Source organism: Dromaius novaehollandiae, chromosome 3 (assembly GCF_036370855.1).
Source record: "Dromaius novaehollandiae isolate bDroNov1 chromosome 3, bDroNov1.hap1, whole genome shotgun sequence".
Taxonomy (NCBI): Eukaryota; Metazoa; Chordata; class Aves; order Casuariiformes; family Dromaiidae; genus Dromaius; species Dromaius novaehollandiae.
In genome coordinates, this window is record NC_088100.1 from 103,372,885 (window position 1) to 103,476,600 (window position 103,716).

General features: G+C 43.6%; 5 protein-coding genes across 9 annotated transcripts; 3 read left to right on the forward strand and 2 right to left on the reverse strand.

Moving 5' to 3' along the window:
* Positions 1 to 28,117: 28,117 nt before the first annotated feature.
* BATF3 (basic leucine zipper ATF-like transcription factor 3) lies at positions 28,118 to 33,386 on the reverse strand. Of its 2 annotated transcripts, none has more exons than XM_026110611.2 (3): positions 33,281 to 33,386; positions 31,652 to 31,756; positions 28,118 to 28,741 (listed from the first exon to the last, which is right to left on the reverse strand). In XM_026110611.2, the coding sequence occupies exons 1-3, from the start codon at positions 33,320 to 33,322 to the stop codon at positions 28,556 to 28,558; spliced, it is 333 nt and encodes a 110-aa protein (XP_025966396.1). In that variant the 5' UTR covers positions 33,323 to 33,386; the 3' UTR covers positions 28,118 to 28,555. The 2 variants fall into 2 exon arrangements, with proteins under 2 accessions (XP_025966396.1, XP_064365738.1); XM_064509668.1 differs by lacking the exon at positions 33,281 to 33,386 and adding an exon at positions 32,409 to 32,705.
* A 3,613-nt stretch (positions 33,387 to 36,999) lies between these two features.
* Positions 37,000 to 50,477, reverse strand: NSL1 (NSL1 component of MIS12 kinetochore complex). 2 transcript variants are annotated; one of them, XM_064509674.1, is made up of 7 exons: positions 50,191 to 50,477; positions 49,999 to 50,083; positions 46,725 to 46,855; positions 42,042 to 42,096; positions 39,143 to 39,210; positions 38,422 to 38,529; positions 37,000 to 37,988 (listed from the first exon to the last, which is right to left on the reverse strand). In XM_064509674.1, the coding sequence occupies exons 1-7, from the start codon at positions 50,413 to 50,415 to the stop codon at positions 37,893 to 37,895; spliced, it is 768 nt and encodes a 255-aa protein (XP_064365744.1). In that variant the 5' UTR covers positions 50,416 to 50,477; the 3' UTR covers positions 37,000 to 37,892. The 2 variants fall into 2 exon arrangements, with proteins under 2 accessions (XP_064365744.1, XP_064365743.1); XM_064509673.1 differs by having other exon boundaries at positions 37,000 to 38,529; positions 50,191 to 50,476.
* Positions 50,415 to 57,455, forward strand: TATDN3 (TatD DNase domain containing 3). 3 transcript variants are annotated; one of them, XM_064509669.1, is made up of 10 exons: positions 50,415 to 50,553; positions 50,649 to 50,681; positions 50,804 to 50,877; positions 51,399 to 51,483; positions 52,161 to 52,223; positions 53,297 to 53,422; positions 53,732 to 53,870; positions 54,065 to 54,177; positions 55,408 to 55,488; positions 55,837 to 57,455. In XM_064509669.1, exons 1-10 carry the CDS (start codon positions 50,491 to 50,493, stop codon positions 55,978 to 55,980), a joined length of 921 nt encoding a protein of 306 aa, XP_064365739.1. In that variant the 5' UTR covers positions 50,415 to 50,490; the 3' UTR covers positions 55,981 to 57,455. The 3 variants fall into 3 exon arrangements, with proteins under 3 accessions (XP_064365739.1, XP_064365741.1, XP_064365740.1); XM_064509671.1 differs by having other exon boundaries at positions 53,297 to 53,406; positions 53,815 to 53,870; XM_064509670.1 differs by lacking the exon at positions 50,649 to 50,681 and having other exon boundaries at positions 50,463 to 50,553.
* A 464-nt stretch (positions 57,456 to 57,919) lies between these two features.
* LOC112989456 (putative deoxyribonuclease tatdn3-A) lies at positions 57,920 to 72,430 on the forward strand (the record flags this gene model as incomplete). Its single annotated transcript, XM_026110624.2, is given in 10 exon segments — positions 57,920 to 58,015; positions 59,668 to 59,700; positions 60,867 to 60,940; positions 62,240 to 62,321; positions 64,191 to 64,253; positions 64,794 to 64,903; positions 66,979 to 67,034; positions 68,017 to 68,129; positions 69,156 to 69,236; positions 71,051 to 72,430. Coding segments are annotated over 10 exon segments (852 nt in total), but the record flags the coding sequence as incomplete, so codon positions are not given.
* Positions 72,431 to 76,440: 4,010 nt separating this feature from the next.
* FLVCR1 (FLVCR choline and heme transporter 1) lies at positions 76,441 to 92,446 on the forward strand. The gene is made up of 10 exons (XM_026110631.2): positions 76,441 to 77,435; positions 80,590 to 80,734; positions 81,857 to 81,997; positions 82,938 to 83,005; positions 83,279 to 83,382; positions 84,637 to 84,747; positions 86,031 to 86,136; positions 86,354 to 86,465; positions 87,191 to 87,258; positions 88,645 to 92,446. The coding sequence occupies exons 1-10, from the start codon at positions 76,800 to 76,802 to the stop codon at positions 88,708 to 88,710; spliced, it is 1,557 nt and encodes a 518-aa protein (XP_025966416.2). The 5' UTR covers positions 76,441 to 76,799; the 3' UTR covers positions 88,711 to 92,446.
* Positions 92,447 to 103,716: the final 11,270 nt, after the last annotated feature.

Genomic DNA, 103,716 nt, shown 5'->3' on the forward strand with positions numbered 1-103,716 from the left:
GAGCCTGGCAATGCTGAGCATTCTTTTTTTCCTGTCAACACATCCGTTTACAGATGTGCAATCTCCAACATGTGTATTCACCCTTTCACATATTCTCTTATGCCTGCTATCCAATTTTGGCTTTGAATACTTAATTCTCTTTTAATTTGGTAAATTTATAAATCATCTGCCTGCCTTCTAAGTTGTCTTCTGGTTGTCAACACAAGCTTGTCTTAGAAAACCTTACCAACAAAATTAGGGCTATGAATTCCTGAACTGATATTTTATAACATTGCCTTTAAATGGTGTGATCTGAAACCACCTAATTGTGCATGTAGCTGGTCTATATGTCATATTCCTAATAGCATCATTACTACTGCTTGAATTAAAGATTACCTTGCATCTTCTCTGTGGGTCTTGTTTCAGACACTAAATATGTGTGTGTACAGGCCCATGCAGACGTTCATGCATGCTGGGCTTTAGGCTGCACATTCTTCAATGAGCATCTACTTTTGTCTAGCTCTTCCCTTGATGTAAGTTAATAAATAGCAATATGGAAGGTAGGTAAAGCCAATGATTTACACTAGGCTAGAAACATTTAATGAAACTGAAAGGTAACACATTTGAATTGATAGTAATGTTTCTACCTGGGCCTGTCTGGAGTTTGAAGTTACTGCCTAAGGGGTTGGCATTAAAATCACTATGATTATTAGCTTTGTAAGAGAAATGGGGTAATGAAAAATGATTTATGGGTAATGAAGATAAACAATGGGTAATGAAGATAAACAGTACAGTTGTTAGCAACAAAAGAGTTTTGAAAATGAAATCTACTTCATCTTTAAAAAGTCTGACTCCTGAGTGGCAATTGTATCTCACATCCATTTTTTATATTTTTATATTCTACATCCCATGAAGCAGTCTCCTGGACTAGGTACCATCAAGTCTCATTCAGTTCGCCCATTCCAATGTTTCTATGTTTGCCCAGTGCCCCCAGCTGGAGACGCTGAGAAGCACATGATAAAGGTGTTGCTTCTAAATGTTAACCTACACAGAAATACTTAATAGCATTCTTCATCAGCTTATAATGACAGCAATATCATATTTTTGTTTACATAACAGACATCGTTCCTTTTTAAAGTGTAGCTAAGATAAAGAATGACAATATTAAAAAAAATCTTTGTACTCGAAGCTCAGCTCCCCAGTGGACACTCTGAGTCAGAACTGCTGACTTTAGTGATAAAAATAGTTATTTACTAATTTTCAGTCCTATTACATCTTCAAAGCCAGCACAGTCAAAAGAGAATACACTGGATTCTATTCTTGATGCAGCATTAGTTCTGACTGCATGTCTTTATTACTGCCAACAATGATGCATGAACTGAAAAAAAAAAAAAAACCTACTGATTTTCAGACCCCAAGCTGTCACTCAGAAAAATGGTTAGGCCTGTGAAATGAATAAATGGAAACAAACTGAGTTGAAGCTACAACCCTTTTCTCTGCTTTTGAGAATTTAACAACTTTATTACATATATATATATATATATATATATATATTTAACAACTTTTGCAGACTGTGCCAAAGTAAGTGGTGCACCACCATACCCACTTAGACATTAGGTATGTCTACACAGCAAATAGTAGTGTAGCATAGCAATACATTTATATAAACTAGTTTAGTACTGGGAACACCCTAGTGATGACAGCAAGAAGCTCAGCATGTGCTAACTGATGCCCCTGAGCAAGTGAGCTCTGCACGTTGCTGGCATCTAAGGTAACTCGTTCGGAGGCAGCTCAGGTGTCGTTCAGCTCTCAGGTTAGTGCACTTTCCAGAGCTTCCTGTCAAGTAGCTGCCTGGATTCCCACCAAACGGCTCTGCTGCTTCAGACCAAAGGTCCATCCAGCCCTGTTTGCTTTGTACAGCAGTGATCGTAAGCAGACATCCATGGAAGAATAAGAACAGGCCAAGCAGACATGATACCTCTGCTGGGTGCTCTCCCACGTTCTGACTCTTTTCAGCTCAGGAGTCACATGAACGCAACATGATTCTTCTAGTTAGTGGCTTTGAGTAGCTTTTTCTCTCAAGTATTTGACTAGTTTCTCATCCACAGTAGCTTTTGGTGGTAAGTTCCATTGGCCTGTTGCCACTTCCAAGAAAAAAAGCTCCTTTTGTTTGTTTTGAACCCGTCTCCTTAGCTTCACTTACAGCCCTTCTTCTTGAATTGGAAGAGACAATACTTATCCATCTTCTCCATGCCATGCATGATTTTGTACCCCTCTGCACTGTTTCTTCTTCAGGATGAAGAGTCCCAGCCTACTCAATCTTTTTTTCATTCAGCAACCATTTCACATCTTTGACCATCGCTGTTATCCAGTTTTTCTGGGAAAGGACTGTATCTTTTTGAGTTCTAATATGTGCTTTTAAAGGACCAGAGCTCCTCACAGTATTCAAGGTGTAGTCAAACCATAGATTAATACTGCACAGTCACGTACTCTGACATGTGTAATGATGTACGTTAGTCCTTTCCTAGTAATTCGAGATTTGGTTTGCTTTTCTGACCACTGCCAACAGCATTGAGTTGATGATGCAATAAAACAATCTATCAAAACCTAAAATCTCACTCCTGAATAGTGATGGTAAACTCAGACCCCAACATTTCATATATGAAATTAGGATCAATTTTCTCCACATGCATCACCTTATACTTACCTCCATTGAATTTTGTCTACCATTTTAATTTCTAAATAGTAAATCTCATAAAGTCTTCCTGCAAATCTTCTCAGACTGCCCTTATCCTTACTCCTTACTATCCTGAATAATTCCATACGATCGTCAATTTTCTCACTACACTGTTCACCCCTTTACCAGCCCATTTATGAAAATGTTGAACAGTACAGGTCCCAGCACAGATTCCTATGGAACTCCACTGTATGTCCTCCCTTTGCTAAGAGAATGCATTATTTAGTCCTACCCTCTGTTTCCTACCTTTTAATTAAGACTTTATGCATGTATACGCATTTTCTCCTATCCCACGGCTACTTAGTTTCCATACAAACCTTTGGCGAGGGAATTTATTGAAAGTCTGTTAGAATCCTCCACAGACTACATCTACTACATCACCCTGATCCACCTGTCTGTCAACCCTTTCAAAGATCTCCAAATGGTTCTGTAAGCCTGAATTTCATTTCACGAAAAACGTGTTGACTGTCTCCAAGTACTCTATTTATCCAGGTACCTACTGATTCATAGTTCCTTTATCTTAATTCCCTTTCCTTTGCCTGATAGCGATGTCAGCCTGACAGGCCTGCAGTTCCCTGGATCCTCCTGCTTTTGTAAAGGCTGGTGACACAGTTGCCACACTTCAGTCTACAGGTACCAAGGAAGATTAAGTGAGAATGAGTTGCATGCTGTTTTTAGTAATTCAGTAACTTTTCTCTGTTTCCTTTGAACTCTTGGGGGTGAAAACCTGATTGGCTTGTGTTGATTTTTCTCTAAAACTTCATCCATAGTCACTTCAGTTTCAGAACGATCCTCTGCTGGCTCCTTTCACTAAAGAGCTGGGATTCCTCCCTTTGGACCCTGATCATCCTTTGTCACTAGATTCTTTAAGAGACTAATTATTACAAATATATTTGAAGGATGATTTAGCATTTATTTCAATTTCTTTGGCCACTCTATTCCCTGGACCTGCTTCTGACAGGCTGCTTCTGTCCTAATCCCTATCTCTAGTATGTCTCCTATAGCAGGGCCTTCATCAGCCTCACAACACATTTGGAACTTTTAGGGTCTCTGTAGACCACTCCAACCTTGCATCTGGTATTAGGAAGCCATAATGCAGGTAAAAATCTTATTGCTGGATTTCATTCGCTGCCCTACTCTGTGACAGAATCACACAAACCACCCAATACCTCAATTCTTCCATCTGAAAGACAGGGGTAATAACTGGCACCTTCCTTTCTAAAGCACTTTAACATCATCAAAGGAAAAGTGTTATGATTTTTTTTCCTCAACTATAAAATTGTGCAGTGCAAAAAAACCTCTACAAATAGCCTCCCTTTGAGAGCTTATCTCAATTAGAAAGTTATAGCAGTGCCACTCTACCTTTCATACCAAGAAATATAAAATCCCTTGCTTTTGAAGACTGAATCATTAAGGATCTTTACAAAATTTGTTCAAAATTGTGATGAGTTACTGCAAAGCTATTGAAGAGAAGTAAATTTTTATTGCCACATCATTACCATTTACATTAAGGTAAATTTTTCCACACACACTCCCTCCCCCATATGAAATGGGACTTCACTCCAACCCAGACCCACGAATACATTTATTTCATTCTGGTTTTCTTTCTATTTTCTGTTTTTTCATATTTTTTGCCTTTGAAAGCAATGTTGACACTATGGAGATAAACAATCCATGAGTCAAATATATTTTAAAGAGAACAATTCCTCTGAAGAAAATAAATATAGCCATAAATTACCCAGCTTACAATGGAGTTACAGGCTAGTTCAGAGTGAAAGAGGACAAGTTAGCATTTGGCAAGTTTGTAGTTATGCCCTCTGCATACGACAGGTTTTGCGAGAGAAAGATCTTGCAGGTAGTTAAAAAACTCACAAGAATAACATGCTCCCCAAAATGAATAATAAAGGAGAAAACAAAATCTAAATTCTATTAGATAACATTCACAAACACTCACACAATCCAAACTAAGGAACCAGATTAGAACAGAGACCCCAATCCTGCAGTGGCCTGACTGCAAAGAATCCATTTTATGTGCAAAATTTACCCACATGTAGAACTAGACTATCCCCATCAAAACTTTTCCTAGACAGCCAGAAGACACATGTTCTGTGTTGGTACAGCACGTGTGTGCTTCACTTGATGCCTTTATCCAAACAGCTACTGCAGTCCAAGTTCTCAGGCCATTGACAATTGCTTGGCGAAGAGCTGAGAGCAGAACAAAAAAGAATAGTGCAGAAAAAGTGAGCATACTATAGCCCCTATGCTGAATGGAGCGCAGCTACCTTTCACTGGCTAAAACACGGGTCCTTTCTCTCCCTGGCTTGGGTAAGCAGAGCGCTCTGATGCTGGAACAGTAAGAACTTCCTTTCTAGTTTAAATTTACTATAACCATCAAAACTGAACCACTCAGGGCTTGTAAATTGTAGTAATTTGTAATTGTGTAAATTCCTGTGGTTTTATCAAGCATTCTCAAAGCCCCAAAGCCAAGATGTATGGGATGGGGTGAGAACCTCATTCCTCAGGACCAGAGGGAAAGCCCTAGATACATTACTTCCGTATATTAAGAAGTTCAGAAACCAAGAAAAAATAAAATAAATTCAAAATACATCAGGGTGTTAACATTTCATGTTTAGAAACAAACATTCTGGAGTTTTCAGTTTGTTTGCTTGTTTTTTGGGGGGGCTTTTTTTAAACAAGATTTTTGAATGTCTGGGTTTGGTCATACCACATTCCTTTGCTAACAGCGTAACCATCCTCAGAGCAAGGAAAGGGCGAGTAGAGAAAGTTATCAATGCTGACTCTCAAGGGTCACCAATTTTAGTTTCAAAGAAAAAAGTCCTTAGAATTAATTGCAAGAGAAAGAAGAGATTCAATTAAAATTTCACCTGCCTTTCAAATAATGCCATGCATCTAGCTAAAAGCAGTGAGAAGCACTCTATTTTACACTTATCTTCTGTTACTTTTATCTGAATTTCTACAATATGTTTTTGAGCCTCCTACCCCTCTGTGCACTGACCCTCCACTTCACATCTTTCCAGAAGCTGTTACTCAACTGAACAGAATGTTCCAAAGCTGGTTTATAGCAGAAAACATAATAGTCCCCTTAAAAAAAAAAGAGAAACTATTCCACAGGAAGCTAAAACAAATATTGAGTTCCACAAATACGTATTCAAAAGCAGGAAATGCCAGTGTTAAGGGTGCAAGCAGAAGTTCAACCCTGCTGTCTTACATTTATGATGAAATATCTTCTAATTGCATGAGTGCTTATTTCCAAATAAGATAACAAACCACATTTTTCATACTCTGTGTGCGCAGTAGTTTGCACATTTCTGTATCTAATGCTAACAGAATCTTACAAAAAATTGTCTACACAAAATGCACAACAAATGAGATCGGATTCTTGCTCTCATGTACGTGGATTCACAGATATTACCTAGGAGCTATTTATTAAAGAAAATGGTGGCTGCAACCTCAGAGAAACAGGTATCCACACATCTTGGGTTCCCAAAGGGAACAAGGGACTACAGTTAATCTGAAAGTCTGTACAGCACAAAGACATCACATAAGTGATAATTATACTGTAAATAAATGTCTAATTAGAAAAGGTGTTGAGGAGGCCTTGAGGAAAGTGAGTCCTGCAGCTGGTAACGCTTTCAGTCAGTGTAAGAGCTAAAGTCTTATCAGTAAGACATAGTACCTGAGTCCTCTTCAGCACAGGCAAGAATTCTGTAAAAGCATTTGAGAGGGGCATGGTAGGCTTGCCGAGGCCCGAATAGGTCACTGTGGCAGAAGCCACAGATGAGACCTGAGCAAAAGTTAACAAAAAACTAAACACATACTTTTCTTCCAAACACCCAGTTCTTTCTTCTCTCATCCTCACCCCACTCTCTACACTGCAGATAGTTTCTCAGATTCTCCTTGGGTCTCCGGGACATGGGCAGCAAGGGCAGCCCTTAGCACAAATGAAGACGATGACTACTCCTACCACCAGCTCTAAAGAGACAGTGAACTGCTACTGAGCCGTATCAGCTCTTAGCATCAAACACTTCTTTATGGGAGACCTTCACGCAGCCACCCCCCATCATCCTTCCACCCTGAGCTCTCATCAGCAGCTTTCTTTCGTTGTTTCTGAATCCTGGGCTCTGGGCACTGCGGACACTTTTTCCAAGGGCGCATTTGGGTACCGAAGGTGCTCATTTCAAGCACATGAGCATGAAGCCTCACACATCCCACTTGGAGGAAGAACTGACGCAAGGGTGCCATGGTGTGATTTCTACACAATGGGACGTGGGAGAGAGTAGGTGCAATCCCACATTTGCCTAAGGCATCAGTGTACCTAGGGCCATGTGTGAGCAGCTGAAACACCTGCACAATGAAGAAGAGTGTACGAGAGATTTGCATGATTGGAGAGGAAACGATAAGGGGCTCGACAGGGGGATAGATGTGAATGAATCTCTTCTTTGGTTTCTCATCTTTCTCTCCCCTAGAAACCAGAAACCAGAAACTCCAGCCTAGTGAGTATGGCACATATGACACATATTTAAATTCCAGAGTAACGATGATACTTTCCATGCATGGCAATAAGTGCATCAGAGAAGGAGGACCTGGAACCTGTCAAAGGGCCATTTTTTATCTCTTTCCAAAAATACAGTGCCATTATTTAATGACATTTCAGGTATTTCACTGTTTTTTCAGACACTTTACGATGCATTTAATTGTCTTGCAAACCAGCATTTACGACTGCTGGGACAGTTACTTAGTGACAACCTTTTAAAGCACGGGCAAGCTCATTCCAGACACTGCGAGCTCAGAAATGACAATGTAATGACCATCCTACCCTGGAAACTGGAGTCCATCTAAAAGTTGACTCGTCACACGCAAAAACACAGCAAGTTAAATTCTTCATAATGGACCTCTTCTTTCTGAATGTGCATGGACACTGAATAAAAGGTAGGATCCCACTCGCTTCGCCAAGCCTCTACTTCTCCTCTTCATGTATAAACAGTGTCCTAGGCGCTGAGAGGCTATTCGCTTAGGTCTGGTGTTTCAGGCTGCTCCTTAAGCAGGCATTAGTGTACTATGCCTGCATGTGAGTGGAAACAGGATATGAATGTCCCAGCGACAGGACAAAACATCCTACCAAAAAAACCCCTGTTAGTCTTGATAAAGAGCCCTGTGATTTTAAAGAGAAATGTCAGTGTCTTCAACCTAGTCTCTGTCATGTGTGATCTGAATAATCACCATGGAAAAAACACTTGAGCATGAATTCCTTATGGGAGCCTTCTAAATATATATATAGAGCTCCCAAATACTAAGAAATTGCATATATATATCTCCATTCAGAAGAGTGCTTAAGTAAATGTGGAACCCCACGAATGATATCATATGTACACATGAACAAATGGCAAAGAAATTTCCAATTTTTTTCTGCAGATACTTAAATAAAAGTATCTTGAATTTTATAACTCCTGAGTACATGTGGAGCCTGATGAGGCCAATGGAAACTGCAACTGCTCTGAGTTTTTAAGGAGCAAGCTACTTTTATTTAGACACCACCAATCTCGAAGTGCTTTTAAAAGTAGGGAGGTAGTATCTCTTCAGTATGTTGAAGTGAAGAAATTGTAAAAGGGAAGTGATATTCTTTGTCAGTTTGCTACCTACCTAATGCCTCTGAGACTAAAATACTGTCTTATATTTAAGCACTAAAATATGTATAATAATGTACTGAGTTGTTTTTCTTGTAAAAATTTGTTTCTTTTATTTTGCTTAATTCTTCATTGTATATTATGTACATGTAACTATATGTAAGTATACCATTATTTACTTTCCTGCTAAGAAAAATAATAAACACAAGGAAGGCAAAATGCTGCCTTGCTTCCTCTGAGGAAAGCCCTACCTTCAGTGGTATCTTCTTGCTTGGACCAGAGGCACAAACTCAGGCACTCCGCCTCATGGATGAATGCATACATATTCACACATGTAAGCCAGCTCAGAAAAGCGTAGTTCATTGCCAGCTGTGGTGCGAGGCTGATGAGTTGTGCATGCTCTCAGAATGATGCCACACTAGAGCCTGATGTCCGGACAAGCAGGCAAGCACCTGCTCAGAGCATCTTGCTAGAAATTAGGATCTGGGCAGCTGCACAGACTGAGGATGCAGATGACAAATCCTGGTGTTCATCCATGCCCAGCAGAACAGAAATTTAGGGTTAGTGGGGATTATGAGGACCTCAGTGGTGCTCAAATCCTTTTGGGGGCCTAACTCCAAGTAACAAGAAATCAAGAACTAAAGAGTATTTCTAAGTAGGGATATGTACGTGTATTAATAAGGAAACAGAAGGTAAGTGTAATGCTCAGTTTTCTTTAAAATGAGTTCTATGTAAAAGACTCAGTTAATGTTTTTAGGTCACCTTAGTAACATGACCAACATTACCAGAGCAGCATCTTATATGGAAAGACAGATCACTCCAACTTCATGAAAAGGTAATTCTACTTCTCTGAGTCATGGTAATAAATGCACACTTGTGGAGTGAAATGGACAATCACCAACCATCTTGAGCTCCCAGTGATGTCAGGTTAGCTGAATATTCAATATGTGTAAATTTGAAAAAAAACAGTAAATGTCATACCTAAATTTATGATCCCCCAAAGGACAGCATGTTCTGAGCAATTAGCACAAAATTATTGCCAGAGATGTGATATATTAAAATAAATACAACTTTTAAAAGATACAGATGTTAAATGTGCCTCCGAGAATAATGTTAAACATTTAAAAATAACCTCTGTGATTATTGGTGCATTTAGATTTTATAAGATTTAGGACTCGCAGAGGACTCTGGTTCTTGTTCTGTGCCATACGACAGATGCTCTGGATTAAATTTCAGGGAGAGGTCTCTTTTTGTCTCCCAGACTTTTAGCAAGATGCAACCGGCTAAATTCAGAAGCAGTGTAGCCATATGCATCTCCTCAGCATCTACGGGTCAAATTTAACAGTATCTAAATAGCAGTGAGAGCTATAATCTTGGTGTCCGAGACGAGCAAATCACTGGCTTCAATGGTTATTCTTCAGAATATGCAAGATGAGAATCAACTTACTGGTAATAAACTGTTCACAGCTAGGTGCTGGGCAGAGTGACCGGCACCAGTTTAGTATGCACTGGCTTGGAAAATGAATACATTACCTTCCCGACAGCAGAAAGCAGCAGCATAGAGGACAGTAGTGGCAAGTGTCAATGAGAAGCATTGTGGCAGTAGGTAATAAGTTATCCCTCCAAGCTCCAAACTGTATGCACCTACCTCCTCAGAAGATAAGCCACAGTTTTAAACTGAAAAACAAGTACTGTCCCATCCCGAGATTGTCACAGGAACTGTTCTGCCAGAGAAAGCCAAAGGTCAATAGGGAAATGAGGCATTTCTCTTTCATTCTGACTTTCTGAATGAAAAGAACTAGAACTTGTTACAGTAAAGGTGAGAAAGGGTAGAAAACTACATTTTCCTTTTCTGGCTCTTTTTCTACCCTAGGCTTGTCCTAGCCTCCCCTCTTTGGGCCCTTCCCCTACCTCCTCCTTACCCAAAACCCAAACCACAAGCACCTCTATCAACGCAGTCTCCTGCCTGCTGCTCCCAGGACTCCCAGCTCAACCCAGCGCCTTACCAGTTCCCTCACACCCCACCACACCTCCCAGCACTGCTGCTGCACTTGGTGGCTGCTCCATAGCTTCTGCTGAGAGGCGGAGTGCATTATTAATGGCATTTATTCCAATAGCATCTAACGACCAGCTGGTGATGACATGAATAACTAACAGGATAGTTTAATCTTAAACAGTTCTCCCCAAATATATATGTTCCCTTACCACACTTTCTTCTCTTTAGCATCTCCGTTACAATTGTTTTGCAAGCTTACTGAGTACTGAATTAGCTCAAGTTACTGCATTTTATCGCATACTCCTCTTTTAGGAATAATTTACATACAATGAGAAACTTACACCACGATTTAAGTCATTGTTAAACTTGTCAGTATGCATCGCAATAAACAGTGCCTAGAAAGCACATGTTAATTCATTCAAACACCACACAAATACACAGTAATGGACAACTCTGTTCTGAAGTCCTAAAAACCTGCCTAGAAAACACAGTTAGACTGGGAACAAAGGAATATTGCAACCCCTAATTTATAAGTGAGGACCAGGCAGATTTTTTTACTGCTTTTTGGGTCTTGATCACAAAGCGCTTTTCTTATTTTAAATAGATGGGAAGCCCAGGCCATGAAACTCACTGCGAGATCTTTAGTATTCCATGGGTTCTCATTAAGTGGACTGTTTCATTACAAAGACTGATAACGGTTTTGTTTTTAATTAACAAAAAATCCCTTAATAAAAAAGGCATGAGCAAAAGAGTGTTTCAAACTCCTGACACTAAACCCAGCTTTGCTGTTTTTTACAGTGCTAGTTTTAATTTGCAGTCAGCTCTGACCGCTACGTAACTGTGTTCCCAGCGCACATGGGAAAACAAATCCCTGTAACGTAAGGCTTTGCAAGGGCAACACGCTAAGCTTAAGGCCGATTTCTTAAGCCCTGGAGCAAACAGAAAGCTTCCTATTACCTCATCTTTCATCACCCTGCTAAGAAACAAACCACAGCAAACTTCACTTCTGCCCTTCAGACATTCAAAAAGATTCTGGCCAATCCAGATTTTAACCTGGATAGTTTGTATTTAGTTCATCTCCCAGAGGTGGGTGCAATTTTCTCACTAACATATATCAGAAACATTCTCCTGCCTATAACTTTTTAGATGGCTAGACAACTTGTGAGTCAAAATCACAGACTGAAATGGAACAATCAGTTCAGAAAATCTGAAATTAGTTTTCCTAAACAGTTCAGAGGTAGACATTCATAAAGAGGGGTAAGAGGAGTTTCTTCGCTTTTACTGTCATGAATCTCCATTTACTTAATACAGAAAAACATAGAACTTTATTGTACCAGAGTAAAAATAAGGCAAAGGATCACTAACATGCCTTTCAGGGACACATTAGCAATATTTATTGAACGGAATGATACATGAAACCAAAGTTTGGGGCTGGGGTTTAGATTCTACAATCAGTTGGTAAAGATGGGAAATTAATTAACATTTCCAGAGAGAGGATTTCCCCTTACTTCTGATAAATTATAGATCAGCACATGCTGCCTTTGGCAAAAAAAAAAAAAAAAATAGTTTCTTGCATCTCTCTTGAGTGAATTGCTGGCTGGTTCAGGAGTTACAGAGACTCTGAAGAAAGCTCATGACATAGGCTTCTCTAAGAAAAACAGTTGCCAGCCATAGGGATGAAGATACTGAAAGGAAATACTAGGGACTCTGGACAATTAGGAAGGAAGAACATATTCTTGAATCCGTTCTTTTCATAGATGATGTGAACGATGTAGGGCTAGCTTCTGCCCCTAGTAATAGGGACTTCAGCATGAGTGAAAATGATGGCTAATAGCAAATAGGTACAATGAAGGGCAAAATGTGATTCATGCAATCTAGCTTTTTACTAGTCCTTTAATGAGTGATTTGGTTCTTGCACATAATTTGATTGCTCAAAAACAGAAATGGCTCATGCACCCTTTAATTCACACATGCGCATGGCACTTCCAGTGCTTCACCATGAAATGTATGTATATTCTTCTATGGGTAGCACAACAGAGAATCATGTGACGTTGTGGGATATTTTCCTTTTTTTAGTATGGGTAGAAAGAAACAAGATAGAGCCCAAACTTAGGGTTTCTATTCACTGTCTACTTCCATGAAATGTGGTATTTCCACTACATGTTTCTCAATCAAACAGTCCCCAGATCAGCTCTTGTGAACAGCTCAAAGGCGGTAACTAGATACATGTTGGCTGGACAGCAGGCAACAGCAAGCAGAAGTGAAACAAGCTTTTAGATGCACTTTATTCACAGCAGCTCCATTCCTTCTCGCTCACTGACAAAAGATAAGATAGTGCATTAACACTTAATATCCAAGTGTAGTTAGCCTTTCCCTTTCCTCTCCCATCCCCCACAACAGCATAATTCTCTGAAGCGTTACACATTTTGCTTCTTATATTAACTTCAGTACTGTGGCAGCAAATGACAAGTCCTTTTACCGGTACTATAAAGATGCAATTATGCACGGCTTGTGCAAGATCCTTACATATTTCTTGCATTAATCTATGAATCTATCTTGCATCATCTTGATGTGACTCATGTATTTTAGTTAATTTGAAACAGCACTGCACGCAGTGTAATAAAACTGCGCAGAGTTTGGCTCTTTAATGATAAACCAACATTACACCGATACCCAGACTAGTCACATGAAGGCTGCTGGCATTTATATCAGAATGGATGATTATTGTCTTACAATAGTATGGATTTTGGCTGTTTTCAGCAGGCTGGACAACATTGTCAGAACCATTACAGCTCAGCATGTTCCCAAAAGTAATAAACTAAACAAAGTAGACTGGAAAGCGGCTTAAACGTTTTCTATTTTTATCTAACAATAAAAACTTAGTTGCTCTGGCCCAAATGCTGCAACTGATTGCCCTATAGCAATGGAGGAATGTGCTGAGCCCCACTGCTTTCAGTAGGACTCTCCACTGACTGGTCCAGACGGATCAGCTTGCAGAATTTGTGTGTCCTTTATTTTGCTTCATCACCAAAGGAAAAAAAAGTGCCTAGATAAGTATCAGGCTCTTCATTGTAATTTCGAAACTCTAGACTTTAACTGAAACGCTTTCACTTTCTTGTCAGCACGAGGCAGCGGGCGCACATGCCGCCAGCAGGTGACACTGCAGCTCCGGCCACCTCGCGTCGCGTGGCGCCCCGCTGCGCAGCGTGCGCCGGCGGGCACGGCGAGGGCAGCCGCGCTGCTGCGCCACACGGTGCGGGCAACGTCCCCGCGGCCGATCGCGGCAGGCGGGCTCCAGCGCTGGAAATGCAGCGAGATTAAATGAAGTGCCCTCCCCCCCCCACCGGGGCAATTCTCTCGCGCTCCCTTGCCATTTATGCACATTTTCTGTGAGCGTGCGCGCTGATGTGCTCCATTCGCACTGATCATTTTTATAGGTTTTAAATCCGCCACACACGCCACAGCTGCGCGTATGCACAGACGTTTCCACCATCACCCGTGAGCGAGCTCACGCCCCGCGCCCCGCTCTAGCGCCATGTGCTCGGGCCTGGCGGCGGCGGAGGCACGTCCGGGCGGCGGGCCGTGAGAGGTGGGGCCGCCGACCGTTGAGGCGCGCGCGTTCCACGGCCGTTAGGAGCGGCCGTTAGGAGCGGCCGTTACGCGGCGCGCGGGTGGCGGGGGTGTGTGTGTGTGTGCGTGTGAAGGAGGTGCTGCTGGCGGGGGTCCTCGGTTGCCCCTGTGGGGAACACCTCAGGGAAGAACTGGGCGCATCGCAGGTGTCACCTCGCCTGCAGGCCATCAGACATGCCTAGCTCTCCGTGATGTCACCGCTGGTAGCAAAACTTGCTGAAATGCACCTTGTACATCCAGGTTTTGCATGTATATTGTGCTTGTTCTCTTAAAAGGTGGCATATGAGGTTTATAAAGAGTCAGTGATCTGTATTTTAAATGCAATTTTTAGTTCACGCTCTGTAACCTTGCTGTCACTTACCTGGTGGCTCACATTCTGCCCTGTATCACACATGTGCAACCCAAATTTGGCTGCATTTTCCAGGGGTCAGGCTAGAGGCTTGTACCTGAAGTCTGCCCTGATAAACCTGGTGCAACTTTGTGGATTTCAATATGGACATGAAGTGTGCTGAAGAGCACACTATGGCTTGTCCTGTAACTTCCAGGCATTTCAAACTGATGCAACATTATGGTATTCGATAGAAGGGACTTCCCCTTATTTCGGCAAGCCTAGATCTTGTAAATGAAAACCTGACCCCATTAGTTATCTGGATGGAGAGTCCCTGATGGCAATTTATAGACTATATTTCGTGACTAACGAAATATGGTCATTGGGATTTTCTGATAGCTTTCAGCTATAGCCCAGCAAGGTGGCTTTAGGAGAGCTGAATGTAAAGCTCAGAGTGGTTATAGACAGAAGAAAATCTGTCTGTTGGGCCTGTTCTGCTACAAGGATAAGATACAAACACATGACCTCTTTGTGCAATACCAAGCACTTTAAATCATAGATGGGCAGTTACTGGTCTATGCAAACACTTAATGAAAGCAGTAGACCAAAGAGTTACAGACAACTGCTGAAGAACCCTGGGCCAACGTCCTTCATGTGCATCCTCAGAGCCCAGCTCAAAAACACTTACTCAAGTCCCAAAGGTGATAAGGCTGTTTTAGCAAGCACCAGCTTCTACAGTACAACAGATTTGTAGCACGTCTACTTAAGTCATGTAAAAGGAAAAATGCTGCACGGTCATGCAGTTTCCTTATCATCAGCACTGCTCTAATTTAGTCCCGATTAGCAAGATGCTGTACAATTAGCTCTGCCTTTCTATCCCTTGGCCTGCCAGTTCACCTCCATTGCTTCCAGTACCAAGTTTTTGTACTTATAGCCTACTTCATTGTGCCACACAGACATGCTCTCAGGTTTTTACATGCACTCACAGAGTGAGCAGGTCCAGTGATTTAACAAGTTAGCAGCCTAGAAGAGAGGATGGAGTACAAATCCCAGAAGCTCTCTGCAGCCACTTCAGTACAAAGACTGGGAGGCAGCTCAAGGAATAGTTTGATATAGTGAGGAATAATCTGCCTTGCTGATGCTGCTGTTGAACTGGCAACTTCTAGCAAGAAGGTGGTAACAAACATCTCCAAGGTCATTTTGATAATAATAGTCCCCATAGCCTACGTCACATCATTGCAGTGCTGAGCAAAGGAATGTGTAACATCTTCAAAAAAGAAACAGGACCATAAGTTTGTAACACAATGGCTGTGCAGTTTTGGAAAATGTTACCTCAAATCCTCCTCTCTCAACTGGAAGCAGAACATATTTTATATTGTGTGCAATTTCTCTTTTAAGCAGCTTTATCTTAAGGCTTTTAATATTTTATTCTTAGAGGTACTTGTCCAATCTGTAGCCAACGCTTCATTCGCTGCTCCTTCAGTCAATGCCTGCAGCCTTCACAGAGAGATACACAAACCCTGAACTATATTGATCATGCCTACTCAGCAAGAAAAACACACATTCAGGCACTGAACTCCCAAAGTCCTGTCCCACCAGGCAGTGACTTCAGTGTGAACTCATGACGGATTCCTTTGGCATGGCTTCTCATTTGTTCCAAATTCTTAACCAGTACTATGAAGAGCGGGTCCCAAAGGAATGGACACTAGCCAATTAATTTAAATTTGTACATGGTTGTCACTGGGAAACGCAGGAAGAACCGAAACATGTAGTGTATAAGGGAAAAGTACATGTGATTCAGTGAGAATGCTTAGTATTCTCTGAGGGGCCTTTCTGGGAGCTGAACCTCACCTGAGAAAACTGTTAACGTTCTGCAGCTCCCCAAGTCCCAAGGAGCAGATTGCTGCATGTCACATACTCATGTCTCAGTTGTGAGTCCTGCCTCACTGGTTGGGTACCACAGTCCTGTACAACAGATGCTATCTGAGACATTCTGGTTTTGCTACTGGACATTATTCCACTCCTATAATAAAAACATCATGAGGAAACCAAAAGAAGCATTCAGTTCAGACTTTGTTGCATTTCTGTGGTGATGGCAAATCATCCTACAGAGTGAACTGATGTACGATGGACTGCCTATCCTGCCTGATTCATGGGATTCAAAAGCTTTGGGGGATATCAAGTTCACATTACTGCAGAGGCTAGTTTAGGGTTTTGAAATGCTAAAATCAAAAATTATGAAGAGTAATCTCCTTTACTGGGTATCAACTGGTACTGCCCTAGCAAGTATCGAGATAGAGCTGAAAATCATTCATCACTTAGGTAATGCAGCCTCTTGTCACATAGATTTCTTTAAAAATAGAGAAGAGAGGAGTGACAACGAAAGGTTCACACACTACTTAAGAAGATACTACCTGAAATATCTCCATATACAAAATCAAAAAGTCATCATTCTAATTCAAGTTCAAAATTAGTCATCAGTTGTTCCAAGCTTCTCTCTGCTTTGTTTATTCTCAAAGGAAAACGGAAGAGGAGAGGAATCTTTCCAGGCTCTTACATTTAAATTAAAAAAGTTCCAGAGAACTGATGACCATTAAAAACATGGTTCTGAGTAATCAGTTTGTCGTCTTAATTTGCATGGAATTGGTCAGTTCAGGAAACAAGTGGTGACATCTCAACCACATATTAATGTCCAGGAATTCAGCTATTACTAAAGCATGTTAGCTGGGATACACATGCAGATTAAGCATGTAAACTGAGATATATATATACGCAGATATCAAATGACAGATTATCTGTTCTGTTCATGTATACAAATGCTGGAAATCAAATGAGGGTGGAAGGGTGCTTGATACAAAGAGTTCAGCAGCAAGCACCAGGTACCAGTTTAAGGCATTCTCGTATCTCCAACAGCTCACTCCTGTCTGTGTCATGGCAAGCTGCCCCTTCAGCTCTGCCAGCTCCACTGTTTGTGAAGCCATCCTGCAAGCATGATCTGCCAGCAGATGCTCAAAAAGGCTTTCCCCTTGGCAAGATTACTTTTTAACCAGCTACAGTTCACTGAATGGGCTTATTGTACAGCCATAAACATTGTGGTGGCACCAGAGAGAGGGAGGGCAGCAGTGTGGGAGAAGGAGTAGCTGGGAGTGGGAGAGTGAGACCTGCCTTAGATCGTGTTGCCACCCAGAAAACAGTGTGGAACTACACTCTCAAACATAGGATTTCTGTTAGTGCTTTTACGCGTTACATCCATGTACATCCTGAAAATATGTTCAAGCAGTGTTACTATGTCACGAAATTTCTAGTGTAGCCTGCTTTCAGAGACAACCAAAGTTCATGGGAAATGAGCTAAGATGTTCCTCACCATCATTTTTTCCTCTGGATACCTGTATTCTCTGCCCTTTCCCTTCCTCCCCCCACACTGAATAGGAGCTGAATACCTGGGTTGAAATCCTGGCTGCAAGGCAGTCAGTGATGGCAAATCCTATGGACTTGGAGGAGAGGGGGGCAGCTTTCACGCCAGCATTTCTCCCAGTTTTAAAAGAAAAGCTTCTTACCACTTGACTCCATCAAGAACAAAACAGAAATAAGCACACTGCAGTGTCTTACCTTAAACTATCAGTGACTTCTCAAAGGAACCAGGACATTTAAGTGAGAACTGAAGTAGGTGAAGCTGGGATATGTGTCCCTTTCTGTTAGTTCTGGTAATCCGTGGCACAGGAGCAGTGACATCTGTGCAGTAACATCTTAAACTGCGGATGTTAAATTTACCAGAGCTAATTTATTAATGCTCTTACTCAGCTGGGATGTACCGACATAAACATCCCTACTGAAATCAGCTTGTAAATTAGATAAACAAAAGGCCTGATATCTTAGTGCTTTAGTTAAGCCATTGGGACTATGGTTTTGAAATCAGGAAGACAATTCATCCAAGTGCTTGCCAACATATGCAGGTGTTTACAATTTCACATAAGCATTAGATTTTTTAGAAAATGCAGACTGGTTCTTTTCCTTGCCATGCAATTACATGGCATGTGGAAAACCTGGCAGCCATAGCTTGTGGCGGACACCTTCAGATCGTGTATATGGTCCAGGCACATGAAGCTCTTACCACTCTCACTGGGAGTGTCAGCACACAGTGAAAAGAAAATACATAAATTTACTAACAGTGTTGCTGAGACAGTAATGCAAATCTTGGTTTGTAATCTAAAAAGATCCACTTTCATGGCAAGTACACATGAACTAAACCCACCTGCTACAATTCCCTGAAAGGACTGAAGATTAAAAAGAAATCTGCCTCTTTAAACTCAGGAGAATAACCCAAGAAAACTATCCCTTGGTTGCTAATTGAATGACATCAGAAAGCAGCCCTTGAAGTTCCCATTAACTGTACTCTGCCAATTTCCTAGACTCTGGAGAGTTTTGGTAAGAGTTGTATTAAATGATCTGTCATGAACTTAATATTAATCTCTCAGTGTTTTATTACTCAGCCTTAAACAGGGCCTTCTGGAAGGGATGAATTATTGGCAGTGGGAGACAGCATAATTACAAAGTGAGGTATGGTATAGAAAACATGACAAGTGAGTTTAACACTGTCTGGGGACCATTGAATATTGTGTTGGCAAATATGTCATGTTATAAAACTGTTTCTAAAAGAACAGATATAATGCAGGAATCTAGGTGCTAAATAACAAAAATGAACCCTGAAGTAGAAAATTATGTTTTTCATTTCTCACATTAAGGCATAGCCTGTCAGCCTCTGTTCCTTTAACGGAGCCTATACAGATCACTGTGTGCATGTGCCAAGTTTCTTGAATGTGCTGCAGGACTGGACAAATTTTTTAACATGAAGTAATCACTGTACATAAGATGCCACAGTCCATAGTCCACCCTTTGGGTGCCATGTTGTTGACTACAGTCTTGCTGAAGTAGAGGGCCTCCGAGTAAGACCAGAGTTAAGCTGAAGAAACAGGCACTGTAGATGCGCATAACACTGACATAATTTGGCTGTATTAAGAAAATATTTTAGTAAAATTAAGACAAATTCACACTGAATTGTTGCAGTTCAAGTATCCCAACCTGAACCAAGTATGAACAGATACTACATACTGTGAAGGGAAAGTAAGAAAAACTCGAAGTGAAGTATAGAGGGGATCTGCTGCCACAGGGTTGGGCATATGGCTGATAAAAAGATATATAGCTTTCAAAATCATCATTGAATTATTAGGAAGCTCAACCCATGAAATACAGAACCAACCATTTCAGGCCACATGATACAGCCTGATGTTCCCAGAGCCATCACTATTGCATGACAAAACATGAGTAATAGCAGAGGAGTTGCGTTCAAGTGTATCAGTGCATGGAAAGACCAGGAAAGTACTGGAACATTTCCTGGAATTGGCTAGTCATTGCAACAAATGCCTCCTGCCCTGAAGAACTTGTATTCTTAGTAGATAAAATGGGCAGATGGTACTCGAAAGAGATAGGTCTTAGATGATAAATGACAAATAGCAATGTACCTTGCAAAATGTGATAGAACTGAATGAAGAACAGTTGTTCATTAAGCAGCATTTTCAAAAATGTAGAGATTAATGCAAAAATATTATTATTAGGGAAACTGGAAATGTTTATAAGCAAGGAAGGAGAGAATCTACATATTGACTTGGGGTAGATCATTGCTTTCTCGCTCACTGTTCTTTTTTTTTAACATGCATTCAGTAACTGAATTACTGCTCTTGAAACACTACTGTTTAGGTATAAACAAGCATGAAGACTGTGATGAGATTTTTATTAATAAATCATGAAACAGTTTAATGACCTTGTGTTATCATTTTTAATAAAATATTCTTTCAGTTTGTGGGCACGAGCCAGAAAACCAGGCAGCTAAAATCTCTCCATATGTATCTGATGTCACATATTGCTATAAAAAAAAATCGAAAACACATCATCCATTATTTTTTTTGCACTTATATAGCTGATATTTAAAAAGTAAAAATAATTATATTTTTCTCAGCCATGATAAAAGTTACAACTTGAAATAATCATCTGTAATTGTACGATATTTCCTGAATTCTATGGAGAGTGACCATTTGTAGTTGGAAGTTTAAAGAAAATAAATGGAAATAAATAGTGATACAAAAGCAATCAGGAAAAACTGTAGATACTGTTTTTCATATGAATTAAGTAGAATACTACAAAATAGCAAGCAAAGTGATATAAAAACCTGATAGTCTAATAATTGTCAGGAAAAATGTATTGATCACATAGTTACTTAACACAATGGTAAAACTGTAGATGTGTACACATGTGAGTGTCATTTAGAATTGCCCATAAAAAGCCTGAGTAATCATGTAACTTTATATCACGACTCTCAGTCACCCATATCCTTATTTATACTCTTTTGCTTGAATTGTATCCACAATTAGATCCTGTTCCTGCTGCAAGCTGCTCTGCGTGGGCTGGCCTCGCTGACTGTTGAAGACTCACCGAGTTGTCTGAAATGCCGAGCAGAAGCGTGGAACTACCATCAAGACAGAGGCCTCAAATGGAGGCAGGCTCCCTCAACGTTTTAACCTGGGAAATGGGACTTTTGTTCTTGTAAAAACAGTATGTAAGTAGCCGCCATTAATTTCCTCACCTGACCTGTGTGTCCAAAAAGGTTCTTTCAAATTCCACGGCTCTTAGCCATTAATCATGTTCTTAAACACAGCTGATGGATTGCCTCCCTCTAGAAAGGCATGAGCAAGGGAGCATGAACCTCTGCACTGACGGACTAGGTCCTGAGTCCATACTGGAACTTAACAAACAAATGGGATGACCAGAATTTACAAGGGAAATTTCTAGCCCTATGTACTATTGTCATTTACAGTAAAAAAGAAAGAAAAAATATTCATCTCTAGAGATTATTTACCTCGCAACCCAATAGTTCACTTGGAAATTACTGTACCCTAAAACAGCTCTGATAAGCAAAGATGAAACTCGAACAGCTAAAAGGGAACTAGCTTCTCTCTCGCTTAGTATCAAATCCTGTTTTAAAACCTTCTGCTCTTAAAGACATCCTGTTTATATATTTAATCAATGAACTGGACATAAGAAAAACAGAAATTGCCTGCAATCCTCTGTTAAATGCACGTTCCCAATGTTGGAATAACTCAGTTTTTAAAGTAAACAATTAAACAGTTAGGGAAGTTCCCTAAATTCCTCCTGTATTTTGTTTTTGCTTCTCTGTGAACGGTTTTCTGATTTTTCTGGAAATGCAATTTGTTATACGATAGTTCAGTGGTAGACGTTCAGTGGTAGATTTGAAGACGAGATTTCCTTCTTTCTTCTGCTCTTTCCTTACTTGGATTTAATGAAATACTTTAATTTAACAAGAGATGTTACGTCTGACCAAACCTTATACCTGTGCTAGTTCTTCTGTCAAAATGAGCCTCAGAGTAATAATGTGAGATTTAGGGATCTTGGATTTTTTTTCAGATTCACTTGCTTTTTAAAAATAATTGAAGGCCTTCTCTGAAGAAAATGAGGACACAAGGCAGGAAGAAATATTTTGGCTCACCAGTATACTCCATGAGTCCCAAATAATAAAGCTTCATCTTAAAATCAGGCATGTTTCATGTGTATCTGCTTACCCACAAACATACTCACATACAGCATTCCTATTGGAAGGCTATTTATTCCTGAACCTCTCTCTTCTGACAGGTAGAAACTGCTTCACATCTACAGCGCAAATGTATGCATGCACAATTTATACCTATTCATTCTTCTACTAACATTATGTCTTGTCTTATATAGTTCCTTCCCTTATACGTCTTGTCTTATATAGTTCCTTCCCTTATATGGTCTTTACTCCAATGTAATTAGTTTGACAGCGATCCTACAACTTCTCAGACTTTGCTTGTCTAACAGCCTAAAAGAAATTCTAAAAAAATTAGGTGCTGCATTCTCTCATTCTTCCTAGCAGACCTTCTATGTACCTGTACTAGTTTCAGTTCATCTTTCTTCATCATGGTTGAGCAGAGAAATGTAAGCAGAATTCCAGATGAAGTTTTGACAGTCCCTTGCATAGTGACATTGCTATTTCTCTCTGTCTTGGAAGCACACATGCATCCAAGTTCCTGTTTAACTTCCGTTCTGCCCCACTGCATTGGTGCCTCAGAGTCAGTTACTGACTCACATGCCATTGCTTGTCCATTCCATTGTAATTTCCAATTGATGAGTCCCCACTTTGTGACAGAAATTTTTGTTATTAGTTCTTCAAGTTTATGACTGTGCATCATTAACTGTCATTGCATTGCTACTATCCTCATCCTCAAGGTCATGCAGTTCTTCATGCAGGCTGTTTCAGCCTTCCTCTGTACTCACGGTTCCTTTGTATTCAAAGTCCTTATCAAAGACATTAAACAATATTGGTCTGCGATCGACCCTTGAGAACCTCCACCGACAACCTTTCATTAGCATGGTAGCTCCCTTTTCAAAACAAACTATTGCCATCTTCCTTCAGCTTGTTCCCTTGTTGTTTTTCAATTCTTGCACTAATTCACATCATCTCCAGCTGAAGTAATTGTATCTTGTATGGCACTGCATCAAGTATTTAAACAGAATCTTTTTGCGTAGCCATTATCCTCAATTATTTTGCCTAAGACAGATAACAAACTGGTATTCTCAAAATGTTACTTCGTAATGGGAAGACAGACCTGAATAGTTTGCTTATCCCAAGACAGTTTCCTTGTGACCCTCCCTTAGAATCTCTAGGCATTGATTTCACTTCTAGGAGGCAAAGTTTTAACATTATAATAATTTATAGTGATGAAACCATGACAGTAAGTTCATCATGGGATACAATTAAAGGAGAAAGTTGTTCCAGAGAACAGACAGCCGAAATGCCTATCCAGAACTGACTGAGTTCTGAGGGGAGCCACCTGTGGTGCAGTTCATCAGACACGACCTAGATGAGTTCAGAAAGCTACGCTAGCAGGCTATAGAGCTTACTAAATAAACACATACCATAAAAACTCTTCTAACGCAGATTTAAAACAAAAACAGAGATATCATTTTCTATTTGGCTACATGGAGAAGCAGCTTCAGAGTATGACAAGCTGTGAAATTGAAGCACAGTCGTCATTTTGTACTAACTCCTTGAATGTTTTTATTCTATACCAAGACAGCCCTTTGTGGTTTAGCTTATCCACTTCTAAAGAGAACCGTAGAGATTCTCTTAGAGCAGACCAAACACATAGCTAGTACAGAACAGACTATTTGCAAAAGCTATGCCAGCTATTTCCAGAATAATCAAGCCCTTATATTTGATGTCACGGTTTAAAAATCCTACAGTGGGAGAAAAAAATCCTACTCAGTTCTTATGGATTTTTTTCCATAGGAACTATTGAGGAAAAAAAACAAATGAGTACCAGAAAAGGAGCATGCAATCTCATGGATGATTGTTACTATGGTTTCCATATTAAGAATTACCACTTCAAGTTAGCCTGTAACTATTCTTGAGTTAAATATTACCCAGGTAAGTAAGCATAGTGCCACATGTCCTCTAAGGCAGCTGTGGGTCTGTTTCTGCTTCCAGTGAAATCAGTGTAAAAACCACATTTCTGCAAAGAATTAACCCAAATTCTTTCACTCCTTTATAGATGTATGCCTACACCACATGCTGGGTGTACATGTAAAATGTTTCTCCAGTGACCACTTGACAGTAACCCAGGGTTTACATACAGAAAACTCCTACCCTCCTATCAAGAGAATAACATTAGTCTTTGTAACAGTAAACCAAACCCACCACTTCTCCTGCTTATCAGACATGCTTCCTTCCTGTGACAGGAATTATATCACCACACTGATGGGAAGAAGAGAAAAGGGATTTTTTTTTTTTTCAAATGTTTGCTTTATCTGTCACTTTCACTGAGGTACTTAGGCAGAAATTCTAGACTGATTCACGGATGGAAACCCCAAATGCTGTACAGCAAAGCGTTCATCTATGGACAGGAAGCAGTATGTGGTTTATAGGCTAGAGTAAAGGTTATGTCACTTTTAAATACATTTTAAAAGACAGCGCAGACACCTTTCTTAATAGTCAACTGACAAAGCTAGCCACACATGAAGTCCTTTAATCATATATGGGACGAGCAGTGAAATTCAATTTCTGTATGCTCCTACAGATTAGCTTTGCACCTGTAACACTGACAACATTAAGCAATATTGTCACTAAGCTACATAGGAACAGAAGGAAAACAGGAAGAAGGAAAAAAATGGCACTTGAAATTGGATGGTGGAGAATAGGAAGGCTACTGCAAATAGCAGCAAATGCAGACAAGACAAACAGGTATTAGAGAACAAGCAGCAGTTGACAGTGAAATGTACCACAGAAAGGAACAGAAAGACACAAAGTCTGTAGAATAGGCTGTTGCAAATATGTTTTTAAGAAGGTCTATTTTGAGCAGGACTCTGGATGCCTACATGAAGAAGCTGGTAAATGTTCACAAACATAAATGTAAAAGATCAGTGGGAAGGAGTGGATGTTTTTTTCTCTTAAATCTGTTCTCTTGAGGTATCATAATTGATCTCAGTTATATTCACACTAAGTGTTTTAGAAAGCTTTGTATTTCTGTTGATTTTTTACCTTTGGAGGCTAAAATTAGCTAAAATTGAAATTTAATCAATTTAATATAATCAATTTAAATCTGACCCAACACTAGTTGAAAGAAATGAACAGACAAATAGCTGAATTGGATGCCATCTGCTACCAGAATGAATACCTTCAACTTCGGGTAAGTTTGTGTTGAGCATTTTGCTTTTGAATTAGGATCACAGGAAATACAAAAAAACCCAAATCCATACTAACCAAATCAAGATAAACTGTAACCTTCATTGTGAGCCCAAGAGCCAAAATCCAGATTTCTTGGCAACCTTCACTTACGTTACACATCTGCAAACAAGACTGCAATTCACACAGTACACCTCAGGTGAACCAACATTTGAATATAGAAAAGATCTTCCCAATATCCCTGCATCTGAAAATCATGTGAACATAATACAGACCACATTCATAGGCAACAAGTCAAATTCACTGGAAGCTTTCTAAAGCCAGAAAGCAGTATTTTAGCCATATATAGATATGAAACATGTTTGTGATGGTGTGTACCCTGCTGCAAAAGGGGAGGTTTGGATCTGAAAAAGATCTTTCTGTTGCTTCCTTAACAAATGGGCCTTTTCCTTTCTGTTCTCCTTTCTGGTTCCCTATTTGATGTTACAATTATCCCAGGCTCCGGAACATACTTTCAGTTTTGAAATTCACTGTAAACCAATATCTTTAAGAACAGCTCCTGCAAATAGTCTGATCTGCCTGCATGAATATCGTTTTGTTAGTCTGTGCTTTAACAGCCTGTGCTCTCGCAGTTTGTTGTCCCTTTTGACACATGATTCAGCTATCACATTAATTCTCTAAATATATCAAAATGTTGGGTTTATTTGGCTTGGGACACTCATTTTGCTCATTTCTTTTGCTTGGGGTTCGCAGCTGCCTTTGAACATTAGTCATATAAAATGCTGCTTGTGACTGATGCCTTGGTTAAACTATTAAACAGAAGGATGATGCATAAGGCCCTTTGGTAATAGTGCTGGGAAAAAAAGTGATGCAACAGATGCGGGAGGAAGAAGCAGCCCAGGCCCTGGAGAGTTCAAAGCCCGCTGTTACTAATGCACAAGACGTGCAGGCTGGAGCTACACCCTGCGGTTGTGGGAAGGAACTGGTGGCTGCGGTGAGCCGGAGGCACCGAGGGCCTCTGCAGGGCTCCCAACCCTCCCAAGGAAGAGCAGCGCTACCTTGGGCTTACGCTGCTGCTGTAAGCACACAATGTTGCTCTGAATCTGGCTGCCTTCCCCTTTAAACTCTGCACAGACATTATAGAGTTAATAAGTCAATAAACACAAATGCAAAAACAATGAACTAAGCTTTGCATAGCAGAAGAGGGACAATACTGCTTACTGATGAGGAATGTACAACAGATCTCAGACTACTGAATGACAAACTGCAGCCCGTTTCTTGGCAGATGTTTAGAAGGATGAATGTGCTGGCTCTCCAGCGTAAGGAGGAAGGAACTGGATCTCCATTTCTAGAAGAAAGCATCTGTGGGGAAAATCCTTGGGAGGATTCTGCAGGGACGGCCTCTCTTTGACAGAGTGGTTGTTCTTTCCTCCCATTTTTGAAGGTCTGCAGGGCTACACAGGAGGGACCACATTTCTGCACCAACTTTGACCTCCACTAGCTCGTTCCAAACGCCAGCCTCAGCTCAGCTGCATGCACCTTTTAAGAGATGTGAGGCATCCTCTCTCTCTCTTCTTCCATCCTAGGCTATATTGAATTTCCCCTAAGTAGATGCTGTTCATTTCCACTACGCTATTACAACTCTGCTCCTCTCAAATTACACTGTGGCTGGCATCTGGGAACTGAAGTAATGTGGGTAGACGAAGATGCCCGTGAGAACTTCCTTAAGGGTGACATGCAGAGTCCTATCAAGGACTTTATCTGAAAAGCATTTGTGAAGTATCCTGAAGCTTTCATTTTCCTTTGCAGGGACTGCATCAGACTTTATTTCAAGATGATTCAATTCTTACGGGACCATAAGAAACTTTGAAGACTGCATTTAGGCTTTAGACAGTTTCTGCAAGTGCTGGAAATTCACCTGAGAACAACCTAAAGAAAATACTTAGAGAAGTCCAAGGCTCCCTCCTCCTGTTGTTCTTGAGCTCCTGGCATAAAACAATGGCATGAGAGTGTCTTTCAGAAGGCAGAGTTGGCTACAGTTTCCCCATTTCTTTGTAGTGATCAGCAATGCATAATTTTACTTGAGAAGCTTAAATAGAAAAACAAATTAACATTTCAGACTATATTCTGCTGATAAACGTACAGGTCCAGCTGAGGGGAGAGCTTAGTCCCTTGAGCTGGACTGAAGAAAATCCAAATGCTGAAGTGAGAGAGTTGGCAAAGGGGTAGAACTTTGTATGTTCCAAAAGCACTCTTTGACTGGGAAATGCTGTTAGAAAAACACTCTTTGCCCAGGCTACAGCATTCACATTTCTAGAGCTTGACACTACTAAGAAGCTTCGGAGAAAGAAAGCACATTTTTCAACGTATTTCTCACTAACATTGTAATAATTCTTCCTTTCCAGAAAAAAAGTAAAAAAAAAAAAGAAAAAAGAAGTGGCAAAATGTAATGTTTCTTTTGCAAACAGTTATCCAAACATCTTCAGTGTGGATATGGAGCAAAATGCTTAGCAAAACTGACTATGTTCTACGAATGGAAGTCACTTACTCAAGGCAATGGAAGATAAAGGATAAGGATAGTTAGTGTATTACCAAAAAAACCCAAACCAAGCGAACAAAAGCTCTCCCCTAAATCAAACCAAACCCTTATTTATTTCCAGTGGATGCAATAAAACAGTAAATTTTAAAATTTGCTCTTTAAAACAAAGTTTTAAAACAGTAAATCTTGCTTTGGTCTTCCTCCACACAGAATGGGCAATCATCATGTGAAATTGGCCAAACCATATTTTATGATATAAAACACTCTGAGAACTAATATTATTAGGGCTGATGATTACAGATAGTAGAGAAATAAGAACGGGGAAAACTCATTTGTTGCACACACTTCAAAAGAGGAACCAAAGAAGTTGTGATAAGCAAATAATAAAACAACTGACAGGAAGAAGATTAGCATTAGACTTTGGATTTGACCAGTAAGTAAAAGTGGAGATGTCCAAAAGACATCATATATTGAATAAGGTGGAGAACATCATACAGATAGGCCATTGCTTTTATTAACCAAACCCGTTCAGAGAAAAAAACAGCAGCCAGAATATGATCTCTAAGGATGACAACTGACAAAGGGTTACTAGTGGTGGACGTGTGGGAGAAAGGCATCCGAGCCCGCGGCCGGTGCTCTTCTGCGCCTGCATTCCACGCCGCGATGGCGGGCTGCAGCCTACTTCAACATTGCTGAACGCAAAACCATGGCTTGTAGATTCTGCCAAAGAAGAAGTCACAGTTCAAGCTTTTTTCCATACTGATGTTTTCCTGAGATTCAGAAGACTATAGCGTTTCGACGTGGAGAAGACCTGTATGGTCAAGTCCAGTCCTCTTTAAGGGAAGACCTGCACTCTAAGTAGGCAGTTCTTCAAATCTCCCCTGTTAATGGGTGCCTATGCCCTCACTGCAAGGTGATCAAGGAGAGCTCTCATCTTGGCAGGCAGCTGGTGAGTGCATCAGGCCTCGGTACGGTCACAAAGTTCATGGAGCAGTGCAATAACGGACAGATCTTTTCGTGATCCTTCAACACTTCACTCAAGTGTTTCATTTCATCTGTTAGCTTTCCAATTTCTCTCTTCAGGGAGGTATTTTCTTGCTCAAGAGATTCATATTCCTGGAAGGAGAAAAAAAAGGAGCCTACTCATAGTCAAAACACTCCTTTCAGTGCTTCCACCTTGTGCATATTCATGTCACCCTAGAAAAAGTGCTGTTTCTGCTTATTACAGATGTGAAAAATGCTCAGGAAAAACACAGCCTTGGGTAAACCTGGGTGCTTGAACAGGGCAAGTGATTTATGATCCCTGGCCTGACAGAGCTGCGACTCCTCCTGCAGCCCCGAAGACGTGGAGGTGCCCCAGCCTGTGGGGGCCCCCGGCAGCCCAGCCCTGGAGGTGCAGGTGGCTGCACCCTGGGGTGGCCGGAGCAGCAGCTTCTGCCAGCCCTGACCGCCCCCACAGGCAGAGCGGCAAAAATGAAAGCACCAAGCGCCGGTAGGCGCTGGGAAACCCCAGCGCGAGGCATTGCTCGTGAGGAAAAGGCAGCCCCCACCACGGGCAGCGCAGGGAAGCAGTGGCTTCGGCAGGCCTTGGCTGAGCAGCACACCTAGCACAAGGCACGGCAGTGCCAGCCGCTCTCCTCCACCCCTGCTGTGGCTTGTAGCCACCTGCTTGAATGCCTGGGAAGTCAAGAGCAGGCTGGGGACGTGAGCGTCAGGTCAGCTTGCTCCCAGTCCAGCTTTGTCACCAGAAATCCTGACCAGTGCCTCAGTTACCCAAGACTGGGGCTGCTTTTGTGCTGAGGCTTCTCTGGTGATGAATAAGCTGCTCTCAACTGCAGAGGAGTTTTGAGATGCTCTGCAGCATACATCCGTGACAGATGTGAAAATCGCATGTCACATTTCTGCGATAACTGCAAGTCACAAGTGTCCCTGCTGCCAAGACTGCTCGTCCCAAAGAGAACAGAGCTAAAGGTTCAGATCCAGCCCACAGAAAACCTGCAGGTGTCTGCACATCACTGCTGGCTCAGTGCTCACCCACTCAATCTCACCTCCCTGGGAAAACTTCAGAGCAAACTTCAAAGCCTACACATGCTTTAAAAGACCCATTTCTCAGATAACAGGGAGAGCCTCTCATGCACGGCTCCTCTGGCGTTTTTTGAGACTGCCTCTGCTTCCCTTCTCTTCTGCAACAGACTGTGCCTTTCCGTGGCGGTGTCAGGTTAAATCGGTTCTAAAACTGTGGTGCGAGGAAGAAATACCCAGCTGAAAAGGCTTCTCTGGAACTCCAAAAGCCCCAGGCGCGAGGGCTCAGCTACCCCGCGCGCTGGTGTCCTCTCACAGTAACAGTGGGTGTTTCCAATACGCATGAAAGTATCTGACTCTTCCAGAAACTCCTAATGCTTCTCCTCAATACCACGGTGTGGTGCAGGCTTTCCGTGTGCCTCACGCAAAGGCTGCAGGACAGCAATTGCCCTTCTCTGCGTTTGGATGCTGTTGCACACAAGAGGGCTTTTGTTGTAGCTGGGGCACTTGGGGCTACCTTGGGGTAGATGTTAGTGCTGCTGCTACGGCTGCTGCTGTGCCAGTTGTGCAGCTCTGGAGTTTCTGCAAAGCCTCCTCTCTCTGACAAGGTGGAAGGATCCCTTTGCCCTCCTCACACCCTTTCACCACCCACCACCTCTTGCAAGCACAGAATAAAACATGCATGACCTTCCTAAGCATAACTGTAGCCATGCTCCAGCAAAGTTGATCATCCCTTATTCTGCCTCTGATCACCTCTTCCTGCCTAAAACCCCTAGGACCCAAAGTAAGCGTTACTCTCCAGTTAATCTGTACCGTTTTCAGGGAGAAGAATACCAAACTGCTGTGCTAAGACTGGATACTTACTCAACAAAATCTCCCTGCACCTGGGAAAACCTGCTGCCCTGCTAACACAGATTGCCAACATGAGTAAGATCCTCAGTAACGGCGGAGCAGGAGCATGAGAAAGGCTGTCGGATGAGACACGAGTCAGTAATGATTCCACGAAAGCCAGGGGTTACCCCTTTCCAGAAGTACCCTGCAACTGGCTTTCTCAGGAGCTGACTCAGAAGAGATTTGGAAAAAAGCAAAACCAAAACTCCCCAGACTCTGCCTCCTGTCGGCAGATCCTTCCACCTTGTCAGAGAGAGGAGGCTGTGCTCAAACTCCAGAGCTGCACAACTGGCACAGCAGCAGCCGTAGCAGCAGCACTAACATCTACCCCAAGGTAGCCCCAAGTGCCCCAGCTACAACAAAAGCCCTCTTGTGTGCAACAGCATCCAAACACAGAGAAGGGCAATTGCTGTCCTGCAGCCTTTGCGTGAGGCATGCGGAAAGCCTGCACCACACCGTGGTATTGAGGAGAAGCATTAGGAGTTTCTGGAAGAGTCAGATACTTTCATGCGTATTGGAAACACCCACTGTTACTGTGAGAGGACACCAGCGCGCGGGGTAGCTGAGCCCTCGCGCCTGGGGCTTTTGGAGTTCCAGAGAAGCCTTTTCAGCTGGGTATTTCTTCCTCGCACCACAGTTTTAGAATCACTTTAAACCGACGCCACCACAGAAAGGCATGGTCCCCTCCTCCTCCATCCCCCGCTGCGCTGTGAGGTGTTAAGCATTGATGCACTGACAAAGCAAACCCGCGAGGCTCAACACCAACCCAGATAAAATGGCTCCGCTTTGGCCCGGAGGAGCCCTGCGCCCGGTTCAGCAGGCGGTCGTGGGGACGCTTGCGACAGCACAGGAGGGAGGGCGAGACGAGGGCAAGGCCACCTATCTCTGTGGCGGTGCCACTGTTGGCAGAACGGCACTGCTACCTGTCCAGCGTGAGTACGCCGTGGCAGAGACTTCTCGACCAGCGATACGCCTGTGTCTGCTTCACACCCACACCTCCTCGAGCCACATTAGCATGACGACAGGCCCACGCCTGCTTGAGAAGCTCCATTTATCGTAAAGTCCGGCACAGGGCACCGAGCTGTGCCTGCAAAACATCAAGTACCCATTCACCTCGTGAAGTTTATCCGCTTTCTGGGTTTGCTTCTTCCGGCTCCTCTGGGCAGCAACTCGATTTTTCTCTCTCCTCCTTACCTTCCTGTCATCTTCTTCATGGCTCTGCAAGACATAAGTCACCTTGCTGGTTTTTAAGGTGCAGATGGAGACTTTCGAACTCAGGCAAATAACTGCTGCCAAGAATGAGCGGGTCCTCCCAGTTGCAGAGCACAACCCGGCTCGGACACAACCCCAGCATCCGCGGACACAGGCTGCCCCGCAAGGGCGAGGCGCCCTCGGTCCCCGCTGCCCAGGCGGGGGCCCAGGCGCAGCGATGCCGGCAGAGCAGAAACTCGCTGCCTGGCGCGGGCAGCGCTCCGCACCTGCTGCACCCCGGGGGCAGGGAGAGCGCAGGGAGCGGAGCCCGGCCCTGCCCTGCGGCTCCGCTCGCCGCTCCCGGCCGGGGCGCCTTCGGGTGCCCCCACCGCGGTCTCCCGGCCGAGGAAACGCCGCTCGCGGCGGCGGCAGGCAGCAGCCCGCCACCAACCCGCTCTCCGCCTGCCGCCGCACGGCCGCTGCCCCGCGAGGCAAGGCGCTCCCGGCGCTCCGAGCGCAACCGGGGCCGCTCCCGCGGCGGCTCCCGCCTCGGCGGCGGCGCCTGCTCGGCCGCGGCTCCCCCCTCGCCGGCGGCTTCTGCCGCTGCGCTCCAGCCCGGCGGGGCCGCGGGCCGTGACTCAGCCCCATGTGCGCGGCGCGGCGCGGCGCGGTGCCCTACCTGCTGCGCGCCCTCGGCCGAGGCGCTCCGCTGCAGGGCGCTGCCCGCCGCCGGGACGGCGCACGACATCCCGGGAGGTGCAGAGCCGCCCCGGGGCGCCGCGCTCAGCGCCGCCGCGCTCCCCCGGCCCCGCGCAGGGGAGGGCAGGGCCGGGCCGGGCCGAGCCGGGCAGGGCAGGGCGGGGAGGGCACGCTCCGCCCCGGGCCGCCCCGGCACCTGGCGCCCGCACGCCGCTCCGCGGCCCCGGTCCCGGCCCCGGGGGAGGAGCCGCCCGCCGCCGCCCCGGCCTGCATGGAAATCACGTGGCGCCGCGGCGAGCCGGCACTGCCCCGGGCCGGCCGCCCCTGCGCGGGCAGCGCCGCCGGCGAGGGGGTCCCCGCTGTCCCGAGCAGCCCCGGCAGCCGGGGAAGCCCGTGCGGCCCCGGCCCCCGCCGCGCTGCCGAGCAGCAGCTGCCTGAACCCCGCGGAGAGCCCCAGCCCGCGGGCTTGCAGGGCTCGGCGCCCCTCGGGCAGCGCGACTCTTGCTTTCACCCGTGAAAATATCCGCCGGAGAGCTTCTCTTCTCCCCAGGTTTCCTCCTCGGGGCCGGGCAGGGAGGCCAGCGCTGTTCCCGCCGGCGGGGTGGCCGGGCCGGGCCGGGCCGGGCCGGGCTGGTGCCGCCGGCCGCAGCGGGCCCCCGGCGGCCGGTCCCGCCGGCTCCGGTCCCGCCGCGCCGCCCCTCGCCGCGGGCTGCCGCGGCCCGGCAGAGCCGCCCGTCCCTCCCGGGGGGAGCGCGGGGCGCCGGCTGACACGCGGCCCCGCCGGGCTGCGGCTCCCCCCGAGCCCGGAGGAGCCCCGGGAAAAGCGGCGGCCGCCGGCGGAGCCTGACTCACCCCGGCGCGCTCATGGCCACGGCTGTGCTGATACAGCGACATCGGCTTTCAAAAGCGGCGTAAAGTTCAGAGAAAGGACGGTAAAAGAAGCCGATATTCCTTGGCGTAAGGACAAGGCATCAGGGTTGGAATAAAAACATTTTCACTTTCGCTATTCATCCTGTTCCCTTAAATAATAAGGAAATGCCCCACGCTTCTTGTAAAGGCAAAGCAAGAAAATGCCTGCTGAACGTGCAGGCGCTTCAAACACAAATCTCTGTTCGGTAGCGTTTCAACAGCAGCATGTTTCTTTTATCCTTCCAGACCTTCCAAGTTTATCCTTCCTTCCAAGTAATGTTCCTTTTATCCTTCCAAACACTTTTCCTAAACTTTCTTTGAACTGTATCTTCTCCCTCAGCTCTAAAGGAAGTGAATGCATATTTGCACTGATAGATACTTAGCAACATCCTTGCTGCACTGTAGATATATTTGTATATGGTGCCTGATGTGCACTCCTGGTTGTGCTCAAATCACATGCAAAAGCATGTCCATGCGAGGGAAGGTGCCCCCAAACTGCAGTGCAGTCAGTTACAACGCCCCAGGTATCTTAAATGAAATTGGATACTTCCCTATTTTTCTGGCTTCCCCAGAAGTTTGAGTCATACAACTTAGATGAACATCAGGTTACAAAGTCTACAAACTGAGTAAATATAGACTATCCTTTCAGGAAGATCTGGCTAACAGTTTGTGCTGAATGTGGGAGAGAACCGTGCTGCCTGGGAGTCAGAGTCAAACTGAAGTCTCTGCTCTACCGCAGGTTTCCTGGTTGACTCTGGGACCATCAGCTAGATCAGTATTACTGAAAGAGCTGAATGGGACTTCCCCACCGGGAAGCCCTTCTCCCCAGCTGCTCTACCTCGCAGCAGCTCGTGTCTCCATTTTCCAGGCCACCTACAGGGTCACTTTGGCACTTTCTCAGAGCTTCTCAGCCCACAAGGACTGAGTAGTGCCTGGGAGCCTCCCCCACCCTCACAACCCCTGGACCCACAAACCATATGGGCCCCTTTGGCTTCCTTGCCAAACTGCCGCGACCTAGTCTGTGTCCTCAGACTGTTGGGTCAAGCAAGCACCTCACAGGATGTTCCCAACCCCTAATTTCTTTAAAAGCATCTTGCAGCTCCTTCTCCCTTCCCGCTTCATCCAATACACAGACATGAGGGCTCACCAGGGAGGCAGAGGGTGTGGGTTCAGTGCCACTGCCCAGCTGAAGGGAACCAAACCAACATCTCTTGGAAGTTAGCCATATCCATTAGGCAGTGAGCAATGACAGGGCTTATTGCTCTCAACCACTCCTTTTGAAACAGTCCAATTTTGCATTAAATCACTCATCATGGAGTTAAAGGCATGAGTGGAGAATTAGTTGGGACAGTTGCTTAAGAAGAGAGCACTAGGTTCCTGTCTTTATAGCATAAGCACATTTTAAACAAAGCACAGGACTAGAACTCAGTATTTGCATAAGCTCAGAGAACAGCTATGTTCTCTCTTGCAAAAACCAAATCTATGAACAAATCAGAGCTATTCTGGGAAAAAAAGCCCGCTTCTCACAGAGGGACTTTGAACTGATTCCACATGAAGCTTTCATGCTTTTCCAGCAGCAATGCTGCTACTGACAGCAACTGCATGACTAGATCATTTAACTGAACCAAGTGCTGACCAGTTTACCAAGGACTTGTTAGTGCTGTATAACTACCCTGCTGAGTAACTCCTGGCAACAGCCAATGCCTTCCAAATACGGTAGAGAAAGGAGGTTTCCAGGATCCCACAAATACGGGACAAGTCACAGAAAAGTCCCTCTGAGCCTGAGTATGGTCCACTCTTGTTCAATGTGGCAAAGGAAATGAAAAGTCAAAATTTGCTTATGGGAACATGTTTCTGCTTAGTGTTAAAGTTATCTCTGGTACATCTGTAGAAATGCCTACACAGTAATTCCAAGTAACATAGCAGTAACAGCAGAGCATTTCTATACAGGAGAGAGAAAACAAGTCCAGAAAGCAGACTAGTCAGCTGAGTTTACATTTTATAGTGGCAGTTTATCAGTGATTTTTGTCTGCAGTGAAGCAACCTACACACATTCAGGCTAGAGTTGCTGAATGCAGTTTAACGCAGCACGGCATTTCTGAAGAGCGGCACGAATCAGAACTGGGTTTCGGAACGCAACGTGCCCAAACTTTCAGACTGCCATTGGCATCCATGGGAAGATTTCTGGAACAGGAGTTCCCCTGCATGTTGTGTGCGAAGCCTCTGCTCAGAAAACTACGCACAGCGAAAGAGCATGCGGATACTGCTCCGATTGGTAAATGTGTATTGGGTAGGGATGGCTCACCACTCACTAGCGATAAGCGCAGTGCTGACAGTACTTACCGGCAGAGAGACGTTCCATCTCACCTAAAAAAAGCTAAGAAATTCAAAACCTGGTTGCAAATGTTCCCAAGCATCCATCACTATTGAGCTGTCTTACAAAAGTCAAAGGCTATATTAAGAAAAACTACCAGACATTTCTTGATGCAATACCAAATCGCCCCAAGTTAAAAATAAGAAGTTTGAATGTTGTGACATTTCAGTAGAAGCCTGATTAGACCGTCTTGCACAACATTGCAGATTTCTATGAAAAGTTAACTAAAGGACACAATGCTGTTGGAATGGGAAAATGTGAAATAAATATTTCATTTCTGACAGTGGGAAAATATATCCCAGACATTGCTTGTTGCAAATACCTCTTGGTATAGAATTTTTTAACAAACATCTGAAAAACAGCCGAACACTCAAATGCTGAATTCAGCTCATCACCTGACTTTCATTTAATGAGAGGGCCTCTGACACCTTCCATTGCCCCTTGGCCAGAAGTGGCCCCCAGAGATCTGTAAACTCACAGTTTAAATACTGTACTTGGGATCTTTATTGATTTGTTTTCTTTACCCTTCTTTATGCCATGTATTTGGCCAGTATTTCCAGATGTTTTCTTTTTCCATGCAACAGTGACTGAAATGAGGGGTACAGGATAAGGCATGATTTACCATGCATCCATTTTCACTTCTTTCAATCCCATACCTAGGAGACTGCAGGACAGTCAGACTGCAAGTGTTAACATGCACTGTAATAAGTGAATTAATGAATTCGTCTTAGGTCTTAATCCACAGTGCTCTCACTTAAGCCTTAAGACATTTGTCTTATGTTGGCCTTTATAGATGGGACCTCTTCAAAGAAATGTGCCTATTCCTTATAAATGCTAGCCATGTTCTTTACCTGCCTATCATTATTCAGCAAGATTCCTCTATTAACATAGAAATTGCTCAAATACTATAATGGTAGACATAAAATTTTGCAGTGCCCACCTTAGTCTAGAAACATTCATATTAAAGAATGTGTGCGGATCTTGATGAAGAGAGTGATGGTTAGGATTTTCAACCCAGCAAGGCGCATACATAAGCAAAGGAGCTAGAACAGCAATCCACTGTGAAAAAGTCCTGGTCCCATGTTCCGCAGCTCTGCAGTTCCAGTCCCTCACACATCCTGTCCTCTCTTATATTAGAGGCTTTGTAGCCCTGAGATTAATAACAGTTGTGAGTTCAAAGGCACTAAAAGGAACTACTTCAGTTACTCAAGCCAGAATTTAACACAGATGTCCTCTGAAGTGTTAGTACCCTAAAGCCAGGATTAGAACGGACAACATGATCTGCAACTTTGATCTTTCTTAATTGATTTAATTTGCTTGGTATAAAAACATAAGTTCATATATACAAAAGAGATCTGAAACACGTATTTACATGTGATTAAATATACAGAATCTCAATACAGATGCTCACTTTTTCAAATCTAATGATGCTAAAATTCATCACACATTTTCTTGAAAATTTTCAGTTTCTTAAATATTAAGTTGGACCACCTCCTTACTACAGTACATTTCACTAATAACACTTCTCAAAAAACTCAAATTACTGTGTGAGAAAACACACATTAGACATGAGTATATATGGCAAGCATATGCAATCATAAGCGAGGAGTTAGGAATGGTTAAGGCACGCTGCTCAATTTAGTAGTACTGTGCAATTGTCTAGGTACAAATGTGTAAGAAAAAGTGTAGGATAGCTCAACTTAATACCATTTACTGTTACTCTACACTGATTTTAAAAGTTTAGTCAAATATCACAAATGCATACATGACCGAAGTCAAGATCCTGTAATGTGTAGAAATATTGTCCAGGAAACCCCCAGACTACATACTTGGATTACATGAAATGAAAATATCAGATAAGATACATACAGTCCATTCTTGTTCAGAATAGCATACTGCAGGTAAATATATACAAATATAAAAAACTCCAAGTTCAAACAACCATGACTATAAATAAGTCCAGCTGACCTAAATTCAGGAAAAGTCTAATAGCAAGGACCAATTTTACATTTACATGTGGATTTTCTAAACTGTAATACCACACTAAAACGGTGTTTTGAAATACGCTCTGGTGTGAAATTCTTTTTTTATTCACTTACTAAAGAAAAGAGTCACCCAAATGAGTATAGATGAAGGTGTATCTGGAGAACAAGATACTCTCCAACCTCTTTAGACACATGCTTAATGTAAATGAGCAGTCAGTGGGCTACAAAAAGACTGCCCACATACATAAAGCATGTGCACAACTCTTTGAAGCATCAGGACCCACGCTGAGTCCTGTAATAAAAGAGCAAGAAGTGAGAGTTAATCAGTAAATACACTTGCTGGATAGGTGCTACTGATATGTTTAGGCTTTCATACACTACCAGTGTAACTGTAAGAAGAGAAATATTTAAAAAGATCAAAGACTAAATAATTAAGAAAGTTCTTAGGTATAGCACTGAATTAGAGGGGAGAAGAAGGTTAAAAAAAAAAAAAACAGAATGCACTGAACAAGAATACAACTGAGTTTCAAATCTAAAAATACTAAATGAGAAATTCACGTGCTGAGAGCAATTTTCCTCCGGCGCAGTGGATAGCGTCTTGCTTGTGGTGAGTCTGCAGTTCTCTTTCTTTTCAAGAAAATATAAGTATTTTTATTGGTATCAGTGTCTGTTGGTGTGACTTCTACTGGTGGTATGAAGTTTTGGACATTATTTTCCTCCTTCACCTTACAACCAGCAAAGACTTCTTGCCGCAGCTTGCAGAGTTCCAAGGTTGGTTGCCAAGTTAATGCTTCGGAAAAACCTTCTGCTCTTTCTATTAGTGCTGGGAGAGACTGCAAAAACAAGTCCAAGCATCTCAAGTTACATGGGAAAAGTAAGGGTTGCAATGAACAAATTAGAATCTGACATGCACCAAAGCATCCGCAGAGATGGTCCTTAGGATGATGGGTGAAGGTTGAGAACTGAGAGAACTCAGAGCTACCAGCCAAACAGTGACAAGTGTCTACACTCACAGGTCATGCAAAGCGCATTCCACACAAGTTTAAATGCTCCTCCATTTCACCTCCAAGCTGAACAAACATGAGAAGAACACTACAGTATATGTCTAAGCTGGTACCAAAGTAATAAATGTCACGTGCTACATGACGTTGTACAGATCTTTTCAGAAGATGTTTTAATTTTTCAAATGCTGCAGATTCTGACATCTCTGTAAAAATATTTTCTATAGCCACAGGGCAATCTTCCTCACTCCTGGTTGAGGAAGGAATGCTTTATAGATATATCTTCAATAGTCCAAACGTAAAGGAGTACTTGCTTCAAAAGTACATACGCAGGCTTTTTTGTACAAAATTATAAACTAAGATGAGTTAGAACTCGTATTTGATGACATTTTATCAGATCAAGAAAAGAAAAAACATATCCTCTTGGAGTGCACAGAGATCTCACCTTCATTATGCCACTGATCTGTTCGGATGACATTTCTGCCAGCTGCTTCAGCTCTGCCATGTAAGCATCTACAACCAACCAAACAAAAGTGAACTTCTGAAATGCACCCCCTCCCCCTTGCCTGCTACTGACTTCTTAAGTTAGGCAGAAAAGTTGCAGAGTCCCTGCATAAATATTAAACCTGCAGCACATCCCTTTCACTTGCAAAACCATCTACAATGCAAATTACATGTAGCATTATAGCTTTGGAGATGACAGCTGATGTGTTTTATCTTACTATTATTACTCTTAACCACTAAATATGCAATAGTGCCTAGAAGTCTCGACAACAGCAAACCACAAAGTTCTTTGCTTAGAAATCCTACAGGTTAGACAAAACACAAGAAACAAAGACAGTATTTGAAATAAAGGAAGAGAACACTGTTACAAGGAAAAAAAAAAAAAGACCTGTTTTGATGCTTTCAAGCTCATGTTACATTTGATAATAATGTAAGAAATAAGGAGGATAAACACAACTATGGAGAAAATGAGATGAAGGAAACCCATTTAAGAAGGGGAATAAACCAAATCTTACAGCTCCAGCGGGGTAGCAACAGTCAGCTTTTACATTAAAGTTTACATTTTCTCTCCCAGCTTAACTCTGCAAGTGTAAACAATAAGAACTGCATTAATTCTGTTGGGTTAATATGAAAAGAAAGAAAAGAGGCTTGAGGGACACTGAAGCAGGCAGCAGGTGCAGAATACTGGGGAACAAAATGTCATATATTTGATTGCAGTAACAACATAAGATCATCAATACAATATATATTTTTGATGCGTAAGAAAACTGGAAGCAATTTACAAGCAATAATAATTCTCCCAGTCAAGACTTAAGCTCTTATAAATTACAAAAAGACCCAACCAAGTCTGCATGCTGTCTGCCATTTTTCAGTGTAAAGTTCTCTCTGCAAAGCCACAACATCAACAAAAACTTACAAGCAGCAGACAAGCAAGTGTGCTCCTGGGAACTAACTAGTCTCCACCTCCCACTCTTACTATTTTTCAATAGGGGTTCACCAGTCCCTGCAGCAGAATATACCAGTCGATGGTGCACACACTCATAATGCATTCTGGAGCAAAACACAGCACTTTATCTTAAGCCAAGCTCATCAGTGCTACTGAAGATGATTTAAGTCAATCACCATATTCTAGCGCAGGGTGTTAGTGACCTCCTGCTGAAAGACAAGTAGCAAGAGACAAAATTTTGTTGTCTGTCCACATGCACAATGTACTAATAAGATATGTTTTAGGAATTCATAATCAATGTACGGAAATGGATGCTAAAATGCACCCATTCAGCATTTGGAGGGAAAAATAAAACAGCAGCCTCTTTAAATACACAGCAGAGGCTTATGAATGGACGCTCTCTAAAAGAAAGATATGTCCATAATGAAGACTTTTTACAATAGGATATTGCGATTAGAAGATTGGTGATCCTATGAAGTTCCAAGGAAGAAATTAAAAAAACCCCATAAAAATAAATCATTAATTGGATTATTCTAGATATACAGAAAGACTGATACACAGTTAAATGAAATCTGCCTGCAGAAGTTGAGCTTTACATGGACAACATTATATTCCTCAGTGTTCAAGGCCTTCCAAAACATAGGGAAATGAAAAAAGGAAATGAAAGGTATTGAGTAATCTAAACATTTTTGGTTTCTGGCCACTGTACTTGCTAAACTGGGATACACAAACTTCCCAAAGACTACATAGATACTAAAATTCAGCACAAACTCTATGTTGTCTTGGTTAAGACTTCACTGTTACCCAACCTGAAAAGGCTGTACCTTAGTGCAAGCTATTACTAACTGCAGCAGTTTATTCACACCAGAAAAGCATAGATCCGGATACCAGAAACTGAAAGAAACCCAAATACGAAGTGAAGCTCTTTACTGCTCCTGCTGCACAGGCTGGCATTTCTGGAAGCAATGTCTCCTACTGCTTACAAAGAGGAAATGGTGCCTAGAGTAAAGTCAGATCAGCAGGCTCAGACTTGGAAGCTTAAGCTTTGCTTCTCAAACTTTATTTAACAATGCTGTTTGTTACACCAGCTTTATATTATGTGCAGTAATCCATAGTGAGAGTTCCGTAACCACATTTTCCAACTTCACACAGTGTTGGAAAACTCTGTCATTTTCAATAGTTAAGAACAGGCAAGTTAGAATTTGCCATTTCTTAAGGGCAGCCTCATAAAAGCACATCCCATTCACGAACTGCAGAATTTATTACCCTGTTCCAAGATGTTTATATAAGAATAACCTTTCAAAAGCACCTAACAAACTTAGGGCAATGTTTACAGTTGTGTTTCTTCTCCAGCACTTACAAATCTCACAAACAGGATAAAATTTCATACATACTCTACAAATTAGGAGAGTCAACTCTACCATCACCCAGTGCTGAACAACTACTTTCAATCTCCAGAAGAAACTGACGGACTAGGAAGAGAGACCAAAACATTTCTAGTACTTATATAAAAGGAACATAAGAACTGTCAAAGCTTAATGTCAAGGATCCACCTAGTTCCGCATCTTGTCTTCACCAGTGGTTAAGAAAAAGAGGTAAGAAAACCTGTTGAGGGTAATTATGTGACAATTTCTATGCAATACCCACACAGTGGCCAGCTTGTGCCTTTAAGTACAGTGCATAACAGCACAAAGCATTCAGAACAAGAGAGCTGGATACAAGTTAATAAAAGGATGCAGCAATATATTCAGCTCTGACAAACTTCTAGCTATTTTGATGAAGTATTTGAACAGTTTTAAATAAACTTAAAGAAAACTTTTTAAGCATTAACAGTTAGCCAGTAAGGTAGGTTGTATTCTCTCAATGCAGCTGCCCTCCCTTGAGAAATCTTTACCTTGAGAAGGTCGTGATCTTATCTCTTCTGGTGTTACAATGGGCTGGTAGAGCTTCTGCATATTAAAAAAAAAAAAAAATTGAAATACCTCTTGCTGTAATATATATCTAGTTAGAACAATGGAGAAAGGCTAATGGAAGGAGATGGTGGAATTATTTAGATAAAGAGTATATCATATGCATATTTTATAGATACTCGGTTACTGGAAACAGTATTCTGGTTATCACAGTTAATATGCTCACCGTGCACAAGTCTCCAAGATCTACTTTAGTCTGTAAAATTCTAATTATTAATGCATGAGGATTTCTAACCTAAAATCCAGAAATTTTGGATGAAGCATTGCCATCTGCTGCACAACTGTCAAAGAGAACGGCTGTGACTTCTAAGGAACCATTCACAAAACTTTCACAGCGTGGCAAACTTGAACAAAGGGTACATTTATACAAAAAGCTAAGAAAAAGAAAACTACTTTAAATGACTATTATTTCGCTGCAAGTATTTATGCATGAATAAGAATATTCTCCTTCACAAACCAGGCTCTCTGGCTCTTTGGCCCTACTATGCATCTTGTGACTTGACACCTGTTAATTGTGACCGAAACAAAGTTGTAACGTTTAGTTTTATTCAAGGTGGAATTGTAAGTAAGAGACTACTGGAGAAAGAGGAAACAAAGCAAAGACAAGGGAATGTAATTTGTATCATCTTCAAGTTATATATTTTTATTCTCTTCAAGAGCTGTCCCTCATTCTTCTTGAACCAAAAAATGTAGAAGGAGGAAAATTACTTATTCCTCCTTGTAGTTCTATTAGAGGAAAACTTTCACAGTTCATATGTATTATTAGCAAGTCTACGGTAACAGCTCCAAACAGAAGCAAGCTTGCATTAGCTCAAACACTACAGAACTACCAACTGAAAACTTCCAGGAGGAGTCTTGCTTTGGCAGTTGTGGGGAGATCATCGCACTAAATGAGTGGTTCTCTCCAGTTAAACCTCTGTGATGTACAGCATCTTCATAGTTACCTCATGTCTCAGAAAACACGCATCTTAATAGTAGTCAGGGTCTGAAAAGAACATGAGAACTCCTCACTCAACAGGGAAACCACTAGTAGCTACACAGAAGTAGCTGAGAGGAAAAATGCCACTTCATTTCCAGAGATACTCTAGAAACTTCCCATATTTTGTAGACACTTAACTAAAATAATCATCCAATTGTGTTGTTATAAAATCTGAAAGGATCAACAACAGAAGAAAGGTAGGCTGAGAGGCATTCTAAATACTCATTTACTAAATAACTCATCTACTGGTAGAGCACCATTTTCCTTTTGAAAAAAGATTAAAAGGTCATATTAAATCTTTGTGTTATACAATAGCAAACTGTATTTTAGATGATTTATTTTTGTTTGAAGTACTTGATCTATTGCCAATACATAGAGAGATCTCAAAATGCAATACACGTTGGGAAGTATCCCAGACTTAAGACAAATACGTTTCTACTTACTCTAAATCATCGATGCTTGGCTAAACTAAAGAGTTATTTACCCTTTGTCAATTTTAGTCCTTAGAAATGTAACACAAGCTCTTAAACTACTTCCTGAAAAAAAATTCCCATCTTCTTTAGTACAGAATCAGAATAGCGGAGGTTTGAAGGGACCTCTAGACATGGTCTAGTCCAAGCCCTGCTCAAAGCAGGGTCAACAATTTGAGCAGGTTGCTCAGGCTGTGTCCAGTCAGGTTTTGAATATTGCCAAGGGAGATGGAGATGGAGACTCCCCAGCCTCACTGAGTAACCTGTTCCATTGTTCAACCACCCTCAGAGTAAAAAAGCTTTTTCTTATGTTTAAATGGAATTTTCTGTATTTCCATTTGTGCCCATTTCTTCTTGTCCTGTCACTGGGCACCACTGAGAAGAGTCTGGCTCCGTCTTCTTTACTCCCCCTTCAAAAAGTATTTATGTGCATTGAGAAGATCCCCCAGAGCCTTCTCTTCTCAAGGCTGAGCAGTTCCAGCTCTCTCAGCCTCTCGTCATACATCAGATGGTCCAGTCCCTTTGTCATCTTTGTGGCCTTTCACTGGACTCGCTCCACTATGTCCATGTCTCTCTTGTACTGGGGAGCCCGGCACTGGACCCAGCACTCCAGATATGGCCTCACCAAGGCTGAGTAGAGGGGAAGAATCACCTCCCTTGACCTGCTGGCAACTCTCTGCCCAATGTAGCCCAGGACGCTGTTGGCCTTTACTGCAAGGGAGTATTGCTAGCCCATGTTCGACTTGCTGTCCACCAGGACACCCCAAGCCCTTCTCTGCAAAGCTGCTCCCCAGCTGGTTAGGTCCCAGCCTGTACTGGTGCATGGGGTTACTCCTCATAGGTGCAGGACTTAGCACTTCCCTTTGTGAAACTTCATGAGATTCCTCTCTGCCCATTTCTCCAGCCTTTTGAGGTCCCTCTGAACAGCAGCACAACCGTCTGGTGTATCAGCCACTCCTCCCAGTTTTGCATTGTCTGCAAACTTGCTGAGGGTGCACTCTGTCCCATCATCAAGGTCATTAATAAACATGCTAAACAGTATGGGTTCCAGTATTGACCCTTGGGATACACTACTGGTGACTGGCCTCCAAGCCAGACTTCATGCTGCTGATCACAACCCCTCGAGCCCAGCAATTCAGCTGTTTTTTACTCCACCTCAATGTCAACTTATCTAGTGCATACTTGATCAGTTTGTCTGTGAGGATGTTATGGGAGACAATGTCAAAAGCCTTGCTCAGGTCAGGATAAACAACATTCACTGCTCTCCCTGCATCCACTGCTAGTCATCTCATTGTAGAAGGCCACCAGGATGGTCAGGCATGATTTCTACTTCGTAAGTCCACACTGGCTACTCCCATTCACCTTCTTGTCCTTAACGTTTAGAAATGACTTCCAGGATTGCTCCATCACCTTCCCAGGGGTCAAAGTGAGACTGACCGACCTGAAGTCCCCTGGATCCTCCTCCTTGCCCTTCTTGAAGACAGAAATAACATTTGCTTTCTTCCAGTTCTCAAGAACCCAATTGTTATGACCTTTCAAAGATAACTGAGAGTGGCCTCGCAATAACATCCGCTTCATCCAAGCTTCCTCAGCACTTGCGGGTACATCCCATCAGGTCCCAGTTTGTTTAAAAGTTCCCTAGCTTGACCCTCCTCTATCAAGGGTAAATATTCCTTGCCCCAGACCTTCCCACAGGTTCCAGGGGCCTGTGTTCCCTGAAGGACAGTCTTACCCATAAAGACTAAGGCAACAAAGGCATTAAGTACCTCAGTCTTTTCTATACTTTGTCACCAGGTCCCCTGCCCCATTTAGCAGTGGGCCCACATTTTCACTAGTCTTCCTTTTGTTGCTGATATACCTGTAGAAGCCCTTCTTGGTGCCCTTCATGTTGCTTGCCAGATTCAACTCCAGGTGGGCTTTGACTTTCCTAACCTAGTCCCTGCACACTACAACACTACAGCACTGCATAACGCTAGCCTTTCCTTAGCCATTCTCCTCTAGCAAGGATGCAGTTCATTCATGTATGGATTCGCATGCTTCCAATCTGAAGAATGCAATTCTGAAATCTTTATTGAGGCAGAAATCTATCAAAAAGCAGTAACAGCTTGCCTGTGGAAGGCGGATAGTACAACATATGCAAGGTATAATTAAGAGAGGAGAAAGAAAAAAAAAAAGAGGAAATATTTCTGGATTTATGCGGCAAATGTTCTTACCTTCCAACCCAACTGGAGCCTCTGAACAGAGGGCAGTAAATCACATCACATTTGATTACAAACATATGTACATGTGCTGAAATGGCTCAAACAACCAACAGTCCTTTTAAAGACATCCAAGCCTTTTACTCCTAGACTGAGCTGATTTTTTCTCCAAAGCCATATTATAAAGCGCTAACCAGCCACTAAAGCAATAAAGTTTAAGAATGTAGTCAAAGGACAGATACTTTAAAAAGTACTTCAAGAGACAAGAAGAAAATGGCAGCTCTTTAGGATGACAGCATAAATGATGGAAAGAAAGTTGGCTCTTGATTAATCAACGGGTAAGCAAAAGGCAGACCTAGCATAGCTGCAAAAGTGAAATTTAGCAACCAAGAATGTGAGTAGGCTGTTTAATGCCAGTAGTTACACAGTGCCAAAAAACAGAGAAATCACTGCACCTATTCATGACTTTTTTTTCCCTTCTTTACTGAACTGGCTTATCAACAATGCAGTTATTAGCTCAACAAAGGGGCTCAGGAAAAACTCAGATATCTTTAGAAAGTTATATGCTGCACATGATAATATCTACCTATATATAGCATAACATTTAATACTTCGACAGCAGTCTTCAGCCAAGGATTTGAGAAACCCTGATTTGACAACATAAATAGGTGTATACTAACTTCTAACACGAGTCATCATGTTGAAGCAATCTGCCTAAGTAACTTGCTGAACTTTGCCACAGCCCCAATTCACTCGTACTTTATAACACTTCATAGCAATCCTCAATTTGCTGAAGAGCAAATTAATGCAAATTAATGCAAAGAAATGATTTTGTTGACAAAAAAATCAAGAGCAGCTGTGGAAAGGAACTTATGGGTCAACATTCAGTGAATTCTCCTTGCTACTTATGGCCAGCAACTACTCTATGCAAAGATTTTCTGAAAATTTTAGCTTACTCACCAACATCTCTTGCTCCCCTTTCATGGTTTGGATAGCATGCATTAGTATCTTTTTAGGCCACTGCTTACGTTTTGTTGTCGTTTCTACAATAAGTTCATCAAACTGATCTTCAAGAATTTTGATGTTTGAACCTAAAATCAGAAGCATGCAAAGTTATTATAAGAATGCTCCTACAATTTTTTTCCCTTTCCAACAAAGTTATACGGAAAAAGTTTTATATCTGAAATAAGAAACCATGCATGATTATCACTGAAGATAAAGGCATCTGCCTTGGAACTACTTGTAAAGCCAAATGGAAACTGAAACACTATTTGCTGTTGACCAATTACTTTTTAAGGAAGGGAGTGGGGTGAAGCTCTCGGAAAAAAAATTTAGATTTAGAACATTTTTAGAACATTTAGAACATTTTAGAACATTTTTCTGTGTGTTCTGAAACCATGAAGAGAAGAAAGGCTCACAAAGGAAGGACTGTCTTTTGCAGTAACTTGATTTTTTAAACTGCAGATAAGCAATGCAACACGCTGCAAGAAAACTGGATTGATCTGTGTTATCTACAAGCTTTAAACACATTCGCTGGCCAACTAGAAGCCTAATGATTATATATCACATAGATAACAGACATACAGTTTAAGATTCATCCATGAATCTTCAACAACATACTATACCACCTTAATGAAACTTGGTTCCCCAAAATACTCCGCATCCTGAGGCCATCATAATTACTAGATACGTGCAGTCTGTAAAAAATAAAATACATTTGCTTTCAATATCCAATGCCCAACAGACTGCATCTGGTAGGAGCCAACTTTTATGGATTTTTTTCTGATCATAAAATTAGACAAAGTATCTAGAACATATTTCCTGCTGTTGGCTGAAGTGTTTTGACTATTGTTACCCTACTACCAGCTTCTCCAAGACTGTAATTAAACTTAACAATTTTTAAAACTTAAGATAGTGTTTTCAAACTGGATTACTTTTGCAGACCTTTTAGAACTAATGCACTGGTCCCATTAATGTGTTGAGCATAACTTGCAAAGTCACCTGATCTACTGCTAAAGAACAGGTTTTGAGCTCCCCCTCTTGGCCAATCTGTGTAGCACCAGATGACTGATTTGCTCAAATGGATGATTTGATTTGCTCAGGCAAAACTTGAGGGGTTGTTTGTTTTGGGGTGTTTTCCGGGGGGGGGGGGGGGGGAGCAAAAATCAACATAAAATCTTTAAGTGTAGAGAGGAAAGGCTTGAGCTGCTGGTCCACACAAACACCAAAAGCATGAAATACCAGACCACTTGGTGATTCAAACTGGATCAAGATCAGACATAAGCACGTTACTAAAATTATGTCAAAGTAGAGAGCACAATACAGCGTTATACCCACTTTATGCCGGTTACAGGGAAACAGCAGTATCTCAGCTGGCACAAAGTCAGATTGTACAGAGGATAATTTACTGAAAATACTATCTACAAGGACAAAGTATTTCTATTAAGAATTTTTGAACAAATTAGAAATAGTGAAGTGAGGCTGAATCAGTTCAGCATTTTGTATCATGAGACCAATGCACTTTTGACCTTTTAGTAGGTCAAACCTGAACTTGATGTCTCATGGGGCAAAGTTTAGCAGTATTTTAAAACCTACAGACTGAAAACAGTGGATAAATATTTTACTCTCATGTATCCATATTAAAATAGAAACAAATTCCTCAGGAAAAGTGTTTTCAGGATGATCTGAATTGAGATTTTTTTTCTTTTAGGAAGGAACTTGGATTCTGAAGAAAGTGCAATGTGCCAGGTATACAACAGAAGTTTTATCATTCTAGATCTGCATTTGCAGAAGCTTTCTGAACAAAAAACTGTTCAAGGAGCTCTTCCTCCACAATCAGTTCAACCTCTGTGTTTTCAGCTTCATGCAACTGAAGAGCATCAAGTTACAGGCAAAGAACATCTGACACTAACATTGGTAAACGAATCAAACAGGAATTTTCTTTGAAGACCATTTTATCAAGAATCCCCATTACTATCAGTTAAAAGACACTGCAAGCAGTAATTATAAACTTTTACTTAATTATTATATTAAATAGTAGCAACATACACTGCTAGTTCTTCTCTTCTTCTCTGGATAGGAAGAAATGTTGGCCAATGCCCCCAACACAATCACTCAGGCTGGAAGGGCCCTCAGGAGGTCTCTAGTCAAGCCTCCGCTCACAGCAGAGTCGACACTAAATTCAGACCAGGTTGCGTAGGGCTTTGTCCAGTTAGTTCTTGAAAGCTTCCAAGGATAGAGATGACACAATGTCTCTGGGCAACCTCCTCCAATGTTTAGTTATCCTCACAGCGGGGTTTTTTTTTTTCATTATAACATCTTTCCTGTATTGGGAAGCCCAACATTAGGCACACTATTCCAGATGTGCTCCAACAAATGTGAAGCAAAGGGGAACAATGACTTCCCTGAATCTACTGGCAACTCTCCTGCTGACACAGCCCAGTAGGCTGTGGCCTTCATGGTTGCCAGGGCGCACTGTTGGCTCACGGTTAGCCCACCGGGACCCCCATACCCTTTTCTGCAGAGGCAATCAGTTCAATCAGTTCCCATCCTGTACCACGGCAGGGGGGTACCCCTTCCCTGGTTCAGGGCTTTGCTATCACCCTTGCTGAATTCCACGTGGTTCCAGTAGGCTCATTTCTGCAGCCTGTTTAGGCCTCTGTGAATAGCAGCATGCACTTGAGCGTTGTTGACAGTACGCCACCCTGGTTTGATGTCATCCACAAACTTCATGAAGGCTTGCTGTAAACCTTGTAGCAAGATAGCTGCCATTAAAATTGGTTAAACCTTAAGTTTTTCTATTTTAACATGAGGTACTTTGGGAGTCTCTAGGCTGCTCTTCCTTAGTAGTTATAAGCAGATCCTCAAAGTTATTTAGATACTGTGACCGATAATAGCTGGAATGTGTGCCTAAAGATCTATAAAAATCTTGCTGTAAGTGTCAAACAGAACTATGACCTTTCAAATAAGCTGTCATCTCTGCCATTTACTCTTGAATAAACGTTCCTATACCTTTTGGTTACCTCTCTTTTAATTTATGAACACCGAAGAGTATGTGCTGTGTTCCTACAGCACAGCGCTTCAGCTCTGCATTTGGACATGTCTGAGCTATAGCTCAGCCTTATCTGCTCCACGAGCACCATTATTACCACAGACAGCAGGAGGCAAAACTGCCCAGTGAAAAAATATTACACTTCAGGGGGAAAAAAAGAAGTTGATGGAAAGAAGTACATACCACTTTGCAGCTCAGAGTCACCCGACGTCTCCTCCCAGGGCTGCCCGTTAATGGTGACATTCTCCTGTACTGCTGTTTCAAAGTTCTGCAAGACATTTATGGGCTTAAAAAGCTGCCCGGGACCAGCGCCCCCCCCCGGCAGGGCACAGGCCCCGCCGCCCCCGGCCCGCTCCTCCAGCCCCGCGGCCTCACCCAGAGCGCGTCGCCCGGCGCGGCGGGCCCGGTGGCGCCGCCCGGCAGCCCCTGGGCCAGCGCCCGCACGAAGGGCGCGCACAGCGCCACCACCTCGCCCACGGCGCGCCGCGAGCAGCACTGCACCCGCGGGTCCCGCCGGGCGGCGGCGGCCGGGCTGGGCGGCGGCGGCCCCGCGCCCGCCTCCCCCAGCGGCAACGGCAGCGGCGCCGGCCCGGCCGCCATTTCCCGCCTCGGCCGAACCGAAAATGCCGGCCCCGGAAGCGGAACCCGCCGCGGGGCGGGGAGGGGCGGTGCGACATGGCGGCGGCGGCGCGGCTGGTGGACTGTCACTGCCACCTCGCCGCGCCCTGCTTCCTCCCGGTGAGCGCGGCGCCGCGCGGGGGAGGCGGGCGGCGGCGGCGGGGCGGCCTGGTGGCCTGGTGGCCTGGCGCTAACGCGGCGCGTGTCTCCCGCAGGACGTGGCGGCCGTGGTGCGGGCGGCGGAGCAGGTAGCGCGGCGGCGGCGGCGGCGGCAGCAGCAGCGCGGCGCGGGGGCGGCCTCGGCTCCCGGCCCCGCGGCGGCCCCCTTCCGCCCGCCCTCGGCCACAGCGGGGGTCTCTGTCTGTCGCAGGCGGCGGTGTCGGCGCTCGTCGTGGTGGCGGAGCACGCGGGGGAGTTCGCGAGGGTCGCGGAGCTCGCCGAGAGGTGCGGGGGGGCGGGGGCCGGGGCCGGGGCCGGGGCCGGGACCAGGGCGGGTCGGGCCGCGACGTCTCCTCTTGCTCGGGGCCGGGCACCCCCGGCTGTGGGTGCCCCCCTCCCTCCTCACTCTGGCTTTCCACACCCGATACCCGTCATTCGCTTAAAGCCACTGCGAGCTGCGGCACCTGGCTTCTTTAAAAATACATATATTACATTAGACGTGGTAAATGAGGCTGTTGCGGTGCTCCCCGTCACGGCTTCCGCAGGCCTGGTTCGGTGTGGGAGTGGCACTCGGCGGCAGGGCCGGAGGGTGATGTGCGCTGGCGCCCTGAGCTGCTGCAGCCTGACCCGAGGGAGCCCCAGCTCCCACCACGGTGTCCTGGCCACGCCAGGACATAGTCGCTCCCAGGACGGCCAAATGGCAAGGAGCATGTTGTCCCGCTCAGCGATCAGGCTGTCCCCATTTTTGGCTATAAGCTGCCTCCGTCTGCGATCTCTCACGCTGCTGACGTCTGTGTCGTTTCTAGATTCCCCGGGTTTGTTTTGCCGTGTCTAGGAGTTCACCCTGTTCAAGACGTCTCACCAGAAGAGCAGCGTAGTGTTACTTTAAAGGTAAAATACAGGCGGGTTAGATTAATTAACTTTTTAAATGCTACTAGGACTGGTTTGGATATACAATGTGTGAAGAATGCTCTGGTCTAACTAATCAAACTTCATATCTGCCCTGTGATTTTTATGTGCTTCTGCAATATAAAAAACACAGCGGACCAAATCCCAAGGTCTCTCAACACAACCATTTTTCTACGTTAGTCCTAGAGCAAATTTGTTTGCTGAAGTCATTTAGCTGTATTACAGATGCTACAGTGAAACATCTCTAAAATCCCAGGCGAGTGATTTGTTTACAGCAAACATAACGCATGTGTATTTGCAGCTGTCCCTTTGTTAGCGCAGGAAATGGAAAGCTAACCATTTGTGCCTTTAACCTGAAAAACTTGGACGGCTGCCTGCCGCCGTATAACGTCAGACTTCTTATGGATCTTGTTTTGGTTAACTCTTCAGCTCCTATGGAAAGAGCAGCTTGACATGAAGGGTCACTGAGTAAAGCAGGGGAATCCTGCTGGTTTCTAAAATCTTACTGACCGCTCAAGTCTCACTTACTGTAGTAGCAACTTTGAAGATGCTGAAGTTAAGAACAGTGAAGGGAAATCCTATTTAATGGTGATACTGAATTCATACTGCTTCGGTCTTATAAGGACCGTGAGGATTACTTCTTTAATTTGTTCTTGCAGGATCTGGATGCTGCACTGCCACTTATAGAACGCTATAAAGATAAATTGGTAGCAATTGGAGAAGTAAGTAGAATCCCATATTTTGTCTAAATAGCTGTGGTTTTGGCAGCACCTGTCACCAGAATTACAATTAGTGAATACTTGGTTCTCTATATGCAATAAATATTACTAACAAGCTGAACAAGTGGAGAGTCTGATTTTTTAATTGCCTTACTGTACTTGCCTTCATATATTTGCTTGATCTCATCTTTTCCATAGTTATTAGGAAATAAATGACACTTATGCTAGTAAATTTAGTAGGAAGAATTGCAAAATTACGGTATATTCTCTTATACATGGATTCCTTTTGACCTGTTCTCTGGCAAAGTGAAACACTGAGTCACACTTACCCTCATTCAGATCATTCCTCCATCCTGCCCTGACAGTTAGGCTAAACTTTGATTTCAGCATACCTTGTAGACTTCTGTAATGTTGCTTCCTCATGATTCCTTGTCTGTCTATATCCATATGTTGTCTCTTGTCTTATACTTGGTTGTAAACTAATTGAGGCTTGAAAACTTTAGGATACAGTTACCTTTTTTGTGTGTTGGTAGCAGGGGGGCTTGTGGCTGGTTCTGTACTTGCTGCAGGGAAACCAGTTATTGGCAGAGCTTTGTAGCTAAACTTGTTGTGTTGCACCTGTATCGTACATCAAGGACTTCAGTTCTGTGAATTGGGCTGCTTTGACAAACGTTAAATTTCATTTGAGTGTGTTTAAATCAAAAAAGTATAGGATTAATGGCTAATTTTTGCTAGAGATAGTACTAAGTTCAGTTCAGAAATTCCATTTCTATTGTGATCCAGATCTGAAATAATATTCAGTAATATATAAAAGAGCAGAAAAACAGAGGTAGATTAAAATGCTAAATAAACTTGTAGCTATCTCCCAAATGTTTTCACAGTTGAAAAGCTGATGTTTGAGAATGAATTCTTTTATTAGTAAAATTACAGATGAGCTCATTTTAATTGCAGTCTCTAGCATATATATTTTTTAAATGGCTTGCAGGTTTGAGGCATATTTTCCTTTATATATGGTATTGTGGTTTAGTCAAGCTTTAGATATGTGAAATTTTCTCACTTCTCTTCTTGTACTCTAGGTTGGACTAGATTTCTCTCCCAGATTTGCCAGCACGGATGAACAGAAGGAAGGACAAAGACAAGTTTTGACCAAGCAGGTCGAGTTAGCAAGAAGACTGGATTTGCCTTTGTATGTTTTGTTTATGGTAATAGGAGAATTTTCTAGCTCTCAAAAACCTAAGGAAATATTTCCCAGGATTTATAATTACTAAGAGCCCATGGAACTTTTCTGACATGGATTACACTGGCATTTTCAGCCTGTCAGTGTACAGTTTGAGATGTAATTGTTGAGTTTTCCCTATGTTTCCTCTTGAATACAGTGGTCTTATGTGTCCTGTCCTTGCTTTGTTGTTGCTGTATCTTCACAGTAGCTAAAACATTTCATTTATATATCTGTAGAATTCTTTCCTAATAGGAGATGTAATACAGATTAATCATTTTCTTTCCTCCCTTAGCTGCTGTCAGTTCATCTGTGTTTGTATGTCGGGGAAAGTATTCTACAGAATTCCCTCATGCCAGGCTTCTCCTTGCTTTGCAGAAATGTTCATTCCCGCTCAGCTGGAAGACCAACCATTAATCTCTTAAAGGAACAAGGTATATTTTTAGTGCACTTTGTTCTTCATTGTTTTTGTCAACAGAACTTCAATTTTGCCATGTCCTCTTATCAGTTTGAACCATTCCTCCCAAGTTTCATGTACCCAAAGATGAGACCAATGTCCCATCAGAAGCTGACGTCGCAGACCTACAGTAAACACTGTTAATGAATTCGTTTGGCTCTGTTCTCTGAGGTGCTGGGAATGTGTTACTCCATGCATTTGATGGGAAGCCATCTGTCGCGATGGAAGGGGTGAAAGCTGGATACTTCTTCTCCATCCCTCCTTCCATTATAAGGAGTGAACAGGTAACATTTAAAGGGCATTGCTCTGTCTTGGTGCTTGATCATTTCAAGTAATAGCTCTCAGCTTATCCAGGATGAAAAACATTACATTTTTGTTGTGTAGCTCAAAAGTGTGCTTTTTCAAGTCTGTGCAATTTGAAGTGGTACTTGCAGTACTCACCTATAGTTAATGTCACCAGACACTGCTTGATAGTAGAGCCTGCTTTCAGCTGCTTATAGCATTGCAGGTTTTAACTCTGGTTGAATTTCCATCTGGGGACTTTTGCCATAGCTAGACATTCGGAGGGAAATTCTGGCTAAAACAGTTCAACTATTTCTGAGGAAATGGGGCGCTTTTTTTGTCACTTTAGTGTGTTCTGGAGAGCTTTACTTTGGAAACTTGTATCACTGCAATGTTTTTAGCACAGAGACTTGACTTGACATTTGGAAGAGGACTGGTTTATATGGCAGTTATACCGTGGTTGTCCCCACCTGCTCCAAAAAGAAAATCTGCTCATATTTGGCTAAGTTACAGGCTTCTGAAAAAAAATGTGATTTGCAAATGGCATGCTGAGTGAAGAAGCAGCTAAATTGCTTAAAGACTGTTTGTATTGGCCTCATTCACCCTTGACTTTGTGAGAAAGCCCTTGTAATTTCTGCTCTGACGTGCTGTGAGCTATGCTAAATTCTTATTCTGGGGAAGGAAAAGGGAGACTGTTTCCATCCTGCACCATCAGCAGCTTCTGTAGTAAGCTCAAATGTAAGAAAGGAAAAGGCATACTTTAAGCACGGGGGTCATGTGGATAGACATAGACAAGGATGAGTATAGGAACCTGAAGAAAGGAAAGCAAAGTGGGGTTGAGGAAAAAAAAGTTACACAAATACTATATGTACGGAAAAGTAACAAATGAGAATTACATTGATAACTCCAAGCATAGGGTGTTTTGTGCAATATAATTACCTAATTTAATAAATAATAATGCATCCAGTGTTTGGGAAATAGTACTTTAAGTGTTAGTTATTAATAGTACTATTACTGAGAGTAATACAGACATAGTTATCCTGTTTTTGACAGGACTTCTTGAGCAGCTCCTGGTATTTTTGCTTCCATTCTGAAACTGTTGATAAAATACTGTCAGTGGCACCAAAGTCTTTGGACATTGCTTTTAAATGTAGAACATATCCTTTCATCTTGCATTTTTTCCCATGTCTAAATGAATAGAGCATTTAGCAGTTGTCTTTATTTTCTTCAAGAAACAGAAGCTTGTGAAACTCTTACCTCTGGAAAGTATATGCTTAGAAAGTGACTCTCCTGCTCTGGGGCCTGAAAAACAGGTAAATTGTGGTGAGAGTTTTATATACAGATTTCCAAAACCACACATTATGGAGGCTAACTATTGGGGTGGGGGAGTGAAGTAGTGTAAGCAGAAAAAAGGTATGAAAGACATTGCCAGATGAAAATTTTTAGACGAACAGGTCAAAGAAGTAGCTAAAGAGATAGGGTTCCTGAGTCAGGGAAAAGAGAAGAAATTTCAAGAATGGCCAAAGGGGAGAATAATCAAAGGAGAATAGATAAATGTCATAGATGCCACAATCTGATTGAAACTGTGTCGGGAAGTGCTGAATCTGACACACCTCTCATCTGTAGAGATCTGTAATTTTGTCTGTTTTTATGCACTGCAGGTAAGAAATGAACCAAAAAATATTTATGTTGCTGCAGAATGTATTGCCAAAATTAAAAGAATACCAGTTGAAGAAGTTATAGAAGTGACAACACAGAATGCACTGAAGGTATTCCCCAAACTTCGGAACTTTCTTCGGATATAGGCTTAGCAACACATAAAATCTGAAATAAATTATGTTGCAGAAGCTATTGTTTATGGCCTAATACATAAAACCAACACATATCTTGTCTCAAATTGGAGTCCAAGAAATGAGCACACTGTTAGGTAGATGCATGTTACAATGGATATTGTGAATTTCTCAAAGACCTTGTTCTGTACCCATCATTGTCATATCTGAGGTGGGGTAAAGTTAGATCGTTCATTTGCATCTCTCATGTCTCTGAATGAATGTAAAGAAGAGCACCACAAAATTGGGCATGTAAGTCAAAGTTTAGTTTCTCAGACTCCTTGCTCAGCTGCTCCTAACCTGGGATATGGCTGATGTTCAATGGTAAATGTCCTCATTATTTAGTTTCTGCTCTTGTGCATGTGTGGAAGTTGCTCAGTTGTGGGCCCACTCATGTAATGCATAAGCTACAGTACACATCCCTATCTGAGCCATTTGAAAAGCTTAGGTGGACAGATGTTCTTGGTATGTCTTGTTGATTGGGCTCTGAGAGTGCTGCAGAAGCAGCAGTTCCAATTTCTTTCAAAATAGAGTTGGAAGGAGAAGAGCTGTAGCCCTTCTACTCCTTCCTATCTCTTCCCTTGTATACAGTAACTCAGTAGTTGCTTGCTCCCAGATGAAAGTCAATTGGATTTCACTCCTTTCTCTGTTGAAGATGATTCAGGTCAACATCTCCAATAGGTCCCAGAAGACCTGTGACTAACAACATCTTTGCTATTTTGAGAAGGTTCTGCTTTGCTTTTGTGGGTTTGGTTTTTGTTTTTTTTTTCTTTTTGAACCATATTCTATTTTATATAGAGAAACTACAGGCTGGAAAGAAGCTGTAACTAGTTTGAGAAGGAGGAGCCTTGAGTTCAGTCTTATTTCAGGGACTTTTATTTACTTTTCTGACTGCTCAATATCAGGAGTGATGGGATGTGAGAGAGAGACGAGCCCCAATTTTGTGAGATATTGAAGGTGCTTGTCTGCTGTATGGGTGTATTGCATGCCTACCTTGAAGCTGTGGATTATGCTTTATTGGCCAGTGGCCTAAAAACTGAATACTCTGCTGCCTCACAGGACCTGTGTAGATGAGGACCTGTCAAAACAGTCACCAAAATTTTCTTGACTATACGACAGCAATGAGCTAAGTAAGTTGTGAATGTCACTTAATTGTTCTGAGGGCCAGCTGAGGAACAGGAGGCTTTGTCTTCCTGGGGAGGTTACTAGATCAGTGAAGGAAATATGGGGAGAGTATTAATTTTGTCCATGAACATCTCTGATACAAAATCATGCATCATACAAACCCATGGCAAGATCAGAGGCATCTGGCTTTAAGATTTGGGCATGTCTCTCCTAGGTCTCTGGTAGCTATGTGATTTTTCAGGTTAGACTCCTTCATGCCTTACTGATCAGGTGTCTTACCTCTTGTTCCTTTTGGAAATGGTTAATAAAGCACTATTCTGAAATTATCTGATGATGTTTCATATGTTTTTGGGGGTGGGAGAGGGAGGAAAGAGAATATTGACCTTGCTTGGAAATTGGGTTCCTCACTGTGAATAGTTTAAGGCTGGATACTCTTCTGTTGGAGTTCAGCAAGAAAGGTCTTTTGTTTTTTCTGCTTGAAGAAAGATTCAACAGGAGAAGGTATCAACTCTCAGGAGGAAAAGCTTGTAATGTAAGTGACACTCATCTTAGGCATTTGGTTCTCCTCTACATTTTCTTCCTCAACTTCTTAAAATGGCATTGTCAGAGGTTTTTTCCACTGGCTTTTGAAGAGAAGCTGTATTGTTCTGACTTTTACCTAGAGTTAGCTTATTAAGCTTAAACATATGTTCCTGAACAGTCTTCTTCCTCCAGCAAGCAACCAAACGTGAATCTGTTGTCTTTATTACACTGACCATTCAGATCAGCAAACACCTGAATCTCCGCTGGATGTTTGCCCCAGAATAGTTATCCTGGATCTACAGGCTCCATTCCCACTAAGTTGCATGGAAAACAAAGTTTGCCTCCAGATGGTGCTAGAAAACAGGTGTGCAACATTCTTAAGAATAGTAATGTGATTTGTATTAATCATTATTAGTTATGTTGTAATAGGAGATACTAAAAAGGTGATACTGGGTAACGTTACAGGTGCTTTGTGCTGACCATGCAAAGGAAAGCCTCCCAGTATTGCATGGGGATACAATTATGTATGGAGATGCTCCCAGTGAAAGCAAAGTGAGACATGTGCCCAGCTGTTTGCTGAGTCTGGGCCTATGTTGCTGGCATCTATGAAATCCTTAGCCTTAGGTGAAAACGCCAGTTCTGTCCAAGTGGACATACTGGGTATTCGCTCTGCTCAAAATCCCTCTCTCTGCACATGGCTAACATTGCTGCAGCTCAGGCCTCATGACGTCTGGCAAAATAATGATTTTCCAGCCTGAGCTCTCAATCCCTTTTTGCTGTTGTTTCCTGTAGAAATGCCCCTGCCTCACAGATCCCAGCCGAGGAACAGGAAGCGGGCATGGCTCAGCCTTGGGCCGACTGCAAGGGCCGCCATCCTGAGCTCTGATTTCCTGCCTGCTTTGCCCCGGGGTTACGCTGGTGGGCACTGGCCCTCTGGGACTGCGTCCAGCCACTGGCTCTTGCCGTCCTTGGGCTGGACGCGTGCAGCTGGGGAGGCGGGAGCTGCAGCTTGCTGCCCGCTGCTGCTTTGCGGCAGCCCCGGAGGACGTGCTGGGGCCCCGGGGGCTCTCGACAGCCTAGGAGCATGCAGGAGGGGGGCTTCATCGACTGCCACTGCCACTTGGCAGCCGAGCAGTTCAGCCAGGTACGATGACGGCTGCGCCGCCCCTAGCGTTAATGCAATGTGTGCTCCACGAGCTGGCGAGCGCGCTGCTGCCTGTGCTGCGGTGCTGAGGGGTGGTCAGGGTTGTGAAACGAGCCACGGCATAGCGTTCCCGCGGGCGGCTGCGGGCTGCTGAGCTGCCGTGGGGACGTCCCGCGTTGCACCGGCCGGGTCGTGGCGCTCGCAGGGTGCGCGAGTGCAGTGGGGGCTGCGGGGAGGCGGGCTGGCTCCGTTCTCCTCTAGGAAGCCTCTGAATCAAGCCACAGCTTCACTGGCCCTAACGCTCCGGAAAAAGAAAACGCAGTGTCATCCCGCTCCGTCCTGGCGTCTGTTAAATAAAACAAGGGTGGGAAGTAATGTCATCTCTCCGGCTGCTGTTTCATTCTGCTAACTCTTCTCCAGCTGTTCGCAGCAGACTGCAAGACTGATGTTGTTTCTTCGTGCGGGAAGCTTAACTTAGAGCATTTGCGCAGGCCTGGTGGTAGCCCCAGAGCGCCTGGGAAGGGAGAGAGGAAGCGTGGTTTGTGAGCCGGGAAGCTTTGCTGTCTCTCGGTAGACGTCCCGTGCCTCTACCCCGAACGGTGCACTGGCGCCATGCCGTTAACGTCCCTGCAGCGCTAACCGCCCCTGCGAGCTCCCTCTCACAACACCCCTGGGAAAAAGCAGGGTTTGTGTCTGGGAAAAGCAGAGCACAGAAAAGTTAAATAAGTTGCCCAATGCATAGGAGGCCTGTAGCAATTTGAGAAGTCCCAGGCTCCCGTCCGACACCTTTAGCCACCTCCTTTCCCTTGGGTGTTGCAAACAGCAGAGCTGATTGTCCTTTGAGTGCCAACTTATGTCTTTTTGTCTTGCAGGATGTACATGATGTGATAGAAAGATCAAGAAAGGTTTGTGATTTCTTTGACATGATTCCTCAGTGCCTTCAGAGCGCCTCACTCATTATTTGGTGTTATTCTTTATTATTGATACTGCGCTGGCTCTTGGGTTGACTACGCGGGGTGCTAGACTCCCCTGCCCCTGTGCTGCACGGCCCAGCTGGCGGTGCGGCCGGACAGTTTCTTTTCCCCTGCAGCAGCCCGCTGGAAAGAAAGCGCCTTGCCCCTTGGTTCTTTCCAGGCTTAAAATGTAGTACACAGATGTGCTGTGTGCCCTGGGGACTCCCACGCGCACGAGGGCTTACAGGAACGCACTGCTCTGGGCAAGCCGTAAATAAGCAGGGGGTGCAGGATGACAATAATGATGTGAAGGTGCTTTCCATGGGCCGAGGTGCAGAGCTTGGAGACTTAGAAAGCTTCTAAAATTGATTTGCCTGTGAAAAGACATAAAATAGTGGTTCACTGCGTGTGCTGTGAAATCAGACTGAGGCACTTTGCATCTTCCTGGTTCAACGAGCACCCTGAGTCAGTAGCGGGGGCAGGAAGGACAGGGGAGTTGCACCACCTCAGCTGGCTGGTGTCAGCTGCCCTTTGACCACCCCGGCCAAGCTGCTTGCGTGACTCAAAGGGACCAAGGCCGAGGTAACGTTGGGTGAAGGTCAAGTGATTTGCAAGGGTGGGGTGGTATAGCTACAAGGTTCAGCATAAGTCACTTGGACTCCTTAGGTCCTGGAAATCACCTCTGAGTTCAGGAGCAACAGCTGAGGGCCCTTTGCACCACCTGGGCTTGCTCAGATGGTGTTGGAGGGACTGACGTGGAGCATCTTTGCTGAGGGCCCTTGTGCTGGGACTTATGGTAGTCATGGACTAGTGGGGCATGAGCGTGTTGAACAGTGGGGCATCCTGTGAGGATGATTTGTTTTTCAAGATTTTAACATGGGAAAAAGTGAGGAGATGGTGATGAGGCCAAGTAGATGATGCACTCTTTAATCCTGCTGTTTATTGTGATAAGAGTTTAAACAAATTAATCAAAGACACTTACTGAAGGTGCTTCCAGCAGGCTCCTACGCAATGCATAGATAGGCTCTTTAGAAGCAGAAACAAATAAATAATTAGATGGAAATGCAACTTTCATCACTAATGAGCTCCTGCTTTTGTTTGTTTTTTCATTTATGCAGGCCGGGGTTCAAGCTTTTGTTTCCATTACAGAGCAGGAAAATGAATTTGAGAAAGTCATTGGCTTAGCAGAAAGGTTTGTTGTTCTACTCTTTGCTTTCTATATGCAGTACAATGATACAGCTGAGATCAAAGAGAGGATACAGATTGCTATAGCACTTAGTTGTCTCAGCATTTTCCTCTGCCGGAGATGGTTATCCATCCATTCATGTCCTGTGCTGGGGCTGGTTTCTCTATCAGCGTCAATTAGCTGGGGCACTGGCATGAGATCCCTCACTGCCCTGGACACGTGTGCAGCACTGCGTGGTGACCTTCAGACCTGGCAATTTTGGGGCTGCCGTGAATGACAAAGCAGTGAGCAAGCCTAGGGGGGACCACGGCCCTGATGAATCCATGGCTGGGCCAGGAGTTAATATGTGTGTGTGTCCCAGTGCTCGGTGCTGTGCTCCAGCGCCTGCCCCGCTCCCTCCATGGGGAGCAGCCTGGGACTGCTGACAAAAATGGTGATACGGCTTGCCTGAAAAACAGTGAGGCAGGAGGATGAGGAGCCTGTAGGAACGTCAGAGACGTAGCCCCTCTCTCCCCCAGGAAAGAGCATAATGTGCAGTGCCGACATGTGGGTTAGCTGTTTCAGGAGGCTTCACTGCACAGAGCCACTGGTGCGTGGAGCATTTGTCATGCGACAAGTGTGCAGATGGTATAAAAAAACTTAAGGCAAATCTGAAAAAAACGCAGAAGAGTGGCACATGCACAGAAATCTGGCCTGTTTTCGAGGGGTTGTTACATGAAGAGCAAGCTACTTCCGTGACAAAGCTTGGGGACAGACCTGATGTCCTACCAAAGTGACGGTCAAAATCAAAACGAATGGGTCCTATCTGCATTGCCTGGGCAAGGTAATATGTCTACATGCACTGCCCTCAAAGGCAGACGTGGTTGCTCCATGGCCTCTAAAGGCGGCTGCTGAGCCTGGCCGGCCGCGGCATAGGACCGGTGCCAGGGGGCGGCTGCTGGAAAGGCCGGGACGCAGCACCGGCATGGGGAAGCTGGGCTGCCTCCGCCTGCTTTGCAGATGCAGAAGACCTGGGAAAGCCACAAAGGTGCATGGAGGGGCAGGACGGCAGGGTCGGTGGCAGCGTGGCAGCCACGCTGGTCGCACCTGCCTGGGTTGAGCTGCTGCCACACAGGTAGGGCAGCAAACCCTCCGGGGACAGAGCGCTTTCCTGCCCATGCAATTGCAACCATCCCTAAATACCAATGTATTAGGTACAACAACCATGGCTGGCTGCGTCAGTGCAAGGATTGCCGCGTGGCGGGGGGCTGCCTTGGCTGCAGGGAACCGCTGCTCATGTGTCCCTGCCATCTCCTGTGCCCCCAGGTACCCTGGCGCTGTCATGCCGTGCTTTGGGGTTCACCCGATTCGGAGCGGCGCGGAGGGGCGGTGCAGCGCTACAGTCCAGGTGAGGTGCCCAGCTCCTTCCCGTGGCCGTCTCGTGTTCCTGTTGCCGTGTGCGGAGCCTGCTTTTAACTTCTTGAATATGCCTGTTCTGGCTCTGGCGCTTTTGCTGTAGCAGGGCTATATTTTCTGTCACCAACGAGTGAAAACAGGCACTTGACTCCTTGTCAGGGCCGGGCCTTCGTAGGGATAAAGTACATGTGTCCCTTGTTAGTAGAAGACAAGTTATCTTGTGAGCAGCACGACCAGTCAAGCTCTGCTTCCCAGGGATTTGTGACCTCCCCACCACAGCAATCCCGGTCTCCTGTGTCCTCGATGCTCCCAGTGCAGCGCTGCAGTCGTGCCCCGCGGCACCAGCGCTCCTGGCTGCAGTATTGCCGGGTTCCTCTATGTCTAAACGCTCCCCGCGGTGCTGCCAGCACCTGTGGTACCCTGGGGCTCTCCCCAGGAATGCTTGGTTGACGGTCACCAAAACGTGGATTAAGAGACAGCATGACCACACTGACCGATTTCCACAGGGATGCATGCAGGCATGGTGTGGCCATCTCCGGGGTGGACCCCTGCCTGCACATTCTCGGTGCTGCACCCGTGCATGGCTGGCCAGCCGTGTGCCCCTGCAGCGGGATTATCTAGCAGGAAGGCTTGTCCTTGTGAAGTGCGCTGCCTGGAGCAGGCAGCTTTGAAGTCCTGATTGGCGCTGGCTTATTGCTATAAATACATACAGGGAGCGTTTTTGTACTGAGAACGTTTCTGGACGCACAACAAAGCGGGAGGAAGTGAACTACTGGAGCACCGTGTGGGGAGCTCCAATCAAAGCATCACTGGATAATTTCCCGTCTATTTAGGGGTCATTATTCCTGCCTGGGAAATTCTGGGTGGAAACTCAGCTTGGTACTACACAGGACCTCGGGACTGATTTGGGTAATGACAAGTGCATGTGCAGTGAGCTAACCTGGGCTAACATGGACTTGCGGATGTCAGCACGCTCTGAAATCATCCCCTCGGTGCAGTGCATTCATACCCAATCTCCCTGTGTTGGGGGGAACATTTATCCGAAAAGGCTCCTAAGCACCAAGAAGACCCAGAAAAACTATCAAACCTCTCTTTTTCCCAGGACAAAATTTTGCAGTAGGAAAAGAGGATTTGTCTAAGAAAACTTGGATGTTCCCTAACCCTCTGTCATCATCAGAGCCTTGTTGGCCAACCTGACGGTGGTTCCTTCACCAGGACCCAGAGGCTGCTGTGGTATCTGGATGCTCAGAGCTTCCTCATAGAGTCCTTAAGATGCCCTTTTATTTGTAGAGGTGCAAATGACCCCGTGCTCTTTAATAGCCTGGGTGAGGAAGGGCTCAGCTCCAGGTCTCCTCTGAAAAGGCAGTGAGTGACCAGTCTGGTAGGCTGGTTCAATGAAACCTGTTCCCCAGCACCCATGACTACCATTCCTCTGGGAAGGACACCATCTAGGATCAGGTTGTCAGGGACGTGTGAAGTTGCCAAGACTCCCTTCTTAGAGGTTTCCTAACTCTCAGAAGATCAGCCAGTTAGTGAGACGTGAGGAAGAATGGGGTCTTTCTTGCTCTACTTGTTAGCAGTTACCTGGACTAGCACCCCTCCGGCGCTCTTTGAAATCTTTTAATTTCCTTCTTAAGGGGCTGAATAATTAGATTATTCAGAAGTTATTAGTAGTACAGTAGTCTGATCCTCTCTGCCCTAAACTGTTGTTTTCATCATGAAAACAGAATGTTTGGTTTTCTGCTTTTATTTGCATTTCAAGATGTGTGATAATACAGATATGCGTGGTTTTCTTTGCCTTGACTCAACTTACCACCCAGCTGTTTTTACAAATATGTGAGCTGTAGCTGTTTTATTGCAGGACTTAGAATCTGCCCTCCCTCTCTTCGATAAATACAAAGATAAGCTGGTGGCCATTGGAGAGGTAATGTGCTTTGATTTCTGTGTAACCAGAGTTTGCCTGATTTGACTACATGCAAACTGTGTGAAGGTGCGTGTAACACATTGTAATCTCCGGTTGCTGTTGCTTGCATTGCTCTGCACAACTAGATGTGAAATGAGTTGAGATTAAAAACCAAAACTTTATTTTCCCAACCAAACAATGCTGCAAGAGTAAAATGAAAATGAAAATTGCAAAATCTCTCAAGGGGGGAGCACTGATTGGAGATCTTTGAGATGCTGGATTCCTGCAGCAAACTGTAGGAAAACTAGAGAGGCTGCTCTAGATCTTTATCAGGAGGAGTATTTTCATGTCTGACATCATGTTTGCTTGATTTTTATTATTCGTACGTTACTATATTTCCAGGTATGTCACCTTTTGGAAAGTGCTGTTTTCTGCTCTGTTGCTTCACTGATAAGAGCTTCTGCCACTCTCTCATGAGAAAATTAAACTAACAAAACCATTAGGTCCCCACAGTTTGAAGTCTGTCACATTTCATGGAGTCTTAAATGGTTCTTCATGCAGGTTGGGCTGGACTTCACTCCATGGCTTGTGCCCACACCTCAGCAACGCGAGGAGCAGCAGAGAGTCCTTGCACTGCAGCTGGCTATTGCAAAACAACTGGACTTGCCCATGTGAGTCAGAAACCTTTCAAACAGTGTCTCCCTCATACATCAGGCCTTAACTCGGCTAGACAACTGTTTCCTGCATTGCATCCCCGCAGGCATCCTCTACAGAGCTTGAGGGATTGCTTTGAAGTTTGAGCTTATCCGAATGTTCAGTGGCTTGAGGTTATAAAAATAACAACACTTGTGAGCACTTGCATCTAGGAGGGTGGCATCCTTGCCAGAAGCTAACTGGAGAACTGTTCCTCTCCAGCCATGCTGCTGCTGCTGAGAATGCAGGAGACTTCCCAGCCTTTCTCCCAAGGAGACCTCATATTACAGTTTTTCACCTTTTTCTGTTTGTACCCACATCCACGTTTCAGCGCGAGCTGGGGTATGCTCCCCAGGTAGGACCACTCGGGATATAGTCGTGATTATTATTCTTGAGCCTTTATTTCATATCCTGTGCTATGTGATGTAGCAGAGGAAAGGCTCCCATTGAAGCAAGGCAGTAAACTAAAGAGGGCCTGCTTTCTCCTTCAGGGCATTTTGCTGGTGATATGGCCGTGCATGGCTGTGCCACACACGTGTGCCTCCTGCCCTATTCTTGGAAAATCTCTGTTGACTCTAGTTCAGGTTTCAGCTCGCGATATATACTTTTTACAATGGAGGAGGCAGGAGGGGAGAAAGAAACTTTTCTTCTTAAGCAGACTTCTTAGTATTAACTTCTGTAGCTCAGCTATGGTATTTTGGTGTAAGCCTGAGAAATCGCCAGAGTTAGGCTGATGTAAAAGACCTTTGTTTGTTCTAAATCCCTTGTTCCACTGTAGATACAATTTTTTACTGTACTCAATGTATCAATATCTAGGAAAAGAGAATTTATTTTTAGTTTCATGATATAACCATTAACCTCAGGAGGACCAATATCTAATTTTCTTTGTCTTCATGCACAAACTATATCATTATGTGTGTGCTGCATGCAGTGTGCGCATGTGGGGAAGGGTCATGACTGTATTTATATAGGTGCCTGGGGCACTGAACAACAGAATAAAAACAGGTTAAATGTAATCAAAGCCTTGCCAAAGATTCTCTTAAACTTCAGGTGGATGCAAATAAGAACAAAAAGGAAATAATGTGTGGACAGCAGTGATCACTGGAAAAGAAATATTTGGAGGAGATTAAAGATCAGATAGTCTGGAGCGCTCGTGCTTTGCTCCGCACCGTCTGTGTAACCTGGCCACAGAGCCAGCCTGAGTCATCAGGAGAGGCTGTCCCAGGCTAGGGTATCCCTGCATGATTCGCTGCCAGCTATTGCACTTCCACCCTTTGGACCTGGCATAACAGCTCTACAGGTGGGGTTGGAAAAAGGCTTATCCCATCCTGCTGCTTCCGATTGCCATCCTGGTCAAGGCCAGTCCAGGCAGCCCCGGCTCACCTTGTGCAGTCCCGCTGTAATGGCCTGGTCACCACAGCATCAGGAGTGAGGCAGCGTAAAGCAGCACTTGAAACTACCTTTACGTGTGACTTCTGACATGTGCTCTGCTGCCAGAAACATAAAGCATGGGGAGGGGGAGATCTCTCTCTAAGTGGTTTGGGAAATCACTTGAGGACAGCATCCTCATAGCCTGTCTCCTCCCCTCCAACTGCCTGCCCGGTAGAGTCACCCTGCTGTTAAAAATGAAGTCAGCTTTTTTCCCTTGCGCTTTCAGTAATAAAAGGGTGCAGATCGAATGGCGCCATCCATGGTAGCTCTTCATCATCTCAGTCTGTGTTCAGTGACATGCACCATCCACAAAGCTGATGGAACCAGCAGGAAAAAAAGCAGGTCCATCCTGCTCTTCCACAGCTATCCTGGCTGCATGCAGCAAGAGGGTGCAAAGCCTTACTCTGCCCCAGGCACGGCCGTCTTCCCGAGCAGCCTGTGCTTTTATCTCCCAACTGTGCTCCGAGTGCAAAGTATAATTCTGCTTCCCTCCACAGCTGCTCTTTATTGCTAAAAGAAACATATCACCTTCTAAAAGTAAACAAGCTGGTATTTAGGATAAAAATGATGAACGCGTTCGGTGTCGCTCTGCTTTTCTAACGCATGTGTTTACGCTGAGCAGGAACGTGCACTCCCACTCAGCTGGCAGGCAAACCATTACTTTCCTGAAGGAGGAAGGTAGGAGTGCTCCTCTTTTTTTTAAATGGCAGATATAGGACCTGGGTTTATATATCATTTTTTTTGTACCTGGTCTCTGGGATCGTTCTCCTCACATACAAGAGTTGCGCCCGTTCCCTCCATTTACCCAGATGTGATGATAAGGCGTCTCTGCCCTGAATGTATTTCAAGATTTGGTAAAGTCTACAGTGCTAGGCAGAAAGTATGGGAGAGCTACGCAGTGTTGATCTGTTAATGTAAGTAAAGCAAAATATGAACATTTACGCCAGGTGGCAAATTAATGAAACAGAGACCAGGGAAAGCATTGCAGCTTTGCGGGGAATGGAGGAAGGTAGTGGAGCAAAACAACTGCTGTCTTAACATTATCTAATACATTTTCTTTTGAATTAGAGTAAGAAGTGTACGATTTCAGGAGGGTTTTTTTTTCCCTGTGGTCTATTTTAAGCAGATCTGTATATTACAAATTTGACTTATCTTATGGGGGGAAAAAAAAAGGATACCCTTATCACTCATTTAAAATAAACAACTAGATCTATGCCTAAAATATAAGCATGGCAGGAGGCAGCAGGACAAAAATAGGAGGTTTTAGATCTGGAGGCCAGGAAGCTGAGCTGTTACAGCAAAGATTTCTCCCATAATTAGAAGTCTCAGCATGGACCAGGCAGGCACTAATTGAAAAATGTGTTGATTACCGGTCCTCTGATGACTGATGAGAAGTTTATTTGGTGGTACTCACATACCTGCCGGTGGGCTGAGGGAAGCTCAAGAGCACTTGGCAGACAGCAGCCATCTCACCATAAGGAGGGCAGGGTTAACAAGTCCAAGCTTTGTATTTTTTAGTGATTGTACTCCTCACCCTTAATCTTGGAGCGTTTGTGTCCTGCGATAGGAAAGCCAGATACACAACTTTTGAGGTGCTCAGCTCTGCAGCCTGATCCCAGTGTCCTAAGCTCCCTTCCTCTGTTTTGTACATGTGTTGTAGGTGTTTGAGACGCACTGCTTCATAATTTCGCTGGAAGACCGTCTGTTGCCCTGGAAGGGGTACAAGCTGGCTATTATTTTTCTTTTCCTCCGGCTGTTACAAGGCATGATCAGGTTAGTCCTTGGAGAGTTCCTGGAAGCCATTTCAGCAGGGTTATAACTGGATCGCACAAGCCCTGGCCTTTTGCCTTCTCCTCCCTTTCCAGCTATCCTTCTGCAGTATCTGAACTGCTGCAGGAGGAAAAGTGATGCTAGCAGGGATGGACAGGTTGGCTGTGCCTGACCACGTGGTGAATGCCATGCCATGAAACATGCCAGTGCCCCTCTAAACTGGTTTTCCCTTTTCCCCGTTTGAAAGAAAATGAGATATTGGGATTGGGGTATTTGGGCGAAAGCATTAGAGAGAGAGAGAGAGAGGGAGAGACCTCACATAGCAACTTGAAGCTGAGCATCTCAGAGCCCTGGCGAGAGGCTGCATTTTTGTTAAGAAGTGTCGAAACATATTGACTCTACCTGGGAAATATTGGAAAAGTTCAGCCTCTCATTTCAAAATGGGCAATTTTGTTTAAAAACAACAGCCAGGGCTCTGAGAGGAAGCAGTAATAAACCCTCCCTATGCCTTCACTTACAAAGGCCGGGAGCAGGAATGCTTGGGGTGTTTCCGATCACGGTGTGCCTGTCTGCAGCATTTTCACCAGGACGTTAAAATAACCAGTGTCTTTTCACTGGCTTTGTGGGTCTGTTTTTTTGAGATCCCACATAGCTGTTTGTCCTGTGCTCCTCCTAGGACCCCAAGTTTGTTGTGTAGTCTATGGAAAGAATTAAGCACCCAAAGCAGAACTATTCTCGAGACCTGTTATTTCCTCTCCATTCCCCTCCTCTGGTTTATAAAAAGTATAAGCCATTTGTACTGTCTGAGGTCTTAACGTACATAAATACTCTGTTTAGCTTGTGCTTGCAGTTCATTGGAAATATAGGATTATTTACAAAGGCTTAGACAGTCTGAATGCCACCCTGGCAGATCTGTTACTTATTTTGCATGTAAGTTAAATACAGTGCATGTTGCTATATTGATTGCTGCAGTGAGACTGGCCTTTTCATGTGCTATTCTGTCTTGTTTTGTTTTCCTGGCTGCACAAGCAAGCAAAGTTAATTAAACAGATTCCACTGGAGAACATTTGCTTGGAGAGTGATTCCCCTTCTCTTGGTCCAAACAAAGAGGTACAGTCAAAAATATGCAGATTAGTCCCTATCTTTAAACTTCTTTAAAAATCTTTCCCTATATTCTCTCTAAAGTTCACACGCTCTTAGGAGCCTTAGCACTATGTAACTATGTAATTCATATGTATTTTTTTTTACTGGCCTGTTCTTCTAATAAAAAAAAAAAGAAGAGACGTAAGTAGCTCACAAGGTACAGAAGCAATTTGTAAGTCAACACTTCGGCTTTTGGGCTGACTTTATGTGACAGCTGCTCCAGTAATACACAGGGATGAATATTTTCATTGAAACCTCAAGGAACCCTGTCACATGCTGAGTGGCTGTCTCCATGCGACCACGAGGAGCTGGTGCTTGGCTAGTGCCAAGCAGGTTTCTGGGCAGGCAGGATACGAAAGCAGAAGGCTAGGCTTTCCTCTAGCTCGCTAAACATCTGGATGACCTATACGTTGTAATTCACAACACATAAAGGCCTAGATGCTCTGGGATTGTCCCACCTGAGGACTTGCCTGTTGATTGACAGCTGTAGCAGTAATGGCATGGCTGATCGAGACACTAGACATACCTTCCTCTGACAATAAAAAGGAGGGAATTTTATCTGACAGGTCCTGGGCTTGCAGCTAATGTTGGATAGTTTAAATCCTGCCAGGTGTGCTGCAAAAGACAACTGTTTGAAAGGGTCTTTGGAGTGCTTTCCCAGCGAAGGAGCAGAAAAGAGTCCCTGTCGGTGTCTGTCTGGCTGAGTTCCTGTTAAAATGATTAAAGCTGCTGGAATGTTAATGCATTATCCATAATGTGTTAACACAGCCAGGGTCTTGGGCAGGCATTTTTTTATTGTTTTTCAATCCAAACAAAAAATTCCTGCTGATTTTTAGTTAGGCTGAGGTCAGCCAGCATCTTCCCTATCAAGTAGCTTTAGACCTTTAAAGAACATGGCTTTCTTCCTGCTGATAACCCCTCTTCAGAAAGAAATTGGGAACTTCCAGCTGTTACTAAATATTAGTTTTTCCTCAATAGCAAGAGTAGCAGCATTTCTCAAGCTTAGGTCAGCAATCTGTCTTTAAAAATACAAGCACATTTCCATACTAGGCTCTTAATGGATCTAAAATCATGTCCCTTCCATCTAATTTTCAAATGATATGTGTGCATGAAATGGGCAGGTTAGTCAAAATGTATCAGCTAGTGAAAGAGAGTGGGAAAAGTTAAGTCACGTTTTAGTGTTTTTCATGAGTATAAGGCCTTAAATTGCTATAATTCTTAAGCCATCCAAGACCTCCTAAAAGTGAAGAGGAAATGTTATCTTTGTTGCTTTGAATGATGGTCTCACTGGTTTCACCTTCAGCATTGCTATAGGTTCCTCTGTAGACACAGCAGAGAGTGGGAGTTGTAGGTAGATGTCCTGCATCTACAGAAGTCTACATTTGAGTTAGTCACTTAGGATCCCGTTATAGTCAATAGAGACTACTTTTAGGGAGCAATTCCTCTTACTTTATTAAATTCTTATACAGTGAGATGATAAATGACTGCAGTTATCTCCCTGTTGTACTATTTAGGAAGGGACGAATTGTATCCTAGCAGTTCCTGTCTTTCCATTGGCAAGAGAAAGAATCTAGACGAGCAGCTCAGATGCAGCTGCCTGCATTTAGTAAGGTGAGTCCTACCCAAGATACCTGACACCGTAACACCTACTGCAGTTTGGCATTTTTTCTTAACAAATGTAGTGGGGCTTTTGTAATCACTTCTCTTCCATAGTCTTTTGATAAGTGGGGTCAATCTCATTTGGTATCTCTCACAAAACACGGTTCTTGATTATCTTTTAGGAAAGAAATGAGCCCGAGAAGATCAGGATTGTCTGCCAGTACATTGCTGCAGTGAAAGGAGTATCAGTGGAAAGAGTTTGTGAAGTAACAACAAAAAATGCCTTGAAGCTTTTCCCCAAAGTTAAACATCGTTTGAAAGAATGAGTACTTATCAAAAAAAAAAAAAAAAAAAAGAGAGAATGTTCCTCAAAGACAACACTTCTGCAGTTTATGCTTTTTATTAATTTTTTGCTGGCATATGCACTTTTTTTTACTGCATATAAAGGATTCAGAAGGAGATGACAGTTTTTCTAATATATAAATAACCTGTGCATCTCAGTAAATAAGAACCCAATAAATTGTACTTACTGTATTTGTACATGTCCTTATTTTTTGTACACAGAAATTATTTTGTGTACATAATTTTTTCCCCACTTGCTTTGGTAAGAAAGTCAAGGGTAAAATTCCATTAGGTATATCAAAGTGATAACCAACTACAAAATGAAAACCAGATGGCAGCAAAACAGAGGTACCAGATGTACATTTCTTCGTCTTTTAAATGGCTCGAGGTATCTAGAAATGCTAATTTCTAACATTATTTACAGTACAGTAGCCTGCTAACTTATTAGCACCCGTATTTCAACCATATGTTAAAATTCAGAACTGTGATACTGGAGGCAGAGCATTCTTCTATATTCCTGTCAATACTTAATAAATTGAAACCATATCATTGAAAACAGCCCTACTGTGGGCAGTTACATTCCAAAATTGAGGTGACCAGACAAATACCTGGAGCCACAAACAAACTTCAGTAAGTGGCTGGTATCACAAATGCTGATTCTCTGAGGGGGGATTATGGCCTTACCTTGTGAAGAAAGTGGGCAAATCTTGCAGGAATGAGGACTGCATAGGAGGAAGAGGATGTTTAAATTTTCCTTGTATTTTTCAACAGCTTTCAATCAAGAAATGTAAATATCTGACTCTTGTGTACTTTCTTTCAAGCCCAGCCTGTTGAGATTTGTTTAATGCCCTGCTAAAATCATTCATTTCTAGCTCAGCTGGAACTTCAGAACTTCTACTTTCCTAAGCTGCTGTAGTTTTCTTATTTAAATGACTCACTTAGAAGACAAATACAATTTAGGTTTTCCTGTGCTGTATGAGAGATCAACTTTTGCATTGAAAAGCATAACTGAGAGTCAATGCATTATAAAAGAAAGTTTAATTTTCTTCCTGAAAAGATTGAAAAATATGATCTGAAACACACAGAGAAAGGAAATCTTAACTGCGTACCTGATGTATACAATACAAAAATTCTTATTTTATTTTAGAGGAAGTGTTGGTATTTTGGCAATGTTCTACAATCACAGTCCTAATGAATCAGCTCCCTTGTTCACTTCAGATTCCTATACTTGGGCTCAAATTTTACAAAGATAGATTGACCTGTGGGTTTTTGCGGGGGGTAGCTTAGATGCAGTTTTGAGGGTTAGAAGAAAGACATAACTAAGAATTGAGGTCACCAAAACAATCCAGCTAGGAGTGTTAGATAGTGAAATACACCTTGAAAACAGCACTCTAATGGCTGGGTTCCCTTTATTTTGTGAAGCGACTAGAGTTCAAACAAAAAGGCAGCTTTTGAGCAATGTTTCATCCAAAGATGGCATTATCTGCAAGATAAAATTAAAATTTGAAAATAGTTAAGAAAATAATTTGCTCTTTCAGTGGAATATATGTTACAGGAGGAACAATAACACCACCTGAAATAAGGACACTGTGTTTCTAATTGCTTTATAATTTTCCCCAGCCTGAGAATTTTGGTGAAAATTTCTGCCTGATATCTAGAGTTTTGGGCACAAGAAAATAATTACTGGGGAGTAAATTAATATCAGCTGTTTTCACGTGGCTGCCTGATAAATGAGACACATCCTACCTTTTTCACTGCTTTCAGGAAAATAGAATTTTGCTAATGTTAGCATCTACATGAGCAATCTCTTTCTGTCTCTCTAATAGGAATCTTCAGGGGGAGCCTAAATTCTGGCTTAGAGGGTGGATTATAACAGCAGCATTTTTAAGTTAAACTTATGCTGTAAGCCTTGTCCTGTTGTACTGTTGTAAGCCAGTGTTCCATTTTTAGCTTAATAAATTGCCTGTGAAATGTAGAAATCCAAGGACGTGCACTTTAAGTGAACTCCTACATTGGAGGTTTCTCACAGGATAACTCTCTCGCTGTGCAACAACGTCCTTGGCCCTGCTTCTCATACAAACAGAAGTACATCAGAAGTAATGGCTGTGAAACCTGTGAAATACATCTGTGTAAAAAGTCAGAAGACAAGTATTAAGACTTTGTCTTGATGCTGTCTATTTGTTTTGCCTTTTCCTTTCTTGTTCAGGAAGCTACTTCTGGAGATAAATATCCCCAAATATGAAATTGTATTGCCCTTACCTCAGCCAATTCAACCTGGTTTTACTTCACCAAGATCAGTACGGTTGTGGCAGAGCTGAATTTGACCTCATGTTGATCTGTTGTAAACAAACTTACTTATTTCTGCAAAATGTCTCTTTTCCTTATGGTGAAGGGAGGTAACTTCTGCCCAGGAACTCCTTCCACTGTCAGGCTTGGGCTCTTTTTCCCTACGGTTCTCTAATGAACTCCGATTGCTTTGAGGGAAATGTCTCCTCTGAGGTCTGAGCCAGGTTGAGTCATTCCGCCCTTCTACCAAACATCTGGACTCCCTTGCCATGTTCAGGGCAATCAGGTGCTTTTTCAGTGCTTCAGACATTTTTTGAAGAAAAGTGTCTTCCGTGCAGGAGTCCTGTGCGGAAAGCAAATGAAACGGTGTGTGCTGCACTGTCAGGTGGATAAAGGAGAAGGTGCTGCCTGGTTGTTAGGGAAGTGAAACCTCACATGTGTCTGCAACTGTAAAACATAAGCTTAATTCTAATTTTACTCTGATAGCACTAACGGGCAATAGCTCTGCCTTGTTGTATGGAATCAGTGGAGTAACAATAGGAAGGAAAGAAGGAGAGAAGAATAAAGCCTGGTTTCCTCTCTTTAAAGAGTAAATATTATCTTTGGATGGACTTTGAGGTTATCTGAAATTCAGTGGAAACATTTGGTTAAATGAAATCAGATTTAAATCAATGTGTACACCTTCTTGCAAAAGAACAGGAGTTGCTTAGGACTCTAAAGCTACATCTATACCACTCAGCCAAAGCATCATGGCCCTCTCCCTGGCCCTGAGGCCAACTGACAGCCTGGCTACACCCATGGTGTTAAATTCTCTCCTCCTTCCAAATGGGTGGCTGCATCTGAACTACCCGGGGGGATGGGAAAGTCCCTGCCATGTGCTAACTCCTGAACTGTGCCTGAGGAATAATTGGCCCAGGCTAAAACTGTGCAAGGGATCGCCGTAACAGATTAACAGTGTAGATGACTGGGTTTCAGTGAGCATGAACTGGCACTATTTGAAAAACTAGTACAGACATGGTCTCAGCTGTGTTTTAAGGATATTTCTACCAACATATAACACCAACAAATGTTCGTAGACTGAAAACAAACCATAAGGCTGTGCTCTGTGGCTTTGCTGACGTTTCTTTCGGCTGCCACTAGACTTCTCCCCGCCTTGACATCCTGTTTCTGAAAAAGGCGAAGTTGTTCTAGCAAGTAGCACTTGAGCGCAAAGCCAGGCAGAAGAATTCTGAAGAATTTACCCTGCATCTGACTTCAAAGGAGGAAAGCAGAAATGAATCAGGCTTTTTCTTGGGGTTAATGAAAAAGGCAGGAAGGACCTGAATCTGATATATGTAACTTCATTTTTAAAAAAGCAGTTTTCTGACGCATACCTGTGATCTCTGAATTCAAGATTCACCTCCAGTAGTCTCTAAAAATCTCTGGTGCCTGCACCCATCACTACATATGTTCAGCAAAGTACTTAAGGAAAGCAAACAGAGCCAAATTAATATTTTGAAGTGTTTGTGTAATTATTCATGTTGTAAATAACATCAGGATCTGTGGCTTAGATCACGCAATCTTGTGAAAAATACCAGCTCATAATTTATGAGGAAACTTCAGACTCTGGTAGCTAAGCATACCCACTACACACACACAAATCCGGTAAGACTCCAACAGATCCATGAACAATTCGCAGTATATTATTTGCTGAATGTACGCCAACACATTTCCCACAGAAGCCAGTAAAATACTTCTAACATTGTTAACAAACTTAAATATCGCTGCATTTTCCTAAAGCTGTTCGGAGAACAATCCACCCTTTTTATTACGGTGCTGTGCTGACCACTGCAGAATTGTGATCCACGACGGGGCCTGCCAGATACTACCACTATACACTTACGTATCACGCAGGGTTCAAGGAAAGATTTCTTACTGAAGCAAGACGTAACTGTGTAAGAGCACTACGCACCCGAGCACCGCACACCTGAGCCACACCAAATTTCGGAGGCAGAGCGGGAAGAAGGACTGTTTTGCCAAGGCTCCCGACCCCCGACCCACAGCAGCAGGGGCTGTGCAGTGCCTAGCAACGTGGAGCTGCAACGTGGAGCCCCGGCCGCACTCCCTCACCACGGCGGCTCCTCTCTGCCCGCCTATGTCCCATCACGCAAGTACCCTTCTGGGCACTGCCACGGCTAAGAGCCGTGTCAACGCACGGGAAGGCCCGCGATTTTTCCCGGATGTGCCGGGCGCAGTGAGCAGGGCACGGAGAGACAGCGCAGGAGGCCATGCGACCTCCATGGTGCATGGAGGGGCAGGGGGGATGCAAGAGGGGGACGTGCTGTGGACAGGAGGTCACCAAACGCAGGCCCGTAACCACTCGGCACTGCCTGCGTACGACACGCAAGCTGAGAAAGCGATTACAGGAATGAGATTATAGGAATGAGATTATGCTGCTGCTGCCTCTGAGATGCCATGGGGATTACTGACATCATCTTTGTCTCCATGCGCTTCGCAGCCACCTGCACTGACAGCCCTGAAAGGTCCAGTTTAAACGGGAACTAAAAGACTGTATTTAAAAAAACCCTTTGGCTAGCAGGCTTCAAGCAACACATTTCAAAACGGTGCTCAGCACCCGGCATCAGCGAGGGCCGTTCTCTTTAAAAATTACAGCTGGGTGTTGCCCAACGAAGCAGCAACCTCTCCCCACGCGGCATGTGCCCCAACGGCTTCTGGGCAACCACGGCCGGAGCGGCAGCTTTTAAAAATAAACTCCCCAGAGGTTCCCAAGCAGTTACCAAGGGCACCTCCGCGGGCTCCATCACAGCGAGGGCCGCTTCCGCGGCCGCCCCCCTTCACAGCTGCCCACGGGCACGCGGGGAAATGGCGCCTTGTCGGCACGTTTCCCTGAGGCGGGGTCAGCAGCAGCAGCCGCCCGCCCGCCCGCCCCTGCCGGCGCACCTGCGCGCCCCCCTCGCCGCGCCGCGCCGCTTCCCCCGGGCCCGCTGTAACGGGGGCGGCAGAACCCCGCGGGGGACCCGGCCCGGCCGCGCCGGCGCCGCCCCTCTCTGGGGGCCGGGCGGCGGTGACGGGACGGATTTCGCGCAGCCCGGGGAGGGGGAAGCCGCTCCCCGCCGGCCTTTCCCGCCCCTGGGGCGGTGGCGCCGCTCCCGCCCGGCGGAAGGGAGAGCGCGGCGGTGCCGGGCCGGGCAGTGCCGTGCGGAGCGGCGGCGCCGGGAGACCTTGGCGGGAGGCGAGCGGCGGCAGAGGCGCGGAGCGGGCGCGCTCGCCGCCGCCGGGAAGCTGGGCGGGGAGACGGCCGACATGGTGGAGGCCGCGGACGGGGCGGAGGAGGAGGAGGGCGAGACAGCGGAGATGCTGGGCGCCGCGGACGCTGCCCTGCAGCGCAACGGGCTGCTGCCCGGCAAGGAGGCGGCCAACGGCGGAGGATGCGCGGCGGCGCGCGGCGGCCCGGCGGCGGAGGCCGAGGCCATGCTGCCGGCGGGCGGCGGGCGGGCGGAGACGCGCCTGTCGCGGCGGCGGCTGGCGGTGCTGGCCGTGTTCAGCTGCTACTCGCTGGTGAACGCCTTCCAGTGGATCCAGTACAGCATCCTCAGCAACGTCTTCGTGCGCTTCTACGGCGTCTCCTTCGCGCACATAGACTGGCTCTCCATGGTGTACATGGTGGCCTACGTGCCGCTGATCCTGCCCGCCACCTGGCTGCTGGACGCGCGGGGGCTGCGCCTCACGGCGCTGCTGGGCGCCGGCCTCAACGCGCTGGGCGCCTGGCTCAAGTGCGGCAGCCTGGCCCCGGGCCGCTACGCCGTCACCATGGCGGCGCAGGGCGTCTGCGCCGTGGCGCAGGTCTTCATCCTGGGGCTGCCCTCGCGCGTCGCCGCCGTCTGGTTCGGGCCCGCCGAGGTCTCCACGGCCTGCGCCGTGGCCGTGCTCGGCAACCAGGTAGGGCCCGCGCGGCGGGGGGAGGGGGCGCTGGGGCAGCTTAGCGTTTGGCGCCGCGCTGGGTTTTTTTTTTTCTTTTTTTTTTAAATTAGCCTCGGTGGCGGAGACGCTGCTTAAAGAAGGGGCTGCGGGGTGATGGGTGAGGGGCCGGAGGCGGCGGTGATGGGCGGCGACGTCTCACCCCACCTCCGCCTTGGCTGTACAGGACTCTGTGCGTTGGTAAAGTTGCATCATCTACCTTCCTCTTTTTTTGATTGTGGCCTTAAATCACTGAGCACCCATAGACCCAGTCGGCTCTGCTGACTCACGGATTTACCTGTAACAGCATGATAATTCGCACGGGGAGCTGATAAGAGTCAAGTCACAGATTTATTCAAAGTCCTCGGTTCATGCCTGGTTTCAGATGGCATGAGCAGGCATATTGGAAAGGCTGGGTAAAGATAAGATGCTGGTTTTTTGTTTGTTGGTTTGGTTTTTCTTATTCCACCCGCCCCCAGCATTGCTCTTGCAACTGGCCCCACTTTCCTGCGACAACAAAACAGTAAAATTCCCGTCAGGTTCACTGGTGCAGGCTGAGGCCTTAGGTACGATTTGATCAAGTTAGCAGAGGTTTTGTTTATCCTCTTATGATTCTGATGAGTTATGTTTCTGTTTGGATCGTTAAGGGTGAAGCGGTATGTATTTGCAGTTAGGGTTGCTTATTCTTTTCTACATGTCTGTTTACAGTTTTCCAACATTTTTTCAAAACAGTTTTTTGGGGGATGAAGTCTTCAGTGGACAAACCAACTGTCCGTTTTAGACTGTCTGTTTAGCATCTACTTCTCAGAGTCAGGCTAAAGGTTTCTTTGGAGGCTAAATTGTCCGCACGTGCTTCATCGCGACAGACGGCAGCCCTCCTGGTAGCAAGGAAGGGGCTGCTGTGGTCTCAGCTCTGCTGCACAGTGCCCACAGCTCTCCCGGCTAAGGGGGAAACTGGGGTCTGAGACTGATGCACTGTTCTGGTGCTGAGATCTGGGGGATGAAGTGATGAAGGGAAAGAGGAAGAGCTCCGGTGCTGAGAGGATGGAAAGCAAGAGAGAGATGGACAAGAAAGCCAGTAGCAGAGATGTGAATGCAGTAATTTCATTACTTGCTGGAGCACATTCCCCTGCAGAGGCTAGGACTGAACTTGGAGCACCGCAGTGCTCGGTGGTCCTCTGCTGCCTAGTAGATATCTGGGAAGTACACTGAGAAAGTGGGTTTTATCCTCCTCTGGCAGTTGTTCTGCACAGACAATAATGGCTTATTCTGCAGCCAGTCAGTACTCCATTAACTCAAGTTGTAGAGCTTGCACTATAGGTCTTAAGATCCTTGTCTTGCGTATGACCCATGGAGATTGATACAGTGCCAAGCAATAGAATTTTTCTGTTGTTTATTTTTTATTGTTTTTAATTTTTGTTTTCTTAAAAAAAACCCCTTACTCTCAAAACCTAGATTGAAAGAATAAGATGACAAATTAGGCACTTGAAAGTTTAAAAACCTGCTACAATGAATGTTGTCTGTATAACCTAATGCAGCTGCCTTCTGCATATGCATTATGATATGGACCTCAATTACATGTCTTGCTGTGCTTGTCCAGTTGCACAGGGTGGGCTACGTAACTGGATCGGACTGTTACAATGAGTGGGCCCTTGGTCTTCATATTACGCACCTGATATTTTGCAGAACTTCAAAGCTATAGCAAACAGGGCTCTGGATTGCAGGCAGGACGGACAGAACAGTTATCAAAAATCAAATCATGCCCATTATTGTTTGAAGGGCTGATCACTTGCAGCTGAAATACGAATCACTGGGAATGCACCTGTGTACCTGCCAAGGGCTGTCATGAGTGACTGATTTTTAAAACTGTTTAGCATCTCGAATTAGGCACACCAGACTTACTGGCGCTCTTGATTGTTCTGACCTTGACTGCTCTGCTTCCGCTTTTCACATGTAAGAAGAGAAAAATGGTGTTACTTGACTTTCTTGGACTATTGTGGGTACTATACTGAGCCACACTGAAAAGAATATTCCTGAAGAAAAGGAGTAATTGTGTACTTAGTTCATGGTGTTTGTAAGGTTCACATACTGAAGGGTGAGGATAAAAAGAAGTGAAGTCTTCAGGTGAGCACTGGATACTGGGTCAATCTGACAGCCCGTGAAAAAAGCAACAAAAATCTGTTAAGGCACAAAGGTTGCTTTGTAAACTTACTGGCACATCTCTAATTTGAACACTTTGAGTGTTGAGTTTGCTACTTTTAATAGTTTTTTAACTCTTTTTTTTTTTTTTTTCCTGGAAAACATACCTGAAATAAATGCATGTTTTCTAGTCTAAAAAAATGTTTTGACATTTAAAAATGCAGCTTATTTTTGAAGGAGAAGCAGAGACAAATTGGAGAGAAGCTTAAGACTGTTGACGTTTTCAAATGCTTTACACATATAGCCAAAATTTCAGTCCTTATTTTTGTCTTTTTTAGTAGTAAATCTCTTGCTACATTGGAATTGACCCCCAATACAAACCCACTAATTTTTTTTTGTGATTCTTCTTTCTTTCCTTAGCAATAATTGAAGCTGTAGGTTTCTTTTTATGTTTTTTTTAATGAGGACGCTTTATTTCTCCTGTACTTCTTTGCCTGATCAGTTCTGCAATTTACCTTTTCTGTTGGTATCATTTCAGTAATGGCCGGGTTGTGATGTCAAATGCAGGATTTTAATGAGGAAAAAGAGAAGAGAGTTTCTACAGGAGGAACCAGAGTCTTCTGTTTCATTTTTTTAGTCCTTTGCTCACAGGATGACTGATACAAGTTAATGGGCGTGCATAATATTCTCCTGTGAAAATACTCTTGCAAAAAGAACTTCCTTAATGCTCGGTTGAGTGTGCTGTATGCTACAAGTATTACTGAAGTTTAATCTAGAAATGAAAGGATAAAAACCAGGGCCATTGAAAACCCGATTGTGAAATGTCAATAAGAGCAAATGGCTCATAACTAGTATGCTAAAGGAGCACTTTTCCTTCATAATTTTTGTTAATAGTGATTACGGTATAAATTCGGAATTCTACCTGGTAAGGATCTTTGCTTTTGTTGATTTATATTCTTAGGAAAATCATTTTTGGTTTTCTTCTCTTGCTTTACAGCTTGGCACTGCAATTGGCTTTTTGTTGCCACCTGTTTTGGTTCCAAATACACCAGATGATATTGATCTAATGGCACACAATATAAGCATCATGTTCTATGGAACAGCAATAGTATCCACGCTTCTGTTCTTCTTAACAGGAGTTGGTAAGTGATCCATTCTTATAATATCATGAGTACGGTGACCATAGGGAGTACTTACACCATCTTACTTTCGGCATCGAAGCTTAGCTTCCAAGTTAGTTGTCTGGTATCTTCAGGCTCCCTCTGTAGCACGTTGAGAAGGTGTAGTGCTTTAGTGGTGAACCTGTTAGCCAGATATACTGGGTGATCTAAATTCCTGCATGTGTGAGAAGAGCAGGTCCTCTTGTGACTTTGGATACGCTTAAGAAAACTTTCAAACATTCAGGGAATTCCAGGTCATTGATGTCTTTCTTTTTTTTTTTTTCTTACAGAAGTCTGTCATGTTTTTCCTCCAAAAACTTGCTGAATTATATAAGATAGATTAATTTCAATGGCTGAGTTCAATCATCCTAATTTTGCTGTTTGGAAAGAAAATTAAATCTTAAAAACAAGGACTAGGTGATGTGATTAATGGAGTTGGCTCTTGCTTATCTTCTGAGGAAATTTGGGGGGAAATTATTTTTCTAAATACACTAACCAGAGAGCTTTCACATCTAAGAAGGATGCAAAGGGATTTTATCAGGAGGGACCATAACCTTCATCTTCAAAGTACAAGAATGTAGTAGAAGACAAGCGATAGAAGCCTTTGGTAGTTAATACATTTTTCTTTTTGCCTATAACCGAGACTACATTTTCTCAGGCTTACTTGTGTTTGCTTACCTGTTGCGTCAGGGATAACAGACAACCAATTTACCATCTTTGTCGTGCTTCACGTGGAACAACCTCTCTCAGGGAATGCAGTTCACTTAGTTTTTTGCTACCAACCAGAAGGACATCATGTTATAATATAAATTTCTTCTGCTGTTCTCATAATTCAGATACAGAGGTATACTAAAGTTCTAGATGGTTTGCTGGTGAAGCGTATCTCCGAGTGTATGTTGGGTGTCAGATGTGAACAAATAGTTAGCATATCCATAGTGGCTGTGACTTATTCTCCCCTGAGAAAATCTAGAATATTTTTATAAAAGTGTTAAACACAAATCCATCTGAAGAAATCTGTCAAACTAAAACACTTTGCATTTCAAAAGGAAAAAACATTAGTCTGGTAAAGACAGATCAAAACCTTTCCTTTTTCTTTTTCCCCAGTGTTTGAAGAAAAGCCCAAATACCCTCCTAGTCATTCTCAAGCAGTCCTTCAGACTGTGCCTCCTGAGGATTACTCCTACAAGCAGTCAATTATTAACTTATTCAAAAATATTCCATTTGTACTTTTGCTGATCAGTTATGGTAAGTGGTGAAGTCTGGCAACACAGTCCAAATATGTGCCTAAAGCATGTTGAGTTTTAGTTGTGTTTTGTGTTGCTTGTTTGTTTGTTTTAACTTTGTTACTTATTTAGCAGCCTGTACTGGAAAACCCAGCAGTATCTAAAGTATCATTTACAGGTCTTGAGAAGAGATTGTGCCTAGTAGATAAAGGTTTTGCCTCTGACTTCATGCTTAAATATCAGAAGACTAACTCTTTGTGGTAGCAGATCTGCATGGCTAGACCTGAAATGACTGAAGTGTAGCTGTATCTAAAACTTGAAATTTGGTCTGTATATCTTAACTGCTAAATGAAGGTGAAGACTAGTGCTGAGTGAACTAATGCCACTTAACGTAGCACAGGGTCTGCTAAGTAAGATGAAGAATTAATGAAGGTTAATGTCTTTTTTTTGTCTTTTTGTGTGATTGTTTGTCTCTAGGGCTGTGAAAGATAAGCCAGTCTTCCTCAGATTTGGGAAGGGGGCTATATGGTGAAACTAAATGTCTGTATGAAGACATTTTACGTCAGAGGTAAATCCAGGGGTAAAAAAGAGAAATGGCCAATGTACCCTCTACTGAGAAAAAAGATTCATGAGTTGTTTTGCCTTGCCTTACTGTTAAAAATAATTGCAGTATGAGTGATATAAATCAAGTCCTCAATTTCAGAAGTAGTGAATATGACAGCTTTAGGGATATAATCTTGTTCTTCTCAGCAGCCAATGATGCCTTTGATACTGCCCCTTGACAGATCATAGGGATGAGATACTGGGATCAGAAAAATCTAAGACTATCCAGGCAAGCAGTGTTTTTTTTTGTAGAAGTATCTAGTAGGAAATATTTATAATGCAAAAGTAAATTCTTCCTGACACATGTTGAACGATGTGGCTAAATACAGAGGGTCAGTCATCTTCTTTTGGTTTTGTAGGTATTATGACTGGAGCATTTTATTCTGTCTCCACTTTATTAAACCAAATGATAGTAACTCATTATGAGGTAAGTTTCTTGGATCTTCGTTCTGTTTTTTGTTTGTTTTTGTTTTTTTTTGAACTGTACGTTTGCAGAGTTAATTTTTTTATTACTTAGGTGCTGTGTGTGCTCAGTCATTTGGTTTCTTTTATACCCCTGTCTCTGGTTTATTGCATCTTGCATCATACAGCTGTGGAGTCATAGGAATGTTTGTTTGTGCTTATGACTGCCGAGAGGTCTGAACTTGACTCTGAGTGGAAGCAAGTTATTAATGAGCACCATATAAATATTTGTTGAAAGGGAGAAGAAGTGAACGCTGGGAGAATTGGCTTGACACTGGTGGTGGCAGGAATGGTGGGTTCGATTATTTGTGGTTTGTGGCTGGATTACACTAAAACATACAAGTAAGTGTGGGTAGGCATGTATGGGGTTAAGGGTAGGAAAACAGTGCAACTGTGTTAGAAAAATACTGGAATGCAGGGGAAGAAGTGAACTGATGATAAAAGGCAGCAAGTCCTAGATCTTTTAGTAGCCTTGACAGAGGCAAGTTTTCGAGGCTACAGCCAGAGCTTGAGACTTGCATGTTGGTTCTTGGCCAAAAGAAATGAGAGAGGGTGTGCCGTGGAGAATACAAAGATCTGAAGGGGGTTTCCTTCTACTCCTGGCCCTGCAGGGAGTATAATGCTAACAAGAGAAGCCTTGTACATCCTACCTAAGGTGGCCAGCTGGCCTGATTGTCTCCTTCTCCAGGGGACACATAAAGGCTCAAAACCTATTCTGCTTTTTTTTTTTTTTTTTTTTTTTTTTTTTTTTTTTTTTTTTTTTTGTGAAACAGACAATTAATGGATTCTCATTTTTGGTATTCTTCCTGGGCCTTTTAAGAAGTCTAACACTTGCTTTAATTCAGGGGATGTCAATGGAACAAAACTCTGTTTTGGGGTAGGAGCTCCAGGGTAGTTCACCCATGGTGTGGTGCCCCCAGGAGTGGGCAGTGCCCTGGTGTGCTGCTTGCTGTAACACAAGGAAGAGTTCTGGGAAAAGTTCTCCTCTAGTGACTCGCAGTACGTTACGTGCAAGAGCTCTAGGAGCCTAATGGACGTTAATGGTCTAGATTGGCCTTATTTCTGCATGTGGTTTGGCTTATAAATGAATGATATGTGTTTTATTTTTTTGGATGACAACCATTATTCCAGATTTAATATACATAAAACATCCAAATGAGATTTGTTTGACTTGCCTCTTAGGCTGACTTTTAGCACTAATAATGTTTGATTTGACTGCTGATCTTTTGATTTTTGTATAATGGCCTGTGCTGCAGGATGGCTGAGAGGTACAGCATAGTGGAGAACTAAAATAGCCTCAAGTTAATAGTATCTGATGTGATCATTCTTTAAGAGTCTGAGGATTTTTCTTAGTCTTGAGTGAAGCAGCCATACAGCTAAGGGAATACGGAGCTAAGGGAATACGGAGCTGGGGAAGGGATAAGTTTCCATGGAAGTGCATGATATGTTTGAATGAGAATTACATGAAGCAAATTTCACAACTACAGAATGTCAGTTATAAGGAGAGTAAGTAATATTTGTATGACTTTTCCATGCTTCAGCAATGTGCCATGATCTTATATTAACAATGTATACATATTTCTTGTTGGATTGCAGGCAAACTACTTTGATTGTTTACATTCTCTCTTTTATTGGGATGGTGGTATTTACTTTCACCCTGGATCTTGGATACCTTATTGTAGTGTTTGTGACTGGAGGAGTACTTGGGTAAGCAATTAAAGAGGACTAGAAGACCTACTGCAGTTCTGCTCACAAACAGTATTTGTAATAATGTAAAAAGCTCATGGCTATTTTAACTAAATGATTCTACTGTATATTCTGGTGCCATACTCTCAACATATAGATATATCTTATAGTACAGATTCAGTTTAATAGGTTTCACCTTCTGTTACATCAACATAAATCTAAAGTGAATTTCATTTAACATAAATCTAAAGTGAATTTCATTTAACATAAATCTAAAGTGAATTTCATTTAACATAAATCTAAAGTGAATTTCATTTAACATAAATCTAAAGTGAATTTCATTTAACATAAATCTAAAGTGAATTTCATTTAACATAAATCTAAAGTGAATTTCATTTAACATAAATCTAAAGTGAATTTCATTTAAAATTTCTCCTGACCTAACAGAAGTCTGTATGCAGCCAATTTGCTTGGTTCCAATTCAGAAAGTCCACTGGAATAAAGTTAAGTCTCTCTATTGTCTTCAGTGGCTATTTGACTAGGATCTAACGGAGCAAATTTAGGAAGACTGGCTTCCGTGCATGTTGATTAATTTATATTTTGGTAGCCCAAGTGGCCAGTGTGGTGCTTTGTCAGTTCAGAAAAACGTGCATCACTGTCCTGCAAGATGCATAATCCAGAACACCTAAAAGGTGATGAGGGAGTAGTGCCCTATCTTGACAGGACAGGCAAGGTAGTGATAGAAGCAAGTCTTGTGAGTTACAGTTCACCAACCAACCAACCAACCTCAACTGCATTAAGTCCCTGTCCTTCCTCACACCTGTCTGTCCCCTCTGCCTCTTCCAGAGGAGCTTCTAGTTGCCATTCTAGTGTCTAGCCACCCCGTCTACTGATGGTCCCTTTCCCATGCAACATGAATTTTTGGATTGATTAAAATTATGATGTTCACATATGTCTTCCATTTGAAACTAATTAATTTTAATTATACAGTGGTTGGTGGACTTCTTTGAGAAGGTTGTTTCATGTGTGCGGAGTGGAATGCAGGTGGTTATGGGAAACAGGGCAAATATATTAAAATGTATTTGTCCTGCAAGAAAGATACATGCCTGAAATTGTTGGATGAGATTGGGGAAATGAATTCAGCCCTGATTCAGGATGCGCTTTGCTCTGCCTCAAGACCTGAATCCTGAATTAGGTTTTGAAAGCAGCTAGTTCAGAATACCATCTGTTTATGTTTTGATTTTCTTAGCCATAATAATAAATGAAAACCGCACTTGTCATCCTCTTATTTTCTTCTTCGGCAGGTTTTTCATGACTGGCTATCTCCCTCTCGGATTTGAATTTGCTGTGGAAATTACATACCCAGAGTCTGAAGGCACTTCATCAGGGCTCCTTAATGCATCAGCACAGGTTGTATCATGTTAATTTCCTCAAGTGAAGTAATATTCAGCAAGGACACTCTGCTAGAATCTAAGTCATCTGTCTTAGACTTGGTTGCTATGTCCCCACTGTATTGCTGTAGTCTTCATTTTTTAGTTTGGTTTCTATAAGACGTGGTTTGAAACCTTGCGAGATAGTGGTGAATCATTTCTGTATGATACTGATGAAGTGACTTGTTTGTTTGTAGATATTTGGAATTATCTTTACCCTTGTTCAAGGAAAGCTTACAACAAACTTCAGTCCTTGTGCAGGAAACCTCTTTCTTTGTGCTTGGATGTTTGTGGGCATTATCTTAACAGGTAACTAGTCAGAAATATAAGTAATGATTTATCTCTTATCTAATCATTTGGAGCTTTTTGAGAAAGTGAGTTTCTGTGAAACTTTTAGACATCCCAGACATCGAGAGTTTAAATGCATGGTTTTCCTGTCTGGGCTGAGGACAAAAATTATTCATATGTGGAGGGTGTTTGCTTGTTTGTGGGTGGGTTTTTTTTGTTGTTTTTTTAAAATATGTGCTGTGCATACACTTTCTGCTTTAAGGATGATGTTGCTAATATGTGAACAACCATCTGTTTGGATGCATTTCTTGAGTACTGTCTTGAACTTGAGACAGATGTCTATCTTCAGAGTAGGATAGTAAATGTAAACAAATACATATATACAGACAGTATGCAGTTTTTCAAATATGAGGAATTGCTGATGTATTCATAAACTGTGCCAGTGACTTACACATACCAGTACTTACAAGTGTGCTGAAGGTGTCAAAGCCATCAAATTTTGCTTGAGGTACTCATGATTTAAAAGTTTTTGTCATTTTCTGCATGTGCTTTGTGAGGAGCAAGTTCAGATCCTTGATAAGAAGGCAACCAGTGCTAATTGCATAAAAATGAATACAGAAATTTTGAGTATATGCTGAAAGTAGCTTCTGTGTGCTTTTGCTGTACAAAACATTCTCATTGAAAGGAATGTCATTACCAAGTCAAGAGTCAGCATTCTTTGTTTTGTTTTCGTTTTTTTGTTTCAGCCTTAATAAAATCAGATTTGCGAAGACACAATGTGAATTCAGGGATTATGAATGTGGACATTAAAGCTGTAAGTGCTGAATCTTTTCCCTTGATTGTATTCTTGTACTTGAATGCTTGGCTTTTATTGGCATGATAGTATTAACAGCAAAAGAGTAATTGACGAGAACCTATAGCGTGACTGTTTCCAGTACATCAAGGAACAACAGAGTCAGCAGGGACCCTACCCTCAGATATCTGTTTCTCTCTTTAGCTCCCACGAAAGATCTAAAAGACCTTTTGCTCTCAATTTTTCTGAATTTTTAGTGGCTAATATTCATCTCCTGGTTTTATTTTTTGAATCTAGCTCTTTCACGTTTGCAATTAGCATTGTAGGTTGTGAAGCATTTTTGTGTTTTGGGTTAGGAGGTCATGCTACACGCTACACACTTTATTTAAAAAAAAAAAAAGTGACATCCCTTTAAGTCGAGTCAGGGTGTAATGAACAAAAGCCATGCTGCATTTTTTCATATATACTTCACTATATTTCATGAAATGCTAGGTCCATTCTTCTGCTGAGCACTGCCTAAATTTAAAGGGAGAGTGAGCATTACACTTTCTGCTGTTCAGGAGATCCCAAGACCATCTTTCAACAGCTTTTCTACACTACTAGAAATAAGGGTGACATTGGAAACTTTTTTCAGTGCCATAGTTTTCTTCACCATCTGGATCAAGATAATAAAAGCAGCTTTGTGAAGTCGGTTATTGTAAGATCCTCTATCACATCATTCCTTGGGCCTTGCATATATAGCAGCCTTTGGTTATCTGCGATCAGGCTGCACACTCCTAGCGTCTGCAGAAGGTTTGGAAAATTCGAGGCTGGTGCCTTATGAGCTACCTTGAACCTGAAATGTGTACAGCTGTGTTCGCACCGTATTGCATTCCTTGGATCTATCAGCTTGGGCCAGGGCTATCCTGGGAACGTTTGTGCTGACTGTAGGCAGTGGTCTGTGATTGTTTTCTTTTCCGTTATTACCTTGTTAATTAGGTTAATGTCAGACAACACTATTTACATTAAGCAGGTTAAACAAAAGTGTGGAGTCCTCACCCCAGCGTTATCATAAATAATTGAGAGCTGCCTGTGTTAAAAGTTACAATAAAAATTTGATTTCAGACCTTGATCACCAAGATTCTGCTGTATTTAAATGTAACAGAGAAAAAAATTAAAGTTAATTTCCATGTGATGATCAGTATCTATATGTGGTAAATACCTATTTTAGAGTAATACCAAGAAACTCAATTCTATGTTTTCTTTTAATTATAGAGAGAAGGGAAAACAAGCCTTTCATTAAGTACCTAACTCAACTAGTTGATCACGTATACTAGCGTAGTCTAGTTAATCTAGTAATTGCCCAGGAATACTGAGGGTAGATATACCTTCTGCAACACAGCAGCTTAACTCCTGTTTATTTTACAGGTACCAGTTGACAGTCCTGGAGATCATGAAACTTGTACTGCATTAAAAGTTCAATCAGCTTTGTGAGGCTGAAAGAAGGTGACTTAGAAACGCACAATTTTCGTTGAACACTGAACAATACTAATTAGTGTAATCTCTGGATTTGTATGTGTATGAGTATTAAAATGTGTTTGTTAGCTACTGGTGATATTTGTGCAGTGGAAACTGTGAAGATGCCCAGTTCATTTTGCCCAAGACAAACAATTTACCTTCATATGGAATGTTCATCCTAGCAGTTTCCAAGTTTTGTAGTTTCACTAGTAAAGAACTGTATCAGTGCTCTCCATTCCTGGGAGAAACATACATTCAGGGTGCACATGGAAAAATCTGGAATCCTAAAGTACAATCATATCAGAAATACCTAATCTTTTTTTTCTTTTCCAAGAAATCAAGAGTTAGTTAATTTCTTACTCAGATTTTCCTAGTGCAATTGAAAAGTCAGAGAGTAGGTAGCTGCGCAACTGGAGGGTATAAATACTTCTGTTTTTTATTTTTTATTTTTTTTACTGTATCTGATGTAAACTAACTGTTCATTCTGGGAAACTTTGTCTATAGCACAATACTGAAAATGAGAGATGACTACAATCATGAATATTTCATACTGGCGTCTGACGTCTCTTTTGCCTTGAAATTTCTTGATAGATACCAGAAGGCATATAAGAGAGAACTCTTTCTTATAGATTCCTCATAATACTTTGGGGGACATGTAAAGAGTTTTCCACTAGACAAACTGAAGAAGTTTCTTATAAAAGGAAGGAATAAGACCTTTGATAGCTCTACTATGAAGTGTTTATAGGCAATGGAAAGCTACCACTCAGATTGCCTGTACAGAATATTTTGTGTGCTTTCTCAGTTTAAGTGAGAGGAGTACATGTTTACAAAGAGATGGTGCCTTTACTTTGTAAAGAAGATCCTTGCCTCTTTAATTTAATTAGTGCTGCTGAAGAAATTCCTTTTTGCATGTTTAACCTCCTCTGAATATTTGTGGAATATCAGAAAATATGCTCTATCTTGTTTGCATTGATTTCTCTGCATTATGAATTGTATCATTTGTGACTTGTGAAATTTTTGTCCTCATCATGTAACTTGGAAGTAAGTCATGTCTTGTCTTTCACAGTTTGTTTAAAGCTGTAAAGATGACTGAAAGGAAAACAGTGGTGCTTCACTTCATCTGAGATTTTTGCTTTTTATATCATGCACCTTAGTTACAAAATGAGTGGACTTCATTAACATTCACCTAGCGTTATTACATTTATCTGAAATTGGGATGTGTGTTTCTCACAGCAGGACTTCTGAAAATGTTGTGCTCTATCTACACAATTACAGAATTGATAGTAATACCATAATGCTGAGCCCGTGCTATTACTGAGAAGTCCAACTTGAGTTAGCTGACTTTCTGCAAACGTTTCTTAGCAGAATAGAAGTGAAAGTTCCGACAATATTTGTGAAGCTGTCCGTTGGTAACTGTGGGTGGCTTTTGCCTTTGGGAAAACTGTAATAGTGTGTGCCAATTTTTATCTTCCTTTCCTAAACACAGATTCAGTAAATCAGTTATTGTGTTCCTGGCCCATGGTTGCTACGTATTTGCACTATTACAAGCCTTTAGCAAGACATTAGCTCCGCAGTTTTGGAGAAGTGTTTCCTAAACGTCCAGTGGAAAGTCTTTGATGGTATGCATAATGCTCTCTAAATGTCTGGTACACACTGTTCAACTTCCAAGACTGATTTCCCCCCCCCGCCCCGCACACTTTTTTTTAATTTTTAAATTCTTCTCCCTGCTACTAGTTTCCAGTTTCTTTGGTGTTTATAAGAAGTTGACTCCTTCCTTCTGGTGTTCAGTTCATTACTGAAAAATGCTCTATCCCTGCTGGCTCCTTGGGTTTTATGTTCTGCCAAATTACTTGGCTCCCCTCTGGAAAAGATCTAAACAAGATTTTGGCATTCTAGAAAGCCTGCTGGGCCCCTGAAAAGAAAATATTCCTAATAATGAAGGCTTAATTACATCCTGGATTTAATACCCCCCAAAAGGAGCTTGAAAGCTTGAAACCTGTGAGCATGTGTTTATCTGAAAGCTATTTCCGAGCAAGGATAAAGTATATAAATACAAGGCCCAATAACAAACCAGATATTTTATGCAATGGCTTTGTTGTCAGTGTCTCAAAAAATGAGGTTCCAGCTGGTGACAGAAATAGGTCTTATGCTTCTGCTTTTAATTTTTGTTTCAAAATAAACAACAACCACCCAATCAAATTATGTCTGGAATTGGAAATAAGGTTTCTAACTCTATGAGCCTTGCAATTCTGGCTCAGCTGTCATGTAAGAACAGTGGTGGTGGTGGTGGTGGGGAGGGCTAAAAAAAAACCTACTTAGGCAAGCCTTTTATGAATGGAATTAAATGTGAACTGTGAGAGCATGAGATTGGAAACCAAGTCAGGAAGGACTTTTCAGTGCCATGCATCAGCTTTTGCTGGTCAGTATCTTTTTCTTTAGAGTGCTTCAAGAGAACTCTTGAGGATGCAAGAAAATCCACGTAAATCCATGCTAACTTTCAACTAAAAGATTCAAAAGGTTAGCCTCTAAAACAACTCTAGCTTTCTTCCTGCCCCAAGTGTGTGAAGCTTTTGGTAACTTCAGGAGGAGGGACCTGAAGAATGTTGACCCATTTTTATTTAGGATTCCTAATGGGGTCTTAAAATCCTTGTTTCTGTTGGCTAGGTTTGAAAATTTTGGGCCTGATAGCATAGTCTGGAATTTCTGCAAAGGGAAGTTTTCTTCAACTTGAAAGATAAGTTCTTCATAGCATTTATTTTGTAGATTGTTGCTCATCCTTTATAGCATCTCTTCTGCTGCTGAGTGGTCATGTTTTGAGAGAAGGGAAGAACTGGGAAGAATAAACAACAAGAAATTGCAGGATAATAGAGCTTTCCTAACTACATCCTCTTGGTCATCTCTTGTGCTCAGGATGCTCTGCTGTCTCTGAAACAATCACTGGAGGGTGTAATCAGAGCTGCCAGCCAGTGTTGCCTAATGAAAATTTGCTTTTTGAAAAATCTTTGGACTGACTTGTACATTTACAACCAAATGAAATTGGTTAAGCGATAAGTATTTTTTACTTTCATTTTCCATTCTGTGAACTTGTGAGATTTCCTGCATGAATGGGAACTTGTGACCTTTTCAGTTGCTGTCTTTTTCAATGCCTGTATGTACCACCACCTTAAGTGTTACAGGCTACTAATGACTGATTCATAGACCACAAGCTAAATGGTATCATTGTATCCCATGTGATTTCCCCACTACCATGTGATCTGAAGTCTGTTAAGAGAAGTGAGGTTAATGCATGAAATAGAATGAACTAAACAAAAATATTTCTGAGAAGTGTATTGATTTCCAAGACCCATGTTATTTACTGCTCATGTATTTGTTCTCTTCATGAAGGTAGCAGAGATCTTTGCTGTAACTTGTTTTTGTTAGTGTCCCATTCTTTATGTTTCAAGAGAAAATTTTGAAATTCTTACGAATATTCTCTCCATGCAATATTGTACCTATGCGTTTATGTGGGGGGAATCATTCCTTATCATTATATGTTACTAGTGTTGTGTATAAAATGTAACTTGACTGAAGCCAAAATTACCATTTCCGATAGCTGCTGATACAGCTGATGGTCTGAAAATGATCCATTTTTTTCTCAAAAGCTGTCATTTATTGTAGGGAAATTTTATATGTGGATTATATACTGTGTCATTAATAAACATGCATGCATACATATATGTGTACAGCATCTATACGTGGTGTATGAATGTATTATACACAAGCATTCTGGCTTACAGAGAAATTTTGCAAGTGTGTGCAATTCAAGTATTAGCTTCAGTAGTTGAGCTTTACCACCCTAGCATAGTGATTTTTCCTCCTTTGCTTTGGAAAAGGTCTATGAAGAAAAGAAAGTGCTGCTAACGCCTGGAGCAGAACAATCCAAAAAGTCAGCTCTTTAAGGGTAGTGCAAATATTGTCTTAGTAAAGCATCCAGCTCTAGAGAGATTTTCTGGGAAGAGGAGATGGAGCAACTGCGTAGGAAGAATACAAGTGAGACAGTGCAAAACATTCAGTTATGGCCCCACTTTTGTTTGTAAAACCGGAGTTCTCTTCAGTGGAAGCACAGTAAGACCCGTGTGAACACCCTGCATGGGTTCTTTCATTTGTCCGCAAACAAATGCTTAGCATTGATTCCCAGGATGTAAGCTGGGAGCTGAGCGAGTTTGGGGAATCTGCTTCAAAGAAAGGTTTTTACTTTCCCCAGAATTGTTATTGGCTCTGAGCTATTTTTATATCAGAGCCCCTCCACGAAATGAGGCTGCAGGTGTTGCAGAGCACAGGACATGCAAGCCTTTTATTCCCCTGTGGAAGAACAACACCAGTGTCCGGTCGAAGTTGTTTAAGACAGAGGGTTGAATTTTCAGATGAGCTCTTTCTTTTACTGCCAGAACTATAGGGGCATATTCCTGTTAAAGTGTTTCTGTAAAAGCTGTAGGCTATATCCCTGTTTAGTGTTGTAATTTAAACATTCCCACAGTTGGAAAGGAACAACCACAGCAAATGACTACTGCATTGAAGGTCATTCTTTGGCAGAGTCTGTTTTTCTTGAAGGAAAACACTGGAAACCTCACTAGGTAAGTGGGAGATGTGAAGCCATCCTGGCTATGATGAATCAAAGCTGTTCTGGAGGGAAAATCCTTTTTGTTTCTACAACTGGGAGAAGCCCTGTGTATCCAAAACTAACAAGTGTTATTCCTTCCAGAAAGTGGTGCAGTTTGCACATGGATTAAATAGAGGTGCCTAACAATCCAGCTGTTTCCTGTGCTGAAAAGGTTTCTCAGAAGCTTGTTGGATTTCCTCCCTGCTGTACTTGAGCACAATGAGCCAGTCTTATCTGACCATGTTCAAAATCAATATTTAAATCTTCAGTTAAACAACATTTTTCAGAAGACAAAACAATAATACTCCGAACTTTGGTGAATATCCTTCAGCAGTCATGTGTCAATAAAAAAAAGAGCTAAGTACTGGCAATGTGTAGGCGTAGTTACTGATCGGTGAGGCTGGTTAATACTTCTTTAATAACAGGTATAGCCAAAATTTAGCCTCTAAGATACTGATTTCCAGGAGGCCTCCACATTCTGTCCTGAGGTGACCTGACCATTGCGTATCTTCAAATGAATCGGACCTGAGATGACATGGTTCATTACAAGTGAATTGGTGACAAGGAAAGATGTTGCACAGGCAGGGGGAAAGCAACAGCATTTTCATTTCTGGTCCAGTCTATGGAAAGTACATTGAAAATGTATTCTTCCTGCCTGTCTGATGCAGTTGTTGTTAACAAGTGTTTTTCCCATAAACCAATTCTGCTTATTACAATGCCTAGGCTATTTAAGAAGTTGTAAATAGTATCTAAGGGGCATTGTTAAAATGGTGGCCTTATGTTACAAGCTGTAGAAACGTTGGAAACAAGAATCTACAAAAGCTATAAAGTCTGGGTGGATTGAAGAATATGTATCATGAAAGTAATCACTTAAAAAAAAAATCTGCTTTAAGATACCTCCCATGAGCCCAGAAATGCTGTCGCTGTGGCTGAAGTTCAGCTGGTCAGAGTTTATTAGCTTCATAGAAGAGGCAGTGAATGTGCATCCTAGTGAGCTGATTTTTAAAATGGAAATGTGTAATTAGAAGCCCTCTTTTTCCATGCCTAAGTGACTTTGGCTTATGATATCTGTTTTATTACTGGAGTAGTAATTTTGTATTGTTTTCATTCTCTTCGTATTCTATCTGTACTTGCGTGTGCTTTTTGAAGAACCAACTTATGGAAGTTATGTGAAAAAGGGTCTCAGATGAGACTCAGTTAAGTAAAATATGTAGGTTAAACATCCAGAGAGAGAATGGGAGCTCGGGATGATAGCTTTCAATCTAAGTATTCCTTAATGGAGAATTTGACTTTTGCCCTAGGAAATGGTTTTGAAATTTGTTTCTTCAACTGACTTCCAAGAGCAAAACTGAATTTCAGTTTCATAATCCTGCATCAGCTCTGCTCTCAAAAGTGATGTAAGGGATTACTAAAGCCTGGTCCTTGATGAGCAGCATGATTCAGGGTCTGAGCATAGGCTGAGGAGGGAGATATCCGCCAGGAGTCCTAACCCTGGTTCTTAGAGTACCATGGAAGTTGCTGGGAAAAATCCCACAGAAGTATTCAAGACTTGTGCAGTTTTTCCAGTCTGCACTGAGTTGAACCAGAAACTCAACAATTTTCTTCTGAATGGGGGAATCCTAAAGTTGCTCATCCGTTGACCACTAAGGTAGACTAAGGACCACAGATACATGCAAAGTTACTTACTATATTGCAAATTAATTGTCCAACTAATGCCAAGGGAAAAAGAAATCTAAAATGTAACAGCACTCTGTCTAAGCCTGTGTGTATTGTTTTTCTCTATTAATTCCTTGGAATGTACCTTGATTTCCTCAGAATAATTCATCACCTACTTCTGAACAAACCTGCAGGCACTAGAAGCCTACATCCTGTGCTGAACAAAGAAACATGGTCCTGCTAGGGTGAGGGTGAATCACCTGTGGCTGATTAATTGGCTCCACAGAACTTAAGTGAGTGTATCTTACGCTGCCAGAGAACAACTGAAATTTGCTCAGGGGCCTCTGCATGTGACACATTGCACAGATATTAGTTACAATAAGTCCATGCAGCATGTAAGTGCCAGTCATAAACTGGCTTTCAAATTTGTAAGTGAGTAAGGTTTTTACTGTCTTGACTCCCTAGTTTGGAGAAGATGCACTCTTTTAAAGAGACAAAAGAGGGCTAATGCTTAAAGGCTAAACATGCCCTGCTTTCTCATTATGTCACTGCTTCACAAAAGCTTTAAAAGGGCAGAGATGCCCTGAGAGGTTCAGAAACTTGACAGAGAGTTACCAAACCAGCCTGTTGTCAGAGGAGAGCTGGAGGTCCATTGGCTTTTGGGGAGCAAAGAACTGTGCTGGGTGTGACTTTTTTCTGAGTACTTCACCTCTTCAGCCTTGTGAATGTGTGAATTCATGTGTGAATCTCACTGGATTTGAAATGTCTGTGTGTGTCAAGAGAATGCAGAGCATTATCAATGCTTCCTGAACTCTGCGGCTTGCACGATCACACTTGTGACGTGCTTGTTCACGACTCCAAGGGAAAAAAATGCTCCGTAGGCTTCTTGATTTTGCTGGTTACCTCTGAAAATGAACATAGTTCACATGATAGCAAATAATGAAGATGACTAGAGAAAAACATCTTGCTCCAAATGGCTATAATTCCCTCAAGAGCTTTAAATTTTTAAATTGCAGTAGGATTTGTGTTCAGAGCACAACAATTGAACTTTACACTCAGCTAGGGGCACTTCTGCAGTGGTCTGACTGCTGTTCACTCTTTGTTCAGTGCTGAGGGGGAATCTTAATGTGCAGATCACTGACTTTCAGGGAAGCCTGAAGCGATTCTTCAGATCAAAAGTTGCTTGATGAAATGATCAGTACTGTGATATCTTGTTCTACTGTGGTATGAAGAACAACGAAGCATGGATTCCTCTCTTTGCAGATGTCACAAAGCACTTAAATTCAGGGGGTTGTGGTTTCTAGACTTTTGTGCTATTGTTGAACTTAAGCATTTTTTTCAGTGTACTTGCAAGTACTGCCTTGAGAGGCAATGCGTTTGGGGAACTTAAATAAATAAGGTCAAAATTTGTTCAGTTTCCTAACCAGCATGATACTGTTCCTAGAGGGTATTGGGTATCCCATAACAGAACTACACTGCTCAATCATCTTTTAAACAGCACCAACACTTCAAGGTTTGTGCTTCTGATCTTACACAAGCAATGTTTCTGTTGCAGTGCACTCCTCCCTTGATGCAGGCAGTGACAACTCAGTATTCAAACACAGCTGCTCACTCTGCAATCAAGGCAAGTCCTGACTCATCTTTGTTGCCAGCCACCTGTAGCTCCCACATATCAGGGTTGCAATAAGGCTGACAACTGCTTCAATGAGACCCTGTTTCTGAGCAGCAGATCATTTGTTAGCAGTTGCCCTTCTTGCTAGCAGTGTTTTTATTATGCATCCCTCTCCCCTGCCCCAAAGTAGTTGTGTTGGGTAATTTAAACTGCCCCAGGACTAAAGGTTGAAGAGGAAGTAAGCAGTCAGAAAAAGGTGCTTTGGGTAGATTTATGGAAGGTCAAGTTAGTTTATAATCAGATCTTCCGGTGGAGGTAGAATCATGTGATATGCGGGCTAGTAAGACCTTCACAGCAAACTGTATTAAGGTAAATATTGTCCAAAGCTACAGCAATATTTGGAGCTGAAACCTTGGAACTGGAAGTTAGGCAGGCTACTAGGGACACTAATGTTGTGCCATTCAGAAACAACAGCTTCACCTGCATCTGATGCTATTGGTTGTAAATCAGAGTAAGGTTACTATAATAAACATAGAGCAGGAAGGGCCAGCGATGATGCTGTCAGCAAAGGATCAGGCCAGGTAGAACATGCTGAACTTTGCAGGGAGAGGGAAGGAGAAAACTTGTGAAACAATTTTGGGGGAGGGTGTTGAGGCAGCTAGTTTGTTAGGCTTGATTTAAAAGCTTTCCCTGATGCTTAGGTTCTTATGCTGGAAATCTTGCTTGTTGGATTAGACTGAGATCAGAGATCAAGTGGAGCTCACTTAACAGTGGTTATTTTAGGTAGGTTTGTTTACAATTTGTGGCAGTAAAATTATTGCAGGAGGTCCCAGACTTACTCAGGCAGAAATCAATAGAAATTACGGATTTTCTTTATTTACAGCTAAAATCAAAGCATTTGATGGCTGTGTTTCTGCTAGGCCAGTGCGGAATAAACAGTGTGATACAGTTTCCAGAAAGGTTACCTTGGGGAAAGCTCCAAAGAAGCACACCCTTAAGTGTTCCTTTTATAGTTTTCTTTTTTTAGAGTCTATTCCGTGTATTTATTTCCCAGGCTTTTATGATCACCCTGATTTATACATTAGGTTATCCTTCCTACTCGTTAGACAAATCACTGCTGCAAACTTGCAGCATCACCTATTAACATATTACCATGGTTACATCCTTATCACAGTTTAACCTTTCCTTTCATTACTAACCAAATCCAGTTCCAGCATAGCTTCCAATCTAAGAAAAAGCCCCAAACGAACAAGTTTTATTTCCTTTTTAGGGGCCAGACAAGGTCACAGTGGTCTTTACAGGTAACAGGATAGTAGTTGCATATGAGTAATGCAATGTCAGGGAAACTTTCTAGACCTGTGTTTTCCTCTTCCCTTTCGCAAAGCTGAAACACCTTATTAGGAGTAAATATTTTGGGCTGTTGCTGCTTTTCCGGACATACTGTGATTTCTAAATTCCAAGAAGGCCATTGAGACTCGGCCTGGCTTTAGCAGAACAGTGTGCCCAAGCTGGGAATAGTTGTAAGGTATCCAGTCCTTCGCACTGACCACTGTGAGCTGCAAGTACTGGAAATATTTCCTGCTCTGCTAGTAACCAGCCTGCCTTTCATACACACAGCGGTGGGACACGAACCTTCAGTGAGTGCAAAGCACTTAGTGTCCACTTATGCTGAACTGGATAACAGCACAGTTGCAGGTCTGTCATACTGCCGCTGATTTGCCCCTAGCCGATGGAAGGCAAGAGGAAAAGATAAACCATGAAGCTGTTGCTCAGATGCTCTGAGAAGACAATTCCTTGGCTATTTCCTCCCAGACCCCTAGACAGCAGCCGATTTGCGCACCCGTTCTTCCGGAAAGGCAAACCTCAGACGTGCTGAGAAGGGCTGGAATGATACGGATGATATTTCGCACACCACCAGCAAAGGGTCCGTAGGACGCCTCTGTGCTGGCTGCACGCAGGAGACACAAAAGGAACCACACTGAGTGTGGTTCATGGCACAGCTAAGCCAGTCTAATGGCTGCTCTCTGCCAGAAGAGGTGCTCTTGCTTCCCTCCCCTCCTGGGGCGGCTGCTGCCGTCAGCTCTGTACGGCTGTTGTGCTGGTCTCCTTCTCCGACCTGGAGTCCGAGGAGTGTCAGCACATGGGATGCGGGGAGAGCATCTACCTGAGGAGGGGGAGGCAAGCCCCCTTCTGCCGATGGCAGGCAGCTGTTAGCTGTGCTCTCTCAAGCTGTGCGTGTTTGGCTAAGTGACCTGGGCTGGTTTTTTTTTTCCTCAGCTGACAAACCCCCGTCTGTCCTAGCTGACATCACTGCTCTTTAGAAGATTTTGCCTAAATGGATCAATGAGCCCATACAAGAATGGGTACGCAGGGTGTTGCTCAGGTTTCTCTGGTGGCCTGACAGTGAGGAGGGAGTGGCCAGACCCTAAAAAACGGTATTTCTGCCAGAACACAAAGGGCACCTCTGTAAATCCCAGACGCTCAGGATTTGGCCCTTTGCCTTCAGTGAGCGCTAAATAAAGGGATTCGTGTTAAGGCCTTTTGGACCAGGCCAAGAGGAAACATGCTGTGGCACTGAGAAGGTCCCTGGTATGGGCTGGGGCCCGTTCCCGAGCTGTGGGAGTGCAGGGGGAACCCCCTGTGAGTTTGGAGGCCCAGCTGCTGAAGCAGGGCTGGCTGGGGCAGGGCGGGGGCACTGTGCGAAGCAGCCCATCTTTTGCCGCAGTGCCCCTGCCGGTCCAGCTCCACCTCTGCGTTCGATACTTCATTTTTGCCCCCTGGCAGCACAGAGCAGTGGGTGGCTGCTCTCCTGTTCACTGTGAGGCTTATTTTAACGTGGATCTGTTCACACATGAGGTGGGGGAGAGTCTTACTAGGACTTTCTTCCAAAAGGCTGCAGACTAGAGCCGTGCTGGCAGAGCGGGAAACACCAATGAATTTCAAAGCAGCCACTTACCAGCACGGGGGAACACATTCAGCATATGAGACCTCACAGTCCCCCATGACACCAGTGGTCCACTTCACACAGTGCCACGTCTCCATAGCAAAACCGTGAGGCCATCCTTCAGCCCCGGCTGAAGTTCTCCTCCTCAGCCCCGTGTGGGGTTAGGCCAGCCGTAGGCTGTGGGAGCCCTCTTCTGCTCGTTTTCAGTGCCTGCACCTCCCCAGCAAAGCAGGCCGCTTGGAAACAGCGGGCAATGGAAGAAGTAATTTACCAAATAATCCCAAATAAGTAAATAAATGCACTGCCTTCATACACGTGAAATATTACAGGGCAGTGAGGGTTTGCTACATGGCAGGGCAGAATTTCTTATTGTGCGCACTGAGATATTAGCTGGGAAACAGGCTATTGGGACTCTGCAGGGGTGCTGAGATGACACCTTTGGAGAAGAAAGTCTCTTGGAAAAACTGCCAATGCTAATGTCACCTTGCTGGCATGGTACAGTTAGGAGCCATTAATTTTCCCTCAGTTGGTTCTGTAATTGTGCTGCAGGGCCTTTTGAATGCTGCATTTAAATTAGTCTGCAATTGAAAATAATGAAGGTTAAAACCCTCTTACATGATTTTATGATGAAATTAGCTCCTTTGACCCAGAAAACAGCTGTAGTAGCAACAAACTCTGCATAGGAATAAGACCATAGGTTAATAATATTATTCAGAGCTAGCTTTAGAAAGGTATCTCCATGCAAAGTGACTGGATTTCAAAATCAAAAGCGCATTGCACTCTGGAGTGTCGCAACCAGCCACACGCCTGTTTTTCTCAAAGAAAAACGCTTGACTGTGCAAACAAGCCAGTACTGCGAGCACAAGCCATGGCTGTTGCCCTGCGACGGAGTGGGTGATAGCATTGACTCCTGGTGCTTTGGGTTCTCACAGGGTCTCGAGATGAAAGGCCCAGCCATGGGCAATGAATGTCCACATGTGCTTCAAAAAGATATCTCCATTTGTGCCTTTGTGCATGCGGCTGCTGTGGTCAGCCACATAAAGCAGCGTACCAGCAGCCAGCAGCCCTTTTGCACAGACAGACACCTGATTTGCATGGGCGTAAATGCTGTGCAAATTTGTATGCTGAGTATGTGCCTGTGATTTTGGAAATCAAGATAATAGTCTTGGTTCTTCTTACCGCTCGGGGTGAGAGCACAATCACTTGATATGTCTTGTCAAGCTGTTCATTTCTTGCTCTCTGGGACTGTGGGGGCTCTTTGGGTCTTATTGCTGCTGGCTCCTCTCCCAGTTTCGAAGATCAGTGTTGCTGATTTTCCTTCATACATGCACCCCCCCCCCCCCCCGCACTACAGCATCTCCCTGAGGCGAGTGAAGGGAGTTTGTCAGTCCTTGTGCGGCAGGGGATTTTAGGCTGCCCATCTCACAGATGGACACCTGAGAGCCGCAAGGAGATTTGCTTCAGGAAGACAGAACCAGAAACTTTTCTCTCCTGCTATTGCCCTGATGGCCAGCTCTTCCTTCCACTCCTCTGCCAACTCCCTGTTGCATATGGCCACCCCTGAGTGGCACGGGCAACTGTGGCTGCAAAGCACACTGTGGGGGTCTCAGCACGCTGCTCTGGTCCTGCGCCCCAGACCCCTCCCCAGCGCCTTGCTGCTGCCTCATGCCTGGCTGGGACTGACCCCAGGGGCGAGGAGATGAGCGGCGCCTGGCCCTGTGCACCCCTAGGGGCTGCAGGGAGGAGGAAGAGCTGTGAGCAGAGCAGGGGAGGAGGCAGCTCTGCTGAGAGGTACCACATCAGAAAGAGGTGGTCTCATGAGGTGAAAACAGTCAGATGCCGGCAGAGTGCAGGGGAGGCTTGCTGCATATACCTGCCCTGTTCTTACTCCTCCTGGATTTCTGTTTACGACCAGTGCTGGGGAGACGGTACTGGGCAAAACTAGTGCAGCCATTATTCTATTTTCACTCTTGAGCTGTAGCTGGGAAGAGGGTAACTGAGGTTTTCCTTTAGCTGTAGGGACTTGTGGACTCTGAATTTGTCCCCTTGGGCCATTGTTTTGCAGTTATCATTAGTTTCAGGACCTCAGCTAACTTCTGCCCTGCTTGTCCAGCCCGCAGCTGAGCTTGGACCCATTGGCTGGCCTCTCGGAGGACCACTTGCCCCTCTTCAGCGTGGGCTTCAAGGAGGAGCTGGTAAGAATCTTTTCTGTTCAGTCCCGGTGGGAAGGTGCCTGGGCTCTGTAAATGGCTGCTATGGGCTGGCATGCAGAGGGTTGAGGGTCTCCTGACCTTGTCATGCCCCTTACCTATCTGTCCTTCCCTCTAGGACAGAGCACGTCCTGGCACGATGAAGGTAGAAGGCTTAGAGATGCAAAGTACATAGGACAACTCTGGTTTTCACACTTCCAGAGTGGTTAAAAAGTGGGTGAGTAAAGGAGAGAGTGGTCTGAGGGTTTCTAGCTTCTTTGGACAGTGGAGCAGCACTGAGCAAAGGCTGTGGCAGCTTCACCGTGGTTGCTTGCTCCAACAGTGAACAAGGCTCTGGGACATATGTGACTGACAGCTCATGTATCACCATCTTTGATGATGATTTTCTGCTGTGCAATCCCAGTGCTCCAGGCTCCAGCACATGCAGAGTGTCCCCAGGCTGCTCACACATGGCTGTCACCACCTGCTCCCTGCTGTTAGCTGTAAAATCCAGTTCCCTACGACTTTAAAGCTTTCCCCTGGCTCTACTCCAGCAAACTTGCAGACTTTCTCAGCCTTCCCTTCCCTAAACTGCTTTCCCTGAGCCTTCCTCTGCTCCTCAAGAGCCCCCTCCTCTGGGCTTTCAGCCATCTGCAGCCTTTCTGGGTCTCTGCATTTCATCAGTTCCCATCTGGAGCCCATCTCTGCACTCGTACATCTTGCTGGTGCAGATGCATGTCTGCGGTCCATCAAGGGAGGGGGGACACATTTCTCCTGGAAGAGTCTGCTCCAAACCCCCATGGGTAGCGAGGATATCGTTCTGGCACGCACCCCTGCATGTTTGCCCTCCAACCGCGGTGTTTATGTGGTCACTTGTTAAATACAGGACATAGCTGAAAAGGTAAAGACTTCACAGCAGCACTAAACCCTGACTGACCCTTTTCCCTTTCCTCTAAACTGAGCCCCTATGTTCTGCTCAGAGAACTCCCCAGAGCAAAATCTTGCGTGCCGAAACCTAACACTGAGCAAGCTGTGTAAGTTGAAGCAGTTGGTTTACTTTAGCTGATCAAACAGCCTTTCTCTGGCCTCCTTTAAGTTAAACCTCCTGATGAGGTTCATGCATGCCACACAGCTGGGATGCAGTGGCAAAGATTATTGCCAAGACTCACAAAGTGAACCCAGCTCCCTGCGGAGAGTGATTAGCAACTAAACATGCACTCACGATTCCCGAGAGTCTTCATGAAGCTGATTAGGGCATTGAAGAGATTTATTTATGGTGAAAGATAAAAATCAATAGATGTAGATCCTGAGCAGATGCACAGTGCAGGCAACGGTGCAGGTAAAGAGGGAGGCCAAGCTCTGAGACGAGATTGAAGCCACTCATCCCCGTGACGGGACTGCCCCAAGCCCCAGGTCACTCCTTCGCCCACCAGCAGAAGGGACCGTTAACCTCGCTCGGCTGCCCTTGCCTTCAGGTTTGCACCTTGCTCCCAGCACTGTAACGTTTGACAGTTGATGGTGGAATTAACACCTCAGGCCCAAGGAGCTCGCGAACCCGGCGTAGCCAGCTCCCTTTGAAAACAGGTGATGGTTTCAGGCCTGCTGCTTGGGTTCAGCTAGAGACTATGGAGCAACTCGGGTCTGGAAGTGTGAGACTCGCGCTCAAGCTGGAGGTTTGTTTAGGGCAGTTTTGATCCAGACTTTCTTCTGAAACTCACAACCTTGCCCTGAAAGTGACGGGGATGTGTATCAGGACTCGTTTGTACTGGGAATTGAGTGGAAATAAGGTAGGGTGGGAACTTTACGAGTCACTCTGCACGTAGCCCTTGGGCCGGGGAGGCAGGTGACGGCAGGACCTGTCCCTCTGCCCAGCTGCCTCACCAGCGCCGGCCCCAGGGAAACACCCCGCGCCTGTCCCGGGCTCAGCTCCCGGCGCGGACAG

Bases quoted from the DNA above. Each gene is read 5' to 3' on its own strand.
- TATDN3 (XM_064509669.1), top strand. From the start codon at position 50,491: ATGGCGGCGGCGGCGCGGCTGGTGGACTGTCACTGCCACCTCGCCGCG. The intron at 50,682-50,803 runs GTAGCGCGGCGG...TGTCTGTCGCAG, and splicing joins TGGTGCGGGCGGCGGAGCAG to GCGGCGGTGTCGGCGCTCGT. The intron at 54,178-55,407 runs GTAACATTTAAA...ATTTTCTTCAAG, and splicing joins CCATTATAAGGAGTGAACAG to AAACAGAAGCTTGTGAAACT.
- NSL1 (XM_064509673.1), bottom strand. From the start codon at position 50,415: ATGGCGGCCGGGCCGGCGCCGCTGCCGTTGCCGCTGGGGGAGGCGGGC. The intron at 42,097-46,724 runs GTGAGTAAGCTA...TTTAATATGCAG, and splicing joins AAGGGGAGCAAGAGATGTTG to AAGCTCTACCAGCCCATTGT. The intron at 39,211-42,041 runs GTAAAGATTTCT...GGTTGGTTGTAG, and splicing joins AAGATCACGACCTTCTCAAG to ATGCTTACATGGCAGAGCTG.
- BATF3 (XM_064509668.1), bottom strand. From the start codon at position 32,477: ATGTCGTGCGCCGTCCCGGCGGCGGGCAGCGCCCTGCAGCGGAGCGCC. The intron at 31,757-32,408 runs GTAGGGCACCGC...TATGTCTTGCAG, and splicing joins CGGCCGAGGGCGCGCAGCAG to AGCCATGAAGAAGATGACAG. The intron at 28,742-31,651 runs GTGAATGGGTAC...TTCTCCTTCCAG, and splicing joins AAGCGGATAAACTTCACGAG to GAATATGAATCTCTTGAGCA.
- FLVCR1 (XM_026110631.2), top strand. From the start codon at position 76,800: ATGGTGGAGGCCGCGGACGGGGCGGAGGAGGAGGAGGGCGAGACAGCG. The intron at 80,735-81,856 runs GTAAGTGATCCA...CTTTTTCCCCAG, and splicing joins GTTCTTCTTAACAGGAGTTG to TGTTTGAAGAAAAGCCCAAA. The intron at 83,383-84,636 runs GTAAGTGTGGGT...GTTGGATTGCAG, and splicing joins GATTACACTAAAACATACAA to GCAAACTACTTTGATTGTTT.